We start from the raw sequence: 144179 nt of genomic DNA, 5'->3' as shown, positions 1-144179 counted from the left end.
TTCGCTATGGCAGCTATCACCGCATATGCGACGGAGGCGGGTACTATCACGCTTGACATCGCTAGCTATCGTTAGCGATGTCGCTGCGTGTAAAGTACCCCTAAGTATGGGTCTAAAGATCTTTGGAGATGGACTTGTAGCCTTGAGATTGTTGATATTTTTCACCAATTTTGGTTCTCAGGTCCTCGGACAGTTCTCTTCTTCTCCTCTTTCTGTTCTCCATGCTTAGTGTGGCACACACAGACACACAATGCAAAGATTTAGTCAACTTCTCCCCTTTTTATCTGGTTTCAGGTGTGATTTTCTTATTGCCCACATTTGTTACTTGTCACAGGTGATTTTGAAAGAGCATGGCATACTGGAAACAAAATTGTTTCCCCACAATTTTGGAAAGGTGCCAATAATATTGTATAGCCAATTCTGTTTTTTTGTGAAATTATGTCCAATTTGCTTATTTTTCACACAAAAGAAAAAAACATGTGTATGACAAAACAAGTGTAAGTTCAATAATTCGTGGGGACAAATAATTCACCTTTTGGAACAATTTCAAAGGTGCCAACACTTTCGGCCATGACTGTATATACAATGAACAAAAATATGAACACAACACTATTGTTTTTTCTCCCACTTTTTATGAGCTGAACTGTAAAATCTAATACTTTATGTACAGAAAAGGCCTTTTTCTCTCAAATATTCACAAATTTGTTTAACTCTGTGTTAGTGATCTCTTCTCGGCGGAGATAATCCATCCCCATCACAGGTTTGACATATCAAGAGGCTAATTAGACAGCATGATTACTGCACAGGTGTGCCTTAGGCTGGCCAACATGATTAATGCACAGGTGTGTCTTAGGCTGGGCCTGCATGATTATTGCACAGGTGCGCCTTAGGCTGGGCAGCATGATTATTGCACAGCTGGCCAACATGATTACTGCACAGGTGTGCCTTAGGCTGGCCAGCATGATTATTGCACCGGTGTGCCTTAGGCCTGTTAGCATGATTATTGACAGGTGTGCCTTAGCATGGCCAGCATGAATATTGACAGGTGTGCCTTAGGCTGGCCAGCATGATTATTGCACTGGTGCGATTTAGGCCACCCAGTATGATTACTGCACTGGTGCGATTTAGGCCACCCAGCATGATTATTGCACAGGGGTACCTTAGGCCGCCCAGCATGATTATTGCACAGGTGTGCCTTAAGGGTGCTTTACACGCTGCAACATCGCTAGCGATCTCATTAGCAAGCAGAAGACAAGCCCACATTGCAGGAGCGATTATCCAGGATCGCTCCTTGAACGTTCATTAGCTGTCACATGAAACGACAGCACAAGCGACTGTAACGACGCATCATCGTGTAGCGATACGATGTGTGCCTGAGACGGTCGTTTGTACGCCGTCACACCACACAGTCAAAACCGAGATTGGCAACGACAGAGGCGTTGTCTGCGGTTAAAGCAAACCCCTTGCGTCTTTGAGCCTCACCCTCCTACCGCCTCTACTTCCTTATTATTGTACGCACCAACACAATCCACGAACGTGATTGGTCATCACTGAATTGAAAAGGCGCAGATGCGTATAGTACTGCTGATGTGATAAGACCCATCATTGACTCCTGCGCACGTGCGTTCGGTTTGGATATGTATACGGGACGGAGCTTCTGCTGCAACACACACCAGTGCTTGGGTAACAATCGCGCACACACACTGGCAGCCACAACGGACGGGAATCAATTGTCATCATGGCCAATGGAAACCTAGTTGTGTTGACCTATCACGGCGATGGAAGCGTGAATCATTAGGTGACTACACACAGGGCCGCATTGTTGCTAACGCACGCAGGAGCGATATTGTTTGTCGGTTAAAGTGTGTCACACGTAGCGATGTGTGCTGTGGCAGGAACGACAAGCAACCTCGCTACTGACCAGACAACGATTTTTGGTAAATGAACGACATCTCACAGACCAACGATTTTTACCTCTTTTGCAATCGTTTAAGGTCGCTCATAGGTGTTACATGCAACGACGTCGCTAACGACGACGGATGCGCGGCACAAACACCATGACCGTGACGATATATCGTTAGCGATGGCGTGTAAATGGCCCTTTAGGCTGGCCAAAATAAAAAGCCACTGTTAAATGTTTAGTATTATTACACAGCTCAATGCCACAGAGGTAGTAAAGTGGGCTTTACACGCTACGATTTCGCTACAGCGATCTCGTTGGGGTCACGGATTTTGTGACGCACATCGGGCCGCTGTATTTATTATTATTATTATTATTGTTTATTTATAGAGCACCATTGATTCCATGGTGCTGTACATGAGGGGGTTACATACAGAATACATATACAAGTTACAATAGACAGACTGGTACAGAGGGAAGAGGGCCCTGCCCTTGCGGGCTTACATCCTAAAGGATTTTGGGGAGGAGACAGTAGGTGGGGTGTAGGTGGGGCGGCAGCTCCGCACGGTGGTGGGGCGGCAGCTCCGCACGGTGGTGGGGCGGCAGCTCCGCACGGTGGTGGGGCGGCAGCTCCGCACGGTGGTGGGGCGGCAGCTCCGCACGGTGGTGGGGCGGCAGCTCCGCACGGTGGTGGGGCGGCAGCTCCGCACGGTGGTGGGGCAGTGGCGTCATTGTAGATTATAGGCATTTCTGAACAGATGAGTTTTCAGAGTCCGTTTGAAGTTTGCAAGTGTAGTAGATAGTCTGATGTGTTGAGGCAGTGAGTTCCAGGAGACTGGGGATGCTCGGGAGAAGTCTTGGAGTCGGTTGCATGAGGAGCGAATGAGAGAGGAGGAGAGAAGGAGATCTTGGGAGGACCGGAGGTTACGTTTTGGAGTGTAGCGAGAGATTAGTTCAGAGATATATGGAGGAGACAGATTATGGATAGCTTTGTAGGTCAGGGTTAGTAGTTTGAATTGGATACGATAGACGATTGGGAGCCAGTGGAGGGTCTTGCAGAGAGGAGAAGCGGGGTGGTATTGAGGAGAGAGGTGGATCATTCGGGCATTCGCTGTAGCGATGTCGTAGCGTGTGACTCCTAGGAGCGATTTTGGATTGTTGCAAAAACGTCCAAAATCACTCCTCGTTGACATGGGGGTCCGCTCCCAATTAGCGCTGCTGTCGCTGAGGCGAAGTTGATCCTCGTCCCTGCGGCAGCACACATCGCTACGTGTGACGCCGCAGGAACGAGGATCATCTCCTTACCTGCCTCCGGCCACAATGCGGAGGGAAGGAGGTGGGCGGGATGTTAAGTCCTGCTCATCTCCGCCCCTCCGCTATCATTGGGCGGCCACTTAGTGACGTTTCTGTGACGCCAAACGGACCGCCCCCTTAGAAAGGAGGCGGTTCGCCGGTCACAGCGACGTCGAAGACCATGTAAGTACGTGTGACGGGGGTGCGCGTTTTTGTGCGCGACGGACAACGATATGCCCGTCGCGCACAAACGATGGGGGCGGGTCTCATGCTAGCGATATCGGGCCGGATATCGCAGCATGTAAAGTCACCCTAAGGTTAGAGGGAGCGTGCAGTTGGCTGCTGACTGCAGGAACGTCCAACAGAGCTGTGAATGTTCATTTCTCTACAACGGGGGAACACTATTCTCCTTATGGAGACTTTGCAAGCCAGTCTAGCTAGCTGCTAGTAAGGGGACCTATAGCTTCCATGCCCCTCTAGGAAATATTTAAATTGTCTCTCCAGGACAGGAGACAAACTCTAGCGCAGCTCCACCTATTGGAAGTAGCGATCCTAAAAGTCAAATGTGGATTTTTAACAATCCTTTACATATAACTTAGGATATATGCCAGATCAGAATCCCAATTTGCAGACACGGTGTTTTGGGGTGCTTGCCCCTCGTCAGTGCAAAGTATGGGGTGTCTGATCTGGCTCATGAGAAAGCTATGTGATCAGACACCCCATACTTTGCACTGACAAGGGGCAAGCACCCCGAAACACCGTGTCTGCAAATTGGGATTCTGATCTGGCATATATCCTAAGTTATATGTAAAGGATTGTTAAAAATCCCCATTTAACTTTTAGGATCGCTACTTCCAATAGGTGGCGCTGCGCTAGAGTTTGTCTCCTGTCCTGGAGTGAAAATTTGAACATTTCTGTACCATAAGTCGTCTCTAAAGGTGTTTCAGAGAATTTGGCAGCACATCCAACCGTCCTCACAACCGCAGACCACGTGTGACCGCACCAGCCCAGGACCTCCTCATCCGGCATCTTCCCCTCTAACATCATCTGAGACAAATTTGTGACCAATATTTGAGAGAATAAGGTCTTTTGTGTCCATAGAAAATGTCTTCAATCTTAAGGGCACTTTACACGCAGCGATATCGCTATCGAACGTACCTGCCCCCGTCGGTTGTGCGTCACAGGCAAATCGCTGCTCGTGGCGCACAACATCGCTTACACCCATCACACGGACTTACCTGCCTAGCGACGTCGATGTGGCCAGCAAACCGCCTCCTTTCTAAGGGGGCGGATCGTGCGGCGTCACTAAGAGACCGCCCAATAGCAGAGGGGCGGAGATGAGTGGCCAGAACATGCCGCCCACCTCCTTCCTTCCTCATTGCCGGTGGACGCAGGTAAGGAGATGTTTGTCGTTCCTGTGGTGTCACACATAGCGATGTGTGACGCTGCAGGAACGACGAACAACCAGCGGCATGCACCACCAACGATATTATGAAAAGGAGCGACGTGTCAATGATCAATGATTTTTGACGTTTTTGCGATCGGTGATCGTCGCTCCTAGCTGTCACACGCTGCGATGTCACTAACGACGCCGGATGTGCGACCCCCGACGATTTATCGTTAGCGATGTCGTAGCGTGTAAAGCACCCTTTAGCGTTCAGCTCATGAAAAATGGGAGAAAAAACAGCAGTGTTGTGTTTAGATTTTTTTAATGATTTAGACAATGGGTCATTTTAGCAAGTTCTACATGTAATCACCTCCTGTGACTCATTCCCTCCCAAATCTGTTTACAGGTTTGGTGTTTTACACCTCCTGGTCACACGCTGTCACAGGAAACCATTGTTTGTTAGTACATGACCACCATAGTCAGGTAACTGCTTGTTTTAATAGCTACACCTTCCCCTTCTATCTCACTACTGTTGAAAAATAAAAGAAGGGGTGAGGCAATCTCCTTCATATACAGCTGCAAAAAAATATATTTCTCTTATGATAACTGCTACAATGTCTTGAAAATAATAAGAATAGGATACATTAACCATGATCTACAAAGCCATTCACAACCTGTCTCCTCCCTACATCTGTGACCTAGTCTCCCGGTACCTACCTGCAGGCAACCTCAGATCCTCACAAGATCTCCTTCTCTGCTCCTCTCTTATCTCCTCTTCCCACAATCGCGTACAAGATTTCTCCCATGCCTCCCCCATGCTCTGGAACGCTCTACCCCAGCACATCAGACTCTCCACTACCATGGAAAGCTTCAAGAGGAACCTCAAGACCCACCTCTTCCAACAAGCCTACAACCTACAATAGCCCTCAGTCCAGTACACCACTGCGCAACCTGCTCTGTCCTCACCTATTGTACCATCATCCATTGCTTGTAGACTGTGATCCCTCGCGGGCAGGGTCCTCTCTCCTCCTGTAGACTGTGATCCGTCGCGGGCAGGGTCCTCTCTCCTCCTGTAGACTGTGATCCCTCGCGGGCAGGATCCTCTCTCCTCCTGTAGACTGTGAGCCCTCGTGGGCAGGGTCCTCTCTCCTCCTGTAGACTGTGAGCCCTCGTGGGCAGGGCCCTCTCTCCTTCTATAGACTGTGAGCCCTCGCGGGCAGGGTCCTCTCTCCTCCTGTAGACTGTGAGCCCTCGCGGGCAGGGTCTTCTCTCCTCCTGTAGACTGTGAGCCCTCGCAGGCAGGGTCCTCTCTCCTCCTGTAGACTGTGACCCCTCGCGGGCAGGATCCTCTCTCCTCCTGTAGACTGTGAGCCCTCGTGGGCAGGGTCCTCTCTCCTCCTGTAGACTGTGAGCCCTCGCAGGCAGGGTCCTCTCTCCTTCTATAGACTGTGAGCCCTCGCGGGCAGAGTCCTCTCTCCTCCTGTAGACTGTGAGCCCTCGTGGGCAGGGTCCTCTCTCCTCCTGTAGACTGTGAGCCCTCGCAGGCAGGGTCCTCTCTCCTTCTATAGACTGTGATCCCTCGCGGGCAGGGTCCTCTCTCCTCCTGTAGACTGTGATCCCTCGCGGGCAGGGTCCTCTCTCCTCCTGTAGACTGTGAGCCCTCGCCGGCAGGGTCCTCTCTCCTCCTATACCAGTCTGTTTTGTACTGTTAATGATTGTACGTATACCCTCTTTCACTTGTAAAGCGCCATGGAATAAATGTCGCTATAATAATAAATAATTATAATAATAATACAGTCATGAAAAATTGAGAAAACATCATATTATGTGTTGCAGATTTCGGGGAATTTTTGCATTTTTATCCAAAACTGCATTTAATGGTTTGCTGTTTAATAAAAACAAATTCCCCAAAAAGTTGACTTTTATCAGCAATTCTCTTTTCTCTAAATGTTTTTTTTATAGACTCTTCAGGAAACCACAAAAAATACCAATGAAACGTGGACGGAACGGAAGAAAGTGAGACGGTTCAAAGTAGAGTGAGGTGTAAGACAAGGCGGCATCCGGTCACCATTTTTCTTCAGCTTATATACACAGAAGCTTTTTTCAGGAAGGCTGGTCTTGCTGAAAAAAGAAGAAGGAATCAAAATTGATGGATGAATCATCAACAATGTTATAAAAAAAAAAAAACACAGTCAGTTGCACTCTGAAATGCTAAAGCATGCAAACAGTGAGTGCAAGGATATAGACATGCATTACTGCTTAAGGAAATCTACAAAAAAATTAGCTATTTAGCATACAAAAATGGCCATTTTTATATCTGCCCAGTAGCCACGTCAAGGCATGTCTCATTACTGGGAACCTACACTAAACTGCAACCTTTTTTTGGGTAACAAACCCTTGTTCTGGGTTACTAGACAAAAAAGGCCGAAGGCACTGCAAAATGCAGTATGAACAGGTGAAAATCTGAACATGACATATTATAAAAAATGGACAGTTGCACTCTGAAATGCTAAAGCATGCAAACAATGAGTGCAAGGATATAGATATGCATTACTGCTTAAGGAAATCTACGAAAAAATGAGCTATTTAGCATACAAAAATGGCCATTTTTATATCTGCCCAGTAGCCACGTCAAGGCATATCTCATTACTGGGAACCTACACTAAACTGAAGCCTCTCTCTGGGTTACAAATCTCAATGTGAACAGGCATGTAGGAACCTGCTACTGAAGGATAAAATCACCTGTGGCTAATGGGGGAGGGGTGAACAGTCAGAGGACATTGACTCCATAATCTAGACAAAAAAGGCTGACGGCACTCGCAAAATGCAGTATGAACAGGTGAAAAACTGAACATGACATAATAACAAAAAAAAGGACAGTTGCACTGAAATGCTAAAGCATGCAGACAATGAATGCAAGAATACAGACATGTATAACTGCTTAAAGAAATCTAGGAAAAAATGAGATATTTAGCGTACAAAAATGCCCATTTTTAATATCTGCCCAGTAGCCACATCAAGACATATTTAATTACTGGGAACCTACACTAAATTGAAGCCTCTCTCTGGGTTACAAACCTCAATGTGAACGGGCATGTAGGAACCTGCTACTGAAGAATAAAATCACCTGTGGCTAATGGGGGAGGCGGTGCACAGTCAGAGGACATGACTCCATAATCTAGACAAAAAAGGCTGGTGGCACTGCCAAAATGCAGTCTGAACAGGTGCAAACCTGAACATAACCTATGATAACAATAAAAGGACAGTTGCACATTGAAATGCTAAAGCATGCAAACAATGAATGAATTTGGGAGTGATGTCAGCCTGTTTTGCCTAGATTATGTAGTCATGCCCTCTGACTGTGAACCCCTCACCCATTAGCCACATTTGATTTTATTCTTCAGTAGCAGGTTCCTATATGCCCATACACATGGAAGTTTGTAACCCAGAGAAAGGTTCAGTTTAGTATAGGTTCCGAGTAATGAGATATGCCTTGACGTGGCTACTGGGCAGATATTAAAATGGCCATTTTGTATGCTAAAGATATTAATTTTTCCTAGATTTCCTTAAGCAGTAATGCATGTTTATATTCTTGCATTCATTTTAAAGTTTGCACTCGGCACAATCTTAGACCAGGTAACGGTTGCCATCCTCTATGTGACGCGCCCACGGGGCCTGGGGTTTTACTCGTCACTGGGTCGGTGGTGGAGGGGGATGTCGCAGTGGCCTGGCCCGGTTCCATCGTCCCATCGGTGTCAATGAAAGATGAAGGAGTTGGAGATGTTGGGAGTAGTTGTCTCATGATGCCACCTGTGGTATGCAGCTATGAGGGTAGCCGCCGCTGCGGAGGGCCTCTCTCACGTCTCGGGCAGATGGTAACGCAGCTCAGATGTTAAAGCTCTCCACACATAGAGCTTGGCCCCAGGGAGGATGATGGCGGTAGTAGTCTATGGCGCCGAAGCGCGGGACGACGGAGCCGGCAACGATAGGGATGTTACAGGGGCTGCGGTCAAAGTTCTTTTTACTCACTGTAATGTCGTCACTCGTCACCCTTGGAGTGCCGATTTCCGCCGTGTTGGGCCCCAGTCGATCCCGGATAGTTTGGAGGTCACCACCGGTGTTCCCACTGTGTGTCTTTTCTGGCAGGAATCCCTCCACTCCAATGTCTGGTTTGTGGAACGGGCCGCTGGTGCTCGCTTCATGCTCCCCGGATCCTGGAATCCCCCTTCTGTTGTGGCGAGCCCGGGCTGAGCTTTCTGCTCCAAGCCTCGGGCCCTGTGCTCCTCTTGAAGTGATGTTGCCTGGACCGAGGTCCTGACTTCCCTCCTGTCTGCTGGGTGCAGACTTCACTGACTATGTGTGAATGTTGCTCCTACCTCTCCCCCCAGTGGTGTCTGCCCCTTAGGTGGTTGTCCTAGTGACCGAAAAGTCCCATGCCTCATTATGGCCACCCCCGCATCTACCCTAGCGCAGTCTCAGTGGGAAAGCACCTAAACTGTGTGTTGTGTGAATATGATGAACACCAATGAATAACCTCCTCCTTACCCAGGATGAGTGCTGCACCTTAAGTGAGATGCAATACCCTGTGGCGACTGAAGCCTCAGGGGCGCCACATATGCAACTCAAGTCTCCCTTACATCTTTCTGGGGCGAGACTCGATCCTGCTGACTACACCAAGTGTAATGTGTCGGGGGCAGTAGCATTTACAGATGCAGTCTTAATTCCTTCTCTTAACCCACGTACACTCTGTTTTCACCGGTTCTACTGCCTTTGCCACAACTCATCACATTACTACAGTCCAGTTAGTGCAAGTCCTATTCCCAACCCACGCTTCTGCATCTTCTTTCCTTTTGAAGGAACTAATTTGCCAATATGGCCGGTACTTAACTTCTCCTCTCCTGACATTTGGAGCTTATGCCTGGAGCACTCTCCTCATTTCACGTCCTCTATACCATCCTGGCCCGTTATGTCTCGAAGTTATAAACTCGAGGGCTGTACTGTTAGGCGTCCTGTGCCAGATCCTCTCTGCATTTGACAACTCTGTCCTTTTATCCATTTTCCTTTCTCTCTACTCAGGATCATGCAATCCACTGCCTTGGTCTCCACTCATGTCTGGGAGCTCTGCTCATTTAGTCAGACCATATGTCCGGTTCTGCTGCACACTGGGGCCTACCAAACCTCCTGACAGGTGTTAAAAATAGGATTTACGCATATTATGCTTAGCCAGTATATAATGATTGAAGAGAAATAGAGGTGCAAACCATATGTGGGTTTATTCAATAAAGGTTAAAAATCATTACAGAAAAATATGCTGGGCTTAATTAGAATTGAGTTAAAAGAGAAAAAGATAAAGAGTCCATTATCTTACATAGCTGTGATGTCACGGCAGGCAGTTTTCCATCTGGTTGAGAATGGTCGGCATTTTACCTCTGTTAACTGTAGTACACTTTATATACCCTTTCCTCACACCCTCCTTTCCTTACTTGTGTCTTTACATGGCTTTAAACATGTCTTCAAAAACCCAATATAACTCATTCTCATTTTTAGCCCATACATTAAGTCATTGTGTCAAGTGGTCCGAAATCTGCAAACGTAGTGTCCTGCGCAGAACTTGTTTTCCAAAACCAGGCTAGTTGACATTTGACCTAAAGAATGTATAGAAGTGCTTTGAGGCTAGTTGACCTTTGGCCTAATGTAATGCATATACATTCTCTATGCCTAATTTTAGACTTTCTGCTAAGAAACCAGATGAATATAGCACTGAGTTGTCAGCTAGCTTTGATTTATCTTGTCAGATGTTTAGCTAGAAGCTCCTCAACTCACACACGCTCTAATGGCCTATCTATACTTACAAACTAATGGCCTGTAAATATAGTTATATTATGAGGAAAAATATTCATAATAACTCATTATTTTACAACAGGAAACAGTTTATGTCCCTTCACTTTAGCACCTCCCATTCTGGGATAGTTCCAACATTAACCCTAACTCTCTCTACTGTGTGTTCAAGGGGCAATGTGGGCAGTATGTACATATCCTTACACTTGAAGAAGATGCCAATTGTAGATGTTACATGCTGATAGACTGCTACCGACAAAGACTGAATACTATGAGAAATTCAAAGGATACTTCAACAAAGTATTTCAGTTCTTATCTTTATAGAACTATTATTTCCACCCCAAAGTATTTAATTTTATATTTCAATGGATTTGCACAGATTCTGGGTAAAATTAAAGTAGAAAAAAGGTTTGAAAATATCCTTAACTGTATGGGGGTTGTTTACATGATAAAGCTGGCATTATAATAGTGGCATGTGTATACAGTTAGGTCCAGAAATATTTGGACAGTGACACAATTTTCGCGAGTTGGGCTCTGCATGCCACCACATTGGATTTGAAATGAAACCTCTACAACAGAATTCAAGTGCAGATTGTAACGTTTAATTTGAAGGTTTGAACAAAAATATCTGATAGAAATTGTAGGAATTGTCACATTTCTTTACAAACACTCCACATTTTAGGAGGTCAAAAGTAATTGGACAAATAAACCAAACCCAAACAAAATATTTTTATTTTCAATGTTTTGTTGCGAATCCTTTGGAGGCAATCACTGCCTTAAGTCTGGAACCCATGGACATCACCAAACGCTGGGTTTCCTCCTTCTTAATGCTTTTCCAGGCCTTTACAGCCACAGCCTTCAGGTCTTGCTTGTTTGTGGGTCTTTCCGTCTTAAGTCTGGATTTGAGCAAGTGAAATGCATGCTCAATTGGGTTAAGATCTGGTGATTGACTTGGCCATTGCAGAATGTTCCACTTTTTTGCACTCATGAACTCCTGGGTAGCTTTGGCTGTATGCTAGGGGTCATTATCCATCTGTACTATGAAGCGCCGTCCGATCAACTTTGCGGCATTTGGCTGAATCTGGGCTAAAAGTATATCCCGGTACACTTCAGAATTCATCCGGCTACTCTTGTCTGCTGTTATGTCATCAATAAACACAAGTGACCCAGTGCCATTGAAAGCCATGCATGCCCATGCCATCATGTTGCCTCCACCATGTTTTACAGAGGATGTGGTGTGCCTTGGATCATGTGCCGTTCCCTTTCTTCTCCAAACTTTTTTCTTCCCATCATTCTGGTACAGGTTGATCTTTGTCTCATCTGTCCATAGAATACTTTTCCAGAACTGAGCTGGCTTCATGAGGTGTTTTTCAGCAAATGTAACTCTGGCCTGTCTATTTTTGGAATTGATGAATGGTTTGCATCTAGATGTGAACCCTTTGTATTTACTTTCATGGAGTCTTCTCTTTACTGTTGACTTAGAGACAGATACACCTACTTCACTGAGAGTGTTCTGGACTTCAGTTGATGTTGTGAACGGGTTCTTCTTCACCAAAGAAAGTATGCGGCGATCATCCACCACTGTTGTCATCCGTGGACGCCGAGGCCTTTTTGAGTTCCCAAGCTCACCAGTCAATTCCTTTTTTCTCAGAATGTACCCGACTGTTGATTTTGCTGCTCCAAGCATGTCTGCTATCTCTCTGATGGATTTTTTCTTTTTTTTTAGCCTCAGGATGTTCTGCTTCACCTCAATTGAGAGTTCCTTAGACCGCATGTTGTCTGGTCACAGCAACAGCTTCCAAATGCAAAACCACACACCTGTAATCAACCCCAGACCTTTTAACTACTTCCTTGATTACAGGTTAACGAGGGACAGACCTTCAGAGTTAATTGCAGCCCTTAGAGTCCCTTGTCCAATTACTTTTGGTCCCTTGAAAAAGAGGAGGCTATGCATTACAGAGCTATGATTCCTAAACCCTTTCTCCGATTTGGATGTGAAAACTCTCATATTGCAGCTGGGAGTGTGCACTTTCAGCCCATATTATATATATAATTGTATTTCTGAACATGTTTTTGTAAACAGCTAAAATAACAAAACTTGTGTCACTGTCCAAATATTTCTGGACCTAACTGTATATATATATATATATATATATATATATATATATATATATATATATATATATATAAAATACGATATATACAGTGGCGTGTGTGTTGTAAAATACTCATTGCCAGTTATTGCAAACTCTTGATTGCAGTTGTTGTTGCTAAGTGTGGCCCAACCACTCATTAGGTCTAGGGGGCAATCGCATTTTCATACAGGGCCATGTAGGTTTGGATTTTTTCCCCCTTTATAATAAATACTGTTTATATATATATATATATATATATATATATATATATATATATATATATATATATATATATTTATATAATGTGTGTGTATATGTATATACAGTTAGGTCCAGAAATATTTGGACAGTGACACAATTTTCGCAAGTTGGGCTCTGCATGCCACCACATTGGATTTGAAATGAAACCTCTACAACAGAATTCAAGTGCAGATTGTAACGTTTAATTTGAAGGTTTGAACAAAAATATCTGATAGAAATTGTAGGAATTGTCACATTTCTTTACAAACACTCCACATTTTAGGAGGTCAAAAGTAATTGGACAAATAAACCAAACCCAAACAAAATATTTTTATTTTCAATATTTTGTTGCGAATCCTTTGGAGGCAATCACTGCCTTAAGTCTGGAACCCATGGATATCACCAAACGCTGGGTTTCCTCCTTCTTAATGCTTTGCCAGGCCTTTACCGCCGCAGCCTTCAGGTCTTGCTTGTTTGTGGGTCTTTCCGTCTTAAGTCTGGATTTGAGCAAGTGAAATGCATGCTCAATTGGGTTAAGATCTGGTGATTGTCTTGGCCATTGCAGAATGTTCCACTTTTTTGCACTCATGAACTCCTGGGTAGCTTTGGCTGTATGCTTGGGGTCATTGTCCATCTGTACTATGAAGCGCCGTCCGATCAACTTTGCGGCATTTGGCTGAATCTGGGCTGAAAGTATATCCCGGTACACTTCAGAATTCATCCGGCTACTCTTGTCTGCTGTTATGTCATCAATAAACACAAGTGACCCAGTGCCATTGAAAGCCATGAATGCCCATGCCATCACGTTGCCTCCAACATGTTTTACAGAGGATGTGGTGTGCCTTGGATCATGTGCCGTTCCCTTTCTTCTCCAAACTTTTTTCTTCCCATCATTCTGGTACAGGTTGATCTTTGTCTCATCTGTCCATAGAATACTTTTCCAGAACTGAGCTGGCTTCATGAGGTGTTTTTCAGCAAATTTAACTCTGGCCTGTCTATTTTTGGAATTGATGAATGGTTTGCATCTAGATGTGAACCCTTTGTATTTACTTTCATGGAGTCTTCTCTTTACTGTTGACTTAGAGACAGATACACCTACTTCACTGAGAGTGTTCTGGACTTCAGTTGATGTTGTGAACGGGTTCTTCTTCACCAAAGAAAGTATGCGGCGATCATCCACCACTGTTGTCATCTGTGTATGCCCAGGCCTTTTTGAGTTCCCAAGCTCACCAGTCAATTCCTTTTTTCTCAGAATGTACCCGACTGTTGATTTTGCTTCTCCAAGCATGTCTGCTATCTCTCTGATGGATTTTTTCTTTTTTTTCAGCCTCAGGATGTTCTGCTTCACCTCAATTGAGAGTTCCTTAGACCGCATGTTGTCTGGTCACAGCAACAGCTTCCAAATGCAAAACCACACACCTGTAATCAACCCCAGACCTTTTAACTACTTCATTGATTACAGGTTAACAAGGGAGACGCCTTCAGAGTTAATTGTAGCCCTTAGAGTCCCTTGTCCAATTACTTTTGGTCCCTTGAAAAAGAGGAGGCTATGCATTACAGAGCTATGATTCCTAAACCCTTTCTCCGATTTGGATGTGAAAACTCTTATATTGTAGCTGGGAGTGTGCACTTTCAGCCCATATTATATATATAATTGTATTTCTGAACATGTTTTTGTAAACAGCTAAAATAACAAAACTTGTGTCACTGTCCAAATATTTCTGGACCTAACTGTATATATATCTATCTATCTATATATATATATATATATATATATCTATGTATATATATGTATATGTATGTGTATATAATATATATATATATATATATAATATATAATGTGTGTGTGTATATATATATATATATATATATATATATATATTTATATATATATACACACTGTATATATATATATATATACACACTGTATATATATGTGTGTAAAATATTTCGGTGACAATCAGTCCTTTATTCAATGTCTGTTCAAATATTGTAGATGCTAATGTAGTATTATACTTAATATAATAGTTTTCTTTTGCCTACACTTTGTGCCCACACTCGTCTTCCGTCTGTAAACTCAGAGTTCAGCTCTTGTGGTTTTACTTTTAACTGTGTCATATCTATCTGTAAATATAGAACTATTTTATGTTTACACTATAAAGATGGACGTATTTGGGACACAAGTCCTCATTACTGAATTCAGGTTTCAGCCCACATGCCCACAATCTACCTTTGCCCCCCCCCCACTTTACCATCTATCTTTACTAATATGTGACAGAGCGGCCAGTGGTGCGGAGCTCACTGATACCAGTGCAGTCCTGTAATAGGAGCCACCGGGGTAACAAGTCCGTTCATGACATTTCTTCCTCCCGAATCTTCCCCATCACCTGTGAGTGATATTATTGAGAAGTGGAAGGAACCGCAGCAAATCAGCCACAAAGTGGAGACCCCATAACGTTACAGTGGGGGGCTGAGTGCTGAGCAGCAGAGGACAGAAAAGTCACCACTGCTCTGCTGACCCCATAACAGCAAAGTCCAGACGTTCTCTGGTAACATCAACACAAACACTGCGCCCACAGGGAGATTCATGGCCGATCAGCTATACATCACCAAGTACAATGCCGAGCCATACATCACCAAGCACAATGCCGAGCCGTACATCACCAAGCACAATGCCGAGCCGTACATCACCAAGCACAATGCCAAGCCGTACATCACCAAGCACAATGCCGAGCCGTACATCACCAAGCACAATGCCGAGCCGTACATCACCAAGTACAATGCCGAGCCGTACATCACCAAGTACAATGCCGAGCCGTACATCACCAAGCACAATGCCGAGCCGTACATCACCAAGCACAATGCCGAGCCGTACATCACCAAGCACAATGCTGAGCCGTACATCACCAAGCACAATGCCGAGCCGTACATCACCAAGCACAATGCCGAGCCGTACATCACCAAGCACAATGCCGAGCCGTGCATCACCAAGCACAATGCCGAGCCGTACATCACCAAGCACAATGCTGAGCCGTACATCACCAAGAACAATGCCGAGCCGTACATCACCAAGCACAATGCCGAGCCGTACATCACCAAGCACAATGCCGAGCCGTACATCACCAAGCACAATGCTGAGCCATACATCACCAAGCACAATGCCGAGCCATACATCACCAAGCACAATGCCGAGCCGTACATCACCAAGCACAATGCCAAGCCATGCATCACCAAGCACAATGCCGAGCCGTACATCACCAAGCACAATGCCGAGCTGTACATCACCAAGCACAATGCAGAGCCGTACATCACCAAGCACAATGCCGAGCCGTGCATCACCAAGCACAATGCCGAGCCGTACATCACCAAGCACAATGCTGAGCCGTACATCACCAAGCACAATGCCGAGCCGTACATCACCAAGCACAATGCCGAGCCGTACATCACCAAGCACAATGCCGAGCCGTACATCACCAAGCACAATGCTGAGCCATACATCACCAAGCACAATGCCGAGCCATACATCTGTGTCGCCCTGGGCAAGCCAGGGGACACAGGTCACACACCACCACACCCTACATCCCAGTTAGGAACACCAAAGCTAACCAAAAATCCTTGTTGCCTTCCTCCAGAGGCTGATGATTCACACCAGGGGGTGGGCCAGGTGGTTGGCTCCGCCCACCGAGGAGATCACAGCTCTGGAGGCGGGAGGAAACCAGGCAGTTGAGTGGAGCCGGGAGTTGAGCCCAGGCAGGGCAAGAGAGAAGTCTAGCTGAGGGCTAGAAAGGAGTAAACAACTAAGTGAGAGTGAAGGAAGAAAAGTAGTAAAGGAGGAAAGCAAGAGTGGTGACAGAACAGAAAGAGTGTGCAAAAGCCTGAAGTAGTCCAGCGGTGTGCAGGACAGGTCAGCAAGGTCAGCAACGGCGGTGACTGTCTGGAGGGGGACCGTTTGGAAGTTCCTGGAAGGACCCCAGAGGCTGTGTGCCCGGCGGTCTGGAGCAGTGTTCCGAAGGACAGTCAGCACCAGGGCAGGGGCCTCTCGGACCCCGGCAAGGCTTGGAGTCGCCAAAATTTGCCAAATCCGTCAGTGAAGGGGACGTAGATCCCCCAACAACCAAGTCCCGATTGAAGGCAACAGCCCAGCCAGTGTAAAAGAGACACCGCCACCGCCAAGGCACCGTTTCTCAGGGCCAGCGCCTGCGGGCAAAGAGTAGAGCTCCTCCGGTCCAGCTTGAAGCCGGGGAGCGGGTTACCGGTGGGGACCCATCGCAACCAACAAGTACACAAAGGTGCTAGGAAGAGGGACATCACCGTCACCTACTGGGAGAGCAATTGCAGCCGTCCGTGGGACCGTCTTACCAGCCGTTTGGTTTACCGTAAAAACTGTGTCAACGTCTCAGGCTGAGTGAGTACCACAGTGCCGCAAGGCACAGTGCTGCCCCCGCGTCCCTGCGCCCACCAGGCCCTGCACCTCCCAAGCCATCACCGGGCCCCGGGATCACCAACCCCTACCCACGGAGGGGCAACACAACACCTGGCTGCTCCGCATCACCATCCCCGGGATCCCCGTATTGAGCAGCGGTGGTGAAATCACCACAACCGTGGGTGGCGTTCATGGACAATAAACAATCCCCACACCCAACCACCCCCTTTCACTCACGGGCGAGGAGTGCCGCTCGAGAAACCCCCAGGATCCGGCCCACAGCTCGAGCCACCACTGAGCAGCGGCAGCCGCCGGACCCGAGCAGAAAGGGTGAGCGCGGTGTGCTGACACCCTCCTCCCCGCCCGCGACAACTTGGCGTCACGAACAGGATCTTACCGCTCTGCCGTTTGGTAGAGGTGCGCCTTGTTACCGCCGGAGATATCCGGCAGAAAAATTTGAGAAGCCGCCATCTTTGGCGCGAAAAGTTCCCGCTCGAGCGTCTTCTTGAGTAGTAGAGGCGCGAAGGCCAAAACCCCGCCCCGAGAAAGGAGGGGCCGGAAAGAGCTAAGGGGGACAGAAACAAGATGTCTGCGCCCGACGGAGCCGCTGGAGGAGCGGTGGTCGCAGCCGCAGCGGCACCCGCGGACGGGAATGGACCTGCCCAGGTCCCGGCCGTACCGGCGGGAGGTGCCGCGGCCCCCGCGCTCGCTCAGGTCATGCCGTTCTCCTTGCCCTATGCGCCCGGAGCTGCTTGGCTACCGCAGTATGACGGGAAACCGGATGCCCTACAGGCCTTCCGGAAAAAGCTTAACCCATTGCTAGAGCTGTACCCCCTGACTGATAAGCAACGTGCAGCGATAGTGCTAGGCCAGTTAACCGGTGCGGCGGAGCAGGAAGCGGAGACCTGGGCCGAGGGGGACCGGCTCTCTGTAGCCACCATCTTTGAGAAGCTACAGACTGCCTTCGAGACCCGGACTGAAGCTGAGCTGAGGATGCAGTTTTACCAGTGCCGGCAACGAGCTGGGGATAGCATTCGGGACTATGCTCTACGTCTGCAGACCGCCCTCCGCACGCTGAAGCGGGCGAACCCTATTAATGAGGCGGATAGCAACAAGATGTTAGTGGAGCAATTTGCGCAGGGGATGAGGTCCCCTGAGGATCGTAAACAACTCCGGCTGTGGGCCCTGGAACACCCTGATGTGGACTTTGCTGTGTTAAAGGAGCGGGCCATTAAAGCACTACAGCCCCCAGCAACCGAAGTTCTGGAACCCGCCCCGTGGCCCGTCGAGACGGCTCCCGTTGTGGCGGCCTCAGCCAAACCAACCTCTCCAACACCTGCAGCCCCGAGCAGCACAGTGGAAGAACTGGCAGCCCAGGTCCGTCGCATGGACGGAGACCTTGCCAAAATCCTGGCTGCACTACAAGCTCTGACCAGACCTCAGCCTCCAGCACAGATACAGCTTGCTGACAGTCCCGAGGATGTTCCCTGGATGCAGCGGAAAAGTGCTAACAACCCGCGGAGCAGACCCCCAATCTGCTACAAGTGCCGTAAGCCGGGTCATTACTTCCGACAGTGCCCGTTAAACGAGCAACCCCTGGGGCCCCGGGCCAGTCCTCAGGAGTAGAACATCGTGGCCCCCCGGACTGGCGGGACCGATATATCGGGGCCCGCCCTATCATCCCCGTGGCTGTGGACGGCATACCAGTGATGGCTCTCTTGGACACTGGATCACAGGTAACTACCATACCGTAACTACCATACACGTTGTACCAGCGGTATTGGGCCGTAGACGAGCTGGCGCCCCCAGACAATGGTATAACGTTGATTGCCGCTAATGGACTCCCATTGACCCAGGTGGGGTATAAACAAGTGGCTATGACAGTGGGGCAAGCCGAACTGCAACACCAGGGTATGATTGTGATCATGAATGAACCCAGTGATCATAACCCGAAAATAGTGCTGGGAAACAATGTGATGGAGCACTGCATGGCTGATGTGTTAACCCTATTACAACAGCTGGCCGCCACAGCGGCAGGGAGCCGGCAGAGGGCTGTGCAGCGTGAGATCCGAGCCCTGATGTACCGCCAGCATGTAAGCTCAACAGGAGGGGAGATTGGTGGAGTGAGAGTGATGGATGTTGCTCCATTGACTGTGCCCCCTAGGAGTGAGATGATGATCTGGTGTAGGGCAGCAGTAGGGCCTCAGGGGCGTGACTACCCTGCGATGATGGAGCCCATGCCTTCCGAGCACTGGCCCACTGTAATGGCCGCCCGAGGGGTGGTGGATGTGAAGAAAGGGAGAGTGCCTGTGAGAGTGCTGAACTGTGGAGAGGAAGAAGTCAGGCTTCCCCGGTATGCCACCATTGCCAAGCTGCTCACCCTGGACCCTCACACTATCCATGAAGCCAGTCCATCCACACTCCCACCTACCACCAGCACTTCCTCACCCCAGGGGGAGACAAAGGAGTGGCATCAACAGCTACATGTAGGCACTGATGATACCCCTACACATCACAGGGCAGGGGTATACAGGGTGGTGCAGGAGTACGAACAGGTTTTTAGTAAGCACCCCCTAGACTTTGGGCAGATTAAGGGGGTCCAACACCACATCCCCACCGGTGAACATCCCCCTATCAAAGAGAGGTATAGACCTATTCCCCCTGCACATTACCAGTGTGCCAAGGATATGTTGAGGAATATGAAGGAGGCAGGGGTTATTCGAGACAGCTGTAGTCCCTGGGCCGCTCCGTTGGTACTGGTCAAGAAGAAGGATGGTACCATGCGGATGTGTGTGGACTACCGGAAGATCAACCAGATAACCCATACGGATGCCTATCCATTACCTCGGATTGAAGAGTCTTTGGCTGCACTGAGAACTGCAAACTACTTCTCGACCCTTGACCTCACCAGCGGATACTGGCAAGTGGCCGTGGCCCCAGAGGACCGGGAGAAGACCGCCTTCACCACCCCGATGGGGCTCTGTGAATTCAATAGCATGCCGTTTGGGCTATGCAATGCTCCCGGAACCTTTCAACGGCTGATGGAGTGCTGCCTGGGACATCTAAACTTCGAGACCGTCCTGTTGTACTTGGATGATGTGATTGTTTATTCCCAGACGTATGAGGCCCATCTGGAGCACCTGGCCGAGGTGTTCACGTCCCTTGCCAAGTACGGGATGAAATTGAAGCCCTCTAAATGCCACCTGCTGAAACCCCGGGTGCAGTATCTAGGGCATGTGGTGAGTGCGGATGGTGTCGCCCCCGACCCTGAGAAGATTACTGCCATCCAGAGCTGGCCGAGACCAACTACAGTGAGGGAAGTAAGGCAGTTTCTGGGTCTGGTGGGGTACTATCGGCGCTTTATAAAGGGGTACACGAAGATGGCTGCCCCCATGCAAGACCTCCTCGTGGGACAGACCAAAGGTGGTAGACCCATTGGAACCCCACTGTCGTGGGAAGACAAGCATGAGGAGTCCTTTTGCCAGTTGAAGGCGGCCTTGACCGGAGAAGAGGTCCTGGCGTACCCTGATTATGGGCGCCCGTTCATCCTCCACACGGACGCCAGTAACGTGGGGCTAGGAGCGGTCCTATCCCAGGTCCAGGATGGAAAGGAGAAGGTGATTGCCTATGCTAGCCGAAAACTCCGGCCGACTGAAAGGAACCCTGAGAACTACAGCTCCTTCAAGCTCGAGCTATTGGCGTTGGTGTGGGCTATCACGGAGCGGTTCCGCCACTACTTGGCGGCAGCAACATTCACCGCGTTTACGGACACGGCCAAGTTGGGCGCGCTGGAACAGCGGTGGGTAGCCCGGCTAGCCAACTATGATTTTACCATAAAGTACCGAGCCGGTCGCGTCAACATAAATGCGGATGCACTCTCCCGAATGCCCCATTTGTCAGAAGAGGGGTGCGAGGATGATGACCTCGAGGAGATCGAGTTGCCTGCGTTTCACCAGCCGCCTACTGAGAGGGTACAGGTACATCAGCAACGAGTGGATCTGGACCCACGGCCCAGTCAAGAGTTGCAGGAAGCTCAGGACCAAGCGCCGGCTGTTCGTCTTGTCAAGACTCTGGTGGAACAAGGTGCTACGGGAATAGACCCTGCCGCTCCAGCCGAAGCCCAACGCTTGTGGAAGGAACGGAAACGGCTTTACCTACACCAAGGGAAGCTGTACCGTGAGCTGATCAACCCGAAGACCCATGAGAAAATATGCCAGTTGGTCATTCCTCAAGCTGACGTCGCTACTGTCCTGCGGGCATACCATGGTGGTGCTGGCCACTTCAGGTGGAAGAAGCTGGAGATGCTGTTGAGGGAGCGGTTCTATTGGAGTGGGATGCGTGAATCGGTGGAAGCCTGGTGCTGAGAGTGCGGTCCTTGTACGCTGAGGAGAAAGGACGAGACTAGCCAGAGGGCACCCTTACATCCAATAGTCACCCATCAGCCGCTGGAGTTGGTCGCCTTAGACCATGTCAAGCTCACCCCTAGCCGAAGTGGGTACACCTACGCATTGACCATTGTAGACCACTACTCAAGATTTATGGTGGTAGTCCCCGTTAAGGACCTGACTGGTCGAACTGCTGCTCGAGCGTTCCAGGCTTATTTTTGCCGACCCCATGGGTACCCCGAAAAGGTGCTGACTGACCAAGGCCTGGCCTTTGAAGCAGAGGTGTTCCACGAATTCTGCCAGTTGTACGGCTGCAAGAAAATCCGGACCACTCAGTACCACGCCCAAACCAATGGCATGTGCGAGAAAATGAACCACTTGGTCCTGGGGCTTCTCAAGACGCTACCACTGGAAGAACGGAACCTGTGGCCGGAAAAGTTACCCGACCTGGTCGACATGTACAATAATATCCCCTCTAGCTCGACGAAGTGCACCCCAGCGTATCTGATGAGGCCTCGGCCTGGCCGCCTGCCGGTGGACCTGGAGATGGGGTTGGAGGCCCCAGAAGCACTCCCTTCGACGGTGGAGTGGGAAAGTCGGAAGAGAGCACAATACCAGCAAATCCAGGAGTATGTGGAGAAAAACCTCAGTCGAAGTCGAGAACAGCAGGAGCACCGGTTCAATCAGAAGGCGTCCGCGGGTCCTTTCCAACCCGGAGATGTAGTGCTGAAACGGAAAAGGAAGGCCCACAAGCTGGATGATCAGTGGGAGCAAGTCCCTTACGTCATACAACCCACAGAATGGGGAGATGGGAAGGCCTACCAGATCAGTCGTGACCAAGGGGGTACCCTGGCCACAGTTTCCCGGGACCATCTAAAAGGTGCCCCCCAGCGTTGGAGGCAGAGGCTGAAGTACCGGTTCCTCCACCAGGAGAGAAGGCAGCAGAGGTAATCCACACTGTAATGGGTGACTTCCCAGCAAACTGGCCTACACAGAACGGCGCGGTGATTCTTCCAGTGATACTGTTCCCACAACCCGTGGATGAAGAAGTAGTGGAAGCGGTTAACCGTGAGCCAGAACCAGTGCCAGTGCCCAGGGACGAACCTGTACTCAGCTCCCCTACACCTCCGCCTGCTCCACACCATAGCAGGGAGGAGGAACCGATTGTTTCCTCTACCCCACTGTCTAGCACCACTGACACCGGTCCCCGAAGGTCCACCCGTTCCAACCTAGGTAGACCTCCACTTAGGTACAGGGAGACCGTTTTGTGAGAAAAGGGGTCAGGGAATGTAAAGAGTGTTTGTTTGTTTAAAGGTTTGAAAGAAGATGAAAATAATTACCGAAGTTTCACCTGATTTGCTGTGTGATTGAACCGGCTGGAGCCGGCACCGTTGTCCCCGTGGGGACCGTTACAAGTTGTTTTGCATGGGAACTATCCATGGACAAGCCCGTGAACTTGCAGGGCAACCACAAACGTTAAGTGGCTTGTAAATATGTTGTTTTCCGTTACCGTTTTCCGCAGGCCGCCTCCGGAGAGGCAGGTTGGAGGGAGGGCCCTGAGCAGAGCAGGCTAGGGCCCAGCCACCAAAGGAACCGGTGGCTACCCTCTGGAGGGGAAGGACAGATCCCGCTCGGGTACCGTGTGCTGGACTGTGGGTCAAGGGGTGCTGCCTGGGCTTTAGGGGCAGCATCAGGGCCAGGTTGCTTGGGTGGGAGAGAGCGGAAACCGTAACCGTAAACCGTTATGCAACGTTAAAGTAAATGTGCCTCCCGTAAGGGAAGAGTTATTAAAAATGTATTTATGTTTGATTTACCATGTTATCTTTTCAGAAAAATAAAACCGGTGTTGGACGGCAGCCTGCGGACGGTCTGCATTTTGCTAAGGGGGAATGTGTCGCCCTGGGCAAGCCAGGGGACACAGGTCACACACCACCACACCCTACATCCCAGTTAGGAACACCAAAGCTAACCAAAAATCCTTGTTGCCTTCCTCCAGAGGCTGATGATTCACACCAGGGGGTGGGCCAGGCGGTTGGCTCCGCCCACCGAGGAGATCACAGCTCTGGAGGCGGGAGGAAACCACGCAGTTGAGTGGAGCCGGGAGTTGAGCCCAGGCAGGGCAAGAGAGAAGTCTAGCTGAGGGCTAGAAAGGAGTAAACAACTAAGTGAGAGTGAAGGAAGAAAAGTAGTAAAGGAGGAAAGCAAGAGTGGTGACAGAACAGAAAGAGTGTGCAAAAGCCTGAAGTAGTCCAGCTGTGTGCAGGACAGGTCAGCAAGGTCAGCAACGGCGGTGACTGTCTGGAGGGGGACCGTTTGGAAGTTCCTGGAAGGACCCCGGAGGCTGTGTGCCCGGCGGTCTGGAGCAGTGTTCCGAAGGACAGTCAGCACCAGGGCAGGGGCCTCTCGGACCCCGGCAAGGCTTGGAGTCGCCAGAATTTGCCAAATCCGTCAGTGAAGGGGACGTAGATCCTCCAACAACCAAGTCCCGATTGAAGGCAACAGCCCAGCCAGTGTAAAAGAGACACCGCCACCGCCAAGGCACCGTTTCTCAGGGCCAGCGCCTGCGGGCAAAGAGTAGAGCTCCTCCGGTCCAGCTTGAAGCCGGGGAGTGGGTTACCGGTGGGGACCCATCGCAACCAACAAGTACACAAAGGTGCTAGGAAGAGGGACATCACCGTCACCTACTGGGAGAGCAATTGCAGCCGTCCGTGGGACCGTCTTACCAGCCATTTGGTTTACCGTAAAAACTGTGTCAACGTCTCAGGCTGAGTGAGTACCACAGTGCTGCAAGGCACAGCGCTGCCCCCGCGTCCCTGCGCCCACCAGGCCCTGCACCTCCCAAGCCATCACCGGGCCCCGGGATCACCAACCCCTACCCACGGAGGGGCAACACAACACCTGGCTGCTCCGCATCACCATCCCCATATTGAGCAGCGGTGGTGAAATCACCACAACCGTGGGTGGCGTCACGGACAATAAACAATCCCCACACCCAACCACCCCCTTTCACTCACGGGCGAGGAGTGCCGCTCGAGAAACCCCCGGGATCCGGCCCACAGCTCGAGCCACCACTGAGCAGCGGCAGCCGCCGGACCCGAGCAGAAGGGGTGAGCGCGGTGTGCTGACACCCTCCTCCCCGCCCGCGACACATCACCAAGCACAATGCAGAGCCGTACATCACCAAGCACAATGCCGAGCCGTATATCACCAAGCACAATGCCAAGCCATGCATCACCAAGCACAATGCCGAGCCGTATATCACCAAGCACAATGCCGAGCTGTACATCACCAAGCACAATGCAGAGCCGTACATCACCAAGCACAATGCCGAGCCATACATCACCAAGCACAATGCCGAGCAGTACATCACCAAGCACAATGCCGAGCCGTGCATCACCAAGCACAATGCCGAGCCGTACATCACCAAGCACAATGCCGAGCCGTACATCACCAAGCACAATGCCGAGCCATACATCACCAAGCACAATGCCGAGCCGTACATCACCAAGCACAATGCCGAGCCGCACATCACCAAGCACAATGCTGAGCCGTACATCACCAAGTACAATGCCGAGCTGTAGATCACCAAGCACAATGCTGAGCCGCACATCACCAAGCACAATGCCGAGCCATACATCACCAAGCACAATGCCAAATGTCAGATGGAGCGGTATAAAGCCACCAGCACTGGACTCTGGAGGAAACATGCTGTGTATGCAGAAGCCGTACATCACCAACACAATGGCGAGCATCTGATACAGTGGTATAAAGCCACAACCATTGGATTCCAGACCATTGTGCAGTGATGGATCGCACTGCTCTAACTGGGTCTGATGGAGTAGTCTAGGTTTGGTGAAAGGAGAATGTTACCCAACTGACTGCACTCTGTACCTGCTGCAGTTTGGTGGAGGAGGGATTTTGCTTTAGACTTTTTAATGAAAGATTGGCTTAGTCCCCTTAGTTTAATAAATATTGCAGAAAAGAAATACAAATATAAAAACCTTTTTACAGTTGAAAAAAAAAATAATATTTCCATACAATTTTTCAGAATAAAAAGTAATTTATTCTAATAAAAAAACAAAAAGTACAAGAAAAATATGTTTTCTTTTTATCCTGCACAGTAAATGTGTTATGTCCCGGTGGTGGATACTCTGGGCCGTGCACCGGACTCCTCCAGTGAGCACTAACGGTACAGGAACAGAGTCCTTCAGGAGACTGGAATGACAATGTCTCTGGATCCACGGAGCTCCTGGAGGTAGTCCAGATGACAAGGCTCAGGTCCAGGTGCCGGGTAGAGACGTCTGGCGGGATCCAGGTCCAGGTGCCGGGTAGAGACGTCAGGTGGGATCCAGGTCCAGGTGAACAAGTGGGCAGGTCCACAGGTGAAGCTCAGGATCGGGGACGTGTTCAGGCTGGAGAAGATGGTGGGGTCACAGCCGACAGTCACCGAAGGACTTCCAGGGCGAACCGTGGTCAGGACCGGGTTAGAGTGGCAGGACTGGCTCTGTGAAATACACAAGGTTAGTAGGAGGCTAGACAAGAGGGGACCTGAACACCCAGCTTAATGAAACACGTTGAACAGGCACCGCCCACTTGGAAGAAAGGTCTTAATATAGCCTGTACCTGATTTTGGCAATATTCTGTTTGGGGAACGCTGGCCCTTTAAGAGGAGGTCAATGACCACGCGCGCGCCCTAATGCGCATGCGCAAAACCCGAGTGCCGGAGGCCAGAGCAGGAAGCGGTGCAGAGGATGCAGGAGAGCCCGACAGTGTGTCCTGGGTGGCACGGGAACGCCGGGAGCGGGGGACAGGGAGCATGGAGGACGCAGAGGAGGAAGAGGGAGCTGTGTGACCGGGGGCAGGAGGACCGGGGACTGGAGCGGTGAGTGGGGGACGGCGTCGGGACCCGGGGAGCGTGACAAAATTATACAAAAAAAATACTATAAGCAACAGCAAGAATGAGCATTTTTGTGCATTCCACCTCACATAAAATGAAATAAAAAATGATTGCAAAGACACATGTACACCAAAATGGCATCAATGAAAACTACAGCTTGAAATGCAAAAAAGCAAGCTCTTGGAAAAATGGCAAAACTACAAACATCTGTGCCAGAATTGCATTTTTTTTTTTTTTTGCTTATCCCAGTTCACAAAAAATGAAATAAAAAGTGATCAAGAAGTAATATTTACCCACAAATAATACCATTGTAAACTACAGCTTGTCCTGCAAAAAAGAAGGTCTCACGTAGCTCTGTTGCTGAATAAAGTATTAAAGTTATGAATTTCAGAATATAGAGATACAAAAACAAATGTTTTTTTTTCAAACAGAATATTTATGGTATAAAAGTAAAAATACATAAATAAATCACCACAATCGTGCTGACCCAAAGATTAAAGAAAATACCTGATTTATGCAGCAAAGAAAAGCAGAAAATATAAAATGTCTAAAATCCATAGCAGAATTGATGTTTTTTTTCTGTTTCTTCCCATAAAATAGTTAATAAAAGTTTGGTATTGAGCTGTATGTGCCCGGAAATGTTGCTAAAAAAAAAATCAAACACCCACATACAGCTACTTCTGCAAAAATATAACAATGTTATAACTCCTGGAACCATCAATGAAAAACCGCAAAAAAAAATGGGTCAGCATTAACTCTTTCACACCAGAGACTGTTTTCACCTTACTGACCAGGTTGAATTTTACATTTCTGACCAGTGTTATGTGATAATAACACTGCTATACCTCAACGGATCCCAGTGATTGTGAGAATGTTTTTAATGACACATTGTACTTCATGTTATTGGTAGGATGATTTAGCTTGCACTTATTTATTAAAAATCAAGCATTTGCAAAGCCTCTGATGTGCTTAAACAGTGGAGCTCCCCCACAAGTGACCCCATTTTGGAAACTAGACCCTTCCCAGGTGCTTCACACAATTTTATTACATTGAGTCGTGGAAATGAGAAAATACATATTTGCCACAAAAATATTGCATTATCCCCAAATTTTTGATTTTCACAAGGATATCTGGAGAAAAAGGACTATATCATTTGTTACACAATTTCTCCTGAATATGCCAATACTCCAAATGTGGTGAAAAACTACTGTTTTGGTGCATGGTAGGACCTGGAAGGAGCACTATTTTAGTTTTGGAGTGGATAGATATTTAACATTTGGAGTGCAAAATTGGCTGAAATAGACAGCAGACACCTGTCATGTTTGGAGAGCGCCGGACATGCCATTGGTGCAACCTGTGTGGCCGCACAGGGGCCCAAGAGGAAAGGGGGCCATTTTTACATCCAAAGCAGGTGCAATTTTGCACTTTTATGAGCTCTTGGTCTGCAAAGAGTCCATATATTTTTGCACAGGGGTCTTTTTCCATCTGTGTCCGCCAGTGGCCCCTGATGTAGCTAAACAGTAGAAACCCCTGCACGAGTGACCCCCATTTTGGAAACTACACCCCTCAAGGAATTTATATAGTGGTGTGGTAAGCACCTTAAACCCACAGGCGCTTCATAGAATTTTATAATTTTGAACCCTGGAAATGAGAAGGGACATTTTTGCTAGAAAAATGCTTTAGCCCAAAATTTTACATTTTCATGAGGATAAAAGGAGAAAATTGACCATAAGCTTTGTTGTGCAATTTCTCGTGAGTACAGGGATACTCAATATGTGGTGGAAAACTACTGTTTGGGTGCACAACAGGGTTTGGAAGGTAAGGAGCACCAATAGACTTTTGAAGTCGTTAGTGGACACCATGTCATGTTTGGAAATCCCCTGATGTGCCTAAACAGTGGAGCTCCCCAACAAGTGACCCCATTTTGGAAAATACACCCCTCAAGGAATTTATCTAGAGGTGTGTTGAGCACCTTCAACCCACAAGTGTTTCTCACAATTTTACAAAGCTGAACAGTGAAAAAGAAAAAAATGAATTTTTCCCTCCAAAAATGTAGCAGTAGCCCAAAATTTTCCATTTTTATAAGGGTAAACTGAGACAATTGACAATAAAGTTTGTTTTGCAATTTCTTCTGAGTACAACGATGTGATGGAAAAATTCTATTTGGGTGCACGGCGGGACTCAGAAGGGAAGGACCGCCATTTGAATTTTGAAATGCCATTTTGAAATGAAACCTCTACAACAGAATTCAAGTGCAGATTGTAACGTTTAATTTGAAGGTTTGAACAAAAATATCTGATAGAAATTGTAGGAATTGTCACATTTCTTTACAAACACTCCACATTTTAGGAGGTCAAAAGTAATTGGACAAATAAACCAAACCCAAACAAAATATTTTTATTTTCAATATTTTGTTGCGAATCCTTTGGAGGCAATCACTGCCTTAAGTCTGGAACCCATGGACATCACCAAACGCTGGGTTTCCTCCTTCTTAATGCTTTGCCAGGCCTTTACAGCCGCAGCCTTCAGGTCTTGCTTGTTTGTGGGTCTTTCCGTCTTAAGTCTGGATTTGAGCAAGTGAAATGCATGCTCAATTGGGTTAAGATCTGGTGATTGACTTGGCCATTGCAGAATGTTCCACTTTTTTGCGCTCATGAACTCCTGGGTAGCTTTGGCTGTATGCTTGGGGTCATTGTCCATCTGCACTATGAAGCGCCGTCCGATCAACTTTGCGGCATTTGGCTGAATCTGGGCTGAAAGTATATCCCGGTACACTTCAGAATTCATCCAGCTACTCTTGTCTGCTGTTATGTCATCAATAAACACAAGTGACCCAGTGCCATTGAAAGCCATGCATGCCCATGCCATCACGTTGCCTCCACCATGTTTTACAGAGGATGTGGTGTGCCTTGGATCATGTGCCGTTCCCTTTCTTCTCCACACTTTTTTCTTCCCATCATTCTGGTACAGGTTGATCTTTGTCTCATCTGTCCATAGAATACTTTTCCAGAACTGAGCTGGCTTCATGAGGTGTTTTTCAGCAAATTTAACTCTGGCCTGTCTATTTTTGGAATTGATGAATGGTTTGCATCTAGATGTGAACCCTTTGTATTTACTTTCATGGAGTCTTCTCTTTACTGTTGACTTAGAGACAGATACACCTACTTCACTGAGAGTGTTCTGGACTTCAGTTGATGTTGTGAACGGGTTCTTCTTCACCAAAGAAAGCATGCGGCGATCATCCACCACTGTTGTCATCCGTGGACGCCCAGGCCTTTTTGAGTTCCCAAGCTCACCAGTCAATTCCTTTTTTCTCAGAATGTACCCGACTGTTGATTTTGCTACTCCAAGCATGTCTGCTATCTCTCTGATGGATTTTTTCTTTTTTTTCAGCCTCAGGATGTTCTGCTTCACCTCAATTGAGAGTTCCTTAGACCGCATGTTGTCTGGTCACAGCAGCAGCTTCCAAATGCAAAACCACACACCTGTAATCAACCCCAGACCTTTTAAATACTTCATTGATTACAGGTTAACGAGGGAGACGCCTTCAGAGTTAATTGCCGCCCTTAGAGTCCCTTGTCCAATTACTTTTGGTCCCTTGAAAAAGAGGAGGCTATGCATTACAGAGCTATGATTCCTAAACCCTTTCTCCGATTTGGATGTGAAAACTCTCATATTGCAGCTGGGAGTGTGCACTTTCAGCCCATATTATATATATAATTGTATTTCTGAACATGTTTTTGTAAACAGCTAAAATAACAAAACTTGTGTCACTGTCCAAATATTTCTGGACCTAACTGTATGAAGAGCTCCTGACATGGCAAAATTGCAGAAACCCACTCAAGTAACCCCATTTTGAAATCTATTCCTCTTGCAGAATTCATTTAGGGGAGTACAGTGGAACCTTGGTTAACGGGAACAATCCGTTCTGGGGGTGTGCTTGTTAACCGAGTTTCTCATTCAGCAAATCAAGATTTCCCATAGGAAATCATTGCAATGCAGACAATTCGTTCCACAACTTGTTAAATGTCCCATCCTGGTGCCCTATTGTGCCATTCCACACATGCACAAACGCACCCAAACACAAAGAAACACACACAAGCACGCACACGCACATATTATGCTCACCTTACCCTCCGTTCCATTGCTGGCCTCCTGGGACTTGCTGTTCGCTATTACGGGCTGTGTATCGGGTAACCATCACGACGAGGAACTACCACACCCAGAGCGCTTACGTCAAAGGCAGGAGCCGCTTGCCTCTGATTGGCCAGCGCGCTGCCTTTGAGTAGTGGTAACAGAGGAAGTTCCTGCTTCGTCGCTATGGTTGCAGATACACAGCCTATACCGGCGAACTACAGGACCCAGGAGGCCGGCGATGGAACGGAAGGCACACATATATGCTCACCTTACCTTCTCTTCAATCGCCGGCCTCCTGGGTCCTCCCTTGTCGTGATGTACCGGTGAACTACAAGAACCATGAGGCCGGCGATGGAACGGAAGGTAAGGTGAGCATAATACTGTATGTGTGTGCGTGTGTGTTTGTGTGTGTTTGTGCGTGTTTGTGCGTGCTTGTGTGTGTTTGTGCATGCTTGTGCGTGTTTGTGTGGACTGCAAAAGCGGGTCAGAGTGTGGTGGATGTACGGAACCGGAAGTGTGTGCGGTGAGTATTTCGCTCGTACAGCAAAGCTTTCTCGTAAACAGAGTTACAAATTTAAAGAAAGCTTTGCTTGTTAAGCGAAATTCTCGTTAACTGGGTTACTCGTTAAGCGAGGTTCCACTGTAGTGAGCTTTTTATGTGAATAAATATTATTATTATTATTATTATTTTGACCCTCAGGCAATTCACAGTAAATGTAAAATGATCATATTTTTCAATAAAGCGATTAATAATAAAAAAAATGGACCACGCAGTCTTTGTGCAATTTTGACTAAGTACACCAGCACACCATATGTGGTCAGACACTACTTATCAGGCACAATGCAAAGCTCAGAAGGAAAAAAGCATCATATTATGGTACAGATTTTGCTGTTATGGCTTGCGAATGCCATGTCACATTAGCAGAGCCCCGGAGGTTCCAGAACAGCAGAAACCCCCACAAGTGACATCATTTTACAAACTACACCCCTCAATGAATTCTATTAGGTGTGCAATGGGTATATTGACATAATAGGTGCTTCACATAATTATATATTTACCACTAAACCTTTGTGTTAACCCAAAAAATACAGCTGTACTCTGAAATGCTATACTATGTTAACATGGAATATATGAAATTGGAGTTACTACTATGGAACCTATATTACAAAATGAGTAAATTAGCGCACAAATTGGCCAATTCCAAAGAGCCCAACATTTGTTAGACATTTTCAGTTGAACGTGGCAATACCCCATATGTGGTTCTATAGAATTAGTTGGCCATGCTGCACACTCCATTTGCAGAGCCCCTAATTGCTAGAAGAGAAGAATTCCCCCCACAAGTGACCCTATTTTGAAAATTACACCCCCCCCCCACTGGAAATTCATCTTTGGGTGTAGTGAATATTTTGACTCCATGGGTGATTCCCAGAAATGAGCAGGGGATGTTCTAGAAATTGCAAATTTGTCATTGTAGTGCCTGTACATTCTAGTGCCCGTACATTGTAGTGCCCATACATTGTGCCCAGCTTGTGCTTCTGGAAGAACGCATGCAGTAATTAAGTGGTTTCTCCTTGCTATTGTGCTTAGACATATGTTGACTATAATGGTGTTTTAGAGACACTGTGGTGCTAAGAAAAGATGGGGCACTTTGGATTTGGCAGCATAGATTTGGCTATATTTCTTTTGTGGGTTGTAGAAAGATTAGCCATGGCACTTTTCCAGAGGTTTTGTGCTACCAGTACCATGGAAACCCCCTGTATAACTGATAACAGATGTCAGAGTGGGGACTTGTTTTATTTTTGTGGAATGAGTTTAAATTTTTACTGGGAACATTGTACAAGACATTTTGGATCACATTTATCCTGTGCTCTACACTGAGCACTTACATTGAGATTTACAGCTAAATCTGCTAATGATGTGTTTCAGATGAAAGCCATGATGGATCTATTCATGATGCATGAGAGTCCGTCTTTTCAGAAGTGCACAAAACTGTGGCTGACTGCGCTTTTAAAATAGTTTAAAAAGATAGACACCACTCGATCATAAGCCAGAGACAGTCAAAAATGACTCCATATGCCTCATTATACTAAATTTTTCATCTAGGACATTGAGTGAATCACGTATTTCAGAGATTTACCATAGTTCCCAACTGGTCCGGATTCAATATGACTGTCTCGATTTGAAGGCTCAGTCCCGCTGTCCCGGTAGTCAAGGCTTTTGTCCCGACTTCCTCTCACCTCACCTCGCTGCTCCTCAAGGGAAGGGTCAGCATTTTTAAAATGGATAAATTAACAATTCTCCTCTCGTCATCTGGTTTCCCCGGACTCAAAAACTCCTTATCCATAAGCAGCAGCAAATGTGAACATTTGGTAATCTTGATGTGTGTGTTGGCTGTAGCCTGTAGCTGTATGCTTTATCTGTGCTTGGTATCATGATATGGGAGGACCCTATGACAATTTCATTTTTTAGTTATTTATTTTTACACCAATCTTCAGTGACCCACAGACTGGGTCTGTGATTGCAAGCAGTCAGACACTTTGTCAGATAGGCTGGGGACACGTCTGACTGCAACCAAGCACAGAAACCAGGACTGCCACCAATCATGATCAATATAGTAATAATTCTGGCACACAAAAATTGAAAGTTTATGAAACAACTCTTTGAATGCAAATGTCGTTTATTCATGCAGTAGGTTGATGATAATACATCCGACGTTTCGACCGTTAAAAATGGTCTTTATCAAGGATTGATTTATCTACAGGCATAAGAAATATATACAGAAAAAAAGAATAAAGAAATTAATACAGGATATTACATCAATTGATGTGATTACCGTATTTTTCGCTTTATAAGACGCACTTTTCCTCCCCAAATTTTGGGAGGAAAATGGGGGGTGCGTCTTATAAAGCGGTAGCGGGGGGGGGGGGGGTCCTGTCTGAGGCGATCGGGCGGGTGCCTGTGGCTGCATGCAAGCGCCCGGGTACCTGTACTTGCATGCAGCGGCAGCCGGGTACCCGTGGCTGTGTACGGGCGGCAGCGGGTGCTGTGTGGGGTCGGCAGCCAGGTACCTGTGCTTGCATGCGGTGGCAGACGGGTACCCATGGCTGTGTGCGGGCGGCAGCCGGGTGCTGTGTGCGAGCGGCAGTCGGGTGCCCGTGCAGGTACTCGGCTGCCGCCCTCACACAGTCACCCATCTGCCGCCCGCACACAGCCATGGGTACCCGGCTGCCACCGCACGCAAGCACAGGTACCCGGCGGCTTGTACGCGGGGTGGGCGGGCAGCCTGCTGGCTGCCACTCTGTGCATGCGGGGCGGGCGGCTGTGCAGCTTACCAGTTGTCCGCGGTCCCACTTTCAAATGATGGCGCCGGTGGAGCTCTTGGATGAGAGCTCCATCTGCGCACGCGCTGCTCCGGGAGTCAGCGCGTGCGCAGATGGAGCCCTTGGATGAGAGCTCCATCTGCGCATGCGTCGCTCCGGGCGCCATTACTTGAATCGGGACCGCGGACACACTCCACCACTGAGCCGTCGCCGCCGCTCCCACTACTGAGCCGCCGCTGCCACCACTGAACCGGGACCGCGGACACACGCCACCACTGAGCAGTCCCTGCCGCTGCCACCACTGAGCAGTTGCCGCCGCTCCCACCACTGAGCCGCCGCCGCCGCTGCCACCACTGAACCGGGACCGCGGACACACGCCACCACTGAGCAGTCCCTGCCGCTGCCACCACTGAGCAGTCCCTGCCGCTGCCACCACTGAGCAGTTGCCGCCGCCGCTGCCACCACTGAACCGGGACCCGCGGACACTCACTGCACCGGCCTGCTGCACGGCTCACACGCCACGGCTGCTGCCGCCACCACGGACCCCACGGATCCTGCCACCGCGGACGCCACCGCGCCTGCAACCACGGCACCTGCAACCACGGACCCCGCTGCCACTGACCTGCCGCGCCTGCCAGCACAACCTGTGCCTCCTGTGACCCCGCTTCACCACCACTGCTGCCCCCCTCCGGTAAGAGAACACCGGAGTATAAGACGGACCCCATTTTTCTTTTTTTTACCTTTTTTATGTCTAAGTTTGGGGTGCGTCTTATATTCCGGTGCGTCTTATAAAGCGAAAAATACGGTACATACATTACATACATCATGCACATAATCATGTGCTGCACACAATAAACTCAAGGATATATGAACAGGGGTTATATGGAATGTACAAAAAACCTATTCAATATGGAACAAAGTGTGATGATAACAACATGAGTACAGCAAGCACCCACCTATATCAACACTGCGATGGTACACATGTAATGATAGCTGGTCAATATCGGTGAGTATCATGGGATCAGACACTGTGATCCTGGATATAAATAGCAAAATAAAAGAAAAACACGTAAAGCAGTCATCAAGGAACAATAATCATGTATTGTATAACGTATCATCAAAAAGATTCACAAAAAGCATGTGTACCTCACGTGTCTGTCTATAGATACTGAAAGGGATAAGGAAACCAACCAGACTTGGGTTGACACGTGTCAAGGGTTATGACTAAATACCTCAGGTATGTGTCCATAGTGATGCTATATTGAATAGGTTTTTTGTACATTCCATATAACCCCTGTTCATATATCCTTGAGTTTATTGTGTGCAGCACATGATTATGTGCATGATGTATGTAATGTATGTAATCACATCAATTGATGTAATATCCTGTATTAATTTCTTTATTCTTTTTTTCTGTATATATTTCTTATGCCTGTAGATAAATCAATCCTTGATAAAGACCATTTTTAACGGTCGAAACGTCGGATGTATTATCATCAACCTACTGCATGAATAAACGACATTTGCATTCAAAGAGTTGTTTCATAAACTTTCAATTTTTGTGTGCCAGAATTATTACTATATTGATCATTTACTATTTTTTCTGGGCACCTACACCTCTATTGTGAGCCAGACATATTCGCTTATATATTGCCACCAATCATGGACACCAGAGGGTGGGAGAAGCAGTGAATATGCATAAAGGTAAATGAGCAGCCCCGGAAGAAGAGTTAATGGCCCTGAAGCAGTTACAGTCACAACGGAAACTCGGTAAGTACAGCACACTTGCTCTAATTCTCCTATCCCTCCTACCACAATGTTTAAGCGCCAGATTCTGGTCCCCATAGCATTATATGGGAACTGGAGTCCAGCTAGATATCCGAGATCACTTCCGGGCCAGGACCAATTTTTGTAAAAAATCTGGTTAGACCCACCGATGTTGGATATCTGCGAGTTCGCCCATCACTATTAATGACGATCCCTTGATCTGCTCAAGGCCTATATCAAAGTAAGCAAGTGTGGCGCCCTGGACAAGCCAGGGGCCACAGAGAACACCACCACACCCCACACTCCCTGTAGGCACATCAAGGTCAGAACACAAAATCCTTGTTGCCCTCCCCAGGGGCTGATGTCCACACCAGGGGGTGGAGCCATGCGGTTGGTCTCCACCCACCAAGGAGTTCACAGTCCTGGAGGAGGGAAAACACAGGCAGTCTAGAGTTGAGGAGTGAAAGTGAGCAGAAGGAAGTAGCAGTTGAGCAGCCTAAAGTTAGTCCGGGTGTGTGGCCTGGACAGAACAGCAAGGTTGGCAGACGGTGGTGACCGTCTGCAGGAGTGGCCTATCGGAGTTGCCGTAAGGACCGTGGACGGGTGGTGGCCCGGCGGTACCGGACCGGTACACAAGGAGAAGCCAGCACCATTGGCTGGGGCCTCTCGGATCCCGGCAAGGCTAGGAGTAGCCGTGAATTTGCCAAATCCGTTAGTGAAGGGGACCTCCTGGGTTTCCAAACAGTCAAGTCCCGACAGAAGGCAACCGTCCAACCGTGAAGGGGAGACACCGCCACCGCCAAGGGCAACCGTCTCCCAGGGCCAGCGCCTGCGGGCAAAAGGGGCTCTTCCGACCCATATCCAAGTCAGGGAGCGGGTTACCGGTGGGAACCCATCGCTACCAACACTGAACTTAGGTGCAGGGAGAGACAGTCATCACTAACCTGCAGGGAGGAACAACCGCAGCCGTCTGGGGGACCCGTCCATCCAGCCGAGTGTTTTACCAAGAACTGTGTCCTGATTACTGGCTGAGTGAGTACCCCCGTGCCGTGCGGCACAGCGCTGCCCCTGCGACCCTGCACCTCGCCAGGCCCCGCAACCCGCCTGCCATCATCCATCCCTACCCCATCACCGGGCCCCGGGACAACCAACCCCCCTACCCCCGGAGGGGAGAACTACCAACCAAGCTGCTTCCTGTCACCAGTCCCGGGATCCCCGTTCAGAGCAGCGGTGGTGTCCACTAAATCACCACAACCGTGGGTGGCGTCATGGACAATATATCCAAATCCCCACAATCAATCTCCCTTTTCACTCACGGGCGAGGAACGCCGCTCGAGTCCCCGGGATCCGGCCCACCGCTCGATCCACCACCGAGCAGCAGCGGCCGCAGCAGCCGGACCCGAGCAGTGGGAGAGCGCAGCGTCACCTCCTCCGCCCGCGACAACTTGGCGTCACGAACAGGATCTTACCGCTATGCCGTCTGGTAGAGGTGCGCCTTGTTACCGCCGGAGGTGTCCGGCGGAAAATGTTGAGAAGCCGCCATCTTGGGTGCAAAGAATTCCCGCTCGAGCGTCTCCTCGAGTAGTGGAGGCGCGAAGGCCAAAACCCCGCCCCTATAGAGGAGGAGCCGGAAAAGAGGCTAAGGGAGACGGAATGGCGGCTGGCCGCATGTGAGCGCAGCTATAAGAGCAGGGACTCCAGGACCCTGCGGCCATCTTGTTCCTGGGAGAGGCCGCCAGCAACATGTACATGCCGTCCCGAAGCACCGCAGCCCCCGCGCCTGGAACCGCGGCGTGGGTGGAGATCCGGACCGCGCAGCTCTACCAAAGGCTGCAGGGCAAGATGCAGCTCCTCATGGAGGAGTGGGAGACCGACATGGCAGAAGTCATAGCGACCGTGCGGAGACGCGAGGAGGAAGTAGCGGCAGGGAGGGTGAGTGATCCACGCCCCGGTACCCCTAGTGGGTCGGTCATCGAGGCTGAGGGGCCCAATCCAAGCCCGCTCGCCCTGCTACCTCCCTCGTTACCCGTCTCGGCTGCCGTGACCCCGCCACTAGGCTCGCTACCACCGCAACCGGTAGCGATACCCAGCATGTCCGCCCAGGCGGACCGATCTGTAGCCAGAGCCCGTAGTCGACCGGAGGTGCTCCCATGGAAAGCTCCGAAGCCGGAACCGGAGGCATCCCCCGAGAGATTCCCCGAACCGGAGCCGACAGCCCGCTCCGTGCCGAAGGCCCAGCAGAGGAAAGCCCCTGTGCCCATCCCCCACACCTTGGCTGAGGTTGCGCCGGGTTGCCGCTGCAAGGCGGCGTCCAAGGCCAAGTCACCGCGGGACCTTCCGCCCAGATCACCAGCAGTGGGCAGTGTCCCGAAGGTCTCGCGGGGCCCGACCCGTGCGCCGGAGCTCGCAGCAGCGCCATATTGGGACAGGAAGCCGGTACCGTTGGGCCCAGAAATCGAGGAGAGGGAAAGGAAGAAGGCGGAGTTGGTGGCCCGTGCAATCCGGGAGAAAGAGAACCTCCGTCAGGCAACTTTCCGTGTCCGGGGCCCGCTGTATGAGGGGCAGGTGAGGCGGTTTGATGTCTGCCGGGGCTATGGTTTCATCTATGAACCGGGCCTGCAGGCCGAAGTCTTTATAGCCCGGCGGGATGTTAATGCTCACCTGCCAGAAGAGCACCCAGGCCGCAACCTGATGCCAGGGAACCTGGTGCAATACACCCGGCACTGCGGGGAGAGGGGGTGGTTCGCGCTGGATGCGAAGATGAGGGGCAGCCAGGAAGCCCGGGTGTCCGCCGCACCCTCTCCCCCAGCAGACACAGAGGACTCCGAGTGATGGCAGCGGAGCACCGTTGTCACCGTCCCCGTTGGGACCACCAGTGTGTTAAGAGTTTGAAAATGATAAATAATCTACTGATGAAAGTTACCTGATTGACCAACTGCTGATTGAACCGGTTGTCGCCGGCACCGTTGTCCCCATGGGGACTGTCTTAAGTTTGCGTAAGGGACTCCTTACGGACAAGCCCGTGAACTTGCAGGGCAACCACAAACTAGTGGCTTGTAAATAAAAATGTTGTTTTGGCTAACCGCAACCGCCTCCGGAGAGGCAGATTGGAGGAAGGGCCCGCAGTGGAGCAGGCTGGGGTCCAGCCACCACCGGAACCGGTGGCAATCCTCTGGAGGGGAAGGACAGATCCCGCTCAGGTAACTTGTGCTGAACTGGGGTCAAGGGGTGCTGCCTGTTTTCTTAGGGGCAGCATCAGGACCAGGTTGCTTGGGTGGGAGAGAGCGGAAGCCGTAACCGTTAACCGTTTGCAACGTTTAAGAATATGCCTCCCGATGTGGGATGAAGTTAGTATACTTGTATGGCTGTTACCGTTTTCTTATCTTTTTGCAGTTTAAAAAGAAAAATAAAACCGGTGATGGACGGGCAGCCCGAGGACGGTCTGCATTTTGCTAAGGGGGAATGTGGCGCCTTGGACAAGCCAGGGGCCACAGAGAACAACACCACCACACCCCACACTCCCTGTAGGCACATCAAGGTCAGAACACAAAATCCTTGTTGCCCTCCCCAGGGGCTGATGTCCACACCAGGGGTTGGAGCCAGGCGGTTGGTCTCCACCCACCAAGGAGTTCACAGTCCTGGAGGAGGGAAAACACAGGCAGTCTAGAGTTGAGGAGTGAAAGTGAGCAGAAGGAAGTAGCAGTTGAGCAGCCTAAAGTTAGTCCGGGTGTGTGGCCCGGACGGAACAGCAAGGTTGGCAGACGGTGGTGACCGTCTGCAGGAGTGGCCTATCGGAGTTGCCGTAAGTACCGTGGACGGGCGGTGGCACGGCGGTACCGGACCGGTACACAAGGAGAATCCAGCACCATTGGCAGGGGCCTTTCGGATCCCGGCAAGGCTAGGAGTCGCCGTGAATTTGCCAAATCAGTTAGTGAAGGGGACCTCCTGGGTTTCCAAACAGTCAAGTCCCGACAGAAGGCAACCGTCCAACCGTGAAGGGGAGACACCGCCACCGCCAAGGGCAACCGTCTCCCAGGGCCAGCGCCTGCGGGCAAAAGGGGCTCTTCCGGCCCATATCCAAGTCGGGGAGCGGGTTACCGGTGGGAACCCATCGCTACCAACACTGAACTTAGGTGCAGGGAGAGACAGTCATCACTAACCTGCAGGGAGGAACAACCGCAGCCGTCTGGGGGACCCGTCCATCCAGCCGAGTGTTTTACCAAGAACTGTGTCCTGATTACTGGCTGAGTGAGTACCCCCGTGCCGTGCGGCACAGCGCTGCCCCTGCGACCCTGCACCTCGCCAGGCCCCGCAACCCGCCTGCCATCATCAAGTCCCCTAGATGGACTAAAAAAAGTACATAAAAAGTTAATCTTAACTAGTATGTTAAAAAATACCCAAAATCCCCTTTTTCTATTAAAATGCTTTATTATGTAAAAAATTATGAAAGTATAGTCAATATTATCACAACGATAATGACCAGACTTGTGCAACTAGCACTTTATCCTAGACACCACAAAAATTAAAAAAAAAATCTCAACCAATCATGAAAATTGCAATGTAATTGTAAAAAAGAGCAACTTTGCAATTCACCTCTTATTAAAAATACTTTCCTCTCTGAAGAAGACAGGCAGTTTTTATTTTACAGCTTGTTGACAAGGGTACCTCTGGAAAAGCCAATTTCCTATGCAAGTAGCGCACACCTGGACTGAAGCTGCTGTGTCACCCCAGGGCTATGGTCCTGGGCGATATATTGCCAGGGAGATGTCACTGGGTGGCCATTGCCCGGTTTCGTGAAGCCGGGGGGCGCTTTTAAAAGGGGAATATTTAGGCCCTGTGCGCACTTACCGGTTTTTGCCGCGGATTTCCTGTGGATTTTGCTGCATGTTTCGCTGCAGAAAATGTTCATAACATCTCTGCAGTGAATCACCAGCAAAACCTATGGAAAAAAAATCCTGTGCGCACTATGCGGAATTTGACGGCTACATGTTTTGCTGTGGGATTCCCGCAGCGAAAACAATTGCATGTCACTCTTTTCCGCACGTCGCTGCGGGATTTCACTCCATTGACTGCCATGTAATCGTGAGATCCCGCAGGGAATAACGCAGGCAGCAAATTCTGTGCGTTTCATTGCGTTTTCCTGCGTTATTCCCTCTGGTATTTCGCGGTTTACCTCCGGTAATGTTCATTGCTGCCTGCGGTTTGCAGGGAAATGATGTCATTACAGGAAGAGGAAGCCGTGCAGAGAGTAAACACACACACATCACAGACACAGACATATAGAATACAGATAGAAAGCAAACAGAAATACAGAAAAAAAAACACGTGGGCTCCGCTGTATTTTTACCTTCAAGCCGAGGTAAACACACAGCGGCGGCCCGGTATTCTCAGGCTGGGGAGGGCGAGGGGCAGGGTTAATGTCCCCCGCCTCCCTCCCACCTCCCGCAGCCGAGAATATCAGCCGCAGCTGCCCCGGGATTGTCGCATGCATTATGCGGCAGTACCGGAGTGTCCCCAGCTCTTCTAGATGCCGTGGCGATCCAGGTAATAAGGAGTTAATGGCGGCGGATCACCGCCACTAAGTCCAGGCTTGATCATGGCAGCGTCTATGAGACAGCTGACATGATCAACCAGTAAGTAAAGTGAAAAAACACACACACACACACACCGAAAAATCCTATATTTTAAATAAAACACAAAAAAGCTCCTGGTTTATTAACCCCTCCCAAAACACACAGCTCCGACGTAATCCACGTCCTGCGATGCTTGCATCCAGCCGCGACTGACACACAGCGCTGAATGAATGCAGACTCGCAACGAGACAGCAGAGGTAATTACCGGTTATTTCCCACGGCCGGTAATGACCGTGAGAAATGCAGCGTGTGCTCACAGGGAATGTCTGTCTATTCTTCTGTCTATTCTTCTATCTATCCCTCTGTCTGTCGATCTATCTATTCTTCTATCTATTTCTCTATCTATCTAACTCAGAATGAAATTACTTTTTTTTTTTTTTTCTTCAATGTGCTTTATTGCATTGAATGCAATAAAGCACATGTACCAACCCGCACGCGGCAATACCGCGGCAATACCGTGAACAATACCGCGATAAAACCGCAGCAAACCGCATGCGGTTTTCGGGTGCGGTTTGCCCCGGTTTTTTACCACGGGTGCGGTAATCTTTCAATGCCTGCGGCATTTTCTTGAGAAAATTCCATTTTCCAGTGTGCACATAGCCTTACAGGGGATTTGAAATAAAAGTTTTATCGTGATGCCACTTGAGGTGTTGCGGCTATATATATGGAGCCGCCGCTGTACAGTTTTCGCTACTGGGGACAGCCTGGATGTTGGGCCAGGCCCCAGGAGATAGATTATATTGTTGGGCGCGGAAAGAAGGTAGGCCACACAAGGGATTGCAGTGTAACTGGTTCTTTTACTCACAGCGTTGTTATGGCTGGTAACCCGAGGTCCCCTTAGTCCCAGTGCCGGTGTGATGACCTAGTGACTTCTTTCCCCTGCACCTGTCTTTGGTTGGTGGGTCCCCATGGGTTGGAGCATCTGGGGGTCCCCTCCTGGTAGTTTCTCAGTCTCAGTCCGTATAACAGGTAGCTTGAACCCTGTGTGGTTGGAGTCTCTGGTCCGGTTCCCCAGTTCTCCCGTTCTACTGTGTCCCAAACTTCAAGGTCAGTGAGATCCTTGATGGTCCCCTCACTGTGCAGATTTTATCAGGTCTGCCTGGAGCATTTGCCTGACCTAGGATTCTGTACCCCGTTGGTGCTATGGTTCCAGGAGTACTCCACCATACTCCACCGGCAACTAACCGCCTGGGCCCTCAGGTCACCGTTATACTCTTCTGTCAGTGTTGACGTTCCACACCTCTCTCTGACTACTCACTAACTGTCTGACCCCTCCCACCTGGTCGTCTATTGGACTGGATTGGCTCCACCCATAGGTGGCCATCCACTGGGTCCAACCCTAGCCTGTCACCAGTCTTTGGAAATGGGGAAAAACAGGGATTAATTTGATTTTTTTGTTGTTACCGGCACTGATTGTCTGGGTCCCTGGGGGTAGGCCCTGCATCCTGGTCAGGATGCAGTACCTTGTAGCTCCTGATGGCTTTAGGGGCGCTACACTGGCCATATCTTTGAATTCAGCCACCTTCAGTGCCCTTGTGCTGCCTGTGCTTGTAACATAATAGAGAGCGAATGAGCCAAGCATATATCATGACAACTAGGCACCCCTGTTCTCAGCGCTCTTCCCAGCACAGCTGTGTCTACAAACACCTCTGCAGCTGAAGTTCTCCTCTCCTTGGGCTGTAAGCTCAGCTGTATCCACCTTCCGCCACACTGACTGCCATGAAAGGAAATCTGAAATTGTAAATACACTCTGTCCTGCTCTACATACAGTACAGACCAAAAGTTTGGACACACCTTCTCATCTCTAGAACAACTGTTAAGAGGAGACTTTGTGCAGCAGCTTTCATGGTACAATAGCTGCTAGGAAACCACTGCTAAGGACAGGCAACAAGCAGAAGAGACTTGTTTGGGCTAAAGAACACAAGTAATGGACATTAGACCAGTGGAAATCTGTGCTTTGGTCTGATGAGTCCAAATGTGAGATCTTTGGATCCAACCACCGTCTTTGTAGAAAAGGTGAACAGATGGACTCTACATGCCTGGTTCCCACCGTGAAGCATGGAGGAGGAGGTGTGATGGTGTGGGGGGGCTTTGCTGGTGACACTGTTCGGGAGTTATTAAAAATTGAAGGCATACAGAACCAGCATGGCTACCACAGCATCTTGCAGCGACGTGCTATTCCATCCGGTTTGCATTTAGTTGGACCATCATTTATTTTTCAACAGGACAATGACCCCAAACACACCTCCAGGCTGTGTAAGGGCTATTGGACTAAGAAGGAGAGTGATGGGGTGCTACACCAGATGACCTGGCCTCCACAGTCACCAGACCTGAACCCAATCGAGATGGTTTGGGGTGAGCTGGACCGTAGAGTGAAGGCAAAAGGGCCAACAAGTGCTAAGCATCTCTGAGAACTCCTTCAAGACTGTTGGAAAACCATTTCCGGTGACTACCTCTTGAAGCTCATCAAGAGAATGCCAAGAGTGTGCAAAGCAGTAATCAAAGCAAAAGGTGGCTACTTTGAAGAACCTAGAATATAAGACATATTTTCAGTTGTTTCACACTTTTTTATGTATTTCATCCCACATGTGATAATTCATAGTTTTGATGCCTTCAATGTGAATCTACAATTTTTAAAGTCATGAAAATAAAGAAAACTCTTTGAATGAGAAGGTGTGTCCAAACTATTGGTCATTACTGTACATACTACACAGTAGTTGCAAAAATTAGAGCTGTCCATAGTTACATCTCACAGGAGATATAATGTTCTTCTGACCTTCTGGGATCATGTAATTCTCTCCCCTGTGTATGTCTCCTGCTTATGATTGGTCAACATCATACAGGAGAAAAAGTGCACACCCCCAGAAACGAATCTTTGGTAACGACTCAGATACAGGTTGTAAAGTTTAGGTTACAATTTATGATAATATCTCCGCGTCTGAGAGAAAGGAAAAAAAAATAATTTATGGAGGTAATGTAAACGGTGAGCAATATTAAAAAATATGTTGGATTTGTTTTTGTTTACTTCATTATGACATTCTAAATAGAAAACATATAATCTCAATGTTAATTTATATTACTCCAAAACGGTACCACGACATTGTGCAAAACCAGCTTTGTTGTCGGAAAAAATGGAAGACTTATGGCTAACAGAATTTTTTTTTTTTATGCAACATCCAAAATATTCTTCCAGTCCTTATAGTTAAAATTGGATCAGTCCATAAAAAATGTATTTTGCTATAAAAATGTATTTTTTTGTCCTGCTGTAAATGTCACTATTCTGCTGCAAAACTCTCCTCTGTGGCTTCCTGATGACCACACCCACTTGTCTAAAAAGACCAGCATTATGTACAGAGAAGAAGCAGACATATCTCAGGATTGGAGAGACGTTGGAATAAAAGAAAAACAGCGTTGGATTCAGGAGCACTACGGTATTTACACTACATTAATATCTACATATATAAAAAGTAGGTCCTCTTTAAGGGGTTAATAAATATAATAAGAAAAAAATGCTGATGGAAAATAAGTGTCAGGAGAGGTTTCTTCTATAGGGCATTGTTCTGGGCAGTGTCATCAGGGGCAACAAATTTTGATACCATGCAATAAATAACATTTTCTTTTTGGGTGTAGGTCACGTAGGGTTCACATTCTTGTTTTTCCTGTAAAGTAAAAAAAAAGACACATTTAATAATTGAAGTTATTAGGCAGGTGCAAATAAAAACTAGATGAAATACAGCCGGGAATGTTGGCTCTATCACAAGTCATAATTCTGTACTCCACTTTCCCACCTTTCTGCAGCTGCATCTCCCTCCTCCCTCTGTTCTGCACTGAAATTATTTTTCAGTACAGACTATACCCTTAGAGATTTCTTTATCTAAGTTCTTTTTCTTTACTTTTTATTTTATGCATATTATTGTGGCCATTCTCTTAAGTTTTAGCTTTACAACATTTCTCCAAATATTTTGTTTTCTCTTTTGACCGAGCTGTATAATTTATTTGTTTATGGGGTGAGGTGTTTATCATTTTTGGAAACCATGCAAGTCAAGATATTAATATATATTAATATATATATATATATATATATATATATATATATATATATATATATATATATATATATATATATAGTTACGGTTGCTGCGAGCACTGGAGACTATGTCCAGATTTCTTGCTGCTGCACATGTGCGAGCGCCAGAGACTAAGTCCTATCTTGGAGCCATTGCACATGTGCGGGTGACATCATCGCTGACACGAGGTCACATGTCTCTGACACCTTCTATGCCGATTGGTCGCTGGTCATGTGCTTGTGACGCCTTGCTCGGTGATAGGCCAGCATGACGTCACTCCTGTCGTTCTGGCAGCGGATTGGCTCTGGTGTCCTCCATCTTGGATGAGGCATAGAGTCTATATAAGACCCTGACACACGCCGCATGGCGCTCAGTCCTCTTGGTTCATGCATAAGAGTAGACGCTCTGTGCGCGTTCCTCTAGGCATTCCTCTGTCTATGCTAGGTGAGCGCTACCGGCAGGGTAGCATTCTTATACCTTACAGCTTCGGCTGCAGTCCGTATCCTTACCTCTTAGGGGAGCGGACATAGGCAGGTGCCTGAGGCACATGGTCTGGCTGGGCCTTGTGATTCGACTCGTAGGTGGACGTTGCCGCTAGGGTAACGTTCCTTATGCTGCATCTGGCAGTTGTTCGTATCCTCGCACACTAGGGGAACGAACATAGGTAGGAGCTTTGTGCGGCATATGCTGCTGTCCGTCTCTTTTGCACCACTAGAAGAGCGGACGTAGGCAGGTGCCATATCTAGTGGTTCGTGTCCTCGCACACTAGTGGAGCGAACGCAGGTAGGAACTTTGTGCGGCTTACGCTGCTGTTCGTCTCTTTTGCACCACTAGAAGAGCGGACGTAGGCAGGTGCCATATCTAGTGGTTCGTGTCCTCGCACACTAGTGGAGCGAACGCAGGTAGGAGCTTTGTGCGGCTTACGCTGCTGTTCGTCTCTTTTGCACCACTAGAAGAGCAGACCTAGGTAGGTGCCATTTCGCACACATTGCCTTTGTCTCTGTGATTATTAACAGAGATCATTCCACACACCCTCCAAGTAAGGGAGGAATTGCTTTACTTACTTATTATATCCTTCTGTGAGTTAACAGAGGTATTGCACTCTGCCATAGTCTGCAGCAGAGTCTTTGCACGGTGGACCCTGACTGTCTGATACTCCTTTAGGTTATTCTCAGACAGCCCCCTGTAACATTAGGACTGAGCCAAGGGTCTGGCAGTTATGGCAGAATATCAGCAGTTACACCGTTACATACAAGTACTTGAGTCGCGGCTCAAGAGTATAGAGGATAAACCTCAGACCATGGTGACATCTGCACATGATCCTCGACTTGCTCTGCCAAACAGATATTCTGGCGATGCCAGATCATCTCGTGGTTTCATTAGTCAGTGTCAGATACACCTAGAGGTCAACTCTTCTCTACGGAGAGGTCCAGAGTAGGCTTTATCATCTCCTTACTTCAGGACAAAGCCTTAGAATGGGCGACTCCCCTATGGGAGCGCTCTGATGTGGTTACTCTGAGACACCAAGACTTTCTTGATGCTCTTAAGGCGGTATTCATGGGTCCGCAGGTTACCCATGATGCGGCCCTGAGACTGTTAGATCTATCTCAGGGTTTGTTATCCACTAGTTCTTATGCCATTGCTTTTAGAACTCTGTTGGCAGAACTAGATTGGCCAGAGAAGGTGTTGATTCCTATCTTCTGGAGAGGGTTGGCAGGCTATGTCAAGGATGCTCTTGCTACTCGTGAGGTCCCTGCTTCTCTGGAGGACTTGATCACAGTAGTAATGAGGATCGATGTACGCCATAAGGAACGTAGACTCGAGGTCTCTTCCTCACGCCCTAAGCATCGGGATATTCCAGTTGTTGAGGGTCCACTACCATCTTCCTCAGCATCTGAAACATCTCCCACTCCTATAGAGTTAGGTCATACGTCCTCCAGACTATGCAAGTCTGGTCCTCCTATATGTTACGTATGTCGTCAGGCTGGGCACTATGCCAACAAGTGTCCTAGCCGTCAGGGAAACTCCCTGGCCTAGTAACCATTAGAGGGGGGTTACTAGAGACGTCTTCTGCACCCTCTAAGTGTTGTATCCCAGGTCAGCTCTCGTTATCTGAGAATACATGGCCTATTATGGCTTTTGTGGATTCCGGAGCTGACGGGACTTTTGTGTCCTCAGGATTTGTATAATTGTTACTTGTTTGTATATGTTTATGTATATGATATGTATATGTTCCTCCTGAATTGTAAAGCGCTGCGGAATATGTTGGCGCTATAGAAATAAAGATTATTATTATTATTATTTATTATTTGTAAAGGGACACAATATTCCCTCTATCATGTTAGAGGCGCCTATTCCTGTCCGTGTTGTTAATGGGACTATGTTGTCTGACTCCATTACATTGAGGACAGTTCCCTTGCGCCTTTCCCTGTCTCAGGGTCACATAGAGGAGATTTCTTTTCTTGTTTTGCCTGAGGGTATAGACGACATCCTTCTGGGTCTTCCATGGCTTCGGACTCATGCTCCTCACATTGACTGGGAGTCTGACAGCATTATTAGTTGGGGTTCGAAATGTCAGTCCCAATGTCTTCCCTTACCACCTAAGGTCATTGCGGTTGCATCTACTGATCTCTCTCCCATACCTACACCCTATCTGGATTTCGCTGACGTGTTCTCCAAACAGGGTGCTGAGGTTCTTCCACCCCATAGGCCGTATGACTGTGCCATAGACCTTATCCCAGGTTCGGTTCCACCTAAAGGCAGGGTTTACCCCCTGTCGATACCTGAGTCGGAGGCCATGTCGACCTATATAAGAGAGAGTTTAGAGAAGGGGTTCATTCGTAAGTCTGTCTCTCCCGCGGGAGCTGGGTTTTTCTTTGTTCGGAAGAAAGAGGGTGATTTGCGTCCCTGCATAGATTACAGGGGTCTCAACGCAATCACATTAAAGAACAAATACCCATTACCTTTAATTTCGGAGCTCTTTGACAGACTGAGGGGAGCTCAGGTTTTTACGAAGTTGGATCTGCGGGGTGCGTATAACTTGGTACGAATTCGAAAGGGTGACGAATGGAAGACCGCTTTTAACACCCGAGACAGTCACTATGAATACCTCGTCATGCCTTTTGGGTTATGTAATGCACCCGCAGTATTTCAGGACTTCGTAAACGATGTGTTCAGGGATTTACTGTTATCCTCAGTAGTGGTGTATCTGGACGACATCCTGATTTTTTCTCCTGATCTGGAGACTCATCGTCAGGATGTCGTTCGTGTCCTTTCCCGTTTAAGGGAGCACTCATTGTTTGCTAAACTCGAGAAATGTGTATTCGAGCAGTCCTCATTGCCTTTTTTGGGTTACATTATCTCACAAGAGGGTCTGGCTATGGATCCTGCGAAGCTCTCTGCTGTCCTGCAATGGTCCGAACCTCATTCCTTGAAGGCGGTGCAACGCTTCTTAGGATTCATAAATTATTACAGGCAGTTCATACCCCATTTTTCTACTTTGGTGGCCCCTTGGTGGCCTTGACTAAGAAAGGTGCTAATCCCAAAGCCTGGTCTACTGAGACATCTCAGGCTTTTGAGGCAGTAAAAAGACACTTTTCAACTGCTCCCGTTCTTCAAAGACCCGATGAGAGTAAGCCCTTCCTCTTAGAGGTTGATGCCTCTTCAGTGGGTGCTGGTGCAGTCTTGTATCAAAAGAACGGTGCAGGTAGAAAAAGGCCGTGTTTCTTCTTTGCTAAAACCTTTTCACCGGCAGAGAGAAACTATACCATTGGGGATAGGGAACTGCTCGCCTTGAGATTAGCCTTGGAGGAGTGGCGTCACTTGCTGGAAGGAGCGAAACATCCTTTCCAGGTCTATACAGACCATAAGAATCTGACGTACTTACAAACCGCTCAGCGTCTGAATCCTCGCCAAGCCCGCTGGTCCTTGTTTTTCTCCCGCTTTCACTTCTCCATCAACTATCTGTCTGGGAGTAAGAATAACAAGGCAGACGCCCTGTCTCGCTCTATGCTTTCTACCCAGGAAGAGATTGACGAACCTCGTCTTATCCTTCCCTCCAGGGTTTTTCATACGCTCTCCCCTGTGACGTTAGACCAATTCCCACCGGGCAAGACCTTTGTTCCGCCTGATCGACAGAATGATATACTGTCATGGGCCCACACCTCAAAGGTGGGTGGGCATTTTGGTATTAGGCAGACACGAGAGTTACTGGAGAGGTGGTATTGGTGGCCACACTTAGCCAGCCACGTCAAGAAATATGTCGGTTCCTGCTACTCGTGTGCTCGCAACCGTCCATTACGGCAGAGACCGGCTGGGCTCTTGCATCCTTTACCAGTGCCAGATAGACCATGGGAGGTGGTAGGCATGGACTTTGTGGGTGATCTTCCATGTTCACAGGAACATAGATTTGTGTGGGTCATTACGGACCATTTCTCCCGGATGGTTCATCTCGTACCGTTATCGAGAATCCCATCTTCCAGGGTACTAGCCAAACTATTCCTCAAGCATGTCTTTAGGCTTCACGGGATGCCAGATCGTATCATTTGTGATAGAGGCCCGCAATTTGCTTCCCGTTTCTGGCGACATCTTTGTAGCCTTCTGCAAATTGAGTTGAATCTCTCTTCGGCATACCATCCGGAGACCAATGGTTTGGTTGAGCGTACCAATCAATCTATGATTATATACCTTCGACACTTTGTTGCTGAGAACCACGATAACTGGTCCTCCCTCCTACCCTGGGCAGAATTTGCCCTTAACAATTCACTGGCTGAGGCCACTGGGCAGACACCGTTCGTACTCAATAATGGGCAACACCCTAGGGTACCGGTACCGTTTCCCGCTGCGGCACCTCCTCCTCTTGTGGCCGACTGGGCAACTAATGCCAGAGAGGTTTGGGATCGGACTCAAGAGTCGATCCAAGCAGCTAAGGACCGTATGAAGACGGTGTCCGATCGGTTTCGTCGCCCGGCTCCTGTCTTTTCTCCAGGGGACTTCGTGTGGCTCTCTGCAAAACACGTGAAACTTAGAGTGAGCTCTGTCAAATTTGCTCCTCGCTTCCTGGGTCCTTATGAGGTTCTTCGACAGGTAAATCCTGTAGTCTACCAATTGAAGTTACCCGTCCATCTTAGGATTCATGACAAATTCCATGTCTCACTGCTAAAGCCGGCTATTTTACCTCACGCTCGTGAAGTGCACTCTCCTGCCTCTGATTCCTCTAGCTCTAGCTATGAGGTACGAGCCATAGTTGGTTGTAAGATGGTTAGAGGGCGCAGGTTCTTCTTGATAGATTGGGAGGGTTACGGCCCGGAACATCGCTCTTGGGAGCCTGAGGAGGCTGTCCATGCTCCCGACTTAGTTGCCGATTACCTGCGTCGCCGGGAGGGGGGCCCTTGAGGGGGAGGTACTGTTACGGTTGCTGCGAGCACTGGAGACTATGTCCAGATTTCTTGCTACTGCACATGTGCGAGCACTGGAGACTAAGTCCAGATTTCTTGCTACTGCACATGTGCGAGCGCTGGAGACTAAGTCCTATCTTGGAGCCATTGCACATGTGCGGGTGACATCATCGCTGACACGAGGTCACATGTCTCTGACACCTTCTATGCCGATTGGTCACTGGTCATGTGCTTGTGACGCCTTGCTCGGTGATAGGCCAGCATGACGTCACTCCTGTCGTTCTGGCAGCTGATTGGCTCTGGTGTCCTCCATCTTGGATGAGGCACAGAGTCTATATAAGACCCTGACACACGCCGCATGGCGCTCAGTCCTCTTGGTTCATGCACAAGAGTAGACGCTCTGTGCGCGTTCCTCTAGGCATTCCTCTGTCTATGCTAGGTGAGCGCTACCGGCAGGGTAGCGTTCTTATACCTTACAGCTTCGGCTGCTGTCCGTATTCTTACCTCTTAGGGGAGCGGACATAGGCAGGTGCCTGAGTCACATGGTCTGGCTGGGCCTTGTGATTCGACTCGTAGGTGAACGTTGCCGCTAGGGTAACGTTCCTTATACTGCGTCTGGCAGTTGTTTGTATCCTCGCACACTACGGGAGCGAACAGAGGTAGGAGCTTTGTGCGGCTTACGCTGCTGTTCATCTCTTTTGCACCACTAGAAGAGCGGACCTAGGCAGGTGCCATATCTAGTGGTTCGTGTCCTCGCACACTAGTGGAGCGAACGCAGGTAGGAGCTTTGTGCGGCTTACGCTGCTGTTCGTCTCTTTTGCACCACTAGAAGAGCGGACCTAGGTAGGTGCCATTTCGCACACATTGCCTTTGTCTCTGTGATTATTAACAGAGATCATTCCACACACCCTCCAAGTAAGGGAGGAATTGCTTTACTTATTATATCCTTCTGTGAGTTAACAGAGGTATTGCACTCTGCCATAGTCTGCAGCAGAGTCTTTGCACGGTGGACCCTGACTGTCTGATACTCCTTTTGGTTATTATCAGACAGCCCCCCGTAACATATATATATGTATATATATATATATATATATATATATATATACATATATATATACAGTATAGTTCAAAAGTTTTAGACGCACTTTCTCATTCAAAGAGTTTTCTTTATTTTCATGACTCTGATAATTGTAGATTCACATTGAAGGTATCAAAACTATGAATTAACAGATGTGGAATGAAATACTTAACAAAAAAAGTGTGAAACAACTGAAAATATGTCTTATAGTCTAGGATCTTCAAAGTAGCCACCTTTTGCTTTGATTACTGCATTGTACAGTCTTGGCATTCTCTTGATGAGCTTCAAGAGGTAGTCACCGGAAATGGTTTCCCATCAGTCTTGAAGGAGTTCCCGGAGATGCTTAGCACTTGTTGGCCCTTTTGCCTTCACTCTGCGGTCCAGCTCACCCCAAACCATCTCGATTGGGTTCAGGTCTGGTGACTGTGGAGACCAGGTCATCTGGCGTAGCACCCCATCACTCTCCTTCTTAGTCAAATAGCCCTTACACAGCCTGGGGGTGTGTTTGGGGTCATTGTCCTGTTAAAACAATAAATGATGGTCCAACTAAACGCAAACCGGATGGAATAGCACGCCGCTGCAAGATGCTGTGGTAGCCATGCTGGTTCTGTATGCCTTCAATTTTGACTAAATCCCCAAAAGTGTCACCAGCAAAGCCCCCCCCCCCCACACCATCACACCTCCTTCTCCATGCTTCACAGTGGGAACCAGCCATGTAGAGTCCATCCGTTCACCTTTTCTTTTTTTTTTTAAATTTTTTATTTTAAAGCAAACTCGTAACAAGACAAAGCATCCCCTGCTCCCCGCGGAGCAGCAGATATTAAAGACACGGTGGTTGGATCCAAAGATTTCAAATTTGGACTCATCAGACCAAAGCACAGATTTCCACTGGTCTAATGTCCATTCCTTGTGTTCTTTAGCCCAAACAAGTCTCTTCTGCTTGTTGCCTGTTCTTAGCAATGGTTTCCTAGCAGCTATTTTACCATGAAGGCTGCTGCACAAAGTCTCCTCTTAACAGTTGTTCTAGAGATCTGTCTGCTGCTAGAACTCTGTGTGGCATTGACCTGGTCTCTAATCTGAGCTGCTGTTAATCTGCAATTTCTGAGGCCGGTAACTCGGATAAACTTATCCTCCGCAGCAGAGGTGACTCTTGATCTTCCTTTCCTGGGGCGGTCCTCATGTGAGCCGGTTTCTTTGTTGCGTTTGATGGTTTTTGCCACTGCACTTAGGGACACTTTCAAAGTTTTCCCAATTTTTCGGACTGACTGACCTTCATTTCTTAAAGTAATGATGGCCACTCGTTTTTCTTAGCTGCTTTTTTTTTGCCATAATACAAATTCTAACAGTCTATTCAGTAGGACTATCAGCTGTGTATCCACCAGATTTCTAGACAACACAACTGATGGTCCCATCCCGATATATAAGGCAAGAAATCCCACTTATTAAACCTGAGAGGGCGCACCTGTGAAGTGAAGACCATTTCCGGTGACTACCTCTTGAAGCTCATCAAGAGAATGCCAAGAGTGTGCAAAGTAGTGATCAAAGCAAAAGGTGGCAACTTTGAAGAACCTAGAATATAAGACATGTTATCAGTTGTTTCACACATTTTTGTTATTTCATTCCGCATCTGTTAATTCATAGTTTTGATGCCTTCAATGTGAATCTACAATTTTCAGTCATGAAAATAAAGAAAACTCTGTGAATGAGAAGATGTGTCCAAACGTGTGGGAGCCCATCAGTAATACTGACTCTGGGGCCACTAATAAGCTACATGCAAATATTACATTCACAAATTTACCCATGTTTCTATATCATAGTATACTGGGTACTGTGTAAAATGAAGGATGAGACGCTTCCTATATCTCTACATAGGGAAACAAGTGTATTGTGCCAACTACTGATCATGTTTAAGGGTTAAGTGAAATAATACTGCAAAGGGGCCCTCCGGAGGATTCTCCTGCTCTCTGGTGGGCCAGTCCAAGCCTGGAAACAAATCTGGAAGTGCTCGAGACAAAAAGGTTCCCTGTAAAATTATGTAAACCAAATAGCATAAGCAATATTCAACCAGAAACACACATTTGCAAGTTTTTCCCTCGACTCTCTATAAAGACACATCTGCAGGTTTTCCCTCCGCTCTCTATACAGACACATCTGCAGGTTTTCCCTCTGCTCTCTATAAAGACACATCTGCAGGTTTTTCCCTCCACTCTCTATAAAGACACATCTGCAGGTTTTCCCCTCCGCTCTCGATAAAGACACATCTGCAGGTTTTTCCCTCCACTCTCTATAAAGACACATCTGCAGGTTTTTCCCTCCACTCTCTATAAAGACACATCTGCAGGTTTTCCCTCCGCTCTCTATAAATACACATCTGCAGGTTTTTCCCCCCGCTCTCGATAAAGACACATTAGCAGGTTTTTCCCTTCACTCTCTATAAAGACACATCTGCAGGTTTTCCCTCCACTCTCTATAAAGACACATCTGCAGGTTTTTCTCTCCACCCTCTATACAGACACATCTGCAGGTTTTCCCTCCACTCTCTATAAAGACACATCTGCAGGTTTTTCCCTCCACTCTCTATAAAGACATATCTGCAGGTTTTCCTTCCTCTCTCTATAAAGACACATCTGCAGGTTTTCCTTCCGCTCTCTATACAGACACATCTGCAGGTTTTCCCTCCGCTCTCTATAAAGACACATCTGCAGGTTTTTCCCTCCACTCTCTATAAAGACACATCTGCAGGTTTTCCTTCCGCTCTCTATACAGACACATCTGCAGGTTTTCCCTCCGCTCTCTATAATGACACATCTGCAGATTTCTCTCACTATCTGACATGAAATCAGAATGAGCACTGATGAGAGGGAGCCCTGCGCTGCTTCTCATCACTGCCCCTCTGTCTGCCCTGATAGAACAGTACAGCGGTGACGTCACTACTGTGCTGATATGGGCTGAGCAGACAGCGGGTGAACGAGGAACAGCAGCAGGGACCGGGGAGAGAAAGTATGCATTCCCTACATAGTGGGGGGGTCTGCAGAGAGATGTGTGGGGAGGTGCAGAGCGATGTGTGGGGAGGTACAGAGTGACATGGGGGGGCTGCAGAGCGCTGTGTGGGGGCCTGCAGAGCCCTATGTGGTGGGGTCTGTAGAGCCCTATTTGATGGGGCCTGCAGAGCCCATTGTGGTGGGGTCTGCAGAGCCCCATATGGTGGGGGGTGAAGAGCCCTATGTGGTGGGGGATGCAGAGCCCTATATGGTGGGGGATGCAGAGCCCCATGTGGTGGGGCGTGTAGAGCCCCATGTGGTGGGGGGTGCAGAGCCCCATGTGGTGGGGTGCAGAGCCCCATGTGGTGGGGGGTGCAGAGCCCTATGTGGTGGGGGTGTAGAGCCCTATGTGGTGGGGTGCAGAGCCCCATGTGGTGGGGTGCAGAGCCCTATGTGGTGGGGGTGTAGAGCCCTATGTGGTGGGGGTGCAGAGCCCCATGTGGTGGGGGTGCAGAGCCCCATGTGGTGGGGGTGCAGAGCCCCATGTGGTGGGGTGCAGAGCCCCATGTGGTGGGGTGCAGAGCCCTATGTGGTGGGGGGTGCAGAGCTTTATGTGGTGGGGAACAGAGCCCCATGTGGTGGGGGGTGCAGAGCCCCATGTGGTGGGGAGTGCAGAGCCCCATGTGGTGGGGGTGCAGAGCCCCATGTGGTGGGGTGCAGAGCCCTATGTGGTGCGGGGTGCAGAGCCCTATGTGGTGGGGGTGCAGAGCCCTATGTGGTGGGGGGTGCAGAGCCCTATGTGGTGGGGGTGCAGAGCCCTATGTGGTGGGGCCTGCAGAGCCCTATGTGGTGGGGTCTGCAGAGCCCTTTGTGGTGGGGTCTGCAGAGCCCTATGTGGTGGGGGGTGCATAGCCCTATGTGGTGGGGGGGTGCAGAGCCCTATATGGTGGGGGATGCAGAGCCCCATGTGGTGGGGGGTGCAGAGCCCCATGTGGTGGGGGTGCATAGCCCTATGTGGTGGGGGGTTCATAGCCCTATGTGGTGGGGGGTGCAGAGCTCTATGTGGTGGGGGGTGCAGAGCCCTATGTGGTGGGGGGTGCAGATCCCTATGTGGTGGGGGGTGCAGAGCCCTATGTGGTGGGGGTGCAGAGCTCTATGTGGGGCTGTTATTTCCAATGCTGTATTGATAAGAGGTCAGTGCTGGGGCCGAATACTGACAGCCAATGATTGTGCAGAGGGCGGGCAGGGGGCGGGGCTGAACAGTGAGGCCGGGCGGTGCCAGCTCTGACTGTGAGGTTTGGCAGAGGAAAATGTCATGTTTGGTTGAGCTGCAGGTAAATAAAGTGTCTGCAGAGAATAAAGGGATAATTCAAAAGGAACAAAAGTTAAAAAAACAAAAAAAAATAATATAGTGATGTTTTACATAACAATACAGCACAGATTAGCTTACAAAACATTTTTTGAGTTTATGTCGGAAACCCCTTTAAGTACGGTACTACAGATCGGCACATAACATACCGATCCTCACACAGCGCCATGGGCAAAAAACAAAAAGGTTTTCGGTTCTGAAAATGATGACACAAGACAGAATTTTTAAGCCACTAAGTTAATAAATCCTTTATGTGTGATATCTCTGTTATGGTATCAGTCTGAAGATCCATATTCCCGACTCATTTTTTTTCTGCACAGAAAATGTAAAAATGTAACCAAACAAAAAAAATTTGAAACTGGGAATTTTTGGGATTTTCATTGCACTTGGAATGTTACCTCCTGTTTTGGAGTACATTATATGCAGAAAAACAAGCCTTCATATATTCCTATAATCATGTATTGATTACCTCTTCACTATGATGGTGGGTTAGGTGGGGGTCTGTGTGGGCCTTTGCTTTCAAGTGCGACCTGCAATACAAAAATAGACAAATATAAATGGTTAATTGTGGGTGACGCAAGGTGGGAGACAGGGGTCCTCCAAACCAATGCAAGACTCATAAAAGTCCCTCACCTACCAATTAAAATTAGAGAATACATGTAGAACTATTGCTAGAGATAGACACATGCACAATACAAGCTAATATATCCAATCCACACATGTATATATGATACACACCTAAATATGCAATAAAGAGAACTTGTCACCAGATCATAGCTGATTCTTTCTGTGAGGTAAAACATTTCCATGCCTCTTTTTAAAAAATGTTTTACCGCCAAAGAAAGAATCGTTTGTAATCCCATGCTGTAATGTTTGTATACTTTTTTTTTTTACTTCCTCCCCTGCCAGGAGTTGTGGTATGATCAGACCATGTCCCTGTACGGTCAGTTAAAAGAAAAAAGTTTTGGTACCATGTTAGCCAATTGAAAAATGATTGATTGCTCTCAGTGAGTGCGAGAAGCAAAATTATAATTTTGTAGTTGTGATACCTTTTAATGGGTAGCTAAAATAAAACAAAAATATGTTACAAAGTAAGCTTTCGAGACTTCTCAGGTCCCTTCATCAGGCATGGTATAACAAAATATCTGAAGAAATACAAATATATGCACAAACAGAGCAGAGGGATGCATAATAAAAGACTTTTAAATAAACAAACAATGAGTCTAGAGAGAGGATCCTTAATTAGCTCTGATTAGTGGTGTGAAGGTTTTATTGTCCCAATATCCATGTAGGATCAGAGGTCTAGTGCCCTTACAGTCTCTGAGCAGACCCCTCAGATTCTGTAGTGAGTCATAAATCCTCCTGACAGGCTGAGTCCTGTGTAGACAGATTCAAACATTGTAATGAATTTGTATTCCCAGACCCTGCAATGGTTCTGTGATCTGAAGTTGCCTTTTAATATGACAACTTTCATGTGGTTTATGTTGTGTCCTGAAGCACAGAAAGGTTTGGCCACAGGTAAATGAGTTTTTTTGTCTGTTATTGTGTGGCGGTGAGATCTCATTCTTGCTCTTAGGGGTACTTTGCACGCTGCGACATCGCTAGCCGATGCTAGCGATGCCGAGCGCGATAGCCCCCGCCCCCGTCGCACATGCGATATGTAGTGCGAGCTGCGAACATTATCGCTACGGCAGCTTTACATGCACTTACCTGCCCTGCGACGTCGCTCTGGCTGGCGACCCGCCTCATTCCTAACGGGGCGGGTCGTGCGGCGTCACAGCGACGTCACACAGCAGGCGGCCAATAGAAGCGTAGGGGCGGAGATGAGCGGGACGTAAACATCCCGCCCACCTCCTTCCTTCCGCATAGCCGTCGGGACGCAGGTAAGGAGATGTTCCTCGCTCCTGCGGCTTCACACACAGCGATGTGTGCTGCCGCAGGAACGAGGAACAACATCGTACCTACGGACACACTGACATTATGAAAATGAACGATGTGACACCGGTCACCGGTTTTTGACTGTTTCATGCTCTTTCATCTTCTCTCCTAGGCTTTACACGTTGCGACATCGTTACCGGCACCGGATGTGCGTCACTTTCGATTTGACCCTGACGGTATCGCAGGTGTGATGTCGCAATGTGCAAAGTACCCCTAAAGGGTACTTTACACACTGCGACATCGCTAGCGATCTCGTTAGCGATGTGAAATTCTAGATCGCACATGCGTAAAATGACCTATGTGCGATCTCGAAAGATCGCACTTGCGATCTAGAATTTCACATCGCTAACGAGATCGCTAGCGATGTCGCAGTGTGTAAAGTACCCTTTAGTCTCTGTCTTGTTTCTCCAACATAGACACCCCCAATAGTACATATAGTGCACAGGATTAAGTACACCCCGTTGGAAGAGGAACATGTGAATGTCCCAGGAATCTTATAGTCCTTCTATGTGTTAGGGATCTGTACCCGGTCTTTGGTCTCTACATGAGAGCAGGTTTTGCAGCTCTTTATATTCTGAAGGCATTGAGCTTCAGATCATGATGCTTTTTAAATAAGGAGGTTGCCTGTAGCACAGAAATGGAGGATCTTTGAATATTGTTTTTAACCCGTTACCCTTGTGTAGAATGTGGTGAAGCTTCTTGGCTGTTCTTCTCGGCACCTCAAGCTGTGGGTTGTAGGTCACCACTAGAGGTACTCAACTATTTCCTCTTTTTGTTTGTATTGAAGCAGTTGACTTCTAGGGGTCCTTGTGGCTCTAATGTTTTTATAATCAATGGAGGTGGGGTGGTAGCCTTGGCTTAAACATGTCTCTTTAAGATGGGTTAAGTGTTCATCCCTGTCTGTTGGGCTGGAACAGATACGATTATATCTGAGGGCCTGGCTGTAGACAATGGACTTTTTCATGTGTTTGGGGAGAAAGTTGTCCCATCTCAGGAATGTGGGACGGTCAATAGGTTTCCGATACACCGATGTCTGGATTGAACCATTTTGAATTTTTATGGTGTTATCCGGGAAGTTGATTTCTGTTTTTGAATGGTCTAATGTCAAATTTATGGTAGGATGAAATGCATTGAATTTTTCATGGAATTTTAGAAGCTCTTGTTCAGACTCGGTCCAGATTATTAAGATGTCATCGATAAAACGGAAATAGACCAATGGTTTCAGGGAGCAGGATGCTAAAAAGGGATGAAGGGACCTGAGAAGTCTCGAAAGCTTGCTTTGTAACATCTTTTTGTTTTATTTTAATTAGCCATTAAAAAGGTATCACAAAAAAAATGTATAATTTTGTTTCTCTCACTAAGAGCAATCAATCCTGTACGGTCAGACACGGCCATTACACAGTACACAGCAGGGACACATATATAAGATTATCTCAGCACAGGATTGGTTTTTTAAACACATCCAATTGTGGAAATTATTATTATTATTACAAGATCTATTCATTAAAATAAACTTTACTCTCGGGAACAAATGCTTTAAATATGGAAATAAACTTCATAGAAGAAGAGGACAGGAGCTCTAGCGCCACTGATTGGGGGGTAGCAATCATACTTAACAATATTGACTGCTATGATTGCTACATCCAAGAGGGAGCGCTTGAGTTCCTGTCCTTTTCTTCTTTGAGGAAGATCCTTTTAGTATTACCTGAGATGTGACAATTTCCAGATGAGGAGACATATTAGGATTAGTACGAAGCTGATCACAAATGCCAGGACAACGTGAATAATAGTCCAAGTGCTATCTGTAGAAAAAAGCATAAAATAATCTCAGAATGACTAAAATCACATATATAAAAGGTTTGGAGAGAAAAGGACAAAGGAGTTTTTAAAGTGCAAAAATAATTAGAAATGTATTAAGTTAAAATGACACATGATTTTGTGTTAAAAATTATAATAATAATAATAATAATAATTTATTCATTTATATAGCGCTATTAATTCCACAGCGCTTTACATACAATGGTCATACTGTTCCCATTGGGGCTCACAATCTAGAGTCCCTATCAGTAACAAATTTAAAAACCAAGACCAAACCAGGTGAGATATAGCCCCACCATTTCATAACATATACAACACACCACATAATAACAGGTCAGATGTAGGTAGGATATTCAAACCTATAACTATTGCATTCAAATATCTCTTTCACATAGTGTGATTTATGGCAATGCATAGTCAGAGTCCACCTGATGACAAATTTTGTACTCACAAAGTGATGATATGAGGTGAGGGTGGCAATGCCGTAATAGCGGTGTCACCGGCTGGTCTCAGGAAGCATGGACCTTACACAAGGCCAACGTACGTTTCGAATGGGACGTTTTCAGATCTTCATCAGTGGACGAGGTGATGTGGTGTTGTCCTGCCAAACTAGTGATGAGCGAGTGCTAGAGTGCTCGGTACTCGTAACTAGTGATGAGTGAGCACTACCATGCTCGGGTGCTCAGTACTCGTAACTAATGATGAGTGAGCACTACCATGCTCGGGTGCTCAGTACTCGTAACTAGTGATGAGTGGGCACTACCATGCTCAGGTGCTAAGTACTGGTAACTAGTGATGAGTGGGCACTACCATGCTCTGGTACTCAGTACTCGTAACTAGTGATGAGTGGGCACTACCATGCTCGGGTGCTCAGTACTTGTAACTAGTGATGAACGGGCACTACCATGCACGGGTGCACAGTACGCGTAACTAGTGATGAGTGGGCACTAACATGCTCTGGTACTCAGTACTCGTAACTAGTAATGAGTGGGCACTACCATGCTCGGGTGCTCAGTACTCGTAACTAGTGATGAGCGGGCACTACCATGCTCGGGTGCTCAGTACTCGTAACTAGTGATGAGCGGGCACTACCATGCTCGGGTGCTCAGTACTCGTAACTTGTGATGAGCGAGCATTACCATGCTCGGGTGCTCAGTACTCGTAACTAGTGATGAGCGGGCACTACCATGCTCAGGTGCTCAGTACTCGTAACTTGTGATGAGCGGACACTACCATGCTCGGGTGCTGGGTACCTATAACTAGTGATGAATGGGCACTACCATGCTCGGGTGATGGGTACCTATAACTAGTGATGAATGGGCACTACCATGCTCGGGTGATGGGTACACGTAACTAGTGATGAGTGGGCACTACCATGCTCGGGTGATGGGTATTTGTAACTAGTGATGAGTGGGCACTACCATGCTCGGGTGCTGGGTATTTGTAACTAGTGATGAGTGGGCGCTACCATGCTCAGGTGCTGGGTACCTATAGCTAGTGATGAGTGGACACTACCATACTCGGGTGCTCGGTATTTTTTACTAGTGATGAGTGGGCACTACCATGCTTGGGTGCTCAGTACTCATAACTAGTGATGAGCGGGCACTACCATGCTCAGGTGCTCGGAACTCATAACTAGTGATGAGTGGGCACTACCATGCTCTGGTACTCAGTACTCGTAACTAGTGATGAGTGGGCACTACCATGCTCGGGTGCTCAGTACTTGTAACTAGTGATGACCGGGCACTACCATGCACGGGTGCTCAGTACGCGTAACTAGTGATGAGCGAGCACTACTATGCTCGGGTGCTGGGTACCTATAACTAGTGATGAATGGGCACTACCATGCTCGGGTGAAGGGTACGCGTAACTAGTGATGAGTGGGCACTAACATGCTCTGGTACTCAGTACTCGTAACTAGTAATGAGTGGGCACTACCATGCTCGGGTGCTCAGTACTCGTAACTAGTGATGAGCGGGCACTACCATGCTCGGGTGCTCAGTACTCGTAACTAGTGATGAGCGGGCACTACCATGCTCGGGTGCTCAGTACTCGTAACTTGTGATGAGCGAGCATTACCATGCTCGGGTGCTCAGTACTCGTAACTAGTGATGAGCGGGCACTACCATGCTCAGGTGCTCAGTACTCGTAACTTGTGATGAGCGGACACTACCATGCTCGGGTGCTGGGTACCTATAACTAGTGATGAATGGGCACTACCATGCTCGGGTGATGGGTACCTATAACTAGTGATGAATGGGCACTACCATGCTCGGGTGATGGGTACACGTAACTAGTGATGAGTGGGCACTACCATGCTCGGGTGATGGGTATTTGTAACTAGTGATGAGTGGGCACTACCATGCTCGGGTGCTGGGTATTTGTAACTAGTGATGAGTGGGCGCTACCATGCTCAGGTGCTGGGTACCTATAGCTAGTGATGAGTGGACACTACCATACTCGGGTGCTCGGTATTTTTTACTAGTGATGAGTGGGCACTACCATGCTTGGGTGCTCAGTACTCATAACTAGTGATGAGCGGGCACTACCATGCTCAGGTGCTCGGAACTCATAACTAGTGATGAGTGGGCACTACCATGCTCTGGTACTCAGTACTCGTAACTAGTGATGAGTGGGCACTACCATGCTCGGGTGCTCAGTACTTGTAACTAGTGATGACCGGGCACTACCATGCACGGGTGCTCAGTACGCGTAACTAGTGATGAGCGAGCACTACTATGCTCGGGTGCTGGGTACCTATAACTAGTGATGAATGGGCACTACCATGCTCGGGTGAAGGGTACACGTAACTAGTGATGAGTGGGCACTACCATGCTTGGGTGATGGGTACACGTAACTAATGATGAGTGGGCACTACCATGCTCGGGTGCTGGGTATTTGTAACTAGTGATGAGTGGGCACTACCATACTCGGGTGCTCGGTATTTTTTACTAGTGATGAGTGGGCACTACCATGCTCAGGTGCTCGGTACTCGGAATTAGTGATGAGTGAGAACTACCATGCTCGGGTGCTGGGTACCTATAACTAGTGATGAGCGGGCACTACCATGCTCGGGTGCTCAGTACTGGTAACTAGTGGTGAGCAGGCACTACCATGCTCAGGTGCTCTGTACTGGTAACTAGTGATGAGCGGGCACTACCATGCTCGGGTGCTCAGTACTGGTAACTAGTGATGAGCAGGCACTACTATGCTCGGGTGCTCAGTACTGGTAACTAGTGATGAGCAGGCACTACCATGCTCAGGTGCTCAGTACTGGTAACTAGTGATGAGCGGGCACTACCATGCTCGGGTGCTCAGTACTGGTAACTAGTGATGAGCAGGCACTACCATGCTCGGGTGCTCAGTACTGGTAACTAGTGATGAGCAGGCACTACCATGCTCAGGTGCTCAGTACTGGTAACTAGTGATACGCGGGCACTACCATGCTCGGGTGCTCAGTACTGGTAACTAGTGATGAGCAGGCACTACCATGCTCAGGTGCTCGGTACTCGTAACTAGTGATGAGCAGGCACTACCATGCTCGGGTGCTCTGTACTGGTAACTAGTGATGAGCGGGCACTACCATGCTCGGGTGCTCAGTACTGGTAACTAGTGATGAGCAGGCACTACCATGCTCAGGTGCTCAGTACTGGTAACTAGTGATGAGCGGGCACTACCATGCTCAGGTGCTCAGTACTGGTAACTAGTGATGAGTGGGCACTACCATGCTCAGGTGCTCAGTACTGGTAACTAGTGATGAGTGGGCACTACCATGCTCAGGTGCTCAGTACTGGTAACTAGTGATGAGTGGGCACTACCATGCTCAGGTGCTCAGTACTGGTAACTAGTGATGAGCGGGCACTACCATGCTCAGGTGCTCAGTACTGGTAACTAGTGATGAGCGGGCACTACCATGCTCAGGTGCTCAGTACTGGTAACTAGTGATGAGCGGGCACTACCATGCTTGGGTGCTCAGTACTGGTAACTAGTGATGAGCGGGCACTACCATGCTCAGGTGCTCGGTACTCGTAACTAGTGATGAGCGGGCACTACCATGTTCGGTTGCTCAGTACTGGTAACTAGTGATGAGCGGGCACTACCATGCTCGGGTGCTCTGTACTGGTAACTAGTGATGAGTAAGCACTACCATGCTCGGGTGCTCAGTACTGGTAACTAGTGGTGAGCGGGCACTACCATGCTCGGGTGCTGGGTACACGTAACTAGTGATGAGCGGGCACTACCATGCTCGGGTGCTCAGTACTGGTAACTAGTGATGAGTGAGCACTACCATGCTCGGGTGCTGGGTACCTATAACTAGTGATGAGCGGGCACTACCATGCTCGGGTGCTGGGTACACGTAACTAGTGATGAGCGGGCACTACCATGCTCGGGTGCTGGGTACACGTAACTAGTGATGAGCGGGCACTACCATGCTCGGGTGCTCAGTACTGGTAACTAGTGATGAGTGAGCACTACCATGCTCGGGTGCTGGGTACCTATAACTAGTGATGAGCGGGCACTACCATGCTCGGGTGCTCAGTACTGGTAACTAGTGATGAGTGAGCACTACCATGCTCGGGTGCTGGGTACCTATAACTAGTGATGAGCGGGCACTACCATGCTCGGGTGCTGGGTACACGTAACTAGTGATGAGCGGGCACTACCATGCTCGGGTGCTGGGTACACGTAACTAGTGATGAGCGGGCACTACCATGCTCAGGTGTTCAGTACTCGTAACTAGTGATGAGCGGGCACTACCATGCTCGGGTGCTGGGTACACGTAACTAGTGATGAGCGGGCACTACCATGCTCGGGTGCTCAGTACTCGTAACTAGTGATGAGCGGGCACTACCATGCTTGGGTGCTGGGTACACGTAACTAGTGATGAGCGGGCACTACCATGCTCGGGTGCTGGGTACACGTAACTAGTGATGAGCGGACATCACCATGCTCGGGTGCTCAGTACTCGTAACTAGTGATGAGCGGGCACTACCATGCTCGGGTGCTCGGTACTCGTCATCCGAGTGCAGTGTGATGTTTTCCACTCATAGATTTGAATGTATAAACAGCATCGATTTGCGAAGCGAATCGACATGGGGAAAAAAAAAATTGTTGATCATCACTTTCCCAATAAATGACATAGTTTATCAGATAGCCCTTAACCGATGTATATGCTTGTTTGAACAAGCCAAAAAAAACAGAAGATTTTGCAATGAAATTTCTATTACTCAGATCTGCAACGGTAAAATTGTTTGAAAGTAAGAGATGATTTCTAGATACTTTCAACCACTGAACTCAGTAAGAATCTCAAATAAATTCTGTCCCGTACAGTTTTTTCACAAACACTAACTCCATAGGCTTTGTATTGCACCATACTTTGAAACCTTGACATGACCTGAAATCATAATGATAACTGCTACTTTTGAGGGATTGAACCTTAAAAATAAGAAGGAAATGATATACCCGGACCTCCCGTCAGGGATTCTACCTGTGCCCCACGGTCCAGGAATACCTGTCCCCTCACCTCCAGAGAAACTTGAGGATACAAATGATTCAAAAGATTCAGAACATGAAGAGTGGGATTCTGCGGGATTTAAGGGCACTTTACACGCAGCGATATCGGTATCGATATCGCTAGCGAGCGTACCCGCCCCCGTCGTTTGTGCATAACGGGCAAATTGCTGGCCGTGGCGCACAACATCACTTACACCCGTCACACATACTTACCTGCCTAGCGAGTCGTGACGTCGCTGTGGCCGGCGAACCGCCTCCTTTCCAAGGAGGCGGTTCGTTCAGCGTTACAGCAACGTCACTAAGCGGCCGCTCAATAGAAGTGGAGGGGCGGAGATGAGCGTGCCGAACATCCCGCCCACCTCCTTCCTTCCTCATTGCCGGCGGCCGCAGGTAAGGTGATGTTCCTCGCTCCTGCGGTGTCACATGTAGTGATGTGTGCTGCCGCAGGAACAACGAACAACCTGCGTCCTGCAACAGCAACGATAATCGGGATTAGAACAACGCGTCAACAATCAATGATTAGGTAAGTAATTTTGATCGTTAACGGTCGTTTGTGCGTTTCACACGCAACGACGTCGCTAACGAGGCCGGATGTGCGTCATGAATTCCGTGACCCCAACGACTTCTCATTAGTGATGTCGTTGCGTGTAAAGCGGCCTTTAGACTTTATTCTCAAGAAATCTAATTACAAGGATCAAGGGTGGTCAACATATGGTGATCTGAAAGTTTTCTTTTTGCTCCTTGGGCTGCAAGGAGGATACATGAAGTACCCATGCTTTTTGTGTGAATGGGACAGCCGGGATAGGACTCATCAATGAAGCCAAGAAAGTTGGCCAACAAGAACATCTGTGCAACCTGGACTCAAGAACATAGTTGCGGAAAGTTTAGTTGATCCCAGTAAAGTTCTCCGGCCACCACTTTACATTAAGCTTGGACTGATGAAGAAGTTTGTGAAAGTTCTACCGAAAGAAGGAGAGACTTAAGTACCTGTGTGCCAAGTGTTAGGGACTGTCCAAAGAAAAATTAAAGGAAGACATTTTTGTGGGTCCAGATATTCGGAATATCATGAAGAATAACGCGTTTGAAACAAAAATAAAAGCTGTTAAGAAAAGGGCTTGGGATTCTTTTAAAAAAAGTCTTGAAGAAATCGTGAAGAACATGCAGAAATGTTTCAAAACCTTGAGCTGTCTGATTAATTTAAAGTTACAGTACATTTCTTATATTCACATCAGGATGACTTTACTGAAAACCTCGGTGCTGTTAGAGCAAGGAGAAAGATTTCCTCAGAACATCAAGGAGATGGAATGACGATACCAAGGTAGATGGAATGTGAACATGATGGGGGACGAAGAAAGAAGGGGAAATGAAGGCTTACGACTTATCCCAACTTGATCTACAGATGCTGTGGCTGATGTCCACAATCACAATGCAAAGGAAGGTAGAAAAAATCCAGCATTCCGTTCCTCTAAGTTCTTTCTTTATTAAAGTTTTAAAATCTTGTATAAAAACACATATTCCAGGCTTCCAGCCCCGACTTTCGCATTTTGGACGTAGTCCTTACTCATAGGCCTATGTGGCGCCACTGAGTACGTCAGGGTGCCACAGGGTACTGCATCCTTACCCAGGGTGCAGGACCTACGCCCCCATGGTTCCAAGTTCCCAGAAATCGGTGTCACCTCCATCCGCACCACAAATACCAATCAACACCTCACATCATTACCTGTCAGACACACCAGTGGGTTGGTCTAGCTTGAAAAGGGCCACCCACCTAGGGGTCAGGCAGACTGGTGGGAGGGAAGTAAGAGAGTCAAGAGAGAGCCCTCAAAGTGTGAGGAGCTGGAGAGTGAGATCCCGGGAGCTAGACCGTGGTTGGGTCACAGACCGTAATCCGGGACCAGAGGAGTCGGGGACCGGTGGCAATGACATTGGATTAGAATGTGACAGACATAGTCAGGGAGGACTGTCGGCACCAGCAAGCCCAAAAGAACTGACCGGTACCAAGCACAATGGGGTACAGGACCCTAGGTTAGGAGCCAATTCAACGTCCTGGCAATTAACCTGCAGAGGAAGGGGACCTTCAGGGACCTTCCCAGACAGCTCAGAGACTGAGGGCATCAGCACACCGCGGAGGACAGGGTTTTCCAGAGAAATCAACCCATTAAAGTCCCAAGTGCCAGCCCTTGGGAGCACATCTTCACCTAAAAACTGAAGAAGCGTGACCTTATAGTTTCAGGCTATAGGGACCCACACGGACACGAAACTCTGCACGGAGGCAGGCTCCGGATTACTATGTGACACCGGTGGAACCGGGTACTTGGACGGGCTTCCCACAGCGGCAGCGGTACACAGAGAATTCGGTTTACTTGCAGCGTGTGTGTCTCCTTTATAATCCTCATCCAACACCACGACTACCGACAGTGAGTACCCTGGTTTTCCAAATAACCACCAACACCCCTGAGCCCGGGGCTATCCCTACCTGTGGAGGGACTAACATCAGGCTGCTTAACTCCATCTTCCCCGTTACTCCTTACAGCAGCAGCGGTACTCCCATTATGCAACCCACAGGTGGCGTCACTAACTTCTCCCCTGTAAATAGTCACTTTTACGTATCAAAGTGTCCGCTAACCCGGGTCCGGGCCCTTCGAGCCACCACGATCCCGGATCCGAGCAGCCCGACTAACACCGGGGCGGTACATATAAAAGCATAAATTAACACAGACAGTAAATACCCAGAAGCTAACGGAAGTCAAACATTCAATTAAAACACAATTAGTAAATGTTTTTTACTTGCTAACAAAAAGGAACCCCCCCCCCCATCCCACCCACTCAAAAGAAAGGCCTTGTGACCAGTCACTAATAACCATTTTTGGGCAAACATAATATCCAAAATATTTTCATCAAACACTTCCAAACGCATTTCTAGAATGTTATATGTGCATTTAATACTACACCTATATTTTTTTTGCTTTCTATGTAATATGCATTTGCACATGATGATAATCTAAGCTTATTTAGACCAACTATAAATCCATAAATTCACATAGATTAATTAACCAGCCCCATATGACTCCTATAATGGCAAAATCATGTATTATTCTACTTTACTATGTATATATTTTTAGTCACTAGTGTGTAGATGTATTAATTTTTCTATTATTTATTTAGTTAATTTTACTATGTTCTTTAAAAATTAGACTATATGATGGGGACGACTGGTGGAGGCTTCAGAGAGAAGATCCACAGTCTTTTATAAGAGAGGCTTTGAAGAGGAAAGTAAAAGGCGCAAAGAATGAATTTACAATAAAGTTGCAGAAATATATATATATATATATATATATATATATATATATATACATACACGCACTGTATATATACATACCGCTCAAATAAATAAAGGGAACAGTAAAATACAAAATCCTTGTTTAAGTGTTCCCTTAATTTTTTTGAGCAATATATACAGTACAGACCAAAAGTTTGGACACACCTTCTCATTCAAATAGTTTTCTTTATTTTCATGACTCTGAAAATTGTAGATTCACATTGAAGGCATCAAAACTATGAATTAACACATGTGGAATGAAATACTTAAAAAAGTGTGAAACAACTGAAAATATGTCTTAAATTCTAGGTTCTTCAAAGTAGCCATCTTTTGCTTTGATTACTGCTTTGCGCACTCTTGGCATTCTCTTGTTGAGCTTCAAGAAGTAGTCACCGAAAATGGTCTTCCAACAGTCTTGAAGGAGTCCCCAGAGATGCTTAGCACTTGTTGGCCCTTGTGCCTCCACTCTGCGGTCCAGCTCACCCCAAACCATCTCGATTGGGTTCAGGTCTGGTGACTGTGGAGGCCAGGTCATCTGGCGTAGCACCCCATCACTCTCCTTCTTAGTCAAATAGCCCTTACACAGCCTGGAGGTGTGTTTGGGGTCATTGTCCTGTTGAAAAATAAATGATGGTCCAACTAAACGCAAACCGGATGGAATAGCATGCCGCTACAAGATGCTGTGGTAGCCATGCTGGTTCAGTATGCCTTCAATTTTGAATAAATCCCCAACAGTGTCACCAGCAAAGCCCCCCCACACCATCACACCTCCTCCTCCATGCTTCACGGTGGGAACCAGCCATGTAGAGTCCATCCGTTCACCTTTTCTACAAAGACACGGTGGTTGGATCCAAAGATCTCAAATTTGGACTCATCAGACCAAAGCACAGATTTCCACTGGTCTAATGTCCATTCCTTGTACTCTTTAGCCCAAACAAGTCTCTTCTGCTGTTGCCTATCCTTAGCAGTGGTTTCCTAGCAGCTATTTTACCATGAAGGCTGCTGCACAAAGTCTCCTCTCAACAGTTGTTCTAGAGATGAGAAGGTGTGTCCAAACTTTTGGTCTGTACTGTATATATATATATATACAGTATAAATATATATATATATATATATATACATATATATAATGTATATAGTGCAATTAAGATTTTTCTTGTTCATCTCGCTTGTACGTAATTTCACTCTCGCTTTCTGCAAAATTCATAAGTAATGGTTAAAAATACAAGTGACTTTGTACACTTTGTAACATCAGGGCATAAGAAAACATCAGTCGGAAATTGTATTTCAAAAATGTTCATAAACCCAAATTTTGCATATATGTGTTTTTAACTTTTATTTCATGTTATGGGTTAAACATATGTTCAGTCTTGTGAAAATTTTGGAAAATTTTTTGGGTTCAGTAAAAATTAAAATATTAACTTCTCATTGGTGTACTCACTGTATATATTAGTTTCTTAAAATGAAGTAAAAAAAAACCCAAAACCTACCACCGCTCAGTGTGATGTCTCCTCTCCATTGATTTACGAACGTTGGATGAGACACAACACAAGTCACTGACGTCCCATTAATTCCACTTCTCCTGAATGTGCTGATCACTGACCACGTCCGGTCCGGATCTTCTTGTTTTGTAGTGATTATATCATCTGATTGTGGGATCCAGGAGATTTCAGGAGGTGGCCTCCCACCGATGACTCCACACTCCGGAGAGCCGTCGTTGCCTAATTTCAGGAATGTAGATGGCTGAACTGAGGAAAAAAAATAGTGATTGGTTATTAGCAGAAAGATTTGTGCAAATTAGTTGAAGGGGTTATAATTTAGCCATGTTTATGTCATGATCAAGGTGAGTATCGGCCGCTGTAGTTTGATTACTTCACTCAGCTCCGGCATGGTCATGTTAAGGGTTAACCCCTCCCAGCCTCAATCTAGCTTCTGGAATTCTATATCCTGGTCCTGCACCACTGGTTCAGTGCCAGTGATAGTTTATGCTCTGCAGCATGTGTTACTGGCTCTGGTGAGTTAACTAATCTGTACTGCCTCCCAGCTACCTTGTTCTGACCCATTTTCTCCTCCATTTGTCCATCTGTCCCAGTCCCTGATTACCCGCTCCTATCTACTGTGTACCCTTTCCTGTCTCTCTTATCCCAGTCCCCACCTCCTTTGTTTGTACTTGGACTTCCCGGCATCTGACCTGTATCCTCGTTCCTAAATTCGGCTCCGTCTCTCCCCTAAGTTGCATACGTGACTTCCCGGCTTCCGACCCTCGACTATCACCTGACCATGATTTGATTATCCCAGTGCTATTGATGAGACCTCCAGCTGCTGACTTGGTTTACTGACTATGCTGCTGCCCTCTGGTGTTTTGCCTGCTAACTGCACTCTGAAGCTACACTGCTTGTAGCTTCAGCATCTCCCTTAGGGTGGAAACACATCTATGCGAGTAAAATCGGTCCGACTGGGCTGAAAAAAACTCGGCTGATTTTAGTTCACGTTAGGTGCGAGTGCAACGCAAGTGCGATGCTATTTATGAATAAATTAATGATTTTACTAGCGTGTGTAATGCGTGTGTAATGCGTGTGTAATGCGTATTTTTTACTATGTCATCTGCCATTCAGCGCTGCTACATGGCCGCTGACAGCAGACACAGACAGCCATGTAGCAGAGCTGAATGGCAGATGACAGCAGACACAGACAGAGCCGCACAATCAGAATGAACTCGGGTGAACTTAACCCGACTTCATTGTCATGCTGCGGCTCTGTCTGTGCCGCGTCCTGATTAGCGGTCACCAGTGAAGGGCTCACCGGTGACCACTAATCCCCCGAGTGACTGAAGTTAGCAGCCCTCTCTCATATACTCACCAATCCCCGGTGCCGCGCTGCACGGCGTTCACACTGCTCCGGCGGCTTTTACTATTTTGAAAAAGCCGGCCGCTCATTAAACAATCTCGTATTCCCTGCTTTCCCCGCCCACAGGCGCCTATGATTGGTTGCAGTGAGACACGCCCCCACGCTGAGTGACAGGTGTCTCACTGCACCCAATCACAGCAGCCGGTGGGCGTGTCTATACTGTGCAGTGAAATAAATAAATAAATAATTAAAAAAAATGGCGTGCGGTCCCCCCCAATTTTAATACCAGCCAGATAAAGCCATACGGCTGAAGGCTGGTATTCTCAGGATGGGAAGCTCCACGTTATGGGGAGCCCCCCAGCCTAACAATATCAGCCAGCAGCCGCCCAGAATTGCCGCATACATTATATGCGACAGTTCTGGGACTGTACCCGGCTCTTCCCGATTTGCCCTGGTGCGTTGGCAAATTGGGGTAATAAGGAGTTAATGGCAGCCCATAGCTGCCAATAAGTCCTAGATTAATCATGTCAGGCGTCTATGAGACACCCTCCATGATTAATCTGTAAGTTACAGTAAATAAACACACACAACTGAAAAAATCCTTTATTAGAAATAAAAAACACAAACACATTCCCTCATTACCAATTTAATAAGCCCTAAAAAGCCCTCCATATCCAGCGTAATCCAGGATGGTCCAGCGTCGCTTCCAGCATGGAGGTGACAGGAGCTGCAGAAGACACCGCCGCTCCGGTCACCTCCAAGCAGCAACTGAGGTGAGTAGCGCGATCAGCTGAGCTGTCACTCAGGTTAATCGCGGCCACCGCTGGATCCTCCAACAGTGACAGCGGGTAACCTCAGTGACAGCTCAGCTGATCGCGCTACTCACCTCAGTTACTGTGTGGAGGTGACCGGAGCGGCGGTGTCTGCTGCAGCTCCTGTCACCTTCATGCTGGAAGCGACGCTGGAGGTCCGTGGATTACGCCGGATATGGAGGGCTTTTTGGGGCTTATTAAATTGGTAATGAGGGAATTTGTTTGTGTTTTTTAATTCTAATAAAGGATTTTTTGGGTGTGTGTGTTTATTTACTGTAACTTACAGATTAATCATGGAGGGTGTCTCATAGACGCCTGACATGATTAATCTAGGACTTATTGGCAGCTATGGGCTGCCATTAACTCCTTATTACCCCGATTTGCCAACGCACCAGGGCAAATCGGGAAGAGCCGGGTACAGTCCCAGAACTGTCGCATATAATGTATGCGGCAATTCTGGGCGGCTGCTGGCTGATATTGTTAGGCTGGGGGGCTCCCCATAACGTGGAGCTCCCCATCCTGAGAATACCAGCCTTCAACCGTATGGCTTTATCTGGCTGGTATTAAAATTGGGGGGGACCGCACGCCATTTTTTTTTAATTATTTATTTCACTGCACAGTATAGACACGCCCACCGGCTGCTGTGATTGGGTGCAGTGAGACACCTGTCACTCAGCGTGGGGGCGTGTCTCACTGCAACCAATCATAGGCGCCTGTGGGCAGGGAAAGCAGGGAATACGAGATTGTTTAATGAGCGGCCGGCTTTTTCAAAATAGTAAAAGCTGCCGCAGCAGTGTGAATGCCGTGCAGCGCCGCGCCGGGGACCGGGGATCGGTGAGTATGAGAGAGGAGGGGAAAATGACCGACAGACTGTGAGAGAGGGACAGAGATAGTGACGGACCGACAGAGAGAGAATAGAGACCGAGAGGGAGAGACCGACTGACAGAGAATAGTGTTTGACAGACATTGTGAGACATCGCTCGTTTCCAGTGTTTTAGGAAACCTGCGAGAAATGTATTTAGAAAATCGGATGTCACTAGGATGGTGTGAGTGCCCTCCCGTGACATCCGATTTTTTACACGCTCCCATAGACTTGCATTGGAGAAACTCGCAGTAGAAACTCGCAAAAAAGCAGCATGCTGCGATTTTTTTCTCAGTCCGATTCGGACTGAGAAAAAAATCGCAGATGAGCGCTGAATCATTCACTAACATGTGTCCGATTCCAATGCGAGATTTTCTCACATTGCTCTACTGCGAGAAACTCGCAAGTGAGAAGCAGCCCTTAGGCTACTTTCACACATCAGTTTTCTGCATTCAGGCACAATCCTTTTTTTTCCTGATCCAACGGATCCGGCAAAAAATGTAAAAACTCTGTATCCACCGGATCCATTTTTTAACGGATCCGTTATGCCGGATGCGTAAAAAAACGGATCCGTTTTGCATCCGTTTTTACATCTGTTTTGTCCGTTTTTTTTTGCTGGATCCGTTTTTTTCAAAACATTGGAGCATGCGCAGTTTACAAAACCGGATCCGGCAGCCGCATCCGTTTTTTGCCGCATTGCGCCGGATCCAGCGTCCATAGGCTTCCATTGTAAAACCCGCGGTATCGCGACGCATCCGGCGCGATGCGGTTTTTTTGCCGGACAAAAAAACGTTGCAAGATACGTTGTCTCAGGCCACTGCTTTAATTAATTTTGCCGCATCCGGAAAAAAACGGATGCAACACAAAGCCATCAGGCATAATCCGGTAACAATGCAAATCTATGGGGATAAAACGGATGTGGCACCGGATCCGTTTTACCCGTTTTTTTCTGGATTGTGCCTGATGGAAAAAACCTGATGTGTGAAAGTAGCCTTAGTACAATGTGACATTTTATAAAGATTTCCATGAATAATAAAACTATCCATTGGATGTGCTATAAAATATGGGTTTGACTGCTGGAACCACTGTCGATTCTAAGGGTACTTTCACACTTGCGTTGTTTTTTTTTTTGGCGCAATCCGCTGTCTTGGGAAACAGCGGAATCCGTTAACGGATTCCGTTGTTTCCCATAGACTTGCATTGATGACGGATTGTGCCAAAAGTACCTGCGTTGCTTCCGTTGGCCGATGCTCCGTTGCTTCCGCCAAGCGGAAGCAACGCAGAATGTAACGTTAAATGCTGGCGTCAAAATGACGCCAACCAACGGATTCCGTTGGTTCCGTTAAAATTTATAATGGTTCCCTATGGTATCGGATTCCGTTGCTAAGTGCTTAACAACTGAATCCGCTGCTGGATTCCGCTAATTTATTCTGCGCATGCCCAGAATGAAAAAAAATAAAAAAATAAATAAAACAGAGCCGACGGATTCCGTTAGACGGACGCCTAACGGACGCCAAACGGATGCAACGGTCCGTTATTTCACAGGAATCAGCTAACGGATTCCTGTGAAATAACAGACCCGTTGCATCCGTTGACACCACAAAAATAACAGATACGTCAAAACGACGCAGCAACGGATCCAGCGGATTCAACACAACGCAAGTGTGAAAGTACCCTTAGAGTGGTCTCTGCTCTTGGAGGTAACTGCTCTACAGCTCTTCCCTCCCGCCCATGAGCAGCGGCTGTAGCAGTTGGATGGTTTAGTTGTCACACAGGATCAGGGGGAGGGATTGTGGAGTATTTATTGCAGAGAGTCTGGAGCATTTTTTGATAGAGGATGTTCAGATATCATGCGCAGAGGATATAAACTTTACACTCTCATTAATTTTGCCATTAATGCCATAGTTTAACACCTCTACATGTCTAATATAAAAAGCTATCAGCAGTTTTGCAGAAACAAAATTGTTAATAGCATCTCCGAAGCAAATTCAAAGAAAAGTGAGGATGGCCACGAGTATGTACTAATGCGGGCTTCACACGAGACAATCTATCGTGCGATAGATCGTCGGGGTCACGGTTTTTGTGACACACATCCGGCATCGCTTGCGATGTCGGCCTGTGTGACACCTCCGAGCGACGCAGTATCGCTCACAAATCGTGAGTCGTGTACTCGTCGCTCGGTTTCAAAATATTGTTTATTTAAAATGGCGCCGGTTGCTCATCGTACCAGGGGCAGCACACATCACTCTGTGTGACACCCCGGGAACGATGAACTCACCTTACCTGCATCCCGCGGCTCCTTCTGGCAATGTTGAGGGAAGGAGGTGGGCGGGATGTTTATGTCCCGCTCATCTCCACCCCTCCGCTTCTACTGGCTGGCGGCTGTGTGACGTCGCTGTGACGCCGAACGTCCCTCCCCCTTCAGGAAGAGGATGTTCGCCGCCCACAGCGAGGTCGCACAGCAGGTAAGTACTGTATGACGGTGCATTAACGACTTTGTGCGACACGGGCAGCGATTTGCAGATCGTACCGTGTAAAGCCCGCATTAGGCTGTGATGTCCTTAAGAACATTAATGCACAAAGCGGACAGGCCACTGACAACTGATCTCTTCTGCTGATGTCAATATTGCACCAAATAAACATACACTATATGGAATAAAGTATTGTGCCACTGACACGTTCCACCTCCAGGAGCTTTTTTTGACCTTCTATTCTACAAGCGTTGACATTAACTTGAAATTTAACTCATTACAGCTATAACACTTTCTGTTGTGAATGTTAGTTATGTTTTGGCTGCTGGGAGGCTCCCTCTGGTGGCCAGGAATGGTTTGGACATAGACCAGGTGTGTTGTGCAGTGGGTTTTTCCTTTGCTAACTCTCTGCTTATTTAAATCCTGGTCTGATTGCAGGCTGTTGCCGGATGTCAGTTGTTCTTTGTATCTCCAGCCTGCTTAATCCTGCTCTACTCCACAACTTCCCCAGATAGGTGCTTGCTCTTTATTTATTGTCTGGTTCTTTTGTTTATCTAGGTTTGTCAATTGCTGTGGTTATTTTCAGTTTATTTGCTTGCAGAGATTTTCCCCCTCAGTGGATTGTTGGGGAACTCTCTGCAGTTCTGTGTGGAGTATAGCTCCTTTGGTTCCATGTGTTTGTGGCTTGTTGACTTTGTTATGATTCTTGTTTTCTGTTCATTGGTATGACAAGGGCACCTGGTATAGGACGGAGTCCAGATTGTGCGATCTGAGGGCCTTTTTGTACTATCAGGAAGTTGGTATTTTGCTGGGTTTTTCTCTGGCTACCATCAGTCCCTTTCCTGTCCTTTCCTATGTTAGTCAGTGGGGGCCTCACCTTTTGCTAATCCTGTCATCTACCTGTGTATTGTGTTTTTCCTATATCACCGCAGTCTTTGAATGTGGGGGGCTTGCTATTCTTGTCTATTTTCTGAGGCAGAGAGTTATTCATCTTTCCTACCTTTAGGATAGTTAGTTCTCCGGCTGGCTTCGCGGTGCACAGGATGTTAGTTCACCCCTCGGCTACTTCTAGTTGTGATGGTTAGTAAGGGGATGGCGGCCAAATTAGTTGCCAATGCTCTTGTCACCTTTTGCCAATGATTTGTGGTGGTCTTCCATGGTTCCGGATCATAACAACTTTCCAAATTCCTGAAAAGACTTTCTACAAGATTTTGGAGGAGTCTGTGGGAATTTTTGCCATTTAAAAAGAGGAGCATTTGCAAAGTGAAACCCTGATGATTTGGAGAGGCTGGGCTCACAATCTCTGGTCTAGTAGTTGGATGGGCTTGAGGGACCCTGATGTTGGGAAGAGGCTAGACTCACAATTTCTGGTCTAGTCATTGGATGGGCTTGAGAGACCCTGATGTTAGAGAAAGGTCGGGCTCACAATCTCTGGTCTAGTAGTTGGATGGGCTTGAGAGACGCTGATGTTGGGGGGAGGCTGGGCTCACAATATCTGATCTGGTAGTTGGATGGGCTTGAGAGACCCTGATGTTAGGGAGAGGCCGGCTCAGAATCTATGGTCTGGTAGTTGGATGGGTTTGAGAGAACTCTGATGTTGGGGAGAGGCCCGGCTCACAATCTCTGGTCTAGTAGTTGGATTGGGGTTGAGACCCTGATGTTAAGGAGAGGCTGGGCTCACAATTTCTGGTCCAGTAGTTGGATGGGCATGAGACCCTGATATTTGGGAGAGTTCAGGCTCACAATCTCTGGTCTAGTAGTTGGATGGGCTTGAGAGACCCTGATGTTGGGGAGAGGCCTGGCTCACAATCTCTGGTCTAGTAGTTGGATGGGCATGATACCCTGATGTTTGGGAGAGTTCAGGCTCACAATCTCTGGTCTGCTAGTTGGATGGGCTTCAGAGACCCTGATGTTGGGGAGAGGCAGAGCTCACAATTTCTTGTCTAGTAGTTGGATGGGCTTGAGAGACCCTGGTGTTGGAAAGAGGCCGGGCTCACAATCTCTGGTCTAGTAGTTGGGTGGCTTTGAGTTCCGAGCTCTTTGTGGCTGATCATTTTCTTCCACCAAACTCTCTCTCCATGTCTATATGGACCTTATGAACTTGGGCATAGTCATTAGGAACACAAAAGGGCCTTCCTCAAACTGTTTTCACAAAGCTGCAAGCAACAATTGTGCACTCTGTATTGTGGTGAAGCATTACGATTTCCCATCACTTGGACTAAAGACTGATAAATGCCCAGAGAATTATCCTCCTCCATCAAACTGTACAGCGGGCACAATGCAGTTGGGGGGGGGTAACGTTCTCCATTCACCAAACCCAGACTCCTCCATCAGAGTTAGATAGATCAGTGTTTTTTAATCACTACACAGTGGTGGCAGCTGTACATCGCTCCATCAGATGCTCGTCATTGTGCTTGGTGATGTACGGCTCCATGCCGCTGCTCAGTCATTAAATCTCATGCCATGACGTGAGAACAGATTTGGTGGTTTGAAGCTTTGAGAGAAGCGGAAGAGAAAATGGTCAGAATGTGACCATAAACATGACCACTGCTGAAAGTATCAATCAGAAAGGAACTGACTACTAAACCTCATGTATCTCAATGTAAAAAAAGAATATGTAGAGTGCTATGCAAACGTTTTAGAAAGGTGTGGAAAAAATGCTGCAAAGTAACAATGTTTTTAACATTAGTAGTGTTACTAGGTTATTTTTATCAAGTAACAAAATGGAAATCTAAATCACATTAGTATTTAGTTACAGCCCTTTGTCTCCAAACAGCATCAATTCTAGGTAAACTTGCAGAGTCATGAAATTTGTAGGATTAATATCAGGTGTATGAGAAACAAATTACCGTAGTTTTTATTTTATAAGACGTACCCCAAATTTAGAGATAAAACGTAAAAAAAAGGAGGTCCATTTTATACTTTGGAGGTGTCTTGCCGGAGGGGGTGTGGCTGCAGTGGTGGAGCGGGGTCACAGGAGGCAGGGTGGTGCTGGAGTAGGTCGAAGCTGCAGGCGCTGCAGTGGGGGCTGTGCTGGCTGTGGGCACCTTGCTGGCTGTGTGGCACAGGACAGTGCGACAGATGGTCTGTCAGTGGTACGGGCTTCAAAAAATGGCGCCTGGTGTTGGAGCATGCCCAGATTGAGCTCTTGGCTCAATGACAAATTTGGGAGGAAAATGAGGGGTGCGTCTTACAATCCAAATATAGCTTACTGAGGGGTGGTGGAGCGGGGTAGCAGGAGGAAGGGGCAATGCTGCAGGCACTCTGTGCTGCAGCGGTTGTGCTGGAGCTGCAGCGGCTGTGCTGGGGCCGTGGCGGCTGTGATGGGGCTGCAGCAGCTGTGCTGGGGCTATGCTGGGGCTGTGGCAGCTGTGCTGGGGCTATGCTGGAACTGTGGCAGCTGTGCTGGGGACGTGGCGGCTGTGGTGGGGCTGCAGCAGTTGTGCTGGGGCTATGCTGGGGCTGCGGCAGCTGTGCTGGGGCTGCGGCGACTGTGCTGGGGCTGTGGCGGCTGTGCTGGGGCTGTGGCGGCTGCGCTGGGGCTGTGGTGGCTGTGCTGGGGCTGTGGTGGCTGTGCTGGGGCTGTGGCGGCTGCGCTGGGGCGGTGGTGGCTGTGCTGGGGCTGTGGTGGCTGTGCTTGGGCTGCAGTTAGTGATGGGCGAACCCCCGATGTTCGTGTTCAGGAGACTCGCCCGAATGTTTTGTAAAGTTCGAGTTCGGGTTCTGAGATAACACAAACTTGCGTCCGAACACCGAACTTGGACTTTACAGTTATGGGATGGGGAGGGAGGCTGTAAAATAAAGAATATAGTTAATAATAAACATTGTCATTATACTTACAGGTTTCGCGACGCATCCTGCAGACTCTGTCTCCCGCCGCTTATGTTTCTGGGTCTGATCATTGCTGTGCTCCCGGGGTAACCACCACTGACTAAAAGGACCTTCCATGACGCTATAGCCCTGTAATATGTGGGAATGTTGTATTACCTCGTTGGTTACAGACTGGTCACATGGCTGTGACGTCATGGAAGGTCCTGTAGTCAGTGCTGGTTACCCGGGGGCACAGCTCTCAGCTGAGTCTGTGTGATCAGACATGTGTTTGTCTCCTCCACAGACGTAGCAGAGCTGAAGATGCTCGCCCGCCTTTGGACTACGTCGGAGGGGTTTATTTTGGATAATAAAGATGGAGACTCACAACAGGATAAACAGGTGAAATGCTCAGGCCAAAAAACTATTGCACTAACAGGGTGCAACCAGACCCCCAATAGATGAAGACATCACAGGTACAAGAGGAGCAAACCACTCACACAACTCCCAAACATGGAGTGGGTGATCGCTAGATAATAAAATTGCACACTAGTAGCTTGCATAGGGCTCCGTTCACACTTATAGGGTAGCATAGTATCCTAGTCAGCAGCCTATTACACGCCCATACTATTCGATCAGGCGGGCTGCCCGGCACTTATGTGCACCATATAGAGACGGGGACTCCATTATGCAAGTATCAAACATAAAGGGGCCTGGCTGCACCCTGCATAAAGATGGACTTCTAAATGTCATCTGTTTTATTTCTAATAAAATATTTTTTTCTCTGTGTTGTTGTTTTATTTTACTTTAAAATAACAGACAATCACAGACGCTGTCACAGAGTGAGCGTGATTGGCTGTTGGAGTAACCTGAAATCAGCCCATACATTCTAGCATCTCCACACATGTAGTAGGGTAAAAATAAATAAATAATTTAAAAAAAATGGCTTAGCACTCCATGGTATTTTTGATTCTCAGTGCAGATAAAGCGGACGGCTATGGGCTGTCACCCCCATCTGCCTGGCTTTACCTTGTCTGGTAATCAAAATGCAAGGAAACCCATTCATTTTTTTTTAAGTATTTAAAAAATAATTAAAAAATAAATGCGTGGGCTCCCGCTGTATTTTAATCTCCAGTCAGGTAAAACCAAGCAGCTGGAGGCTGGGATTCTCTACATCCCACAGCCGCCCCTGGAAATGGCACATTGTTTCTTAGTGCCATTTCCAGGTGCTTTACCTGGCTCGTCCAGCGGCCCTAATGGCGATAGCACGCTGGGTAATAAAGGGGTTAATACCAGCTTTGTATGCTCAGATGGTACTAAGCTCAAAATTCATGGTGTCATGCCAAATTAGACATTGTCACCATGAATTTCTAGTAAATAGTAAAAAAAACACAACACATAGAATTTTTTTATTAGAAAAACAAAAAAAAATTTAGATACTCCATCTTTATTATAAAAAAAATCCTTAGTCCGACGTAGTCCACAGGTAGAGCAATGTCAGCTCTGCTTCATCACTCTGTACAGACAAGCGTCTCTACAGAGCTAGAAGCAGAGAGAGCCATGTCAGCTCTGCTTCATCGCTCTGTAAAGAGCGAGAAGCAGGCTGACAGTGAGGGTATGATTCCACTTGTGTCTCACATTGCATCACCCTGCAAGGAAATACATGCAGCCGACCCTCTGTTGTCGGGAGATTGTGCACCGTGCTGCCGATGTGAGACTCGCACAGTGACAGTCAGAGTTCAATCGAGTCTATGGCAGCCATGCACTCGGGTGAACTCTGACGCAACAGCGAACATGGCCGACAACAGCCGAAGACTGCCGAGTGACGATGAGCAGTGCAGTGAATACCCCCGGAAGTTAACAGGACCTTCCATGACATCGTAGCCATGTGACCAGTCTGTAAGCCAATATCTGTACAACATTCACACCAGAGTAGTCCAATGGCTTTGATGTCATGGTAGGTCCTGAAGTCAGTGCTGCTTATCCGCGGGAACACCAATGATCGGACACGGAAGCAGAAGCGGCCGGGAAATAGCGGGTCTGCAGGATGCGTCGCAGGAATGGTAAGTATAATCATATTGTTTTTTAATAATGTGCTTTTTTGTTTTCCAGCCCCTGGACCCAAACTGGACCTGAACTGTAACACAAATTTCCCAGAAAGCTCGTGTTTAAGATCGTGTGCACGAACACTGTGTGTTCAGTACAAACCCTGAACTTTACAGTTCGGGTTCACCCATCACTAGCTGCGGTGGCTGTGCCTGGGCTGTGGCGGCTGTGTTGGGGCTGTACTGGGGCTGTGGTGGCTGTGCTGAGGCTGGGGCTGTGGTGGCTATGCTGGAGCTGCAGGAGCTGTGTTGCGGCGGCTGTGCTGGGGAGGCTATACAGCGGCGGCTGTGCTGCGGGTGGTGAAGGCTTCGAATAATGGTGCCCGGAGTCGCATGTGCAGATATAGCTCTCGGCTCAAGGTCTCATCTGCACATGCGCCGACCCCGGCCCACTGATCTCCCAGCAGCACACAAAAGTAAAATGTTTCCCAGAGGTGAGATCTCGGCTTGTCATTAAGCCGTTAGCTCAATCTGCGTATGCGCAGACCCTGAGCGCCATTTCTTTGAGTCCCGAACTGCCGGCAGGTTCTAGGACAGCATCTGGGACACCTGCCACAGTGCCCACAACATCGCTCTTTTTGTTAGGAAATTAGAGGGATTCAACGTCATCAGTAATTTCTCATTTTTCTAACAAAATTTACAAAACCATTTTTGTATGGACTACATCGCATTTGAAGTGACTTTGAGAGGTCTAGGTGACAGAAAATACCCAAAAGTGACACCATTCTGAAAACTGCAACCCATCAAACGGCTCACAACAACCACATGCAAAATGTTTATTAACCCTTTAGATGCTTCACAGTAACTAAAGCAATGTGTAAGGAAAAAAATGAAAATTTTACTTTTCCCACTAAAAATGTTACTTTAGCCGCAAATTTAGCATTTTACAAGGGTATCAAAAAATGCACCATACAATTTGTTGTGCAATGTCTCCTAAGTACACCGATACTTCATGTGTGGTGGAAATCAACTGTTTGTGCGCATGGCAGGGCTCGGGAGGGAAGGAGCGCTATTTGAATTTTAGACTGCAAAATTATTTGAAATCGTTAGCAAACGCCATGTCATGTTTGGAGACCCCCTGATATGGTCTAACAGTAAAAACCCCAACACGTGACCCCATTTTGGAATTTCTTAAGCTGTTTGGTGAGCAGCTTGAAGCCCAAGGTGTTCATAGAATGTTGAGGTTGAACCGTGAAAAAAAATACATTTTTGCCACAAATATGTTCCTTTAACCCCAAATGTTCCATTTTCACAATGGTAATAAGAGAAAATTAGTGATGAGCGAGCATGCTTGTTACTACTCGGTACTCGCACGAGTATCACTGTACTCGGGCTACTCGGCGGGGACCGAGTAATCTCGCGATACTCGTGCTGTACTCGTGGTCTTCATCCCTGCATGTTGGCGCTCTTTTGAGAGCCAGCCCTCATGCAGGGATTGGCTGGCAGACCACTGCAATGCCACAGCCCTGTTAGTTGTGGAATTGCAGTGATTGGCCGGCCTGCACAGCGTGACCGAGCCTTTATACCGGCGGGCGCGCTGTGCTCTGCACACAGCCATCCAGACAGTGAGTGCAGGGAGAGTGTTGCTGCTTCAGGGAAAGGTTTGCGGCCCTTTATAGTTAGTTCCGGAGCAGGGCTGCAAACAGTGTGACCAGAAGTCCTTCTCAGGACTATTCTAGTTGTATACAGGCAGGCAGGGTAGAGCCAGGTCGGAGTACAGTAGCAGAGTCCTTCTCAGGACTATTCTAGTTGTATACAGGCAGGCAGGGAATAGCCAGGTCGGAGTACAGTAGCAGAGTCCTTCTCAGGACTATTGTTGCTATATACAGGCAGGGTATAGCCAGGTCGGAATACAGGCTAGTGACCAGAAGAGCCCTTGTCAGGACTATTGTAGCAGTATACAGGCAGGCAGGGTATATAGCCATTCCTAGTGGTGACCGTATACCAGCCTTCATCATATCTGGGGCTGGTGTACACAGTCTAAAACAGTCCTGATAGTGTCAGACTTCTCAGTAATTGTCGCTCCTAAAAACCTGTTAGGTTCTTAGTGCGTCCGTGCTTGCATTTAAAAACCGCACGTGTGTGCCTGTCGTGGCAGCGTACAGGTGCACGTTTTGCACAAACTATTATATAACGCACAAGTCTAGTGAATAATACACGTCAGTCAGCAGTGTCTGATGGTGTCAGACTTGTCAGTAATTGTCGCTCCTAAAAACCTGTTAGGTTCTTAGTGCGTCCGTGCTTGCATTTAAAAACCGCACGTGTGTGGCAGTCGGTGGCAGCGTCAGGCTCCATATTGTCCCTGGATAGAGACGTGCATGATGGCCTGTAAACCTGAAGCGCCCATTGTAAGGAAGTGGGTCTATTGTAGTATAGCCCTTAGGCAGGGCAGCCAAAAATTTGGAGGCTCCACATTATCCCTGGATAGAGATGTGCATGAGGGCCTCAAAACATTGTTCCCATTGCAAAGGAGCGGGTCTCCTGTCGTTGTAATGCTCATTCTGAAAGAATGGGCGAAAAAATTTACCACTGGGGGTATACCTGAAACAACGGCCTAACTATTGTAACGGTCATCATGGTGGCGCATGAGGAGAAGGAGGAGCAGTCCAGCGATTAGCCAAAGTCCAGAAGTGTGTACCCATGGGTGAGTGGAGGTACATGGCAAATTCCCGTTACAAACTTTAAATTCCGCTGTCATTTGCTGGTGGTGTGGTGAAGTCTGGCCCAATACAACCCTTGTTCATCTTGATCAGAGTCAGCCTGTCAGCATTTTCAGTTGACAGGCGGGTGCGTTTATCTGTAATGATTCCACCTGCGGCACTAAAAACACGCTCTGACAAAACGCTAGCGGCAGGGCAGGCCAGGACTTCCAAAGCGTAGAGAGCCAATTCATGCCACGTGTCCAGCTTGGATACCCATTAATTGTAAGGCACAGAGGAATGTCAGAGTACAGTTGTTTGATCTGCAAGGTACTCCTTGAGCATCTGGGCAAACTTAGGATTTCTTGTGGCACTACCCCGCACCTCAGGGGCTGTGGTATGTGAGGGGCTGAGAAAACTGTCCAATATCTTAAAGACTGTTCCCCTACCTCTGGCGGATTGGACTTGTGCCCCTCTTGGCTGTACGCCTTGGTTGTCCACTGATTCCTGACCTATGCCGCTAGCGTTTTGTGAGGGGAATGCTTTGCCTACTTCCGTGACTATGGCCTTCTGGAACTGCTGTATTTTGCCTGACCTCTCCGCCTCGGGAATAAGAGACATAAAGTTCTCCTTTTAGCATGGGTCTAACAGTGTTACCAACCAGTAATGATTGTCGGCCAAGATGTTCTTAACGCGAGGGTCACGAGACAGGCAGCTTACCATAAAGTCAGCCATGTGTGCCAGACTCTTAACAGCCATCACTTCAGTATCCTGACCAACACGATGACTGAACATGCTGTCCTTCTCCTCCTCCTCATCATCATCTACCCTGTCCTCTGGCCAGCCACGCTGAACCGAGGATATGACTGCATGTCATATCCTCAATTTGGCCAGAGAGTTGCTCCATGTCTTCATCCTCCTCCTCGTCATAGTCCTCTACTGCACGTTGTGATGAGACGAGGCTGGGCTGTGTGTTATCACCCACACCCACTACTGTTTCTTGCTCAAACTCATCGCGCTCCGCCTGCAATGCATCATGTTTGTTTTTGAGCAGAGACCATTTTAGAAGGCAGAGAAGCAGTATGGTGACGCTAATAATGTCGTCATCGCCGCTCACCATCTTGGTGGAGTCCTCAAAGTTTTGGCGGATAGTACATAGGTCGGACATCCATCTCCACTCCTCAGGTGTTATGTGTGGAGTTTGACCCATTTCCCTACGGCTTAGGTGATGCAGGTACTCAACAACTGCCCTCTTCTGCTCACAAATCCTGACCAACATGTGCAGAGTTGAATTCCAACGCGTGGGGACATCACACACCAGTCTGTGAGCCGGAAGATGCAAATGGCACTGAAAGCCGGCAAGGCTGGCTGAAGCAGTAGGTGACTTTCGAAAATGTGCAGACAGGCGGCGAACTTTTACCAGCAGATCAGACAGCTCTGGGTATGACTTTAGAAACCGCTGAACCACGAGGTTGAGCACATGGGCCACGCATGGACCATGTGTCAGCTGGCCTCGCCTCAAAGCCGCAACCAGGTTCCGGCCATTGTCACACACAACCTTTCCTGGCTTTAGGTTTAGAGGTGTGAGCCAGTGATCTGCATGCTGTTTCAGAGCTGTCCACACCTCTTCTGCATTGTGGGATTTGTCACCTATGCAGATTAGCTTCAGCACAGCCTGTTGCCGCTTCGCCGAGGCAGTGCTGCAGTGCTTCTGTGTCGCCCTGGACAAGCCAGGGGCCACAGAGCACAACACTTACACACCCCACACTCCCTGCAGGCACATCATAGTCAAAACACAAAATCCTTGTTGCCTTCCCCAGGGGCTGTTGTCCACACCAGGGGGTGGAGCCAGGCGGTTGGTCTCCACCCACCAAGGAGTTCACAGTCCTGGAGGAGGGAAAACACAGGCAGTGAGAGTTAAGCTAAGGAAGTGGAAGGAGGAAAGTAGTACAGAGGAGAAAAGTGACAGCAAAGAGCCTGAAGTTGGTCCGGGTGTGTGGCCCGGACAGGACAGCAAGGTTGGCAGGATGTGGTGACCGTCTGCAGTGGAGGCCAATTGGAGTCTGCTGTAAGGACCGTGGACGGGAGGTGACCCGGCGGTACCGGACCGGTATACAAAGAGAAGCCAGCACCATTGGCAGGGGCCTTTCGGATCCCGGCAAGGCTTGGAGTCGCCGTGAATTTGCCAAATCCATTAGTGAAGGGGACCTCCGGGTTTCCAAACAGCCAAGTCCCGATAGAAGGCAATCGTCCAACCGTGAAGGTGAGACACCGCCACCGCCAAGGGCAACCGTCTCCCAGGGCCAGCGCCTGTGGGCAAAAGGGGCTCCTCCGGCCCATATCCAGGTCGGGGAGCGGGTTACCGGTGGGAACCCATCGCTACCAACACTGAACTTAGGTGCAGGGAGAGACAGTCATCACTAACCTGCAGGGAGGAACAACCGCAGCCGTCCGAGGGACCCATCCATCCAGCCGCTTGTTTTACCATGAACTGTGTCATCATCATTGGGCTGAGTGAGTACCTCCGTGCCGTGCGGCACAGCGCTGCCCCTGCGACCCTGCACCTCATCAGGCCCCGCAACCCGCCTGTCATCCATCTCTACCCCATAACCGGGCCCCGGGACAACCAACCCCCCTACCCACGGAGGGGAGAAATAACAACAAAGCTGCTCCGTGTCACAGGCTCCCGGGATCCCCGTCCAGAGCAGCGGTGGTGTCCACACAATCACCACAACCGTGGGTGGCGTCACGGACAATATCCCCAAAACCCAAACCACCCCTTTTCACTCACGGGCGAGGAGCGCCGCTCGAGTCCCCGGGATCCGGCCATCGCTCGAGCCACCGAGCAGCAGCAGCCGTAGAGCAGCGGCAGCCGGACCCGAGCAGTGGGAGAGCGCAGCATCCCCTCCTCCGCCCGCGACACTTCCAGCTTGGGACTGGTGTGGAGGGTAAAGTGGATGAGGATGCGCAGGAGGAGGAGGAGGAGGCTGAGGAGCATGACATTCCGGAGCTGTAGAGTGTGGGTGAAACCCTGACTGAGGTAGGGCCTGCAAAACTTGGTGTGGGAAGGACGTGTTCTGTCCCTCGCTCAGACTGGGTCCCAGCTTCCACAATATTAACCCAGTGTGCCGTCAACGAGATGTAGCGGCCTTGCCCACAAGCATTTGTCCACGTGTCTGTGGTTAGGTGGACTTTGGCTGAAACAGCGTTGTTCAGGGCACGTGTGATGTTTTGTGACACGTGGTTGTGCATTGCGGGGACGGCACACCGGGAGAAATAGTGGCGGCTGGGGACCGAGTAACGTGGGACAGCTGCCGCCATCAGGTCGCGGAATGCTTCTGTCTCCACCAGCCTAAAAGGCAACATTTCCAGCGCAAGCAGTCGCGAAATGTTAGCATTTAGAAGTGTGGCATGTGGGGCGTTGGCAGTGTATTTGCGCCTGCGTTCAAAGGTTTGCTGAATGGATAACTGAACGCTGCGCTGGGACAAGGACGTGCTTGATGATGGTGTTATTTCTGCGTAGGCAACTGCAGGTGCAGGGCCGGAGGAGGCTTGTTCGCGGGCAGCATGGACAGGGGATTGGCTCGCATGCACAACAAGCGAAGACGTAGCAGTGACATCAGCAAGCACTGCTCCTCGACTCTGTTGTACATCCCACAAAGTCGGGTGCTTGGCTGACATGTGCCTGATCATGCTGGTGGTGGTCAGGCTGCTAGTTTTGGTACCCCTGCTGATGCTGGCACGGCAGGTGTTGCAAATGGCCTTTTTAGAATCATCTGGAGTCAACTTAAAAAACTGCCAGACTCGGGAAGACCTAACATTTGTACAGGCACCTTGTGTCGTGTGTTTGTTCCAGGGAACAGTTGCCTGACGTCTGCCTGGGGCCACCACCCTGCTTCTTACTGCCTGTTGGGATGCTACACCCCCCTCCCCCTGTGCACTGCTGTCCTCGCTCTGCATATCCTCCTGCCAGGTTGGGTCAGTTACTGGATCATCCACCACGTCGTCTTCCTCTTCCGCACCCTGCTCCTCCTCCTGACTTCCTGACAATTGTGTCTCATCATCGTCCACCCCTTGTTGAGACACGTTGCCAACTTCGTGAGAACGTGGCTGCTCAAATATTTGGGCATCTGTACATACAATCTCGTCATGGCCCACTTCAACAGGAGCTGGCGAGAGGCCAGAATGTGTGAATGGAAACGTGAACAGCTCTTATGAGTGTCCAAGTGTGGGATCAGTAATGTCCGTGGACGTGTACTTGGCCTGGTGGTAGGAAGGAGGATCAGGTTCTGAAATGTGCGGTGCAGTATCACGGCTACTGACACTTGACCGTGTGGAAGACAGAGTGTTTGTGGTGGTGCCAATCTGACTGGAAGCATTATCCGCTATCCAACTAACAACCTGTTGACACTGGTCTTGGTTCAAGAGCAGTGTACTGCTGCGGTCCCCAACAATTTGGGACAGGACGTGCGAGCGAGTAGATGTGGCCCTTTGTTGTGGCGAAATTAGAGCTTGCACACGACCTCGGTCTCTGCCTGCACCACCATCACGTCCACTTCCTTGTTCGTTGCCAACGCCATTGAGCATTTTGCAATGCTGTGCTGATGTGTATTCACTAGACTTGTGCGTTATATCCAAGTTTGTGCAAAACGCACACAAGTGCACCTGAACGCTGCCACAAACAGGCACACACGTGCGGTTTTTAAATGCAAGCACGGACGCACTAAGAACCTAACAGGTCTCTATCCAGGGACAATATGGAGCCTCCCAATTTTTGGCTGCCCTGCCAAAGGGCAATACTACAATAGACCCACTTCCCTACAATGGGCACTTCAGGTTTACAGGCCCTCATGCACATCTCTATCCAGGGACAATGTGGAGCCTCCCAATTTTTGGCTGCCCTGCCTAAGGGCTATACTACAATAGACCCACTTCCTTACAATGGGCACTTCAGGTTTACAGGCCCTCATGCACGTCTCTATCAAGGGACAACGTGGAGCCTCCCAATTTTTGGCTGCCCTGCCAAAGAGCTATACTACAATAGACCCACTTCCTTACAATGGGCACTTCAGGTTTACAGGCCCTCATGCACGTCTCTATCCAGGGACAACGTGGAGCCTCCCAATTTTTGGCTGCCCTGCCAAAGGGCTATACTACAATAGACCTACTTCCTTACAATGGGCACTTCAGGTTTACAGGCCCTCATGCACGTCTCTATCCAGGGACAACGTGGAGCCTCCCAATTTTTGGCTGCCCTGCCAAAGGGCTATACTACAATAGACCTACTTCCTTACAATGGGCACTTCAGGTTTACAGGCCCTCATGCACGTCTCTATCCAGGGACAACGTGGAGCCTCCTAATTTTTGGCTGCCCTGCCAAAGGGCTATACTACAATAGACCCACTTCCTTACAATGGGCACTTCAGGTTTATAGGCCCTCATGCACGTCTCTATCCAGGGACAACGTGGAGCCTCCCAATTTTTGGCTGCCCTGCCAAAGGGCTATACTACAATAGACCTACTTCCTTACAATGGGCACTTCAGGTTTACAGGCCCTCATGCACGTCTCTATCCAGGGACAACGTGGAGCCTCCTAATTTTTGGCTGCCCTGCCAAAGGGCTATACTACAATAGACCCACTTCCTTACAATGGGCACTTCAGGTTTATAGGCCCTCATGCACGTCTCTATCAAGGGACAACGTGAAGCCTCCCAATTTTTTGGCTGCCCTGCCAAAGGGCTTTACTACAATAGACCCACTTCCTCAAAATGGGCACATTAGACTCAAGAGGCCTTCATGTACGTCTCTTCTCAGGGACATCGAAGTGCCACACAATGTTTTCACGTAAAATCTTTCATGTAATCTCCAAAAGAAACATACACCAGCTCTATCTCACTATTGGGTATGTGCCCTTAACATTTCCGCCATGAAAATTCATTTTGGTGTCATTTTGGAAGGTTTTCTGGTGAGTCCATAAAAATGGCGTAAAACGCGGAAAAAATTGTTCACAGCTGTGACTTTTGAGTGATAAATGCTTCAAGGGATCTTCCCCATGCTGTTGCCATGTCATTTGAGCACTCTTCTGAGACTTTTGTGACATTTTTAGGGTTTCTACATGCTGCCGGGGGTCATTTCATAAAAATACTCGGGTCTCCCATAGGATAACATTGGGCTCGGTGCTTGGGCCGAGTACACGAGTATCTTGGGATGCTCGGCCCGAGCCTCGAGCACCTGAGCTTTTTAGTACTCGCTCATCACTAGAGAAAATGCACTATACAATTTGTTGTGCAATTTCTCCTGATCATCCAATATGTGGTGGAAAACTACTGTATAGGTGCAGAGCAGGGCTCAGAAGGGAAGGAGCGCCATTTGAACTTTTAAACTGAAAATTGGCTGGATTCATTAACGGATGCCAAATTGCACATGGAGAGCTGCTGATGTGCCTTAACAATGGAAACTCCTCAAACGTGACCCCCCCCATTATGGAAACAAAACCCTGAAAGAATTTAGCTAGATGTTTGGTGAACACCTTGAACTCCCAGGTGCGTCACAGAATTTTATAACGTTGAACCGGGAAAATGAAAAAATACATGTTGCTTTAACTTCAAATCTTTCTTTTTCACATGGGTAACAGCAGATATTGCACTGTACAGTTTGTTGTGCGAATGCCCAATATGTGGTTGAAACCTACTTTTGAGGCAGGGAAGGAGCGCCATATTTGAGTTCAGATTTCGTTAGGATGGTTTGCGGGTTTCATGTCACATTTGCTGAGCCCCTAAGGTGCCATAACAGCAGAAACCCCCCACAAGTGTCCCCACTTTGTAAACTAAACCCCTCAAGGGCTAGAGCACCTTTAACCCCCATGTGCTTCAGAACATTTGATAACGTTGAGCTGTGAAAATGAAAAAATACATTTTTAACCACAAACATGTTGTTTTAACCCCAACTTTATAATATTCACTATATTATCAGGAGATAAATGGACCATACAATTTGTTTTTGCAATTTCTTTTGAGTACAACAGTACCCCAAATGTGGTAGAAAAATACTTTTGAGGCACAGTAGAAAGTGAAAAAGGAAGCAGTGACATATTTGAGTTCATATTTAATTGGAATGGTTTGCGGTTGCCATGTTACAATAGCAGAACCCCTGAGGTGCAAGAAGAGCAGAAATCCTTGACAAGTGACCCCATTTTACACACTTTGCCTCTCAATGAATTAATGTAGGGGTGAAATTGTGATGCCCTGGCCTATCAGGTCATCACAGGGTATTGCACAATTTTCTTTTCCGTGCAGTACCCATCTCCTCCTTGGTTCCAGGTGCCACCTAATGGTATTGCAAATACCAGCATGCAAATCCCAGTCACACACACCAGTGGGTAAGTCCAGTGGAGAAAGGGCCGCCCACCTTAGAGTCAGGCAGACTGGGGGCGAGGTGACTGGGCAGTCGTTGGCAGGGGAGCAAGGAGAGTGGTGGCTCTCAAGTAACGCTCAGGGAGAGAGCAGGCTGAGGGGTAGAAGCTCCCGGAAGGTCGGACTAGACTGGAACACACCAAGCAATACCATTGGGAGTGGTTGTGATGCCCTGGACTAGCCAGGTAGTCACAGGTAGGCCCTTGCACAACACCCGTCCCCTAAAAAGGCTAACATCAGCCAACCTTTAAAACCCTAGTCACCTCCCTCAGGGTTTGATGGGCACACCAGGGGGCATGGCCAGGCGGTTGGACATGCCCACCGAGGAGTTCACAGGTCCTGAGGCAAGAAAAACAGAGTAGATTGTGATAGGGAGTCGAGGAGTGAAGGTCAAGTGCAGAGGCAGACCTGTGCCCAGGTCTGCCACAGTCTACACCAGGTGTCTGGGTTGGAGCCCAGTCACCTCTGGCTAGGAGGCATACGGTGGCCTCAGCCTGCCGAAGCCGGGAAGACGGCTTGGTGGAACCGTAAGGGACCGGGGCAGGGTAGTGGTCCGCCGGAACCGAACCAGGGAACCAACTGGAAACCGGAGCACAAAGGGGGGTACTCAGACCCTGAAACTTGGTCCCGAAACTACCGGACTAAGTTAATTAACTGATTGAGGTCTGGACTTTAGATCCTTTCCCACCCAAGTCCCGACTGAAGACAACAGCTCACCGAGAGGGATAAACGCCACCGCTCAGGCTTAGAGATCCCACGGGCCAGCGTCTGCGGGTAAACAGGCTCTCTCGACACACACAAAGCCAGGGAGCGGGCTCCCATTGCTGAAGCACGGGTTGTCCACAGCTACAAAAAAGGTGCAGGAGAAAGGCGGAGACCACCAACCCGACTGGGTTGGGTTTTGGTTTACCAGTGACTCTTGTGCATCTGTAATAGTGAGTACAACTGTGCCCTCGGGCCGCGCACCGCCAAGCACCACTACACCATACCCATCGGGTCCATCACCCCTGCCCATGGAGGGGTTAACACCTTAGCTGCGCAACATCTTCCCTGGGTGCCTAGTAAACCGCAGCGGTGGTGTCCACATTCACCACAACCCGTGGGTGGCGTCACGAACAATAACCACGGCCTCGGCTGTAACCCTAAAACACCCCCTTCAAAGCGCCAGCCCCTTTCAGAGCGAAGTGACCCCCGGTCCGGAGGCGCTCGAGCCACCCACCAACGAGCCCGGATCCAAGCGGCTCGGCTGTAGCCGAGCACGGGGTGGTACACTGTCACCTGGACGGGCTTCCCTCCTAGCGGCAGTAGTACTGCAGGACTTTTGGTTCAAATACAAATTGTGAGTTTACTGACTTTCCAAAACAGCACAGCCTCATCCAGCACCACGACTACCAACTGTGAGTCCCCTGCTCCCTACCTCCCAAACTGACATCCCACGGCTTCTCCTACCATCACCGAGTCCCGGGACATTCCCCCTACCCGTGGAGGGGTTAAACACCTAGCTGCCCACTCCATCACCACCGGGTACTCCCAGCTGCAGCGGTGGTACTTCACCCTTACCACACACCACGGGTGGCGTCACGAACTTTAACCAAACAGCCCCATGTAAATACTCCCCCTTTTATTTGAGTGGCCGCACGACCCCAACCCCTGGGTCCGGAGACCCCTCGAGCCATCGCGGATCCGGATCCGAGCAGCCCGGCTGCTGACGCGGGGGTCGCAAACCTCGACCATATTGAAACTACAGGTGTGTTTCAAAATGTTATAATATTGGATGGTGAAGAAAAAATAATTACATTTGTATCACTAAAATGTTATTTTAACCCCAGATTTCCAATTTTCACAAGAGGAAAGGTAAAAAAGGCCTCATAATGTGTTACACAATTTCACCTGAATATGGCAATACCCCACATGTGACTGTACAGTACTACATTTGCAGAGCCCCTAAGCTCCGAAATACGAAATTCAGGTGACACCACTGTCGGATCCATTCACTTATGAGGCAGCAAAGTTACTCTGGACCTTGTTCAGCCTCCGTTCAGTGGTGTCCATCTATTCAAAGGTGAATAAAACTGTTGATGACCGCACTTTTGTGCATGCCTAAAAGATGCGTAAAAAGATGGACAAAGCTGAACCACAAGCTATTCACGAGTGTCTCCGTCTGCCTCATTACTGGGAAATCTCCATTGGGAATTTTTTTCTGAAACACATATTTCAGAGATTTACACATAATCCCCGGTGTAAGCGCTCAGCATCGAGTGCCAGATAAATATGAGCTTTGACGTAATGCAATATGAAGTAATCAACAGTTGTAGCAGAATTGGCTTTATTTATTTATTTTTTACACCATTTACCTTGCAGTATATGTCATTAGGCGGTTTTATTCCTCTGGTCAGTACGATTATAGCGATACCAGATTTATATACGTTTTTTAGGTTTGGCGACTATCACAGTATAAAATAATTTTTTTTACAAAATGAACATTTTTTGCATCACCGAATTTTGAAGGCTATAGCTTTTTTCTTTTTCTGCCTCAGTCATTTGATGAGTGGTAGATTTTATTGGTACCATTTTGGGCCACATAATATATTTTAATCACTTTCCACTTTGCTTTTTGTGAGGAAGAATCAATTCCTTTTTTTTGTTTTTTTTTCTTTGCTGTTTACCTTGTCATAAGTGATAAGACAGCTTTATTCTTTGGGTCACTGTGATTAAGAGATAACAAATTTATTCAGTTTTTTTATGTTTTGCTGCTTTTACATCATAAAACAATTTTATAGTGAAGGGCAAAAAATCCAGTGGAAATCCAGGTCAATATCGCATAAAATCATATTACCTTATTAAAGATCCGTTCTATCCAAAGTATTAAAAATCTTATGAGCAAGATATCTCAGTTAAAGCCATATGAAAAAAATGATTACTACTTTATTCTTTGGTCAGTACGATTACAGAGATACCAAATGTGTAGTTTTTTATTATGTTTTGCCACTTTTACACCATAAAAACAAATTTATAGAAAAAAAATTGCTTTGCTGTATTGTGAGAGTCATAACTGTTTTATTTTTTTTTTACTGACGCAGCTGTCTAGTGGTTTGTTTTTTGAGGGACATGATGACATTTTCAGCCTCATATGGCCCCCACAGAGCCCTGATCCAGCCCTCACAGAGCCTGATACAGCCTTCACAGAGCCTTCTCTGGCCCCCAGAAAGCTTGACCCGGCCCACACAGAGCCTGATCTGGTCTATCCAGCCCCCCAGAACCTGATCCATCCCAAACACAGAGCCTGATCCATCCCAAACACAGAGTCTGATCCATTGCAAACACAGAGTCTGATTCAGCTTTCACTGAGCCTGATCCGGCCCCCACAGAACCTGATACAGCCTCTGCAGAGCCTTATCTGGCCCTCCCAGAGCGTGATCCAGCCCCCCCAGAGCCTGATCCATCCTTCACAGAGCCTGATCCATCCCAAACACAGAGCCTGATTTAGCCTTCACTGAGCCTGATTCAGCCTTCACTGAGCCTGATCCATCCCCACAGAGCATGATTTGGCCTTCATAGAACCTGATCCAGCCCCCCCAGAGCCTGATCCATCCTTCACAGAGCCTGCTCCATCCCAAACAGAGAGCCTTAAGCCCGCTTTACACGCTGCAATAAATCTTTCGATGTGTCAGCGGGGTCACGTCATAAGTGACGCACATCCGGCATCGTAAGTAAGATTGTAGCGTGTAAAACCTACGTGCGATTGCGATTGAACGAAAAAACGTTCATCGCACGCACGTCGTTCAATTACTAAAAACTGCATGTCGGGTTGTTCAATGTTCCCAAGGTAGCACACATCGCACTGTGTGACACCCCGGGAACGATGAACAGATACCTGCGTCCCACGGCTCCCGGCCGGCAATGCGGAAGGAAGGAGGTGGGCGGGATGTTTACGTCCCGCTCATCTCCACCCCTCCGTTTCTATTGGCCGGCTGCTGCGTGATGTCGATGTGACACGAACGTCCATCCCACTCCAGGAAGTGGATGTTCGCCGCCCACAGCGAGGTCGTATGGAAGGGTAACTACGTGTGACGGGAAAGAATCGTTTGTACGACACGTTCAACAAATTGAACATGCCGCACATACGATAGGGGTGGGTACGATCGCATATGATATCGTATGCCCAATCGTAAGGTGTAAATCAGCCTTTATTCAGCCTTTACTGAGCCTTATCCGGCCTCCACAGAGCCTGATCCATCCCCACAGAGCCTGATTCGACCTTCACAGAGCCTGATCCATCCCCACAGAGCCTGATTCGGCCTTCACAGAGCCTGATCCATCCCCACAGAGCCTGATTCGGCCTTCACAGAGCCTGATCCATCCCCACAGAGCCTGTGTGTCGCCCTGGGCAAGCCAGGGGACACAGATAACAACACCACTACACCCCACACTCCAGGTAGGCACACCTGCTAACCAGAAATCCTTGTTGCCTCTCTCCAGGAGTCTGTGATGCACACCAGGGGGTGGGCCAGGCGGTTGGCTCCGCCCACCAAGGAGCTCACAACTCTGGAGGCAGGAAGTAACCAGGCAGTCGAGTCAGGGACATGAAGGAGTGAACAGCAGAGTAGCCCAGGCAGGGGCTAGAGGAAACAACCAGAAGTGAAAGTGAAGGAAAGGAAAGTGGAAAAGGAGGAAAGCAAGAAGTGGTGACAGAGCAGAGAGAAGGAGAAGCCTGAGAGCCCAGCTGTGTGTAGGGCTAGAACAGCAAGGTCAGCGACGGCGGTGACTGTCCGGAGGGGGACCGTTTGGAAGTTCCTGGAAGGACCCCGTTGGCTGTGTGCCCGGTGGTCTGGAGCAGTGTTCCGAAGGACAGTCAGCACCAGGGCAGGGGCCTCTCGGACCCCGGCAAGGCTAGGAGTCGCCCAATTTGCCGAATCCGTCAGCGAAGGGGACGCAGATCCCCCAGCAATAAAGTCCCGATTGACGGCAACAGCCCGACCATTACCGGGGAGACACCGCCACCGCCAAGGCACCAGTTTCCCCAGGGCCAGCGCCTGCGGGCAAAGTGTAGAGCTCCTCCGGCCCAGATTGCAGTCGGGGAGCGGGTAACCGGAGGGAATCCACCGCTACCATCAGTCAAACAGGTGCAAGGAAGAGAGACGTCACCGTCACCTACCGGGAGTGCAGGTGCAACCGTCTGTGGGATCGTCCTACCAGCCGTTGGTTTACCGTACAAACTGTGTCCGTGTCTCAGGCTGAGTGAGTACCACAGTGCCGCAAGGCATAGCGTTGCCCCCGCGTCCCTGCGCCCTCCAGGCCCTACACTTCACATCTCTTCACCGGGCCCCGGGATCACCAACCCCTACCCACGGAGGGGCAACACAACACCTGGCTGCTCCCATCACCATCCCCGGGACCCTCACACTGAGCAGCGGTGGTGCCATCACCACAACCGTGGGTGGCGTCACGAACTATAATCCCAACAAACACCCCCCTTTTCACTCACGGGCGAGGAGTGTCGCTCGAGACACCCCGGGATCCGGCCCGCAGCTCGAGCCACCAGGAGCAACTGCCGGACCCGAGCAGAAGGGGTGAGCGCGGTGTGCTGACACCCTCCTCCCCGCCCGCGACAACTTGGCGTCACGAACAGGATCTTACCGCTCTGCCGTCTGGTAGAGGTGCGCCTTGTTACCGCCGGAGGTATCCGGCAGAAAAATTTCAGAAGTCGCCATCTTTGGCGCGAAAAGTTCCCGCTCGAGCGTCTTCTCGAGCAGTAGAGGCGCGAAGGCCAAAACTCCGCCCCGAGAGAGGAGGGGCCGGAAAGAGCTAAGGGGGACGGAAACAAGATGTCTGCGCCCGACGGAGCCGCTGGAAGAGCGGTGGTCGCAGCCGCAGCGGCACCCGCGGATGGGAATGGGCCTGCCCAGGTCCCGGCCGTACTGGCGGGAGGTGCAGCGGCCCCCGCGCTTGCTCAGGTCATGCCGTTTTCCTTGCCCTATGCACCCGGAGCTGCCTGGCTACCGCAGTATGACGGGAAACCGGATGCCTTGCAGGCCTTCCGGAAAAAGCTTAACCCGTTGCTAGAGCTGTACCCCCTGACTGATAAGCAACGTGCAGCGATAGTGCTGGGCCAGTTAACCGGTGCGGCGGAGCAGGAAGCGGAGACCTGGGCCGAGGGGGACCGGCTCTCTGTAGCCACCATCTTCGAGAAGCTACAGACTGCTTTCGAGACCCGGACTGAAGCTGAGCTGAGGATGCAGTTTTACCAGTGCCGGCAGCGAGCCGGGGATAGCATTCGGGACTATGCCCTACGTCTGCAGACCGCCCTCCGCACGCTAAAGCGGGTGAACTCTATTAATGAGGCGGATAGCAACAAGATGTTAGTGGAGCAATTCGCACAGGGGATGAGGTCCCCTGAGGATCGTAAACAACTCCGGCTGTGGGCTCTGGAACACCCTGATGTGGACTTTGCTGTGTTAAAGGAGCGAGCTATCAAAGCACTACAGCCCCCAGCTGCTGAAGTTCTGGAACCTGTCCCGTGGCCCGTCGAGACAGCTCCTGTTGTGGCGGCCCCAGCCAAACCAACCTCCTTACTACCTGCAGCCTCGAGCAGCGCAGTGGAAGAACTGGCAGCCCAGGTCCGTCGCCTGGATGGAGACCTTGCTAAAATCCTTGCTGCACTACAACCTCTGACCAGATCTCAGCCCCCAGCGCAGATACAGCTTGCTGACAGTCCCGAAGATGTTCCCTGGATGCAGCAGAGAAGCGCTAACAACCCGCGGAGCAGACCTCCAATCTGCTACAAGTGCCGTAAGCCGGGCCATGTTTACCGACAGTGCCCGTTAAACGAGCAACCCCTGGGGCCCCGGGCCAATCCTCAGGAGTAGAACACCGTGGCCCCCCGGACTGGCGAGACCGATACGTCGGGGCCCGCCCTATCATCCCTGTGGCTGTGGACGGCATACCCGTGATGGCTCTCTTGGACACTGGATCACAGGTAACTACCATACCGTACACATTGTATCAGCGATATTGGGCCACAGACGAGCTAGCGCCTCCAGACAATAGCATAAATTTGATTGCCGCTAATGGACTTCCATTGACCCAGGTGGGGTATAAAGAGGTGGCTATGACAGTGGGGCAAGCTGAACTGCAACACCAGGGCATGATTGTGATCATGAATGAGCCTAGTGATCATAACCCGAAAATAGTGTTGGGGACCAATGTGATGGAACACTGCATGGCTGATGTGCTGAACCTTTTGCAGCAGCTAGCCGCCACGGCGGCGGGGAGCCGGCAGAGGGCTGTGCAATGTGAGATCCGCGCCCTGATGTACCGCCAGCATGTAAGCTCAACCGGAGGGGAGATTGGTGGAGTGCGAGTGATGGATGTTGCTCCATTGACTGTGCCCCCTAGAAGTGAGATGATGATCTGGTGTAGGGCAGCAGTAGGGCCTCAGGGGCGTGACTACCCTGCAATGATGGAGCCCATGCCTTCTGAGCACTGGCCCACTGTAGTGGCCGCCCGAGGGGTGGTAGATGTGAAGAAAGGGAGAGTGCCTGTGAGAGTGTTAAACTGTGGGGAAGAGGAGGTTAGGCTTCCCCGGTATGCCACCATTGCCAAACTGCTCACCCTAGACCCTCACACTATCCAGGAAGCCCGTCCATCCACACTCCCACCTACCACCAGCACTTCCCCACACCAGGGGGACACCAAGGAGTGGCACCAACAGCTACATGTGGGCACTGATGATACCCCTACACATCACAGGGCAGGGGTACACAGGGTAGTGCAGGAGTACGAACAGGTTTTCAGTAAGCACCCCCTAGACTTTGGGCAGATCAAGGGGGTCCAACACCACATTCCCACGGGTGAACATCCCCCTATCAAAGAGAGGTACAGACCTATTCCCCCTGCACATTATCAGTGTGCCAAGGATATGTTGAAGAATATGAAGGAGGCAGGGGTTATTCGGGACAGTTGTAGTCCCTGGGCCGCTCCGTTGGTACTGGTCAAGAAGAAGGATGGTACCATGCGGATGTGTGTGGACTACCGGAAGATCAACCAGATAACCCATAAAGATGCCTATCCATTGCCTCGTATTGAAGAATCTTTGGCTGCACTGAGAACTGCAAACTACTTCTCGACCCTTGACCTCACCAGCGGATACTGGCAAGTGGCCGTGGCCCCCGAGGACCGGGAGAAGACCGCCTTCACCACCCCGATGGGGCTATGCGAATTCAATAGCATGCCGTTTGGGCTGTGCAATGCCCCCGGGACTTTCCAACGGTTGATGGAGTGCTGTCTGGGACATTTAAACTTCGAGACCGTCCTGCTGTATTTGGATGATGTGATTGTTTATTCCCAGACGTATGAGGCCCATCTGGAGCACCTGGCCGAGGTGTTCGCGTCCCTTGCCAAGTTCGGGATGAAGTTGAAGCCCTCGAAGTGCCATCTGCTGAAACCCAGGGTGCAGTATCTAGGACACGTGGTGAGTGCGGATGGTGTCGCCCCCGACCCTGAGAAGATCACTGCCATCCAGAGCTGGCCGAGACCAACCACAGTGAGGGAAGTAAGGCAGTTCCTGGGTCTGGTGGGGTACTATCGGCGCTTTATAAAGGGGTACACGAAGATGGCTGCCCCCATGCAAGATCTCCTCGTGGGACAGACCAAAGGTGGTAGACCTATTGGAGCCCCACTGTTGTGGGAGGACAAGCATGAGGAGTCCTTTGGCCAGTTGAAGGCGGCCTTGACCGGAGAAGAGGTCTTGGCGTACCCTGACTATGGGCGCCCGTTCATCCTCCACACGGACGCCAGTAACGTGGGGCTAGGAGCGGTCTTGTCCCAGGTCCAGGATGGGAAGGAGAAGGTGATTGCCTACGCCAGCCGAAAACTCCGGCCGACCGAAAGGAACCCTGAGAACTATAGCTCCTTCAAGCTCGAGCTATTGGCGTTGGTGTGGGCTATCACAGAGCGGTTCCGCCACTACCTGGCGGCGGCAAAATTCACCGCGTTTACGGACAACAATCCGCTAACTCACCTGGACACGGCCAAGTTGGGCGCGCTGGAGCAGCGGTGGGTAGCCCGGTTAGCCAACTATGATTTCACCATAAAGTACCGAGCTGGTCGTGTCAACATCAATGCAGATGCACTCTCCCGGATGCCCCATTTGTCAGAAGAGGGGTGTGAGGATGACGACCTCGAGGAGATTGAGTTGCCTGCGTTTCACCAGCCGCCTACTGAGAGGGTACAAGTATGTCAGCAACGGGCGGACCTGGACCCGCGGCCCAGTCAAGAGTGGCAGGACGCCCAGGACCAAGCACCGGCTGTCCGTCTTGTCAAGACCCTGGTGGAACAAGGTGCTATGGGAATAGACCCTGCCGCTCCAGCCGAAGCCCAACGCTTGTGGAAAGAACGAAAACGGCTCTACCTACACCAAGGGAGGCTGTACCGTGAGCTGATCAACCCAAAGACCCATGAGAAAATATGCCAGTTGATCGTTCCTCAAGCTGAGGTTGCTACCGTCCTGCGGGCATACCATGATGGTGCTGGCCACTTCGGGTGGAAGAAGCTGGAGATGCTGTTGAGGGAGCGGTTCTATTGGAGTGGGATGCGTGAATCGGTGGAAGCCTGGTGCCGAGAGTGCGGTCCTTGTACACTGAGGAGAAAGGACGAGACTAGCCAGAGGGCACCGTTACATCCCATAGTCACCCATCAGCCGCTGGAGCTGGTCGCCCTGGACCATGTCAAACTCACCCCTAGCCGAAGTGGGTACACCTACGCGTTGACCATGGTAGACCACTACTCAAGATTCATGGTGGTAGTCCCCGTTAAGGACTTGACTGGTCGAACCGCTGCCCGAGCGTTCCAGGCCTATTTTTGCCGACCCCATGGGTACCCCGAGAAGGTGCTGACTGACCAAGGCCCGGCTTTTGAAGCAGAAGTGTTTCACGAATTCTGCCAGTTGTACGGCTGCAAGAAGATCCGGACCACTCCGTACCACGCCCAAACCAACGGCATGTGCGAGAAAATGAATCACTTGGTCCTGGGGCTCCTCAAGACGCTACCGCTGGAAGAACGGAACATGTGGCCGGAAAAGTTACCCGACTTGGTCGACATGTACAATAATATCCCATCCAGCTCGACGAAGTGCACCCCAGCGTATCTGATGAGGGCCCGGCCTGGCCGCCTGCCGGTGGATCTGGAGATGGGGTTGGAGGCTCCGGAAGCACTCCCTTCAACGGCAGAGTGGGAAAGTCGGAGGAGGGCCCAGTACCGGCAAATCCAGGAGTATGTGGAGAAAAACCTCAGTCGAAGTCGAGAACAGCAAGAGCACCGGTTCAACCAGAAGGCGCCTGCAGGTCCTTTCCAGCCAGGAGATGTGGTGCTGAAACGGAAGAGAAAAGCCCACAAACTGGATGACCAGTGGGAGCAAGTCCCTTACGTCGTACAACCCACCGAGTGGGACAATGGGAAGACCTACCAGATCAGTCGTGACCAAGGGGGCACCCTGGCCACAGTTTCTCGGGACCATCTAAAGAAATGCCCCCCAGCGTTAAAAGCAGAGGCTGAAGTACCGGTTCCTCCACCAGTGGAAAAGGCAGCAGAGGTGATCCACACTGTCATGGGTGACTTCCCAGCAAACTGGCCTACACAGAACGGCGCGGTGATACTTCCAGTGATACTGTTCCCACAACCCGTGGATGAAGAAGTAGTGGAAGCGGTTAACCGTGAGCCAGAACCAGTGCCAGTGCCCAGGGATGAACCTGTACCCAGCCCCCCTGCACCTCCGCCTGCCCCACACTATAGCAGGGAGGAGGAACCGATTGTTCCCTCTACCCCACTGTCTAGCACCACTGACACCGGGCCCCGAAGGTCCACCCGTTCCAACCTAGGTAGACCCCCACTTAGGTACAGGGAGACCGTTCTATGAGTAAGAGGGGCCCGCAAATGTAAAAGAGTGTTGTGTGCTTGTTTGAAAAAGTTTGAAAGTTTGCGAAAGTTGAAAGATAATGAAAATGATTACCCGAGAAGTCACCTGATTTGTTGTTGATTTGCAACCGGCTGGAGCCGGCACCGTTGTCCCCGTGGGGACCGTTAAAAGTTTATGCATGGGAACTAGCCATGGACAAGCCCGTGAACTTTGCAGGGCAACCACAAACGTTAGTGGCATGTAAATATGTTGGGTACCGTTACCGTTTCCGCAATGCCGCCTCCGGAGAGGCAGGTTGGAGGGAGGGCCCTGAGCAGAGCAGGCCAGGGCCCAGCCACCAAAGGAACCGGTGGCCACCCTCTGGAGGGCAAGGACAGATCCCGCTCGGGTAACTTGTGCTGGACTGTGGGTCAAGGGGTGCTGCCTGGGTTTTAGGGGCAGCATCAGGGCCAGGTTGCTTGGGTGGGAGAGAGCGGAAACCGTGACCGTACACCGTTGAAACGTTAAAAAGTAAAATGTGCCTCCCGTCTTGGGAAGAGTTGATTGAAAATGCTTATGTTATGTTTAACCCTGTTATCCCCTTTTTACAGAAAAATAAAACCGGTGTAGGACGGCAGCCCGCGGACGGTCTGCATTTTGCTAAGGGGGAATGTGTCGCCCTGGGCAAGCCAGGGGACACAGATAACAACACCACTACACCCCACACTCCAGGTAGGCACACCTGCTAACCAGAAATCCTTGTTGCCTCTCTCCAGGAGTCTGTGATGCACACCAGGGGGTGGGCCAGGCGGTTGGCTCCGCCCACCAAGGAGCTCACAACTCTGGAGGCAGGAAGTAACCAGGCAGTCGAGTCAGGGACATGAAGGAGTGAACAGCAGAGTAGCCCAGGCAGGGGCTAGAGGAAACAACCAGAAGTGAAAGTGAAGGAAAGGAAAGTGGAAAAGGAGGAAAGCAAGAAGTGGTGACAGAGCAGAGAGAAGGAGAAGCCTGAGAGCCCAGCTGTGTGTAGGGCTAGAACAGCAAGGTCAGCGACGGCGGTGACTGTCCGGAGGGGGACCGTTTGGAAGTTCCTGGAAGGACCCCGTTGGCTGTGTGCCCGGTGGTCTGGAGCAGTGTTCCGAAGGACAGTCAGCACCAGGGCAGGGGCCTCTCGGACCCCGGCAAGGCTAGGAGTCGCCCAATTTGCCGAATCCGTCAGCGAAGGGGACGCAGATCCCCCAGCAATAAAGTCCCGATTGACGGCAACAGCCCGACCATTACCGGGGAGACACCGCCACCGCCAAGGCACCAGTTTCCCCAGGGCCAGCGCCTGCGGGCAAAGTGTAGAGCTCCTCCGGCCCAGATTGCAGTCGGGGAGCGGGTAACCGGAGGGAATCCACCGCTACCATCAGTCAAACAGGTGCAAGGAAGAGAGACGTCACCGTCACCTACCGGGAGTGCAGGTGCAACCGTCTGTGGGACCGTCCTACCAGCCGTTGGTTTACCGTACAAACTGTGTCCGTGTCTCAGGCTGAGTGAGTACCACAGTGCCGCAAGGCATAGCGCTGCCCCCGCGTCCCTGCGCCCTCCAGGCCCTACACTTCACATCTCTTCACCGGGCCCCGGGATCACCAACCCCTACCCACGGAGGGGCAACACAACACCTGGCTGCTCCCATCACCATCCCCGGGACCCTCACACTGAGCAGCGGTGGTGCCATCACCACAACCGTGGGTGGCGTCACGAACTATAATCCCAACAAACACCCCCCTTTTCACTCACGGGCGAGGAGTGTCGCTCGAGACACCCCGGGATCCGGCCCGCAGCTCGAGCCACCAGGAGCAACTGCCGGACCCGAGCAGAAGGGGTGAGCGCGGTGTGCTGACACCCTCCTCCCCGCCCGCGACACCTGATTCGGCCTTCACAGAGCCTGATCCATCCCCACAGAGCCTGATTCGGCCTTCACAGAGCCTGATCCATCCCCACAGAGCCTTATCCGGCCTTCACAGAGCCCTAATCTCATATCATCTTGTCTGTCTGGGATCATATGAAAAAACAGAATGATCCGCAGAAACCTCATAAACATTTCTAAAATGTTCTGAAAAACCTCCTGCCGAGTTCATAAAAAAAACTGTGTACGATACAAGTGATGAAGGAAAATTGATGCTGTTTTGAAAGTAAAGGATGGTCACCAGATTTAGGTCCTCTCTTGTTCATGATCTTTGAATTTTTTTAACTAATAAAAATATAAATTATTAATACTATTTTTTTTTACAGAACTCTTACTTTTCAGCATTTGTTTCCTCTACTGCCTAGAAGATTTGCATAGTACTATGGTGAAAGGCTCCAACCAATGCCGTTCCATTAACCCTCTGTCACCCTTAAAAATGTATTTTAATAAAAGGTACCGGAAGCGCAATCATCAGGGTGTATAATAGATATACCTCACCGCTCACCTAATACTTGTAGTGAAAAGTTTTTGAACAACGTGTTCTTATCATTCGGAACTTCACAGTTGTACGTCCCTTCATCAGATACCTCAGTGTTACTGATGGTCAGTGATAAGTTGTCACTTCTCATCCTGGGGCTGCAGGAGCTGAATGACGTCTTTGTATTATCTTCTATCTTATAGGATATTACACAGGAGGAATTATATAGACGAAGCTTCCATGTAAGTAATAGTAAAGTGTCTCCGGGATTAACCTCACACTGCAGAACAACGGGATCTCCTCTTCTCACCTTCATTACATCTGGAAGAGAAAGAAGAAGGTGATTACAGTTGCTATTAACCTTTTTATGCTTTTATTGTTAATGATTGCAGTATACAAATACGGCTACAATCAGATTCAGATACATTGTATTTCTCCTTTTTTTAATTACTCTTACAAGCTGGTAGTCAATGAATTTTTATAATTTATACACTGATGATTTGTACATTGATGATTCGATATGTTGGCGTATACAACAGCTGCAGTCTCATGTTGGAGGGACCATATGAAGCAGAGAGCAGATGGTTCTGTGTTATAGAGGACCTTTAACCAAATTTTTCATGTTTAACTGGACACACAATATGTAATAGTGGTGTCACACAGAGGTTCTGCCAGGTAGCGCCGCAACACATAAGGGTACACAGTGAGAACAATATAATGGTAAGCTATGGTGCTAGAGAGGGGGTAGCCCTGCACTCCCTACGTCCTTGTACAGGTCCATCCCCCTGTCACCGTCATGCGCCTAGGCCCTTGCTTGCCCTGAAGTCACTCTGGCTAGTGAGAAGGCCAGCAAAACTACTAGTCTCACCACTGCAATAATACAACACAAAGCAAGGGAGACAGACAGAGGAAAATAGACACAAAAGGGAAATATTCCAAGCTCCTCCAATGCAACTAAACACCACAGCTGCAACTGTGATGATTCCTCAGCCTCTTCCAGAGACAGGCTCCTTCCTAAGTGGTCAGCACAAGAATGCAGATTCTGTAACAGGCACCAGATGGTAAGAGATGTGACCTTTATAGCAAAAGAGAGTCATCACAAAATAGCTACACCTGGGATTAAGGCTACAAAGGATAGTTAGAGAGGAAAAAGACCTTAACCCCTACAGCACTAAAAGCAAGCAGATTTCACTCAAAAACTAGCGGATCTGTGAGCAATGAGGCATTGTGAAATTCTGATACCAGTCTTGCCAGACATCTCCCCAAAGCGAGACACACATGACAAGTGGCTACAAAGCAGTATAAAAAGTTTTTTATTCTTTCTTAATTTTGCCTCTCCATTACAGAGATATTAGCAAAGTATTTGGCACTTAATGAGTCAACTTTTGTTAAGTCTAAATGGGTGTTCTCTGACAGTTTTCACTGTGGGCGGGGACTTCTCCCTGTATGATTTGCTATCTGATTATATCCATGTAGACTTAATAAAAGTTAACACGTTAGGTGACAATATTTTGATTGCTAATATCTCTGCAACAGAGAGGTGAAACTTAAAAAGAAAAGAAATGTTTTATTTAAGCTCTGCAGTCACTAAGACACACATTGTGGTCTAGTTCAACATGAAAAAAAAGATGAAAGGTCCTCTTTACTTGTTAAGGTTTGTTAATGTATGTGCAAACTGTGCAATATGACCTGTTTTTTTTGCATCAAGGTCTCTCCTTTAATTTTCTATTTTGTTGATAAGGGTCCAACTAAAACAGTTAATTATCCCACAGTGTGAGAGCGCTGATCATTCTGCTGGAAGCCCCAATCTGCAGCAGCATATATAGTAATTATAGGAATGTATTCATTAGTCACAAGCATGAATGCTACTCAAGGCCAAGCTCAGACGAGTGTGTGCAAAATCATTTACTGGTATTTTAGATCCAGAAAAAATAGACGATTGCTTCTTCTATGTGGTTCTTTTATGACAATTTTTCACATCATTGTTACCTTTGTTTTATAAATCAACAATTTAAAAAACAAAAAAGACCAGACAATTTCCTAAGTATTATCCAATGGATAAATAAAAAATGAAACCTGTTCGAATGCCAACAATGCGGAGCTGCAGCTAAAAAGGCCAACAAAATTCTGGGATGTATCAAGACAAGCAATGAATCTAGATCAAGAGAGGTCATTATTCCCCTATACTCTGCCCTGGTCAGACCCCACCTGGAATACTGGGTACAGTTCTGGGCGCCCCAATTCAAGAATGACATCGATATACTGGAGCAAACCAGAGAAGAGCAACTAAGATGGTAGAAGGTCTGAAAACCATGTCCTTTGGAGAACGGCTAAAACAACTAGGGATGTTTAGATTGCAAAAAAGACGTCTGAGAGGAGACTTAATAGCGATCTACAAATATCTGAAAGGAAGTCACAGTGGAGAGGGAACCACCCTATTCTCGTTAGCACAAGGAAGCACAAGAAGCAATGGGATGAAACATAGAGGAAGGAGATTCAGATTAGATGTTTAGATTGCAAAAAAGAAGGCTGAGAGGAGACTTAATAGCGATCTACAAATATCTGAAAGGAAGTCACAGTGGAGAGGGAACCACCCTATTTTCGTTAGCACAATGAAGCACAAGAAGCAATGGGATGAAGCATAGAGGAAGGAGATTCAGATTAGATGTTTAGATTGCAAAAAAGAAGGCTGAGAGGAGACTTAATAGCGATCTACAAATATCTGAAAGGTAGTCACAGTGGAGAGGGAACCACCCTATTCTCGTTAGCACAAGAAAGCACAAGAAGCAATGGGATGAAGCATAGAGGAAGGAGATTCAGATTAGACATTAGGAAAAACTTTCTGACAGTGAGGGCAGTCAGAGAGTGGAACAGGCGACCACGGGAGGTGGTGAGCTCTTCCTCAATGGAAATCTGCAAGCCGAAACTGGATAAACATATAGCTGGGATGATTTAGGAAAGCCTGCACTCACGGGGGTTGGATCCGAAGGCCCTTGAGGTCCCTTTCAACTCTACCATTCTATGATTCTATGAATGGTGTAAAAAAAGCAAAATATTGGACACGCTTACATGTGGCAGATGCATTCAGACCTCTGATGAATGACAAAAATACAGTAGACAATACTACAATAAAATGGGGACTACTGAGGAAAAAATAACAGCGGCGGGCCCTAGCTCTAGTGAGAGGGGTAGATGGACACCTCCTATTCTCACTTGCAGCTCTCCCTACATTCCTAGCCAGGCCCTATACAGTCTTCTCAACTGTCATCGAGCAGGAAACCTGAGAAACTCTGTAGTTGCCCTGGCTAGTGCGTTGGCAGGTGAGAGATGCTAGCACCACTGCTGCACTAATATAACACAAGGAAAGATGAGACAAAGAGGGGAAAATAGCCACAAAAAAGGATAAAGTCCAGCTTCTCGAACACTCCTTCATAGCTCCTTCCATTAAGGAGGCCATTATACAAATGGATTTGTATCTTCAGCAAGGATTCCTGAGTAACACCTCTATTTAAATTTGAAGGGGCATGACTACAAAGCAGCTGGAAGTGAAGCACTCATCTAAGAACTGCTGTAAAAGCTGCTAGCAGCAAAACTGACATTAACTTTTTCAGTTCTAAGAGAAATGAAGCAACATAAATGTAGAGAGCCAGATGGAGATGAGAGGCTCCAGTCCAAAAGCTGTCACTAATATCCAAAAACAGGGAGACAATCGTGACAACCGCGCAGCTTTAGGATTAAATCAATGTAAAAATAAACTAAGTGGACAATATACAAACATATATTTACATGATGCATCAGCACACTGCGACTAATGAATACATGAATTACGATATTATTATGCACGTTAAAAATGTAAGGTACTTCGTTAACATTTTTTGATCATAAAGTCAAAAAGCAACCCAACCATGTCAAGGTGTACCTAAATATGGATGGTCCCTATCACTAATGTGTAACCTGGGTTTCTTTCACTTTCCCATTCAGATGAGTCCTGATTTGGCACGTGGAGAGGTTAGACATTAGTGGTAGGGACCATCCAGATTTAGGTACACCTTGACATGGTTGGGTGGCTTTTGCACTTTTGATCAAAAGTTATTTATGCAGGTGATGAAACCATGTGTAGACATTGTATGGCACAATTTGAGCTTTGTATTCTATACAGTAGTTATCTACAGACTTTCTGTATGTGCTATCAAATGTAACAACTTCCTGACCACCTATGGTCCACATTATACTTTGCACTGACGCTTCAAAATTTCACTGCATAGTACAACAGCTGCATGAGATCGTGAAGCTGTGGAATCAAGAATCTTGCTGTCAGACACAGCCAGACTTCCCATACAGATGGCAATTATTATTTATTACTTCCTGTGCCCTCTCGATCACTGTATTTGTAGGAGGTGGTCGCATCCCCATAGTGTTTTAAGGTATTTTCCTGTGCTGTGAAAGATGTGTTTTACACTAAGCATATTCTATGTGTCATTGAATATTATAAATGTGATAAGATGTACTGCTACTAGCGAAGTGTGGGTCCCCGATGTAGCAGAGCCGCGACCAAAAAGTGTTTGGCACCACCTAGTGGTCGGGCAGAGGCAGCGGTATATTGGTTGTTAGATAAGATTGGTTTAAGCCAATTTAGGGGAGGAGTGACAGATGGCTGGTGCATTGGTTAGCGAGTCAGGCCTTGAGAGGTGCCAGTTCTGCAGAGGGTTTCAGTAGAAAAGACGTGGCTATGGTGTCAGGGTGTGACATCTGCCCAGGACCACAGACTCAGACTACAGGCTAGCCGCTCACTCAGCAGGATCCAGAGAACCCCGAAACCCTTTAACCCCTGTACAGGGATCTGAAATTAAAACAGGGTCCAGGAGATCGCTGCTTATGCAAGGCTGCAATCCAGAGAAGAGTAGTCGTTAGGCAGGGTCAAAACCAGGAGGTACAAAAAGGGACAAAATCAGCACGCAAGAGCGTAGTCAGGAAATCAGGCTAAGGTCAAACCGGAGATGGCAGGTCCCAGCAAAACCCAGCTTAGTGGATGGGTGTAGAGCCTGCACCTACCAGAGCCACTGATACTGACTCCTCCCCTATCACCAGCATTGCCCACGGCGGGAATACAGCGGCACCTGGTAATCAAAGCAGATGTTGCAGGAGCGGACTCTGGTGGAGACGTGACTCGGGGCCAGTTAGTGAACCCTGAGGTAAACTTGTGAGGTTCGGAGCCTACGGCTTACCCCAGGGGGTTCAGGGAGAAGTCATGTGCCTAAAAGGCCATCGGGGCCCAGAAGTGGACACAGGTGAAAAAAAGAGTGGGGGAGTGGAGTCACAGAGGCCCGACAGCTTGAAAATTAGTGCGGATAGGTCAAGAGAGAGTACCCAAAATACAGTAACAGCAGAACTGTGAGAAGTGAGGCCATGTCTGTCATAGCAGTGTGAAGAATAAACTGTACAGGTTTGGTTTGCCAAGAGAACTCTGGTTTTACGTGTTTCAGTACTTCGTCCACGATGAAGACCGGCAGCAGGATGATGGACACCGGCCCGAAGAAAACAGTTGTGTCACACACCCCACGTCATACACAAACACTGACTCTCTCTGGTGAAGGAGCGCGGAACAACACCCAGTGGATATAATATGATTGCTGGAGGTATGAGTCCTAGGAAATCCAGTCAACTCTGCCTTGTAGTAAGGAGACTGAATTTGCCCAATAACTGGGGCTAATATATCAAACCCAGTTACAGGGGAAATAAGTTTTTTTGTATTATTTTTTTTCTTTAAAGCATTTAAATGTTGAAATATTACCATGAAGTTCTTTTATGACCTAACTGGGGTCACAGTGAGCCCAAAAAATTATAAATAAATAAATAAAAAATAAAAGCGTCTGTCAAATTGCTGTTACTAACTCTGTGTCAATTAAAAAAATGTGGCCAATATATAAAATCAATTGTTACGAAAAGGAAAACAAACTTTCAAATGTATTTTAGTGGTCCCTTGTGGTCATAAAAAAATTAATACATTTCATAATCATTTAGAAACAACAATACTAATGTTTTAACTCAGGAAGAGTTCAGAAATCAATATTTTGTGGAATAACCATAATTTTTCATCACAGCTTTCATGCATGTTGGCTGCTTTCCACCAATCTTTCACACTGCTTTTGGGTGACCTTATGCCACTCCTGGTGCAAAAATGTGAGCAGTTCTTCTTTGTTTGATGGTTTGTGACTATCCATCTTCCTCTTGATTACATTCCACAGGTTTTCAATGGGGTTCAGGTCTGGAGATTGTGCTGGCCATGACAGGGTTTTGATGTGGTGGTCCTTCATCCACACATTGATTGACCTAGCTGTGAGGAATGGCACATTGTCCTGTTGGAAAAAACAGTCCTCAGAGTTGGGGAACATTCCCTGAGCAGAAGGAAGCAACTGTTTCCCAGGATAAGTTTGTATGTGGCTTGATTCATACATCCTTCACAAAGTTTAATCTGCCCAATTCCAGCCTTACTGAAGAATCTCCAGATCATCACCGATCCTCCACCAAATTTCACAGTGGGTGCAAGACACTGTGGCTTGTACGCCTCTCCAGGCCTCCATCTAACCATTAGATGACCAGGTGTTGGGCAAAGCTGAAAAGAACAATGCGCCATGCCACACAGCTAGGTCAATCAATGTGTGATTGAAGGACCACCACATCAAAACCCTGTCATGGCCAGCCCAATCTCCAAACCTGAACCCCCTTGAAAACCTCTGGAATATAATCAAGAGGAAGATGGATAGTCACAAGCCATCAAACAAAGACGAACTGCTTACATTTTTGCACCAGGAGTGGCATAAGGTCACCCAAAAGCAGTGTGACAGACTGGTGGAAAGCAGCCAAGACGCATGAAATCTGTGATTAAAAATCATGGTTATTCCACAAAATATTGATTTCTGAATCTTCCTGAGGTAAAACATTATTAGTATTATTGTTTGTAAATGATGATGAACTTGTTGATGTTTTCTTTGTATTACTTGAGGTGTGAAAGTGCTGTGCATTCTGTGCATTGTTCTGTTATTTTGACCATTTCTCATTTTCAGAAAATAAAATACAATATTTATTGCTTGGAAATTCGGAGACGTTGTCAGTAGTTTATAGAATAAAAGAACAATTTACATTTTACTCAAAAATATAAAGAGAAAAATCAGAAAAACTGACAATTTTGCAGTGGTCTCTTAATTTTTGCCAGAGCTGTATATATACTGATATATATATATACAGTATATATAGCCTGATATTGGCAAAACAGTAAGTGTATGAAGTTTTAACTAACTCTGCTCCAGTATACCTTATCAAAAGTGAAAATATATTTTTTTGTTTAAGTATGTGATTATTTGTAGTGTCATAAATGAAATGCGTGGCCACAAGTGAAACTAGCAAATTCTATCTACTTTTTTCATTTTTAGTGCTCCGGTGCACACCTACCCACACATTACATGTACTTAGATATGATGTGCAGTATTTTTATATCTGATGTACAGTGATCTGGAAACTAGAGAAATCCTTTTTGATACCACGGTGGTAGTTTTCACAACAATCTTCCACCAACTCACCTTCGCGGTGCACCTACAGCTTACAAGAATTGCACCAGCCTTACAGCGCAGGACGACTTGTGGCGCGGATAGGTGACATGTGATCCTTCAACTTTTTATCTAAAGTTAGTATTCCACTCTCTGTGTGACTAAAGCTGGTGTCACACATAACGACGACGACAACGACGTCGCTGCAACGTCACCATACTCTGTGACGTTGCAGCGACCTCAACAGCGACGTCGCTATGTGTGACACATAACAATGATCAGACCCCTGCTGCGAAATCGTTGCTCGCACCTGAATGCTCCAGGTCATTTTTTGATTGCTGCTATCCCGCTGCGCCATGCTGATAAGCTGATAATCCTTGTGTTTGACACCGCAGCAGCGACGCTACGCTACGTCTGAAATCACACAACGACCGTCGACGTCGCTATGATCGCTGCTCCGTCGCTGCTTTTTAGAACATGTTTGACAGCTTACTAACGATCATCTATGGTCGCTGCTACGTCACAGAATATGGTGACGTTGCAGCGACGTCGTTGTCGTCGTCGTTATGTGTGACACCAGCTTAACTTTAGATTTACTGTAATTATAGATTGAGATAAACCATTAAAAGGAAACATTCACCCCTTCAGCTTCCATGTGTGGAGAACGTATAGGTTACTTTCATAGACGGATTATTGCGTTAAAGGGGTTGTCCCATTTATGGCATTTTTCACCACTGGAGATGGGATCCACATTTATCATACACTAATTGTAGTACCTAGCTTTTTCCCGGGATAGTAACTAACTATTCTAAACTATAACAAAATAAAAGGCGTTAACAAAAAATTATTTTCAACATATGGCCAGAGTCACACTTGCGTATGACTCGGCGAGTCTCGCATCGGGATCCCCCGGGCGGCCGCACAGTCTTGGACAGGAGCGGGTTAACTGCATAGAAATACATGCAGCTGAGAAGCTCCTGTCCGAGAGTGTGCGGCCGCCCCGGGTGATCCCGATGCGAGACTCGCCGAGTCATACGCAAGTGTGACTCTGGCCTAAAAGTCACAAACTAAACAGACAGAAATGTTATTATTAAAACTAAAAAAAAGTAAAGTAATAGAAGAATTTCACATCATATATTCAAGAGCGCAGATATGCATCACAAACTAACTAAAGGATTACTAAAGTAATGTGAACTACTTTATCTACAACTCCTTATTCGAGAACCATCTTATTACCTCACACATAAGCTTCTTATACTAAGACTGTCCTTTGTTGCCTATAACAACCAATCACAGCTCCTATTAAAATAGAAGCAGAGCTGTGATTGGTTGCTATAGGCCACCAGATAATATCCAGGCTAAGTGTCAAAACAGCCAATATATTACCTCATAAAACCCCATGCAATTAGTATACAGGTAAGGTAAGGTTATTTGACTTACTTCAGGCTCTACAACAGCGTTGGCTCAGCGTCACCACAGACATCATATTAACTCACATATAAGTTGGCCTATACTAAGAATGTCCTTCATTGCCTATAGCAACCAATCAGAGCTCCTTGACCTGTAACAAAATAGAAGCAGACCTGTGATTGGTTGCTATAGGCCACCTGATAAGTATCCAGAGTAACTGTCAAAACAGCCAATATATTACCTCATGCATCCAAACAGTTTCTCTGTGTCTATTTCTCTGTGCGTGTCTTTTAGTATGCATCTCTTTCTATGTGTGTGTCTCTTTCTGTGTATGTGTCTCTGTGTTTGTGTGTCTCTTTCTGTGTGTGTGTGTCTTTCTGTGTATGTGTCTCTGTGTTTGTGTGTCTCTTTCTGTGTGTGTGTGTGTCTTTCTGTGTATATGTCTTTTTCTGTGTGTATCTTTCAGTGTGTGTCTCTTTCTGTGTGTGTGTCTTTTGCTGTGTGTCATTTTCTGTGTGTGGCTTTTTCTGTCTGTGTGTTTATTTCTGTCTGTGTGTCTCTTTCTGTGTGTGCATATGGCTCTGTGTGTCTCTTTCTCTGTGTGTGTTTCTCTAAGGGGCCCTTTGCACACTACGACATCGCAAGCCGATGCTGCAATGCCGAGCGCGATAGTCCCTGCCCCCGTCGCAGCTGCGATATCTTGTGATAGCTGCCGTAGCAAACATTATCGCTAGGGCAGCTTCACATGCACTTACTAGCCCTGCGACGTCGCTCTGGCCGGCGACCCGCCTCCTTCCTAAGGGGGCGGGTCGTGTGGCGACACAGCGACGTCACACGGCAGGCGGCCAATAGAAGCGGAGGGGCGGAGATGAGTGGGACGTAAACATCCCGCCCACCTCTTTCCTTCCGCATTGCAGACGGGACGCAGATAGGAGATGTTCCTCGCTCCTGCGATTTCATACACAGCAATGTGTGCTGCCGCAGGAACGAGGGACGACATCGTACCGTCGCTGCAGCCGAAATAATGAAAATGACCGACACTACACCTATCATACGATACCGACGCTTTTGCGCTCGGTAATCGTAGTTAAAACGATTTACACACTACGATGTCGAGAGTGACGCCGGAAGTGCGTCACTTTCAATTTGACCCCACCGACATCGCACCTGCGATGTCGTAGTGTGCAAAGGGCCCCTAAGTGTCTGTGTCTTTTGGTATGTCTCTTTCTGTGTGTTTGTCTGCATATGTGTCTCTTACTGTGTATGTGTCTCTTTCTGTGTGTCTGTGTGTCTCTCTTTCTGTGTGTGTCTCTTTCTGTGTGTGTCTCTTTATGTGTGTCTCTTTCTGTGTGTCTCTTTCTCTGTGTGTCTTTCAGTATGTATGTGTCTCTTTCTGAATGTGTCTCTTTATGTGTGTGTATGTTCCTTTATGTGTGTGTGTGTGTGTGTGTTTTTCTCTGTGTGTCTCTTTCTGTGTGTCTTTTCCTGTGTGTCTCTTTCTGTGTGTGTGGGTCTCTATGTGTGTCTCTTTCTCTGTCCATAATCGGAGTCCAGCTCCATTGACTAATTACATTAATTACATTAATGTAAGCAGCTTTTTGACAAATAACTTTAAAGCTTGGGGTTAGATTTTCCCCTCAAAACATAGTACATGACATTCCCTAAGTCAAAAAAGGTGGCTGTGCAAAGTTTCAGGATTGTAAATGTGATGGTGTGGATTCCAATGGTGGCTAGTGTAGTTGATACCAAAAAGTATTATGTTGGCCTCATCTGACCACATGACCTTCTCCCATGCCTTTTCTGGATCATCCAGATGGTAATTGGTGAACTTAAAATGGGCCTGGACATGTGCTGGCGTGAGTAAGGGGACCTTGCATGCCCTGCAGGATTTTAATTCATGACAGTGTGGTGTGTTATTAACCATAATCTTTGAGACTGTGGTCAATGACCAGGTCCTCTTGTGTAGTTCTGGGGTGATTCCTGACCTTGATTAGAATCATCCATAGTCAACGAGGCGAGATTTTGCATGGAGCCTGAGACCGAGCAGGTTTGACAGTCATCTTGTGCTTCTTCTATTTTGCAATAATTGCACCAACAGTTGTTGCCCTCTCACCAAGCTGCTTGCCTCTTGTCCTGTAGCCCATCCCAGCCTTGTGCAGGTCTAAAGTTTTGTCCCTGGTGTCATTAGACAGCTCTTTGGTCTTGGCCATGGTGGAGAGGTTGGAGTGTGATTGAGTGTGCGGACAGGTGTCTATTATACAGGTAATGAGTTCAAACAAGTGCAATTAATACAAGTAATGAGTGCAGAGTAGGAGGGTTAGTTATCATGTGCACAGTGCATTTATTAAAATACTTAGTCTTCGCTGCTTTCTTTTGTCTGCAGTGTAGTTTTGATTCTATTCTGCACCATGTAACCACGTGTCAGTCTAATCGGTCCTCATACTGTCTTCTGTGAAGACTGGAGATGTTTTCTCTAAGATAGCCTTGATGTGAGTCATATTTTCTTGAGAAATTTTCAATATCTTCCATGTAAAAAGGATTTGTCAGGGTTACATGGATGTGAAAAACCTTTTTTTCCTCCAGCAGCACGTTCCTTATGTTTGGAGCTACTCAAAACTTTTTATCAAGTACATGAATAGTGATCACTCTGAAAGATACTTGGCTTACCTTTATCGGATGTTTGCATCTAACTTTGAAAGATCGCAAATAACCCAGTACTAATTAATAGTAATGATTAAGTAGAGATGTGGGAATCTTGTGAAAATTGATTTGCCATATTTTCTTGCCGGAAAGTTGGTCGGAACATTCGATTTATGTCAAATTTATTTTAGCTCCAGAACCACCAGAGTGAAGACAAAAAAAGAAGATTGGAACCATAGAGATGGAGCGAGCAAGCGGAGGACTGAGAACCATAGAGATGGAGTGAGCAAGCGGAGGACTGAGAACCATAGAGATGGAGTGAGCAAGCGGAGGACTGAGAACCATAGAGATGGAGCGACCAAGCGGAGGACTGAGAATCATAGAGATGGAGCGAGCAATCAGAGGACTGAGAACCATAGAGATGGAGTGAGCAAGCGGAGGACTGAGAACCATAGAGATGGAGTGAGCAATCGGAGGACTGAGAACCATAGAGATGGAGCGAGCAAGCGGAGGACTGAGAACCATAGAGATGGAGCGAGCAAGCGGAGGACTGAGACCCATAGAGATGAAGCGAGCAAGTGGAGGACTGAGAACCATAGAGATGGAGCGAGCAAGCAGAGGACTGGGAACCATAGAGATGGAGCAAGCAAGCGGAGGACTCAGAACCATAGAGATGGAGCGAGCAAGCGGAGGACTGAGAACCATAGAGATGGAGCAAGCAAAAGGAGGACTGAGAACCATAGAGATGGAGCGAACAAGCTCATTTTTGTGTTTCCTTTTTTTCGTTCCCTTTTTCCCAGAGCCATAACTTTTTCATTTTTCTGGCCACATGCACATATGAGTGCTAGTTCATTTTAGCAGATAATGTACTGGAAAACAGGGGGAAAAATTCCAAATGTTAAAACAGAAAAGAAGACAGGAACCATAGAGATGGAGCGAGCAAGCGGAGGACTGAGAACCATAGAGATGGAGCGAGCAAGCGGAGAACTGCGAACCATAGAGATGGAGCGAGCAAGCGGAGGACTGCGAACCATAGAGATGGAGCGACCAAGCGGAGGACTGCGAACCATAGAGATGAAACGAGCAAGCGGAGGACTGAGAACCATAGAGATGGAGCGAGCAAGCGGAGGACTGCGAACCATAGAGATGGAGCGACCAAGCGGAGGACTGAGAACCATAGAGATGGAGTGAGCAAGCGGAGGACTGAGAACCATAGAGATGGAGCGAGCAAGCAAAGGACTGAGAACCATAGAGATGGAGCGAGCAAGCGGAGGACTGAGAACCATAGAGATGGAGCGAGCAAGCGGAGGACTGAGAACCATAGAGATGGAGCGAGCAAGCGGAGGACTGAGAACCATAGAGATGGAGTGAGCAAGCGGAGGACTGAGAACCATAGAGATGGAGTGAGCAAACGGAGGACTGAGAACCATAGAGATGGAGCGAGCAATCGGAGGACTGAGAACCATAGAGATGGAGTGAGCAAGCGGAGGACTGAGAACCATAGAGATGGAGCGAGCAATCGGAGGACTGAGAACCATAGAGATGGAGCGAGCAAGCGGAGGACTGAGAATCATAGAGATGGAGCGAGCAAGCGGAGGACTGAGAACCATAGAGATGGAGCGAGCAAGTGGAGGACTGAGAACCATAGAGATGGAGCGAGCAAGCGGGGGACTGAGAACCATAGAGATGGAGCAAGCAAAAGGAGGACTGAGAACCATAGAGATGGAGCAAGCAAGCGGAGGACTGAGAACCATAGAGATGGAGCGAGCAAGCGGAGGACTGAGAACCATAGAGATGGAGCGAGCAAGCAGAGGACTGCGAACCATAGAGATGGAGCGAGCAAGTGGAGGACTGAGAACCATAGAGATGGAGCGAGCAAGCGGAGGACTGAGAACCATAGAGATGGAGCGAGCAAGCGAAGGACTGAGAACCATAGAGATGGAGCGAGCAAGCGGAGGACTGAGAACCATAGAGATGGAGCGAGCAAGCGGAGGACTGAAAACCATAGAGATGGAGCGAGCAAGCGGAGGACTGAGAACCATAGAGATGGTGGAGCGAGCAAGCGGAGGACTGAGAACCATAGAGATGGAGCGAGCAAGTGGAGGACTGAGAACCATAGAGATGGAGCGAGCAAGCGGAGGACTGAGAACCATAGAGATGGAGCGAGCAAGCGGAGGACTAAGAACCATAGAGATGGTGGAGTGAGCAAGCGGAGGACTGAGAACCATAGAGATGGAGCGAGCAAGTGGAGGACTGAGAACCATAGAGATGGTGGAGCGAGCAAGCGGAGGACTGAGAACCACAGAGATGGAGCGAGCAAGCGGAGGACTGAGAACCATAGAGATGGAGCGAACAAGCGGAGGACTGAGAACCATAGAGATGGTGGAGCGAGCAAGCGGAGGACTGAGAACCATAAAGATGGAGCGAGCAAGCGGAGGACTGAGAACCACAGAGGTGGAGCGAGCAAGCGGAGGACTGAGAACCATAGAGATGGAGCGAACAAGCGGAGGACTGAGAACCATAGAGATGGAGTGAGCAAGCGGAGGACTGAAAACCATAGAGATGGAGCGAGCAAGCGGAGGACTGAAAACCATAGAGATGGAGCGAACAAGCGGAGGACTGAGAACCATAGAGATGGAGCGAGCAAGCGGAGGACTGAGAACCATAGAGATGGAGCAAGCAAGCGGAGGACTGAGAACCATAAAGATGGAGCGAGCAAGCGGAGGACTGAGAACCATAGAGATGGAGCGAGCAAGCGGAGGACTGAGAACCATAGAGATGGAGCGAGCAAGCGGAGGACTGGATGGAAATCTGCTGCTCCAGGACAGGGAAAAAGTGAGTAGAGTCTAATTAATTTTTTTATTTTTAACCCCTTTCTGGCCCTAGAAAGAAACAAGTCAAATAGTAGCGACGAGGCCATCATTTTACTCAATTCGAGAGAATCGAATTGCAAAACAATCAGTTTCTGGCAAATCTGAATATTTTGTGAAATACAAAGCAAAATCAATTAGCCTTAGTCATCTCTAATTGGAATATGTCTGTAGGGGCCCATTTACACTGCCATGAAATGCAAACCAATCTGTGATTGTTTAATGGCTTCTTAACACACATTGACCACACTTTAACATGACCACATGTGCACATCGACCATCATTGTTCTCGGCAGCACAGTTACACAGATTGATGTGCTGCCGAGATCAATAATTTTTAAGTATCCTCCTTCTTGGGTGGATTTGTTCTTCTGTTTGGTGATTACTAGCCTGTTTAGAAAGGACAATAATTGAACACTGAACTTTCTCGGGAACACTCGTCTCAAGATTATTGACCTCTGTAAAGGCGATCTCCTGAACAGGCTAGCAAGTTTTGATATATTGAGAGGTCCAACTGCTGAGAACCAACATGGTCAGCTACAAAAGACACAAAGAAGAGAATGGAGAGGAACTCAGATCTGTTGTCTGTGCTCTGGCCAGTCTAAAATATCAATGTTAAGCCGGGTGCGAGAGAAAACCAAGATTGTGGCGCACATGAAGGGAAAACCAAAGAAGAAGTACAATGGAAGAGGCCCTGACGATAGGGAGAGGGAAGGAGGGTCAATTCCTAACACTCATCTGAGTCTGATCTCTGCACTCCCTAATGTCCCTAAATGGGTCCTTCCCACCATGCGCTGTCATGTGCCTAGGCCTTCGCTGTGCCTGATTTTATCCTGACTAGTGTGTAGGCAAGCGAGACACTAGTCTTGCCATTCCAATTAAACAACACAAGAAAGGTAAGACAAACAGGTGGGTAAAAACACAACAAATAGCACTCTATGGATTCCCCAGCAGGAAACGTCTCAGCTGGCACAGAAATGAACACCTTAGTTTCTCCAGAGACAGGCTCTTTCAAAGTGGTCGGTATAGAGGATCAATAACCAGCATGGAGTGAAGCCAGGAGTTGGTAAATATAGCGGAAATAAGTGATAAGATGTTACAGCTGCATATAGGGATTTGAGTAATCTCAGCCATTAGAGAACGGGTCCTTAGTCCCTTTAGCATTAAATAAATGCAAATCTACTCCAATATAGGATAACAGTCCAGCGGGCTCTACAGAGGGACTGCGATCAATTAAGCATTGAGACCTCCTGATCCCAGATCTCCCAGAGGTTACCTGCAGATGAGACAAACTCTTGACACCCACAGAATGGAAATGTTAGGTGAATATGCCAAAACTGAACTTTTGCAATTCGCTCAAATTTGGCAGGGAAATTCTATTCAAATTAAATGATCTTCATCATTTTCTAAACACCCGTGAAGTTCGTCCTTCTACATTTGGAATCATCTGAATTCACAAATGTTTTTGAAATTCTAAACTAATTTGATTGGCTTTGAATTGATCCCCTCCTTCTGGTAAATTCATATTTATATATTACATTTTTTCTTAATTTAATTGTGTTTCTTTGGTTTCTTAACTATTGGCAACTCATAAGACAAGTTCTTCCATTAAAAGAGCTAAACAAAAAAAATCAAACTGTCCTTAAAGGAAATGTGTCACCAAAAAATTATCTATTAATTGAATCAAACTTTTGTGTTTTATAAAAAAAAAAAAACAACTAATTTTGGGATTTTTTTTTAGGTACTTACTACAAGCTGTATTACTGTATTAAAAAAAATACATCTAAAATATTTCAGGAAATTCACATTTGAATTATCAGCAATAGACTGACTGTGATCCCATGTTTTGTAATGTAACATCTAATGATCGTGTGCATAGCTCATTGAACAGGAGGGGGGAGGAGGTGAGCTGTGACATTTCTTATTGTGAATGGTGGATCCTGTGTTTCTAATGTATATAGAAGTATCATTCATAGTAAGGAGGAGGAGGAGGTGAGCTGTGATATCACCTATTGTGAATAGTGGATTATGTATTATCTACTATATATAGAGGTGTTATCAGTCATTGCACAGGAGGGGGAGGAGGTGAGCTGTGGCATCACTTATTGTGAATGGTGGATCCTGTGTTATCTACTGTATATAGAGGAAGAATCAGTCATAGTACAGGAGGAGGAGGAGGTGAGCTGTGATATCACCTATTGTGAATAGTGGATCATGTATTATCTACTATATATAGATGTGTTATCAGTCATTGCACAGGAGGGGAGGAGGGGAGCTGTGATATCACCTATTCTGAATAGTGGATTATGTGTTATCTACTGTATATAGAGGTGTTATCAGTCATTGTACAGGAGGAGGAGGAGCTGAGCTATGGCATCACCTATTGTGAATAGTGGATCATGTATTATCTACTATATATAGAGGTGTTATCAGTCATTGCACAGGAGGAGGAGGTGAGCTGTGATATCACCTATTGTGAATAGTGGATTATGTATTATCTACTGTATATAGAGGTGTTATCAGTCATTGCACAGGAGGGGGAGGAGATGAGCTGTGACATCACTTACTGTGAATGGTGGATCCTGTGTTATCTACTGTATATAGAGGAGGTATCAGTCATAGTACAGGAGGAGGAGGAAGTGAGCTATGGCATCACCTCTTGTGAATAGTGGATCATGTATTATCTACTATATATAGAGATGTTATCAGTCATTGCACAGGAAGAGGAGGAGGTGAGCTGTGATATCACCTATTGTGAATAGTGGATTATGTATTATCTACTATTTATAGAGGTGTTATCAGTCATTGCACAGGAGGGGGAGGAGGTGAGCTGTGACATTACTTATTGTGAATAGTGGATCCTGTGTTTCTAATGTATATAGAGGAGGTATCAGTCATAGCACAGGAGGAGGAGGAGCTGAGCTGTGATATAACCTATTCTGAATAGTGGATTATGTATTATCTACAATATATAGAGGTGTTATCAGTCACTGCACAGGAGGGGGATGAGGTGAACTGTGACATCACTTATTGTGAATGGTGGATCCTGTGTTATCTACTGTATATAGAGGTGTTATCAGTCATAGTACAGGAGGAGGAGGTGAGCTATGGCATCACTTATTGTGAATGGTGGATCCTGTGTTATCTACTGTATATAGAAGTATCAGTCATTGCACAGGAGGAGGTGAGCTGTGACATCACTTATTGTGAATGGTGGATTCTGTATTATCTACTGTATATAGAGGTGTTATCAGTCATAGTACAGGAGGAGGAGGAGGAGGTGAGCTATGGCATCACCTATTGTGAATAGTGGATCATGTATTATCTACTATATATAGTGGTGTTATCAATCATTGCACAGCAGGGGGAGGTGGGGGGCTGTGCCATCACCTATTGTGAATGATGAATTCTGTTTTATTTACTGGGCATAGAAGTCTTATCAGTCATTATAATCCTGTCTGTGATGATAGGTAGCCTTCTGAAAACTAAAAGGATAGGAAGTATGAGTCTACAAATGAGTGAAAATTGCAAAATGTTGCTTTTAACATAGATAGCAATTTGGAAAAAAAAATTGCCTACATTTTTAAACATAGATGTAACACAAAAAAGTAATTTTCTGATGTCACATCTACGTTAAACAAAAACCTTTATAATACTTTATCCTAATTCTCGTCCTCAGGTGTTAATACCCGCTTCCAAACCTGTAGTAACCTATAGTACATGTCTACTTATATTGATAGAGCAATGTCACCAACATAATCAGTGGTGATCTATTAGTAGTATTCATAAGATTGGCATAGTAGGCCAGTAGAAAATCAGTTAAAGTAGTTGGTTATTGTTTTGATTTTTTTTTTTATAAAATATAAAATTAAAATATATAAAACCGTCTATATAATATCAGCATAAATCACACCTGAGGGTGCGCTCACCAAACTGTGATAGGATTACACACCGACGCACTCAGCTCCGCCATGTCTACATTATATACAACACAAAACAATATAAAAGGTACACAATATACTATAATAATAAGTAAATAGCAGAAGATCAGTATCTTACCTTCTCCGCAGACCATATTGCGGAGAGCAGACACCGCGAGCAGTAAGAGAAGCGTGGCCATGGCAGAAGCCGCACATCAGGGCTCAGCTCAGGGTCGTCAACTTTAATACTTCTCTTTAACAAGTACTTTCATTTGTGCCCCGGACCGGTTCCTATTTTCACTCTGCAGCCTTTTGTTTCCTGTTTGCAGATGTGAGTTGTGATAGTAACATATATATATAATCTATATATTAGAGGAAAATACTTATCGTGTAAGGAAGCCGGTGAGCGTAGGACAGAAAAAAACACAAAGTAAAAGAGAAAACTAACCAGAAAGAGAAACACAAAAAGTAGAGAGGTGAAAATAAAAAAATGCTTCAATAATAGACAACTGATCATCCAAAATCTTAACGGCTACAAGATTAAAGAAGACAAGGTTAAAAATAGCTGAAAAAACGGAAGAGGAATAACAAGATGGAACCATACTCAGCTTCTAACAAAGTAGATAAATGCAAGTAATTGTATGAAAAATAAAAAAAAATGCCAATATAGAAGTGAAACAGCAAGAAATGAGAATATCGACGTGAAAGTTGTATGCCCTGGCATATGCTGTCATATTATGTGACAGATAGGGAGGGTGACTGAACGGGGGCTCTGCACTTAGCCTAGTGTATCCCATTAGCTTGAGGCTAAGTGCAGAGCCCCCGTTCAGTCACCCTCTCAATCTGTCAGATAATATGACAGCATATGCCAAGGGGCCTGGTCCCTTTGATGGTTGGTGTGGAGGGGCTCGTACCATAAGGGCTAGAACAGGAGACAGGGAGAGGTTAGGGGCTCAGACCTCACAAACCCTCAAGTACACCTCTGGGTTGAGTGATAGCCTAGTGTATCCCATTAGCTTGAGGCTATCACTCAACCCAGAGGTGTACTTGAGGGTTTGTGAGGTCTGAGCCCCTAACCTCTCCCTGTCTCCTGTTCTAGCCCTTATGGTACGAGCCCCTCCACACCAACCATCAAAGGGACCAGGCCCCTTGGCATATGCTGTCATATTATCTGACAGATTGAGAGGGTGACTGAACGGGGACCCCTGCGCTTACCCTCAAGCTAATGGGGTACACTAAGCTATCCCTCAACCCAGAGGTACATGAGGGTAGTGAGGTCTGAGCCCCCAACCTCTCCCTGTCTCCTATTCTAGCCCTGGTGTTTTTCCTGACTACTTGGAGTGTCTGCTTCCTCAGTGTTACTGGTAGGCCTAACCCTGATAGGTATGCGTGATTGTGGCCTACGGGGTCTGAGATTCACGCAGGGTACGACAGGTTCACCACTGGCAGGGGGTTGATTCTCCTGTTCCACTGCTGGCGTGACATCTTGTGTTGGGACTGATAATTCTTCAGGTGGATCTGGAATCCCTTCTGTTGCTGGTATGACCTCTTGCGGGAACGTCAATACCAGTACCACTATAGCCTTATTTATTTGGGTCCATGTTTTGGGGAATTTTCCAAGTATTGTTTGGATCATATCTTCCTCTTTTTCTTGAAGTTGGGGACTTTCTTGAACTTCTTCTGGGATTTTACACCGTTCAGGGCATACCTTCAGACGATCTCTGGAAACGGCTTGATATGTTTTGCCTCCATCTTTACTTATTAGACACACTTTGCTGTTGTCAAAATTTGAGGGAATAATTGTCTAGGGCTCGCTCTCCCACTGGTCATCTAATTTGTGCATTCTCCGCTTTTTCTTGAGGACCTGTCCTCCAGGTGCTAAGGGAGTTGCCGGGGCTGTTTTATTGTAGTTCTTTTCTTGTCTCATTCTGGCTTGGGACAGGTTCTTTTCCACGCATTCTTGGACTTGGCGGTATTGTTGTTGTCGCTCTGTATCCCAATCTTCTATCTGTTGGACCGCTTCAGGTGACACAGTTCCCATTTCAAAGTCTGCAGGTAACTTGCCAGGTCTTGCTCACATCAAGTAAGCGGGGCTGCAGTCGGTGGAATTTACTGGAATATGATTGTACAAGTCCACTAGATCTGGTAACTTCTCTGGCTTCTCTTGGTTTCTTTCTTCTAGAGGTAGAGTCTTGAGCAAATCAATAACCACATGGTTCATCTTCTCGCACAATCCATTGGTTTAAAGGTGGTACGGTGTTGTTGTTATTTTCTTACAGCCATACATGTTACAGAATTCTTGGAACCCTTCTGCCTCGAATGCAGGGCCTTGATCAGTCAGTACCCTTTCAGGATAACCGTGGGGTCGACAAAAGTATGCTTGAAATGCCCTAGCCGCTGTTCTGGCTGTTTGGTCTTTCACAGCCACTACTACCAGGAAACGAGAGTAATGGTCCACTATGGTAAGGGCGTAGACGTAGCCTGACCGGCTTGGTGTTAGTGTCACGTGGTCCATGGCCACCAACTCAAGGGGCTGCTTCGTGACAATTGGCTGAAGGGGCGACCTCTGGCTAGTATCATCTTTTCGCCTCAGGTTACACGGACCACAGTCTCGGCACCACCTCTCAATGGCCTTTCTCATGTGCAGCCAGTAGAACCGATCACGAAGTGGGACCTCCAACTTCTTCCACCCAAAGTGTCCTGCTTTATCGTGGTAAGCGGCTAGGACCATAGGGGCATCCCTCTGTGGAACCACTATTTGCCAGACGAGTTCATTGGTTCGCCAGTTAACATATCTCTTGCATAACTTGCCTTTATAGAGAAACAGTCGTCCCCTCTTTTTCCACAGCTGTTGGGCTTCTTGTGGAGCATCTGGACCAAGACGGGTTTCAGCTTGTGCTAGCTTTTCTTTGACCAATCGGACGGCTGGGTGACTGTTCTGGGTTTCTTCCCATTTATGGTGGAGTAATGGGTTGACCGAGACTTCGTTCTGGCTTGAGCGCTTCCCTCTTACAGCATGCTCACACTGGGAGACACCTTGGTGATGGAAAGCCGGTAACTCTATCTCTTCGAGTTCATCCAGGTCTTCCCCAGACTCTGATAAGTGAGGCATTCTGGACAGTGCATCAGCATTGTTGTTCTTTCGGCCAGCCCGGTACTTGATGGTAAAGTCAAAGTTGGACAGTCGAGCCATCCATCGTTGTTCTAACGCACCTAGCTTGGCTGTTGCCAGGTGGGTCAATGGATTGTTATCCGTGAAGATGGTAAACTTGGCCGACACCAGATAGTGCTTGAAGCATTCAGTCACTGCCCAGACAATAGCGAGGAACTCCAGCTTAAAGGTACTATAGTTTTCTGGATTCCTCTCTGTTGGATGAAGCTTTCTACTGGCGTAGGCTATCACTTTCTCTCTGCCTTCTTGTACCTGGGACAGAACTGCGCCTAATCCCACGTTGCTGGCATCTGTGTATAGTACAAACGGCTGGCCATAGTCAGGGTAGGCCAGAATTTCTTCTCCAGTGAGAGCCATCTTCAACTAGACAAAGGATGTTTCTACTTGGCTGTTCCACTCGAAGGGGGGACTTTGTTTCTTAGCCTTCTTTGGCTGACCCACCAGGAGATCTTGAAGAGGCGCTGCTATTTTCGTGAAACCGTCAATGAACCTTCGGTAGTAGCCCACCAGTCCAAGGAACTGCCGCACCTCCTTTATCGTGGTGGGTCTTGGCCAGTCCTTGATTACCGTGACTTTCTCTGGATCAGGTGCCACACCCTCTGCACTGACTACATGACCCAGGTACTGTACCTTTGGCTTCAAGAGGTGACATTTTGACAGCTTTATCTTCAGGCCATACTTTGAAAAGGACTCAAACACTTCTGCCAAGTGCCTCAAGTGGTCTTCATAGGTCTTCGAGTAGACTATGACGTCATCCAGATACAATAGCACGGTTTCAAAGTTGTAATGGCCCAAGCAGCACTCCATCAATCTTTGGAATGTCCCTGGGGCGTTGCAGAGCCCGAATGGCATACAGTTGAACTCGCAGAGGCCCATTGGTGTTGTGAATGCAGTCTTCTCCTTGTCCGCCTCTGCCACGGGAACCTGCCAATACCCACTGATGAGATCCAAGGTGGAGAAATAGTTAGCTGATTTTAAAACTGCCAAGGACTCTTCTATTCTGGGTAGTGGATAAGCATCTTTATGTGTAATGTGGTTAATTTGCCTGTAATCAACGCACATTCTCATTGTGCCATATTTTTTCTTTACGAGCCCTAGTGGAGCTGCCCAGGGGCTACAACTATCTCTGTTCACCCCAGCCTCCTTCATTTCCCGTAACATTTCTTTGGCACGCTGATATTGAGCTGGGGGTACAGGGCGGTATCTCTCTTTAATGGGATGATGGTCACCCGTGGGGATTTGATGTTTAACCCCTTTTACCTGCCAAAAGTCTAGGGGGTGTTTGCTGAAGACCCGCTCGTATTCCTGTACCACCCGGTAAACCCCATGCTTTTGGTGTGCAGGGGTGGAGTCGGTGCCCACTTTATGGCTTTCCATTAGAGGATACACCTTAAACAAGCTGTGCAGCCTTTCTCTGAAGTCACTCAGGGTATGTGACTCCCCGGAGTATTGCGGTAGCCAGTCTGCTCCCGGGAGGTATGGCATTGTGAGCGGCATTACGGGCGCTGCGGCGGGAGCTGGGGCGACGGCGACTGGGATTACATTGGCCGGTGCTGCTGCGTCTTGGGCTATATCAGCCACTTGTTCTCCCTCTGAGTCGGACATCTTCCTTCCCCCTTAGTGGACTTTACCAGGCTCCATTCCCTTTTAAAAATCTCTTCTGAGTCACGCGTGGTTAACGAACCTCCGCTCTGATGGCGCGCTTCCTTCGCGCCCTTTTTCGGGCATGCCCCCCTTCTTCCTGCGCTCAGCGAGCAGTTTTTACAGTAAAACAGTCTTTTAAGCACAGTTCTTCAACGCGCACAGTACCCGGTGGGACCAGGCACGAAATCCTGTTCGTGACGCCAAGGTTGACTCGCCCACCCCAGGGCTCTGGGACACCCGGTGCCGGGCCGGACTAGTCCGGGGGTAGTCAGTGGTGGCGGGGCCCGACTCCGTGGCCCTGGCGGGGTCACCTAATATGGCAGTGGTGGGGATGGTAATTAATAAAGTTTATGGGAAAGATATTCGTGACGCCACCTGTGGACTGCGGCTATGGAGCCGCCGCTGCTGGATGGGACCTCCGGGGCTGGTGAAACGGCAGCTAGGATGGTTCTGCTCCCCACAGGTGGAGCGGTGCCCCGGGGCAACCGTTGGTGCTTATTACAGTCTATGGTGCTTGGAAAGGGTGCAGGGCTAATCAGGACAGTGAAAAGAACCGACACAAATGACAGTCTCTTTACCTTCTTTTCTTTTACTGTGCAACAATTCAGTCCTGGGAGACCGTCACAGGTGGTGAAGGGAATCCGGTCGGCCTGGAAGTAACTGGGGTGATCTCCTTGGCCAGTCGAGTATTGAGGCCTACTCCCTGTTCTTCCTTTGCTTCTACAGGACCCTGCACTTTGGATTTAGCAACGTCTCTCTTGCTGCTGGTGTGACACCCTGGCAAAGCCAGGTTTTCACAGAAAGAGTTAATCCTCCTTGGTAACCTGATCCCACACCAGTGCAGCAGGACAAACCACATCCCCCAGTGTAAGAGAAAAACAGAGCAGAGGGGAGGGCCTGGAGCAGAGTGTGTGGAGAGACAGACAGAAGAGGAGTCTGGAGTTGTAGCTCCCAGGCTGATAGTGAAGCGTGCTCCGAAAGGGCCGGGACAGGCTGGCAGTGAGGAAGGGGCCAGAGGTAGCTGGAGCAGGGTAGTGGCCCGCCGGTACCTAGGGTGACCCGGATCACTGCAGGGGAGTGGATTCCCCATTCCCGGCTGAGGAGAAGGAGGAAGAGAGTGGAGAGAGAGGGACCTGGCTGCAGGGAAAGAACAGGAGCTGCTGCACCGTGTGTGGGACACTAACACCCCCGTACCGAAGGCTGCGGACACCGGCAATTCCTAGTTTACCAGTGACTCTGTGTGAAATACTTGTGAGTACGCCCATGCCCTCGGGCACCGCACCGCAGCACTGCGCCCTGCTCCCTGCTTATCCCCGAACGGGCCCCGGGACCAACTGCCCCTACCCACGGAGGGGTTAACATCCAAAGTTGCATCCCAACACCGTTCCCGGGAGTCCCGCACCTTCATCGCAGCGGTGGTGTCCACCATCACCACAACCCGTGGGTGGCGTCACGGACAATCTCCCTTACCCAATCCCCTTTTTACTGTGGAGCCTGGGATCACAGACCGGGTCACGCCACCGTGATACCCACAGAAGTGACCCCGTGGCCCGGATCTGAGTAGCCCTGGTCCCCGGGCGACACATTTGGCGTCACGAACAGGATCGAACCCATCCAGTTACCTGGAGGAAGTGCGCCTTGTTCTGGACTGTCAGCGGTGCTCCGCTGCAAAAATTTTGAAAGTCGCCATCTTTGCCGCCATTTTGGGTATGAAAATCTCCCGCCCAGCGCCTTCTTCCCCAATCGGTGGGCGCGAAAAAGAGGCTCCACCCCCTGAGAACGCGGGCGGAAGTGAAGCTCCGGAGGACCGGAAGCGAAAGAAAAACTTTAAAAGTTGCTAGAAGAACTGCTCCCGAGTACCAAGGGGGAGCAGGAGGAAGGAACTGCAGTTCATGTGACCAGGACTGTAAAGGCAGGGACGCCAGGACTTTGCCTAATTCCGTTCCTGGACAAGCAGTAGCCTCAACCCCGATGACATCTCACCTGGCTCCGGCAGTCCGCCCAGCCGCCACGGTGATGACGTCGTCTCCGGCAGTCCGCCCGGCCGCAACGGAGGTGGCACCCGATTGAAAGTCGGCCCCAGATGTGGCGCCAGCCGCTCACAGGTACCCCGTCACGGCTGTGGAGCAGCCGGAGTGCACCTGCAGAGAGGGGGAGCAGGCCAGTGAGAGATGGAGCCCTCGGCAGTTAGCGAGGCCGGTTGTAGCCGGCGCCGAGGGCATCCAAGTGGGCCTGGCTTCTGAGCAGGAGGCAGAGCACGGAACCCGTGCCCCGTACTGGGAGTGGCGGCAGCGGCAGTGGTAGTGGAGCATGGACGGCTACCCACAAGTTAAAAAGTTGACTGTTTTATGGACTGTCACCCCTGTTGAACGTCCTCAAGTTCAGGAGGAGGCCATCTGCTCCGCAGGTGTGGGGTGGCAGAACAGTTTAAAGTTTTAGAAAACGTACCTCCCGATGTGGGAAGATGTATGATTGTAATGTGTTGATTTTTCCTTTTTCCAGTTTCAATAAATGTTGGTGCCCAGACAGCCCGAGGACGGGCTGTGTTTTACTAAGGGGGTGTGTGACGCCCTGGCAAAGCCAGGTTGTCACAGAAAGAGTTAATCCTCCTTGGTAACTTGATCCCACACCAGTGCAGCAGGACAAACCACATCCCCCAGTGTAAGAGAAAAACAGAGCAGAAGGGAGGGGCTGGAGCAGAGTGTGTGGAGAGACAGACAGAAGAGAAGTCTGGAGTTGTAGCTCCCAGGCTGATAGTGAAGCGTGCTCCGAAAGGGCCGGGACAGGCTGGTAGTGAGGAAGGGGCCAGAGGTAGCCGGAGCAGGGTAGTGGCCCGCCGGTACCTAGGGTGACCCGGATCACTGCAGGGGAGTGGATTCCCCGTTCCCGGCTGAGGAGAAGGAGGAAGAGAGTGGAGAGAGAGGCACCTGGCTGCAGGGAAAGAACAGGACCTGCTGCACCGTGTGTGAGACACTAACACCCCCGTACCGAAGGCTGCGGACACCGGCAATTCCTAGTTTACCAGTGACTCTGTGTGAAATACTTGTGAGTACGCCCGTGCCCTCGGGCACCGCACCGCAGCACTGCGCCCTGCTCCCTGCTTATCCCCAAACGGGCCCCGGGACCAACTGCCCCTACCCACGGAGGGGTTAACATACAAAGCTGCATCCCAACATCGTTCCCGGGAGTCCCGCACCTTCATCGCAGCGGTGGTGTCCACCATCACCACAACCCGTGGGTGGCGTCACGGACAATCTCCCTTACCCAATCCCCTTTTTACTGTGGAGCCTGGGATCACAGACCGGGTCACGCCACCGTGATACCCACAGAAGGGATCTGAGTACCCCTGGTCCCCGGGCGACACACTGGGACCGGTGGTTCATCCCTTTCCCCCTGTGGTAGGCTGCGCAGGCCCTCTCTGATGCTTCCCTGCTGGGGTCCACACCGGGCTCTGGTGATGCAGCTGTATTTTCGATTGTTTTGGGGGCCAGGAGACCTACAGTCCTCCTGCCCTTCAGATTCGGCTACCAGGAAAGGGTTTTACACCCTGGCAACCACAGACTCCGACGTCTGATGTTTTGCTGCGTGCTCTTCTGAGGCGAACAGGTTCTGACCCGTCCTCCTCTAAAGTCTTCTCTCTGTGCCTCTCTACAGATCCTGCTTTTCTGGGCTGAGCTATCTTAGCCCCAGGCCTCAGCTCGCAAGACTGCACTACTCAGCTCCTCTCTCCTTGAACTTCCCTCACAGACTAACTAACTCCTCCCTCAGGTCAGAGTTTAAGGAAGTGCTCCCTGGAACTCCAGGTTTAGAGCTCCCTCTGCTGGCCTGAGGGAGAAACGGTATTGAATGTTGGTACTTACTGGCCAATAGACTTCCCCAATTACCTCCAGGCTCAGCATTAACCCTTTGGAGGCGTAACACTGTTGTGGCGACCAGATGCTGGGGCGCCACACTTGCATACAGAAATGCTATGATTAGAACGTGTGAAAGTCACAAGGCTGCAGACGTGAAGCGATACCTCATTGAGACCTTCCTACAAGTCATTGGGTATGGTGGCTGTGTGGAGTGGCCTCCACGCTCACCTGACCTGACCCCATTGGACTTCTTTCTGTGAGGTCACATCACACAGCAGGTGTATGCGACACCTCCACTAACATTGCAGGACCTACGACGATCTATCACAGATGCTTGTGAAAACGTGTCACTTACCATATTGTACAACGTGCAGCAAGATACAGTATGCTGTGCAGAGTCCAGAGGCCAGATGTGCATTGCAGCTGACAGGGACCACTTTGAACATCAAAGTTAAATGAGCGCCATATGCGGGACCAGCATTCAATGTTTTGGGGGGTCATGGGTTTCATATCATAGCATTTCTGTATGCAAGGTGTCGATTCGTATTGAATTGATGATGCCCTACAACTTTGTAATTCACTTTTTTTCTCTATCTCGTTCCGTTTTCGAAATAAAAATGCTAACTTCGTTGTTTTCCACCAGGTGGCGCTATAGGTGGTTTCATTGCGTAGCGCATGGCTACTTTACTATACCTAGACACCACTTCTATGCCTATAGCTGCCGCCATTCTCAAGTTAATGGTGGTGGACAGGATATGGGTGGACACACCGTATACTGTCTATCAGACTGTGGATTGGTGGAGTCTAATCTTTTTAGAGATGACTTTGTAATCTTTTCCAGCCTGATGAGCATCAACAACGCTCCCTCTTCTGAGGTACTTAGAAATACATTTTGTTAGTGCCATAATAATCTTCCGCAAATGTGTTCTTCAGATCAGACTTTGAAAGATCTAATTTATACATCTTTTTGCTATTTGGTATTTGTATGTTTATGGGCATTTATATGTTAGAAAATAGAGTATACCATTTATAATTACTTACTATTACTTATACTATGGCAATATGAAATTTGTGTACCGTTTTTTTTCAGATTATATGATGCACTTTTCCTCCCAAAAATTTGGGAGGAAAATGAGGGGTGCGTCTTATAATCTGAATGTAGCTTACCGAGGGTGGTGGAGAGGGGTCACAAGAGGCTGGGAAGATGCTGCGGGTTGCAGGCGCTGTGGTGTGGGCTTACTGCGGGCTATGCTGCGGGCTGTGAGGCAGGGGCCGCCATTTTGAAAATGTTGGCGGTGAAGGTTTCAAATAGTGGTGCCCAGAGTTGCCCAGATAGAGCTCTCGGCTCAACATCTCATCAGTGTATGCGCCAACTCCCTGCAGTGGACTTAAGGAAAATGGCGCCCAGAGGTGGTGTAGCGCCCCTGAAGCCATCAGGAGCTACAAGGTACTGCATCCTCACCAGGATGCAGGGTCTGCCTCCAGGGACCAAGAAGACCAGTGCCGGTAACAACCAAACATTCAAATTAATCCTTGTTTTTCCCCATTCCCAAAGACTGGTGACAGACTAGGATTGGCAGACAGTGGATGGCCACCTAGGGGTGGAGCCGATTCAGTCCACCAGACGACAAGCAGGGGAGAGGGGTCAGACAGTCAGTAAGTGGAAGTGAGAAGAGACAGATGTAACCGTACTGACAGGAGAGTGTAACGGTGACCTGAGAGCCCAGGCGTGTGGTTGCCGGTGGTGTATGGTGGAGTACTTCCGGAACCATAGCACCGACGGGGTACAGAGCCCTAGGTCAGGCAAACGCTCCAGGCAGACCTGATAAAATCTGCACAGTGAGGGGACCATCCAGGACCTCACTGACTGTAAAGTTCAGGACACAGTAGCGATGGGAGAACCGAGGAACATGACCCCACAGGGTTCAAGCTACCTGTTATACGGACTGAGACTGAGAGACTACCAGGAGGGGACCCCAGATGCTCCAAGCCATGTGGACCCACCAACCAGAGATAGGTGCAGGGGAAAGAAGTCACCAGGTCACTATACTAGCACTGGGACTAAGGGAACCAGCGGTCAAGACTAGCCTTCCTCGGGTTACTAGCTACCATCTTGCTGTGAGTAAAGAACCCAGTTACACTGCAATCCCTGGTGTGGCCTACCTTCTTTCCGCACCCAACAACATCATCTATCCCCTGGGGCCTGGCCCTGCTTGCAGAGGGCCCAACATCCAGGCTGCCATCAACACCAGCCCCAGGAGTGAAAACTGTGCAGCGGCTTCTCCACTAAATAACCGCAACCCGCAAGTGGCGTCACGGCAAAAACTTTTATTTCAAATTCCGTGTAAATATTCCCCTTTTTAAAAGCGACCTCAGGAACCGAGCAATGGCCACCCTGTGACATCTCCCCAGCAATACATCGCCCGGGACCGAGTACCCCATAGCTCTGGGTTGACACAGTGACGTGTGTGCAGACGAGATCTTGGCTTGTCAGTGATCCAAGAGCTCCATCTGTGCACGAGCCGACTCTTCAATTCTTTGAAACCCGCACCGCATTTTGGATGCTCTTGCCTCACAGTTATGGCAGTTAGCAATCTGGGACACCCGCTGCACCGCCCGCAGAATCGCCCTACTTCCCCACTGCCCCTGCCACCTTTGACCCCGCTCCACCACCGCTGCCCCCCCCCCCCCGATGAGACAGCACCGGATTATAAGACAGACCCCATATTTTTTCCGCTTTTTTTTCTCTCAAAATTTGGGGTGCGTCTTATAATCTGGTGCGTGTTATAAAAAGAAAAGCACAGTAATTTATGATGTTCCTCCACAACCTCTTTCCTCTTTTAGACCGTTATGTTATGTATGTACTAATTCTTTTAAATATGTTTCAATAGAAAATACCTTTTTTAGATTTTTGGGTGGTTTATAGCTACTGCGGCAGTAGTTTTTTTAAATTAAATTTTATGGTGTAACGCAAACGTCCCTGAAAAATTCCTCACGTTCCTCCCGGCAGGGATGCCGACATGCTCAGCTCACCATCCTGAATGCACTGTTATGATCTTTCCTCCTACTGTGGCTTCCTGCTCCCTGGATCTGTACACACCACGCAGGTCTGCTGGGATTGTGCGCTCAAGAATTTTATAATATTGTGCCGTGAAAATAAAAATACATTTTTAACACAAAATTGTTGCTTCAACCCCAAATCTTTTATTTTGACAAGGGTCACAGGAGTAAATGCACGAGAAAATGTGTTGTTGAATTTCTCCTGCATACGATGATACCTCATATGTGGTGGAAATCTGCTGTTTGGGTGCACAGCAGGGCTCGGAGGGGAAGGAGCGCCATTTGACTTTTTGAACGGAAAATTAGCTGAAACTACCGGACGCCATGTCGCGTTTCGAGAGCCCCTGATGTGCCTAATCAGTGGAGCTCACCCACAAGTGACCCCATTTCGGGAGATAGACCCCTCAAGTAAATTATCTAGCTGTTTGGTGAGGACCTTGAACCCCCAAATACAGCACAGAATTTATAACATTGAGCCGTGAAAATAAAAAAAAATACTTTTTTATTTTGTTACTGATGGACCTATTTGGCGGCTTGGTTTTGTGGGACAGGATGATGTTTTCAGCAGTACCATTGTTATTTACATATGACTTTTTGATCACCTTTTATTCCACTTTTTTTTGTCAGCTGAATTATGAAAAGATCTAGATTTTGTTATTTATTTATGTGATTCGCTGAAGGGGTTAATTGGTGTCACAGTTTTATTGATTAGGTTGTAATGGACTCGGTGATACCAAATATGTGTACTTTTTTTATTTATTTATTTTTTTTACACAAATATAACCATTTTTTATTATTATTTTTTTTAGGTTATTTTCTTATTTTGTTAATATTTTTACTTTTTTTAACTTTTTTACTTTGTACCTATATGGGACATTACCTTTTGCTGCTCTGATCGCAGCTGCAGTGTACTGGAATTCTTGTTCACTGTAGTATATTACAGCTGTCAGAGCTGCACTGTCAAAAGCTTCAGGGATCATGCTGCAGGCATGATCCCTGAGGCTTCCTTTAGTCTGGTGACCAGGAGGTCATCATGAATACCTTGGGTCACCATGGCGACGATCAGGCCCTCATGATTACATTGCGGAGGCAATGATCAGAGGGAAGCGAGAGCGCGATCCCTTTCATAATACCCTAAGGGGCACTTTGCACGCTGCGACATCGCAGGCCGATGCTGCGATGCCGAGCGCGATAGTACCCGCCCCGTCGCAGCAGCGATATCCTTGTGATAGCTGCCGTAGCGAACATTATCGCTACGGCAGCTTCACATGGACTCACCTGTCCTGCGACCGTCGCTCTGGCCGGCGACCCGCCTCCTTGTTAAGGGGGCGGGTCGTGTGGGCGACATAGCGACGTCACACGCCAGGCGGCCAATCGGAGCGGAGGGGCGGAGATGAGTGGGATGTAAACATCCCGCCCATCTCCTTCCTTCCGCATATTCTACGGAAGCCGCAGTGACGCCGGTAGGAGATGTTCCTCGCTCCTGCGGCTTCACACACAGCGAAGTGTGCTGCCGCAGGAGCGAGGAACATCGGACCATCGCGTCAGCGTAATTATGGATTACGCCGACGCTGCACCGATGATACGATTACGACGCTTTTGCGCTCGTTAATCGTATCATCGAGCCTTTACACACTACGATGTCGAATGCGATGCCGGAAGTGCGTCAATTTTAATTTGACCCCACTGACACCGCAGCTGCGATGTCGTAGTGTGCAAAGTACCCCTTAGTGCTACGATTGATATCAATTGTGGCATGCAGGGGACTAAACAGCAAGATACAGCGTGGGCACTATCCCTGACTGTGAGAGCCGTGGCTCATCTGTCAGGAAAGCCAAGAACGACGATTGTGCTGGGTGCAGCACCGATTCCCGTGCAATTGCCAGGACGTACATATACGTCCTAGGTCGGGAGCTACTTCATTTCTAGGACGTTTATGTAGGTCCAATGTTGTGAAGGGGTTAACATCGTCAGGGACTGGAAACTCGAAGTGGTTAGAAGAAGTAACATGTTCACTTATGGATAAATCTGCTGGAAATAAGACAACTTTATAATGAAATTATAAATCATATTCCCTGTCATAGCTGCTCCGGTCTTGTGTCTCTGGCCCTTCCCATTCCAGCCATTTGCCAACATAGGGCAGAATGTTTGGGTTTTTTTTGTGTTGGCACATGGCCACAAAGTGTGTGCAGCGGCCTGCTAACAGCTTTTTTTAATAGCTAAAATGACCCTCTTCTCTGTAACAAGGTGGCTGGCTTAGATATTAATAAGCAATCAGCCAGCCCCCTCCACATACAGCTGCAAATCTAATATATAAAGCTGAGTGCATGTGTGTATGTATGTGTGTTTGTATGTACACTAAAGGAATCCGCACCGTCGAATTTACAATCACGAAATTTTGCACAGACACCCCATGTGACTCAGGGAATGTCATAGACTATGTTTAGATGGGAAAATTTAACCCCACGCTTTACAGTTACTCTCCAAAAAACCTGCTTCCATTAAAGTCAATGGAGCTGCAAGCTATTAGGTTATTAATAGCAGCTGTGAGTGGTTGCTAAAGGAACAAAGGACATTGTTAGTATAAGAAGCTTATGTGTGAGGTAATATGATGTTGGTGGGGAGATGGATAGAAAGAGACAGAGAGAGAGTGAGACAGTCAAAGAGACAGACAGAGGCAGACAGTCATAGACAGACAGGGAAAGAGACAGACAGAGACAGACAGAGAAAGAGATAGGCAGACAGGGAAAGAGACAGGCAGGAAAAGAGACAGGCAGACAAGGAAAGAGACAGACACAGGGAAAGAAACAAGCAGACAGGGAAAGAGACAGGCAGAGAGACAGACACATACAGACAGGGAAAGACAGGGACAGAGACATACAGGGAAAGAGACAGACACAGGGAAAGAGACAGACACAGGGAAAGAGACAGGCAGACAGGGAAAGAGACAAGCAGACAGGGAAAGAGACAGACAGGGAGAGTGACAGGCAGACAGGGAGAGTGACAGGCAGACAGGGAGAGTGACAGGCAGACAGGGAAAGTGACAGGCAGACAGGGAAAGTGACAGGCAGACAGGGAAAGAGACCGAGACAAGGAAGGAGACAGACAAGGAAGGAGACAGACAAGGAAAGAGACAGACCAGGGAACGAGACAGACAGGGAAAGACACAGACGGGGAAAGAGATAGACCTGGAACGAGACAGACCTGGAACTAGACAGACAGGGAAAGTGACTGACAGAGAGAGACAGACACAGAGCTAGAGACAGACAGAGAGAGACACACAGAGATAGAGAGAGACAGAGAGACTGATACAGACAGAGACAGACAGACACACAGAGACAGACAAACTCGAAGAGAGACAGTTACTATCCCGGGCAACGCCTGGGTACTACAGCTAGTATATCAATAAAATTAAGATGCATTCATAAAATATTTTGGAAACACTGGTCCCGAATGATCACGAAGGTCATGCCAGGACTCTGGTGTAAAACTCCTTAAAATTGCAGAAACATTTTGTGACTTTCTATTTTCACGTCTCTTTCGGCCCTGCAAAGATTTTGGAAATTTCTAAGACCTAGGCTAAACCGGCCCAACAAAATCATCCTAATTTACGCCCCTAAAATCCAGCATTGACCTCTGCTCCTGAGCTGCTATTTCTGTGCTTTCCTATGCACGGTGTATACAGTGTATTATGTGATCTGAGAGAGATGAGGCAGGAAACCCACATGGTGAAGCACCTTGCTTATACTTGGTGCCCACACACATATCCTTTGTAAGCTCAGAATACGGCTCTTGTGGTTTATAGTTCGACTGAGTCATATTTAACTGTAAGTAAGGAACAAAGTTATATGTGCAAGTCATGGAAGAGACGTGTGTCTTCATCATTGAATTTCAGTTTTTCATTCAGCCTCAGTGTATAACGTCTGTCCCAACTGCCCCCCTGTTACGGGCGCTGTCTGATTATAAAAATCAAAGGGATATCAGACAGTCAGGGTCCACCGTGCAAAGTCTCTGCTGCAGACTACAGCAGAGGATAAGGGGTATTTTGTATTACGGAAGTAGTACTGACACTGATACGTCTCAGTGACACTAGAGCCAATCACGGCATGTACTGTTAAAGTCACAGCGACTACCGTATTTAGCATTAACGTGGAAGGGATAGGTTAATGAGTGAGGAAGAGTATATAAGTGTGCCGCTGTAAATAGTAGTAGCACAAGTGCAGAGTGCAATACCTCTGTTAAGCTCACAGAGGCATATAGTTAGGAAATAAAGCAATTCCTCTCTTACTTGGAGGGTGTGTGGTATGGTCTCTGTTAATGATCACAGAGACAAAAGAAGTGGGAAATGGCACCTACCTAGGTCCGTTCCTCTAGTGGTGCCAGGACACGGACAGCAGCATAAGCCGCACAAAGCTCCTACCTGCGTTCGCTCCACTAGTGTGCGAGGACACGAACCACTAGATATGGCACCTGCCTAGGTCCGCTCTTCTAGTGCAAAAGAGACGGACAGCAGCGTAAGCCGCACAAAGCTCCTACCTCTGTTCGCTCCCCTAGTGTGCGAGGATACGAACAACTGCAAGACGCAGTATAAGGAACGTTACCGTAGCGGCAACGTCCACCTACGAGTAGAATCAGAAGGCCCAGCCAGACCATGTGCCTCAGGCACCTGCCTATGTCCGCTCCACTAAGATGTAAGGATACGGACCGCAGCCGAAGCTGTAAGGTACAAGAACGCTACCCTGCCGGTAGCGCTCACCTAGCATAGACAGAGAGATGCCTAGAGGGACATGCACAGAGCGTCTACTCTCATGCATGAACCAAGAGGACTGAGCGCCGGGCGGCGTGCGTCAGGGTCTTATATAGACTCTGTGCCTCATCCAAGATGGAGGACACCAGAGCCAATACGCTGCCAGAACGACAGCAATGACGTCACGCTATCACCGAGCAAAGCGTCACAAGCACATGACCAGCGACCAATCGGCATAGAAGGTGTCAAAGACATGTGACCACGTGTCACAAGCACATGACCAGCAGCCAATCAGCTTAGAAGGTGTCAGAGACATGTGACCTCGTGTCAGCGATGATGTCACCCGCACATGTGCAATGGCTCCAAGATAGGACTTAGTCTCCAGTGCTTGCACATGTGCAGTAGCAAGAAATCCGAACATAGTCTCCAGTGCCACAGCAACTGTAACACCCCCGCTGTACAACATCAGGCCCCTAGCCCTCAGTGTATAACATCAGGCCCCTTACCTTCATTGTAGAACCTCCGGCCCCTCAGTGTGTAACCTCCAGCCCCCCTCAGTGCCATCTGCCTTTACTAACATGAAGAATGTTCGGTGGGGTAGATCTCTCTGATACCAGCACCATTCTGTAATAGGACCCACCGGGGTAACAAGTCCGTCCATGAAATTTCTTCCTCCTGAATCTTCCCCATCAATTGTGAGTGATATTATTGAGAAGTGGAAGGAGCCGCAGCAAAACAGCCATGAATAAGAGACCACGTAATTTTTCAAATGGGGGGGGCGAGTGCTGAGGAGCAGAGGACAGAAAAGTCCCCAACGCTCTGCTGACCCCTTAACTGTAGAGTCAAAGACTTTATCTGGTAACTTCAGCACAAACTGACCAACCACCATTGATGTCTAGCAGCAGTGGCCAAACATGCACATTGCTTACTTACTAAGTTAATTGAGGTCCCCTATGGTTAGGTTACCTGTGGTCATAGGTGGAGGACTTTGGGAACCTCAAGCTGTGACCACAGGTAACCTGTGTTAACTAACAGGCTTGCAATAGATTTCCACTGAAGCTGAGACCTAATAAAGTTCCTTAGGTCTGCACATGGCCTAACCTACAAAATTGGTGGCTAACCGCTGGGGCAGAGGATATAAGAAAAAACCCTTTGGCAATATGACAGAGTGGTCAAACAATAGCCAAAAAACTAATAAATCCTATCAGAGAAACGACTACACATGTATATAAAAAAAATAAATAAATACATTTTTTAAGACAAATATCAAAATAAATACCATATAAGAAAAAGGAGAGGGAATGACAATGTTGAGATACTCCCCAAAATATTTTTCAAAAATATATAGGAATATAATCTAAAATTTTTAAATAGATATCCGGTATAACAATTAGTGTCCCAAACACATGAGCTAGGTACAGGATATGTATGTGACTATTAAAAATACAACAAGATGGCTATATATTGATAAACAGTACACACCTATTGCACAAACGCAGTAAATAAATATATTAAAAACACATATACAGTATATATATATATATATATATATATATATATATATATATATATATATGTCACCAGAGAATGCATGGGGTATGTAAATAATATATGATACATGCACTCTTGGAAGAAGCCATGTCGAAACATGCGTCGGGCGCTGTAAGGTAGATATGATGTTGCTCAATAATTGTTATAATATTAACATAATATTATATAAGATATTATAAGATTATATAGCAATATATAAGATATTAACAGATCTGTGACATAATGTATACTTGTAATTCAAGCCACCTATACATAACAAATATTGAGCAATATCATATCTACCTTACAGCACCCGGCACACGTCTTGCTGTGGTTTCTTCCAAGGGAGGGTGCACGTATCATATATATTATTTACCTACTCAATAAATTCTCTGGGGATATTTTTATATATACTGTATGTATTTAAGATATTTATTTATTTATTTATTTACTGGGTTTGTGCAATAGGTGGGCACTATTTATTATCAATATATAGCCATCTTCTTGTATTCGTAACGGGCACACACTTCTCCTGTACCTATCTCATATATTTCGGACACTACTTGTTGTACCCAGATATCTATTTAAAAATTTTAGATTATATTCTTATATATTTTTGAAAAATATTTGTGGGAGTATCATCCATATCCCAACATTGCCATTTCCTCTCCTTTTTCTTGTATGACATTTATTTTAATATTTGTCTTCAATAAAATTTTGTTTTTTTTATATACGTGTGTGGTGGTTTCTCTGATAGGATTTACTATACATGACCCACGGCAAAGATTTGCAACTAATTTTATTGGTGATGTTCAACTCCCCCTAGTGGAATAAAATAAAATTGAAAAAAAATAAAATAAATGTACATATATTTATTTTAAATAAAAATCCACTATTCATACAAGTACTGTTTCATCATGTAAAAATAAATAGAAGAAAAAAACACTATTGTAACGAATTGAACTATAACACAAACCTGCTATTTATTATTTATCCCAAACACCATAAAAAAATTAACTAAAAAAAAAATACCAGAAATATTATCAAAAACAGAATTAAAAGTGATGAAAAAGTCTTATATACACCAAAATAGTAAGACAAAATAAAAACAAATATATACATTTTGTATTGCTAAAATCTCTCTAGTGGTGCTGTCATGTAGGGACAAGAAAAATCATAATTACTTACCGGTAATGTTTTTTTCCACATGACAGCACCAGCACATTCCCTCCCTAATTTTTGTCACTTACACTGGGTGTGTATTATTTTGAGTAAGAATATGATTATTTAACTTTGGTTATATACTAATGTTGTCTTGAAGTCCCCCTCTTGCTTAGTAACCAAACTGATGAGGGGTGCCACCTTTTTATTTAGTGGTTTCCTGTTCTGGATAGGCAGACATCACTCTTTCTAGTGGCGCTGTCATGGGCTCGGTAAAAAATCATTACCAGTAAGTAATTATGATTTTTACCTGTAGGGTGGTAGGCTTCTTTTTATTTTCTAGAAGCTATACTGTATAGATTTTATAGGTCCCTTATCCATCTCAGTCTCTTTTTATATTGTCTACGCTTAGCGTAGTGTACATGAGCGCAAGGAACTATAGTCAAGATTTTTTTCCTTTTTTTATTATTATTATTATTATTATTATCATTTGCATTAGAGTTTTTTGTATATTGGTTTGTATTAATCTATTGGGATATTGATTTTAATAACACTTATTAAAATTATAGGATGTTTTTATGCAGCTGCATTTATCATTTACCATGAATTATTTTTTATTATATTTTTCATGTCTTAATTTTTATTTTTTTCCTTTTTTATTTACATTTTCTATTCTCTTTAGCTATTCCTTTATTTTCTTGTCCCATTAATTGGTAAGGTTTGTTGGTGTCAGTCCCCGTATTTGTTATTATATGTTTCATGTCTTATTTTTCATGGTTTCCCTTTTTTTTTTATACATTTTCTATTTTGTTTAGATATTCCTTTATTTTTCTGTATTTTTTTGTCCCATTAATTGGTAAGATGTGTTGGTGTTAAGGCCCTGTCACACACAGAGATGAATTTTTTGGCAGATCTGTGGTTGCAGTGAAATCATGGACATATTGTTCCATTTGTACACAGCCACAAACCTGGCACTGATTGTCCACAATTTCACTGCAACCATAGATCTGCCACAGATCTGCCACAGATCTGCCACAGATCTACCACAGATCTACCACAGATCTACCACAGATCTGCCACAGATCTACCACAGATCTACCACAGATCTGCCACAGATCTGCCACAGATCTACCACAGATCTACCACAGATCTACCACAGATCTACCACAGATCTATCTCTGTGTGTGACAGGGCCTTTAGTCCCCTGATGTTCCTGGTTGTTCCCTGCCTCTGAGTTATCTGCAGGATACATTAGGCTACACCTCAGGTATAGGTCACACCCTGAGGACGAAGGAGCGATATTCTTTGAAATGTGTAGGTTAGTGTGAGCCTAGCAGGACACCGTAGCCTTCCCAAGTGACGTCACACGGCGGCACAGACATCTGCGGTAATGTGCCTGGGGCTCAGGGGATGCTACCGGCCCTGTTCATCTATGGCATGCTTCCAGGCAACCATACTTGGGGGATGCTCCCGCGCCAAAGGAACTGTGATCAGGACACTTGCACATCGGTGCACC

At 48.0% G+C, this 144179-nt stretch overlaps 1 protein-coding gene across 1 annotated transcript; it reads right to left on the bottom strand.

Moving 5' to 3' along the window:
- Positions 1-44402: 44402 nt before the first annotated feature.
- Positions 44403-114181, bottom strand: LOC142281464 (cell surface glycoprotein CD200 receptor 1-A-like). The gene is made up of 6 exons (XM_075332858.1): positions 114096-114181; positions 105139-105432; positions 70327-70584; positions 59891-59987; positions 56717-56777; positions 44403-45015 (listed from the first exon to the last, which is right to left on the bottom strand). Exons 2-6 carry the CDS (start codon positions 105425-105427, stop codon positions 44902-44904), a joined length of 819 nt encoding a protein of 272 aa, XP_075188973.1. The 5' UTR covers positions 105428-105432; positions 114096-114181; the 3' UTR covers positions 44403-44901.
- Between the last annotated feature and the right edge of the window lie 29998 nt (positions 114182-144179).

This window comes from Anomaloglossus baeobatrachus, chromosome 2 (genome assembly GCF_048569485.1).
Source record: "Anomaloglossus baeobatrachus isolate aAnoBae1 chromosome 2, aAnoBae1.hap1, whole genome shotgun sequence".
NCBI lineage: Eukaryota > Metazoa > Chordata > Amphibia > Anura > Aromobatidae > Anomaloglossus > Anomaloglossus baeobatrachus.
Note: the sequence above shows the minus strand (reverse complement) of the source record. Positions and strands in the feature narration are given on the sequence as shown.

Excerpts from the sequence above, each read along its gene's own strand:
- LOC142281464 (XM_075332858.1), bottom strand. The coding sequence starts at position 105,427 with ATGAAGGTGAGAAGAGGAGATCCCGTTGTTCTGCAGTGTGAGGTTAAT. Across the intron at positions 70,585-105,138 it reads CTTTTCACTACAAGTATTAG|TTCAGCCATCTACATTCCTG; the intron begins GTGAGCGGTGAG and ends TTTTTTCCTCAG. Across the intron at positions 56,778-59,890 it reads TGGAAATTGTCACATCTCAG|GTCGCACTTGAAAGCAAAGG; the intron begins GTAATACTAAAA and ends TTTGTATTGCAG.